A 121,896-nucleotide genomic window follows, 5' to 3' on the forward strand; every position below is an offset into this window, starting at 1 on the left:
TCGACCCAATTTCAACTGTTTTTGGAGAGGAGGCAGTAACGCTGCGTACACTATTCAAGTTTAGAGCTGGTAAGATATTTCAATGTTTTTGAAAGAAGTCTCCAAGAAGCTCACTAAGGCTGCATTTATTTGGCTGTATTAATCCAAAGTGACTAATAGTGGAACAAAAGCAATTTAATGCATTCTTGCTGAATAAAAGCATTCAAATCTTACTGACCCCAACATTTTGAATAGTAGTGTATATAAGGATGACTAGAGCACATTTGGACCTCCCTGATAGTTCACAATTCCTTTGATTAAGAGCCAAATGGTAAATATAGGAAGTTTCTCTTCAATACCAGCATTTCCTTTTTGCCCTAACTCAATACTTTCCATCAGTTCCTCTGTTAGCAGAACATTTGAGTATTTCAGTGAGCACAAGAAGCTTTTAATCAAGTGGAAATGAGGCAGACTGACAGCAAGCGCTTTGTCAAGATTGCTCCATCACCTGTGCTGGTCCCACAGGACCCACATGTCTGCACGAGACTACACCATGTAACCTTTATTTATCCTGAGCCTCACTTTGTTAAAACGTAACAGCTTGAAGTAAGGACATTATGTCTGTCTAACCTTTTATGTCAAGCCATTTCCTTTGTGTCACTCAACAAACCCTTGTTTGATAAGTCTAAATTTGGTTTTACAGCATCTTGTTTAACCTGACCTTGTCGTTTTGTGGTACATCTACCCTCATAATTTAGTCTCATTTAATGGCTTTGTTCAAACAAACAAAAAAAAAAAAGTCTTTTGTCTCCTTGATTTTGTTCCAACTTTAAAAGCCACAGGAAAGAAATAGTAAAATAAAAAACCCAGACCCATAAGCTTGGTCTTAAATCTTAAAGACAGGAAGAATTTTGTTTTATTTAACACCTGAGGAATTAAGGGAGCAGCTACTGATGTGTTAAGACATGACTTTACATAAGCTGACACCAGCAGAATTAAGTTAAATTTTGGCTCATCAGTTTCCCTTTGATTCATAAAAAACATTTCCATGTATTTTGCCAGATTAGTCTTTGTCTGAACAAAAAAAAAAAAAATGTTTATGCTAGAGCTGAAGGTGTTAATTGTTAAAAAAAATTGCAATCTTGATTCAAACACCCATAAAATGTTATTCAGCTATGCCTATTAAACCTTTGACAAGTACAATCACAGTGAACATTCAAATCTGCATTGGCTTTGCTGCTGACCCAGAGAGAGAAGTTATAATGTAAAAAGTATGAAACAGCTTCACAGTCTTTTCAACCAAACAGTATCATTATGTTTTACAATAATTCAAATTATTGCACAAGTTCTGGGATACAGGTTTATGGTTCAGATATAAACACTGATGTCTACGGTAGCAATCAAAATAGAGCATCACCTTTTGCAAGTAACTTGACACTTCAAATACAGATTGTATAACATAGTTACACCAGTAGGTGGCGACAAATAAAATGTGTTTGTCATTGAATCATGCATTCAAGAGATTCATTCAAAAATGCTGAGAGAAGTCTTCATGAAAGTCATTGGCTATATTTTCATCCATAGTTGCGAATTTAACTTGTGCGCAAATATAGAATATCGCTTATAACATTTGCGAATAAAGCAGCATTTCCATCCAGTGAGTCGAAGAGAACAAAATAATCACTTCCTGATAAACTTGCCCTAAATATCACTAAGAAAAATTTAAGTTGCTGCAGTAGAAGCCACTGTATATAATAATTTTCATATAATAAAGTATTTGCGCCTCAGAGCTCGCAGATGAAAAATAATAAACGCTGTCATGTTATCTTGCATTCAGATGCCTGGTGTTTATGAACGCAGTTGTTTGAGGCGCTGCTAAGTCAAATGTCTTTTTTTATGCGCATCCAGCTATTTATTCAGTAATAATGTTTCCATCGTAGTTTAAACACATAAAAAAATTTGATTTTATGCACATTTTTAGAATTTATGCGCATCTTGGCTTTTCCATCCAGCGTTTTTTTATGCGATATCCTAAAATGCGCATAAAAATAGGTGGATGGAAACATAGTTATTGAATCATTCATTCAATCCATTTTTTTTAAATAGTTCATTCAAATTAATTACATATTTTTAAATAGACTGTTTTGTTGTCTATTCAGGGGAGAATCATCAACAACAAAAAAAATTGTGATACTTAATTTATCCAGAATCGTGCAGCTCTAGTTTATGCCTAAAAATATAGATAGGAAGAGGTGGAAAACTACTGCTGAGGGGCAGCAGCAATAATAATAATTTTAGCATTGATAACACTGAAAAAGTGCAACTTCTGTAAAAGCCATCAACTCCTTTCTAAATTACAGAAGGAGGATATCATAACTCCCCAAAGCGCATGTTAGTAAGGTTAATGACATAGACACAAGTCAGTGACTCAGGACTCAAATAAATGAGTCACGGCATCATTTTTGTCTGATTATCCCTTTCACTCACTCATGGGAAACTCCTACTCCATCCTGTGTTTATACAACCATGACGAAGTCTCGAGTATTTTGCATTCAAAGCAATCATTCTTATGTTCTTGAGTACTGCTTTCTATGCAGCTTTTCATAGAAAAACTCTTCCAGTAGTCTACCACTTAGTTCTTATCTTCTTAACTAATTGTGTCAAAGAAAATGCTTGCACTTTTCACAACATTTTAAGTTCAGACAAGTATGATCTGCTTGAGTATGCGACTGCAAAGCTTCTACACCAGTGCTTGTGACCAGACTGAGCTTTTGTATCAAAAGCCCCCTGCTAGGGCAACATTCAAGCTTACTTTTCCACAGGTCTGTGTATGAAACAGAGCCCTTATTGCATTTCTTTAATTCAACACTTCCAAGGTAAAGGCCTATTCATTGAACTGACTCAAAAATGTGATAAAATAAACCTTGACAAATGTATTAAATAAATAGGCAGATAGCAAGGCTCAACAGACATTAGAAGAGAGTCAGTAAGTGCCACTGAACATTGTGACAATAGATACAGCTGTGCATATCTAAAAGAAAAACACAACTGACAGGATGTCCTAAATTGCAGAGTGTAAGTGGACGTTGCAGAAGGGATTAGCCAAACTCACTGCCCTGTCCTGTGGTCACATGACCCTGAACTTCAGCTGTCTATAAGCCCACAGGCTGACTCACATTCCCTGGGGAAACAACCCGAGTCAACCAACCTTCCCTCAGGGCATAAGAAATGCTTTCCCTCCTCCATCCTTCCCTGTATCCAACATGTGTTGGAAGCGTTCAAGAGCTTTTTCCCAGATCTGAGGGTTAATGTGCTTAATCATCAGAGCAAGAATGAAAGAGAAAAAAAAACACAGGAGAGATACAATGCTACAGTTTTGAAAAACACCCATTATTTTAACCATTAACACACAACATGAGCCTTGATGTGTCTAGAAGGGAAAGAGCTTATGAGAATAGAATTAATGAGCATGATCAGAGAGCCCCTTTGAAACACCGCTCTCCTGATGAGTCACAGTGCTGAGCAAACGGAGACAAAGGAGAAATCTGGAGGGTGCATGTACAGTCCGCTAACATGATGTGACAGGCAGACATCTCTAAAAGAGGCTAGACTCTAGGCTAGAGGCTAGACTAACTACTCTTAGAGAGAAAGAAATCAGTCTTGAACCAAATTCTGGAAAAGAAGATCTTCAAACATCCACTGCCTCTGCCCTTCCTACACTCTCTCCGCTTATCCAACCCCAAAGGCCCCCTGAAGAGAATACATTCCAACTTAATTATCCTGCTGGAACAAAAGAGCCATGCCAAACAAAAAGAGAGAGAAAGCGCGAGAAAACGAACAAGAGTTCAAATCATATTAAGGCTAGGCATTATTTACAGACCAAAAAGTCCAAAAAACACAGGACCAACATGAGAGCATATCAAAACTTCCTGTTTAGAAAAATTCCCAGATTCATAATTTATCTTGCACGGTAAACAAATTGTTTTTCTGTGTTTGGTAACGGACAGGAAGTGTAAAATTAACATTCAAAAAGTAAAATAAACTTTAGAAAAGACTGTTTTCCTTGAAAACCCCCTTGTAAGACTTCCTAGTTCCTTAGTTTTACTATGCCTCTAAAGTTAAAACAATACCATCTGGTAGATCAATACCCAGCAGATAGATAAAAAGAAAATATCATGCTCTTCCTGTTTGGAGGTTTAGAAAAACTGATTTCCCAGGCTGTTTCACTTGGCATTCGCCAGTAGGCCACTCCTACAGTGAAGCGTGACTATAAAAACTTTGTCTGTACAAATTCTTCAACATGTGGGCCTTAGGCTAAGCTGTTGAAAATTTTGTGGTGTTCTCTTAAGATGAAAAACACTACTTAAATTAAGTGCTTGAATATAATTACTCACAGTTTTCATTCATTAAAATCTTCAGCACAATTACTTTTTTTTTTCAATGACCTTAAAATAAACGTTCAAGGAGAGCACAATGTTCAGTAAAAAGGAAGGTTTTTCAAGATAAACTTTGACAAAGTGTTTCTGAAATTTTGAGGAGATAAAGTTTGAAAGTCATGTGGTTGTTAGTAGTTGCTAAGCAATGGCTGGGGGGGTTTCAAAGTGGTTCTTAGGAAGTTGCTAAAGTCCGGGACACACCAAGCCAACGGTCGGCCAGTGGACAATGTCAGGGCCTTTTTGAGCGTCAGTCAGCTATGCGTTCCACATAGTTAGCTCTAGTCGTACGCCGTCTGGGTTTGTTTGTTTTTTTGTCGGTACAGCATGTTGAATCGGCATTGGCGCCGGCGGTGAGAAAGAGAACTCTGGCTGTTCAGCTTTGTGAATGAGTCAGTGCACAAGAATAAAAAGTGATGAACGCGAGCAAAGATGTTCTAATTTTACGTCATCTCACCTGGGCATTTGAATGCACAAATATTTTTATTATAACATGAGCCATCTGGAATGAAAAAAGTGATCAGCATGACTGATATTCAAAATGGTAAGCAAGCACTGCTTTGTTTACGGATTGTATATCCGCAGTTCTATCATGACAACTCTTGGAAGATTTTAGCATGGTAATGGATATGACAATATTAATGTAATGGGTCTTGGCAGATTAGATCTGCTACGCCGCTGCTGAATTGCTGCTGCTGTTGATTATTGCTGCTACTGCTGCTGCAGAGCAAGTACAGGAACTTGCTACTGCCAATACATATGACAATACACTGCTGTGAGTGTGTAAGACATAATGCTGCTGCACAAATAGCATATATCAATTACCCATAGCAGATCTATACAGGTGGAGCTGGGGAAGGTGGAGGGTTTTAGACGAACTCTGAAAGTGCACTGCAACTGCTATAGTGAAATCATAACCAGCCATTTAAATGCAGTGAGCACAAAGCTCATTGGCTGCAGTCAGCTTATGCCAGTAGTTAACGCTGTAAGAATCATCAGCTTAAGTTAAGGACCCATCAGCCTGCGCCATCTAGAGGTTTATGACAGAACTAGGCAATTTCCTTTATTGAATGAGGAAAATAGACTATTGATGCTTGCTGAAATGGACAGATATTAACTTACACGCAGGCGCAGAATGCATGTGCTTCTTGACAGTCCTTTTGGTGTATTCAAGCACAGCTTTTTGGCTAAGACACACACAACGAGAGGCGACAACACAGTCGACAACTTTTGTCACCACTAGTTCTTTGACTTTGGTTTGGTGTGTCCTGGGCTTAAAAGGATAGTTCACCCAAAAATGAAAATTTGATGTTTATCTGCTTACCCCAGGGCATCCAAGATGTAGGTGACTTTGTTTCTTCAGTAGAACACAAATGATGATTTTTAATCGCTGTGGTCTGTCAGTCGTATAATGCGTGTCAGCAGGAACTTCATCAATAAGAGTCAAAAAATCATGCACAGACAAATCCAAATTACACCCTGCGGCTCGTGATGGCACATTGATGTCCTAAGACGCGAAACGGTCGGTTTGTGCGAGAAACTGAAATGAGAAACTACTGAAGAAACAAAGTCACATACATCTTGGATGCCCTGGGGGTAAGCAGATAAACATCAAATTTTCATTTTTGGGTGAACAATCCCTTTAAGGTGTTGCTTAGCAGTTTCAATGGTGTTTCAAGAAGTTGCTATGGAATTGTAAGGGTTTGAGAGAAAATTTGAAAGCCATGTGCTTGTTAGGGTATTGCTAGGTGTTCTGAGTGGTTGCTAATGTGTTGCTAGGTGTACTGAGTGGTTGCTAAGCAATCTCTAAGGTGTTTCAAGTTACTAGACGGTTGCTTTTCTGTTATGGGTGGTTGCTAGGGCATTGCTAAGCAGTTTCTAAAGTGTTTTCCAAGTCGTTGACAAGCAATGGCTGTGGACTTGATAGGGCATTGCTAAGGTTTTCAAAGTGGTTCTTAGGAAGTTGATAGGGTGGTTTCTAAGCTGTTATGAAATTGCAAGTGGTTGTGAGAAAGTTTGAAAGCTATGTGGTTGTTAGGGCATTTCTAGGTGTTCTAAGTTGTTGTTAGGGTGTTGCTAAGTGGCTTCTAAGGTGCTTCAAGAAGTTATGGAATTGCAAGTGGTTGAGATGGCAGACAGACAGACAGACAACAAACCACATTTTAATTTTAAAGCATCTTAATGGGATTCAACCTGATCTCTCATCCTGACTGTGAGCATGCTTTAGGGAGTCAGTCTGGTGCTGAGGTAAGAGAGGGTCTCATTGTCCACCGGCCACATTCCTGAAGTTGTCTGCGCTTTACTAAGGAAACCCTGTGGGGTGGGCAGTGGCCTCTCAGGCTGACCTTTGCTGGAACTTCAGCCACTATCCTCACCAGCATTGAAGAGCAGTGGTGGGGAGCAGAGATGAATCAGCAGGAAGATAAAAGGACTTGTTCAACATGAGAATGGACAGAAATCAGGCCCATGTATGACAGGCCCCCTACAGCAGAGAGGATTTATCAAAGGTAATGGGTAGCTGGCTTTCTCTCTCTCTCTCTCTCTCTCTTTCTCTCTGCCTCTTTATGTCCTTCTTTTCAAACAATGCATCATTCATAAAGGGATAAATAAAACAAAAGCACAACCAGAGGGTACACAAGAGACAATTTGTAACAAGGACTTTAGAAGCCATAATTTAATTAGGGCACAAAGCAACAGGAAAATGCTGAAACACTCTCACCACAGTTCAGACAGGCCAGACACTTAGCTGTTTCCAGTAACAAAACATTTATGAATAGTTTGTTTTGTACAGAAAATTACAGACAGACCGTGTATAAACATAGTGCAAACATAGGCTAATATGAAATGTGTGTAAGGGATTTGGGAATTTATTCTTATGTGTGTTTTAGCTTACAATTCTAACATTTTGTTGCATGCTCCTGTCATGGCTTTGTTCACCTTAACAAAAGCTGATTGATCCATATGACCATTTTAATCATTACTTCTATTCTGTTTAAACTAATTTATTTACTTTTTTGCAAAGAAAAAATACTTATCAAAAGTCTGAGGTCACAGAATGCAGGATCACTGAGATTTGTGTAATCTTGAAATATACAAAGCTTATTTCTTCCCAAGCATGTTTCCCACACAAAATGGCTTTACTTCAGCTTGTAAACAAATTACAGTTGAGGAACGGTTTCGATCAAGTGTGTTTCTGCCCTTTGGGGTGGAGGGGGTAGGGCTGTCAGGAATTTCCCTTGCGGTATTTTTGAGTGGCTCAATAGCGCGATATGCGGTATTACCGCCAAATTGTATATATATTATATACATATTATATATATAATCTGTGTAACGAGGTCATATTCAAAACAGGAAGTGAGGAAGAGAATGTCAAAATAAGGGTCTACATTACAGAACATAAACCTGACAATAAGATCGTAGGGCTATTGTTATATGTAAAATACTTACTTACGATCCTTGAATCTGACTAAACAAGAGACTTTCTGCTGATATTTCACGAGTATAAGCAGAACTACTCATCTCTGCACATTCTAGATGGGCTGTCAGTTAGTACAGTTACATTGTTGCGCCACAAGGTGGCGACAAAGGACTGTCTTTGCGTCTTTAAACCGTTCACTCAACTACACGCTCAAAAATGGCGATTCATTCGAAAAGATATGTAAAGAAACAAGCTGTTGAAATCATTTTAACTTTGAGCGCCACTTTATAAGGCTCAGCTGATTAGTGATCGATGCTAAGGCAGAGATTTCGCTATACTTAGACACAGCCTTTTTTCACACACACACACATATACACATACATATATATATATATATATATATATATAGTCTTGCCCGGACAGGTAATTGCACATGCTCAGTTGATCTCTCTCACATTCACTGTCTATTTAGGCTTCTTTAGTGCAAATCTACGGAGCCTCTGTACAAATCACCAAAGTACACATTATGCTATCATTTTTAACTTATTTAATATTTAGTACACATGCATGAAGTGTAAAACGAGAAGGACATAATCTTTCAAAAAATAACATGCAAATATCGCAGTTGCTGCATTTTTTGCAGTCCTCTGCGGTTGGCTCGCCAATAGCGCGGTATTACGATACTGCAGTTATCGCGACAGCCCTGGGGGGGGGGGGGGGGGGGGTAAATTATGATTATTCCTAAGAACTGTGGAAAGACCTAAACCCAAGAAAAAGTCTGAATAGCATCCCAAAACCCTACAAAGTCAAATCAGAGCATTGCTCACTTTCAAATGTTAGCCCGCAACAGAAACATGAAAAGCTGTCAGTTGCAAATCCCATAAGATTTATTTCCTTCACAAGATTTCGGTCTTGGTGATCCCTGAGGTATACAACACAAGCTAATGGAGCAAGTTGCCTCTAGGTAGTGAAACCATGACCATCAAGACATTTTGGCTGCTGTTGGCCTGTGGCTGAGTAGTCGGCTAAATAAGTTCCTCAGTAACTGTCCAAAGGTCTGTTTAGCAAAGATCAGGTGTATTGAATGACATTGTGTAACTGAATAGCGCTGTAAGAGCAGGCAGACTGGTGAACAGAATGCATGGCAGGAATGTGGGCAGATACCGCAGTTAGGCTGAGGGGAGCTACACCTGACAGGATCACAGTTTAAGAGTCTCTTGTTTCCCTTCACTGTCAGGTCAACACGTATCTCCCTCCGCCCTCCGGAGAAAGTCCCACCACAAATCTGCAAAACTACAAGACTCCTCTGACTTTATTGAGGAATAATTTGTTGCCGCTTTGCTTCTCAGTGTGAATAGTTCATCTGAACTCCTGGAAGATGGCCAGTGCCCACTAAAGCTCTCATCCATTGAAATCTTCCCACTGTGGCTCCTGGCAGCCCAGGCACATTTTACAGAGTTCTTGCTGGCAGAAGTGAAATCCATGTATTCTGAAGGAGTAATCCCTAACCTTTGCCATCAAGTAAAAGGCTGAATCTAATTAGATTAAACACATCCTGACCAGACTTTGGTAACAAAACAAATACACAAAACTATGTTTTACACCAAGTACAGTGCCCAAACTGAGACTTAAAATGTCTAGAGAAGCTTTCTTTGTTTGTTCAGATTATTTGCTTTTTCTTGACCAGAGGTTTCACATAATCATGAATTAATGTCAAACTTTATTCAGTCTGAGAGTCAGGACTTGCATTAATCCTTTACATAATGGCCTCACGCCATGGGTTTTCAGTGAGGTTACTGAGTTCACAACTATTCCACAATACTTAAAGGCCGGTTTCACAGACAAGGCTTAAGACAGGATTAAACCTTAGTTCAATTAGGGTATTTAAGTAGCTTTTATGAATGTACACCAGAAAAAACATACTGATGTGAATCTTGAGACAAAACAGTGGCACTGATTTATTTTAAGGTATGTCAGTTCGAGTTGTTTTCATTTAAAAAAGCTCAAACATGCATTTTAGTCTAGGACTAGCTTAAGCCTTGTCTGCGAAACCAGGGGAAAGTGTCTTAAGGGCTCCTAAGCTTATGCTTTCATAATGATGAAAAGTCATTAATGTCAACGCATAAGCAGCATCTCAAATACCCCTGAAGGTGTGCTGTGGTATCTGGCACCAACATGTTAGCAGCAGATCCTTAAAGTCCTGTAAGTTCCAAGGTGGGGCCTCCATGGATCGGACTTGTTTGTTCAGCACATCCCACAGATGGTCGATTGGATTGAGATCTGGGGAATTTTGAGGCCAAGTCAACACCTCAAACTCATTGTGGTGCTCCTCAAACCATTCCTGAACCATTTTTGCTTTGTAGCAAGGCGCATTATCCTGCTGAAAGGGAATACCGTTTCCATAAAAGGGTGTACATGGTCTGCAACAATGCTTAAGTAGTTGGTTTGTGTCACAGTAACATCCACATGGATGGCAGGACCCAAAGTTTCCCAGCAGAACATTGCCCAAAGCATCACACTGCCTCCGCCAGCCTGCCTCCTTCCCATAGTGCATCCTGGTGCCATGTGATCCCCAGGTAAGGATAACATGTTTTTTTTTTCCTCCTGCTCTATGAGTTGTTAATATGTAAAAATACTCTGTTTCAAATCCTAGTGAGCTGCTTTGCAACTTTCTGTCTACAAAAACGGCTTCCTATTCCAAATGGAATAAACAACTGAACTCATTGCAATGCTTTACGAGATTGCATTCTTCAGGAAGGTTACACTCAAAGCTGTATTAGATTTTGGCCATAAAATGGTATAGCAGCATAGTTATCTAGCAGTGCAACACCTATATAAAACAAAGACTATACACAAGAATGTATTACCTTTCATCGAGAAACTGCAAAAGGAAAAGCATATTTGTTACATGGGAATGAAAAGTATGTGTTTGGTGCACCAGGACAGATTATCTCAGAGGTTTTTAACTGAGTGGAGCTCAGCTGATCCTCTAAGGAGACGCAAACAAACCTGCTATTGTCACTTTAAGAGGGGTGCACTTAATACACCTAATCCCTGGCACCTGACAAGGTGAGGCCACACAGCAATGCTGCCACAAAAATCCAATGACAAGCAAAGGAAAGGGTTCAATGGTAAATGTCAATTGAACTGGGCTTAATAAGTCTTTAACAAGAACATACCTGAACACAAAACTTCTTTATAAGCATGTTAGTCTAAAAGCAAATGATCTGTGAGTCAAATTTATGACTCTTATGAACTGGTTCTTTCAACTGAATCTGTAAAAATGACTGTAAAAATAAGTTTATCAAGTCAGTTCACTTAAGGTCAATTCACACTGCGCCGACAGGCGACAATACACACTTTGTCAGGTTTTGTCAGATTAGTGTTACCTCTGTCGGCATCTGTTGGCATTGGTCTGCATTTTTGTTGAATCTGCGTTTGTCGGGTCATGGAATGTCTGAGAAGTGACGTACTGTAATCTGGTGATTGACTGTGTTGGTCGAGTCTGTCGGTGCAGTGTGAATTGGTTTTATTCACCAAACTGCAAATATCCAAAACTAAATGAACCAAGAACTTTTGCTGTTTATGCTTGTGAAACTAAAATGGATCAACTGTAAAATCTCAAACAAATAAAATGGTCTTCTAAACCCAGTGAACCTGTAAAACATGGAATCTGTTGCTGTTTTTTGGTATTGCTTCATTTTAAGATCTCTAGAGTCTGTCAGTGCCTGTTCACATTCCTGTAAGTAGTCATATCTAATGAAATAGGGGCCCACAGCTTCACTTTTCTGTGGGCATCCACTGACACACGAACCAGACATCCAGCATTCTTGGCATTCCCCTGTCAATGAGTGAGTAAAAGTGATTTGACTTTTATCACCACAACATTGTAATGATGGAACCAAAGATTAACAACCCCTGGGGCATTTCATAAAGCAATGAACGTTTTCCATATGGTGATATAGGATGAATAGTGAGTTTACAATAATAGAATCTCAACACTCCATTTACAAGTGATATAAATTATGTGGTCTGGCAAAGTTTGCAGCAAACATTTTTTACGTTTTTTTTTTTTAGATTTGCTACGGTTTAGTCAACAGCATTACCACATATTTGGGACACAGCCTAATAAAAATTGGCTTCTGCGCAACACATTTTCTTGCAATATAAACATGCTCTTATTTAGGGAGGTCCCCAGGTTGTGAAGCAAATGCTGGATCCGTAATCATGATTCTGAGTCGTTTAATCTTCACACCTTTGGTGCGAGCAAAACCTGACTCTCATCTTACTTACTTTAAGGGACCCAAAGCCACAGTGTGAGAACTCCCATGTAATGACAAGCTTTTGGTTAGAGGCACAGCATACAAATTATAAACCATAATTTGGAGAATGAAGAAGTTTAGAGTCTTTAAATGATCTTTTGAAAGGGATGTTAGTGAAGACACAGAAGGCACAGAACACAAGAAAAGGCTTTTAAGCCAACACTGTCTGTAATTTTTACTTCCAATAATCAGGCCAACATATTAGAGCCTTTTAACCTCATAAAGCAATGTCTATTTATTACCATTTCACAAAAGATCCCACACAAGCTGTGTAGTCTCAGCCTCAGACGTCACGCCCATGGACTGTTGGCTGAACGTCTGATGCATATATTTCACTTATCTGGAAACACTTAAGGATTTTCGAAGTCGTCATCTGGTTGGTTGAATTCTACAGGATGTCCAAGCAACGTGTGTGTCGCATTCTTTAATGGTCTGCCTGGAAACAAACGGCGTGACGCAAAACCCCCTTGTGGAAGAAGAACGCCGTTGTGTTTACAACTGTGACAATGAGTGCTTACCAGGATCAGCTACATGCCGGATTTTCAAAAGTATGTGAAGTTCGCGGCTCTATTGTTGCAGTAAACTTGCACAACATTCTTGAATGAATAATTTATTAGATGCAGGCCGGACTGTTATTGTAGGGACATTGACTTTACATTTTCACGCCCTTAAACATGACGCGGAACAAAACGAACTGTGATTGGTTGCGTTACATGTCAGTCAAACATCCTCTTGGGCGGACCTTGGCCAATGAAAGCTGCGATAGAGTCCATACCTTCTGCCATCAGTCTGAAGGTCTGGCTATGTGAGACTACAAGCTGTGTGACTACAATAATCAATTACTGTCACTTTATGTTGATGCGGTAACTTTATGTTTGAGGAGAAAACAGCTACAATAAACAAAATAATTAGCATTTATGCTGTCATTTTGCCGAAGCCAAAAGAAAATATTACCTAGAATTTTTTTGCACATTTAACTCATGCAAATTTTTTGTGTATATATATGCTACCGTTTAAAACATTGGAATCAGTAGGACAATAAACACTTTAATTCACCAAGCATGCATTAAATTAATCAAAAATGACAGTACATAGATTTACATTGACACAAAAAGAATTATACTTTAAATGGTAGCACTTTATTTTAGGGACTTTTAACTAGTTGCTTATTAGCATGCATATTACTAGAATATTGGCTGTTTATTAGTACTTATTAAACACATATTAATGCCTTATTCTGCATGACCATATTCTACAGTCTTAATCCTACACAATACCTAAACTTAACTACTAACTTACTAACTATTAATAAGCAGTAAATTAGGAGTTTATTGAGGGAAAAGTGATAGTTAATAGTGAATATGTGTTCCCTATACTAAAGTGTTACCTTTCAAATAAAGGCTGTTCTTTTGAACTTTCTATTCATTGAAAAATCCTGAAAAAATGTGTTTTGATTCAGCTTTTCCATTGGTGAGCATAAAATACTTCTTTCAGAACATTTAAACAGTGGTGTATAAGCTACATGTCCAAGCAGGTGTCCCTCTTAGTCTACTTATGATAGTATATCTTGCATGAATGATGGCACTCCAACATTCTGCTGTGGTCAAAGCATTGCATTCTCATTCTGCTGCTGTTCATTGCCAGGGCTCATGAATCACCAACAAAGATGCAGATAGTGTTTTCCAGAGTTGCTGGAACAGGGAATTGTTAAAACAAAACTGTCCAGGCCTGGTACATGCTTCATCCTTGAATGAAAATGACTAAACTAAACTCTGGTTATCATCTTAGGTTTAAAAAAGCTTCGCTCACTGATACTGTACAAAACAAGAGTAAACTAAAAGAGAAATGGTGCTTGGTTGGCACACAAAGCAACTCAAATGATCTAGAAATGCGAAAAACAGAATCCCTGCCATGTCAAACCACACATCATCATCATAATCCCACCCTGTGATATCTGGCAGAGTACTGCTTTATGCTGTCTTCATGGAAAAACCCAGATATTATGTGAATCGTACAACTTCAAAACATATTCTCTGAAAGCACCACTCAAAGCTAGCATGAAATTCCACAGCAAGGGGAATGAAACGGTCCCAACTTCAAACTTAATCCCTGTTGTTTGGTGACTGACTGTTAAAGAAAGCTAATACTTAAGGATTAGTGGACAGAATGTGACCTTTTTGCTTGTTTGTAAGAATGACTAAGGGAAGTCTAAGTCTTGCTGATAAAACAGAACTAAGAAGTAAACTTACCTCTACACATTCATATGTAACTATACCCTACCCTTCTTTAGTCGACATGGTAATCCTGTGTAATGAAGTAAGAAATTATCTAAAGGGTGACGTCTTGCCTCAAGCAACATCAGAAACTTTAGATTCAACTGGACCACTGAGCATGACAAAGGGGTCCTTCATCAATCGGGCCGTGCCTGTCCCGCAATTAGTGACAGGCAGGCTGAAAAGAGACCGGCGGTCGCATTGTTTTCCATGAGACGATTTCCAAAGAGGGTCTAAGATTGCCAGCCACTCGACTCGAGATAATAAAGGGCAAAGGAATGATAATCTGAGGAAAGAATCTCTCTGAGAACTGTGGTGACACTTGCCTCAGGAGAGCACTCATTAACTGAATGTGTTTTGTAAACATAGTAAATGTGCTCCAACAACAGGAGACATGAGACTCGTAGTCAAGGACTCTACATCTGACCGTTCTAAGCTAGATAAAATCATGACATCAATCAGCACCAGGTACCAACATGGACCTGACCCAACCAGTCTCTATTCTTATGGGACTAAACTCAGACTGACCTGGATTCCAGTGGAGATACACAAGATTTATTGTTCATTGTGTCTCAGGAATTGGTAAGACAGATCATTAGGTAGACCATGTGTACTGTAGCATTGTGCATTCTGGGAAACGTAAGGAATTTAATGATTCTAGTACCGATTCCATTTCCACTTGTTTTGATTAAGTACCAAATAATCTAAAATGATACAATAACTTACTAAATTTTTGCTTACAATTTTTTTTTACTTTTTTGAAAACTGTAATATTACTATTAGGGGTGTAACGGTACACGTATTCATACTGGACCGTTTCGGTACAGGGCTTTCGGTATGGTGCACGTGTGTACCGAATGCATTACATTGCAACATTAAGGTTTCCTGTTTGGGAACACGTTGGTTTCCCGGTGAATTATGACAACGGACAAAGACGAAAGCAGTACACGACGAATACAGCGTTGTAGCCTAACCACCATTAACCACTGATAAACGCAATGAGCTCTGCGTTTTGTTACTTTCGATAAGAAACAAAGTGTCATCCTTCAAATTCCACAAAATCCAAACAGGAAATGCTGTTTTGACACGCTTTGATGTAAGCGTGACAGATCACTGTATAGGCGCCTCAGTTCAACCGTCAACACGAGCACGAGTGAACGTGATCATCTCTTCTTCTTTAATACTAGTTACAGAATAAACATGAATGAACATCTGAAGGTATGTTGAAAGATACAGTACAACTTACTGAAACGGTCTTATCTCGTGTCATCGCTCAATCAGTGTTTCAACGGCGGAAAGACATCACAATAAAACTGCTAGCAATTTGTCACGTAGCATTTACCTCAGAAATGCCATTCAGTGTCCACAGCTTGTTAGTTTGCCAGAAAAACTCTTTCGCTTAATATATGCACTATATTAGCCTATATATTCATTATATTTTACTGAACCTGTTAGTGATGTCTTGATTATTTAATGTATGATTAAATAAATCTGTCCTGAAAATGACAGCCACTGTGAATAAATGAATATATTTCAACAACGAATTGAAGTAAAACATAATTTTATAATCAGATTTAGAAGTTAACGCAAAAACTGCCTTATGTGCAACGTTTGCATACAATTTGTTATTTGAATGTTGATTATTATATCTAAAAATAAATAGTGATTGAATTAAGGCTAATAGTTTGGGCTCAGTTGTTAACCTGTAATATTATAGTACCCTAATGATCAAATAAGGGCTCCCTACATAGTTTATAGCATTAGCAGAGATAATTTTTTTATCCTTAAGAAACTTTTAGTCATAATTTAATTTAATATATTAAAAGACAGGTCACAATTTGTTCAGTAAACCACTGTTTAATAAAAAAAAAGCAATTTTATCTTTAGTTTTCACCCCACCTGCTGTACCGAACCCATACTGAACTGTGACTTCAAAACTGAGGTACATACCGATCCGTGAGTTTTGTGTACTGTTACACCCCTAATTACTATAAATTAAAACTGTAAAGTTGTTTCTATTTTAAAATGTAATTTCTTTCTGTGATGGAAAGCTGAATTTTCAGCATCATTACTCAAATCAGTGTCACATGATCCTTCAGAAATCATTCTAATATGCTGATATGGTGCTCAAGAAACATTTCTTATTATCATAATTGTTGTGCTGCTATAATTGTTGGAGACTGATAACAGACCCTAAGAACTTTTAAATGATGTATAATTTATTATCATTCTCAATATTTTTAGACTGTATTCTACATAGTACCTGTAAATGTATACCATGGTAAACAAAGTGACGTCAAGCCCGAAGTCGGGACAGTGCGCCTCAAGAGTTTAATATTTTTGTGGAAAATTCTAGTTCACCACAGAGATCACAAACAGAAAAACAAGAACAAAACCGACTTCAGTGGCATAAAATTTCAGAACACAGAGAAAAGCATTGCCAAAGAATGTATAACATTGCAAGGGTGTGGACAAAATGAAAATCTATTGCTCCAACTTGGCTTTGGGGAAATGGAAAACGTCAATTGTCATGCAGCCTGATATCTTAAAAAAAAAAAAAAAAAAAAAAATTCAAGCATGCAGCTATGTAGCCAGGGTAATTGGTGCATAACGGTATTATAAACCTAGAGCACTTCAATGAACCATGTTCATTCTCTCCACCAAGTTACCGTAGAGCAAAGCAGCTTGGGAAATTTCAGCCAAAAAGCCTGTAACAAGAGAGTCAACTGTTGACTCTTCCAAAATGATGGCCCTCCCTCACTTGTTGTGTGGATAACTCTATAGCTTTGTAAAGGAATGGACTGGCAAATCTTTCACTGCTCTCTAAATGTTCTAAGTACCCCACAATTGGCTTAACTCCCTTCCCTTTTTGTGAATGTCTCAAAGAATGGCACCGTGCCATCTGGCCTACATTACAGAGAAGAATAGAGGACTTCCTTCACTGTTTCGGTTCCAGCTCAAAAACAGAACAGTTATGACCTCCATGCATGCTGAGCAATGTGATGCTTTGGCATTTGTGCTGATACAAGCCCATGCAATTAACAAAAAAAAAATGGTTAATAAAGTGAAAACTACTAAGAACCTCCAGCCCCTGCAGTCTGTTTTTATTTAGCAAATTAGATGCATCCTTAAGCATCTCAATAAACTGTTTCAGCACCCATGGAGACATTTGAAGGGATAAAATTGAAAATTCTGTCATTATTTACAAACCCATTTGAATTTTTTTCTTCTATAGAACACAAAACATGAAGATTGTTACATACTCTTTTGTTTGCATTTTCAAGGAATGGGAACGGAAGCTTTCAATCTTCAAAAAAAGAAAAGAAACAAAAGCACCACAAAAGAAGTCATCCATATGAGTCATACACTATATGTCAAGTATTGTGAGGTCATACAATAACTTTGCATGAGGATCAGACCACACAGATCCAAATAAATAAATAAATATTTGGGGTCAATAAGCGTTTGTGCATAATATTTAATTATAATATTAAATTTTTTATTCAACAAGGATACATTAAATTGGCCAAAAGTTACAGTAAAGATTTCCACATTGTTACAAATACATATATATTTCAAATAAATGACTTTCTATTTATTAAAGAACACTGAAAAATACCTGCTGACCTATACATACAGAGAGATTTATATTGATTCACATTTTTCAACGAATCATTGATCTGGTTCACTGGAGGTGAAAATTATCATGGAATAAAAACTTAACTTGTGATCCATTTCTCACACAAAACTACAACTTGGTATACAGCACACTAATTCTAAAAACCATTGTTAATGTACATTTCTGTTGCTTTTGTGTCCTTTTCTTAAGTTTGAAAACTTTAGTTCCCATTCGCCGTACTGCTTATACTGCTTGGAAAGGAAAAACGAGCACTATCTTCAGAATTTCTCCTGTTGTGTACCACAAAAGAAAAAAATCATAGTTTTGGAACGACATGAGTGTGAGTAAATGATTACAATGATCATTTTTGGGTGAAGAATCCATTTAATTCCCTCGAGCTTTCAAATAAAGACACTTGCTCCCAAACTAAACCTACATCCATGTTAAACCCACACACCCTGACTCACCACTCTTGAAATCAGAGAAGGCAAGAAAATGGTCACAGCACAATATTTGCTCTATCCCAGCATGCCTTAACATGCCTCTAGCTGTCAAAGCAAAGAAGAGAGCCGCACTAGCAGTGAGAACCGAGAGGATCCTTGAATGCCATTTAATGTGACCTCCTATAGAAAAAAGGTGTTGCTATAGAAAACAGGGTTTTTGCACCTGCCTCAAGAGGGTCTTTAGAGTGTTAAGTCTCATTGCATTCTTTCCCTGACAACTAAAGAGCATGAATGATACCGTCTCCCATATCTGACCTCAGCCCCCATTCCCAGAACTCTCAGGAGAGACAGAAATGGGTAAAGGACCTCTGCAAATCTGTGTTTTGTTCTCAAGCCCACTGCCCTTGATGGTAATCTCCCCTACCCAGGGGACAGACGTCTTTCACACCATTGGGGAGAAAGATTTATGTGGGGTGAAACAAGAGAACTGTCTGTGGACACTGCTGTTGGTGAATGAATGAATGAAGGGAATTTCAAACATCATCTTTTAAAAGCTACTTCAAGGAAGACAATCACAAAGTAGAGAGTTTTAAAAAACAGAATCTACAAAAAAGATAAGAAGAAACTCATATGATAACAAGAAACCATAAAATTCACAAGCACATACAGAGCAGAAATGGACGCTAAATTGCCTTGAGCAACTAAAGGTATCAGTTCACTGGTCTTTGCCCTAATAGTCTTGTGTGGTATACAGTGGTGGTCATTCAAATCCCACTTTCATTCATGAGAATAAAGGCGTTGGTATGGATTTCGTGGGACGTTGTATCTGGTTTCATCCAGCCCTGCGTTCAGCAGACTGTTACTTGGGACATGTAAACACTTCTTAAGCTGGTGGGAGGATAAAGTGCCAGGTAACGGGATCTTACTTCTCACACAGGGGCCAAACTACTCTTTGTGCCTGACAAATCTACACCTGGTTGGCATGGAAACCATTTTCCTATTGGCAGCCTCTCATTACTGACCAATTGTCAAGATCTAATGACGAGATGACTATCTGCACAAGCATAGTTTATATATCTCCCATTAGAAAACATGTCAGGGTAGGGCTGTGCGATATATTTTGATTATTTACTATTTATTCACTGTTATTTTGTTGGATATAATGAATATTTCAATATTTTTATTTATTTAGCCATTAAATTATGAGTGCATTAGCACAGAGAAATTTGATTGTAAATTCAATAAAATGGCTCAAGTTTTTCAATAATCATCATTTTTGAATAGTCCATTTCAAAGAATTAGTTGATTATTTTTAACTACATTTTACAGTAATTTCCCAGTCCTGCATTTAACATTTTGAATGCAACAATGGCTCTTTTATCAAGATATTAAATGTACTGAAAATTGTCAAAAGGCTGAAAAATATTGTGACTTTTTTTAAAGATTTACTTACATATGAAAATGCTCACATAATCACGTCTACATGCCATAAAATTCTCACTAAATCAAAACGATCACCTTGGAAGTTAAAATGATTTGCTTCCAGGCAAGATAAAACAAGTTCAGCTCTCATCTTTTGCAATTACACACAAAAATTGTTGTAGAGAATAATTATTCAAAAACAGTACTCGTGCCAAATGCCATTTAGATGACATAAAATGAAAAATGACTATAATTAAAGACATAAGATGATCATATAAATTATTTTCAGTCTGCTTTTTGTTTTTACCAATTTATTTATATTTATATATATTTATATTTTTTTTTCACCAAGGCTGCATTTGATAAAATACTGTACATATATATTATTTTTTATAACAAACATATTTTAATATTATGTTTCAATATATTTTAAAATGTAATTTATTCCTCATGGCAAAGCTGAATTTTCAGCAGCCATTATTCGAATCTTCAGTGTCACATGATCCTTCAGATGATAATCATTCCAACATGCTGATTTGACGGTCAAGAATCATTTCTTGAATGACAAGCAACACGCCAAAAATCCATTCTATCCTCAGATCCACTGAAGTGAAACTTTACACCGATGGCAACTGACAGTAATAAAGATAACGTGCAGTTGTCCCCAACCCCACCCGTCTGCCCCTCCTTATCAACACAATCTTCTTCCACAACAGCTGCAAAAGCAAGACACTATCTGTAAAACCCAAATAGGATGTCAATCCATCATCTGGTACACAATACACCTTACAATAAAAGTACACAGTGTCTATATCCACATAATGCTATTTCGGCAAAAGTCAACTTTTCCTATTTGCCTTTAACGCCTTTAAACCACAGGTGCATGTTCTGGGGAATTTGAGATGTGTACAAAACCCATTGGCCTGTCATTTGTCAAATAACGCTATAGAGCCACAATTACAGGTGAAGGGAGCGAAAAAAGTAAGGGTTTCAACTTGAGCAGGAAGGACTTCAGGAGCACTCAGTGCCGCTCAGTGGCCTATTAGCCATGATGATGGTAGGGTGCGGGCCATAAAGAGTATTACAAATCGTCCTTTCATGACCCAAGAGCTGTAATTATGGTTTTCCTATTGGTTTTTGGCACTAAATTGCTAAAGCTCAGTGTGAGACCAAGAGGCTCAGACACCAAGGACTGACGCTACATGAAAAAAAAAACAAAAAAAACAAACAACAGCTGTTAGCGCTTACAGCGTCAACCTGAAAAGGAAGAGGACATGCTACAGCAAATTCAGATCAAAGCTTTTGGAGAATAAATATCTAGTGGTATTAAATATCTAGTGGTCTAGAGGCGGTAGCATGTGTTTACAAATATTTTCTAGAATTAAATTGTGGTTTAAACCTTGGAAAGCTTTAAAGATCACTAAATCACTACTTAGAATAGGCCTAATTGTCTCAGGAAGATATCATTTAGACAAAGCTGCGTTTATGGCACTGGACCAAAATGAGAGACCTTTCAGCTTTGACCTTGTGAATAGCCACTGCGCACACCTGCTTTTATTGAGAGGACACAAATGCACTAGAAGAACAGCTGATTGCTCATTGTGCCAAGCAAACAAAGAGAAAATCTAACTTTGTGACCCAATAAAGTTAAAGCTTACAAAAACACGACCGGCAGGTCTTCAAACCCTACATACATCTGCCATTGCTTACAGCTGCAATCCAAAACTTTTTTTGGTTAAAAATTATCCAAAATCAATTATTGAGCAAGTACGTATCCAGCCAGTGTTCAAAGCTATTCTTACCTTAGCCCGATTCACAACAGTAAGTTTGTAATCATTTTTTTTTTAATACAAGGTTTCCGCAGAAAATACGAGTTTGCCATTGCGTCAATACGTCTGTATACATAAAGAACGCTGCAGGTGGCGGGTCATTTGAAAACTCTTTTACAGCAGCTGTAATAATTAAGCTTGTCATTTTGATGGCGGATTGTAATCAGAACAGAACAGTAAAGACGACCATCCTCATTGACAACTAGTGAATCACCTGTATTAAAAAAAGACTTCGGACTGTGGTGTGGCTACAGCAAAAAAGGGAATGTGTTCAGGCCCATGCGAAAACAAGAATAAAAATATCGGCAGGGCTTTTGAAAGGTGGCGTGAACTCTGTGTTTTGAACAGGATAAAAATGGACACAGAGATTCATTTTAATGTTCATTTTAACATTTTAATGGTTTATTGGGTAAATAAGGCTAATTATATAACGCTAATACACACTAAATACACGTAGTCACACAATGTTGATGTTGTTAACATTAACAATTTGTTTAATCACCATCAGATTTATTGTAGAACTTTTTTTCCAGTTGGTCAACAAAAGTGGCAGACATGTTACTTAGCCTACTTGATCAGATGACATTTTCAGGAGAAACGTAGTATCTGCAATTCCAAAGTATTCCGAAGTATCCACACCTGTGCAGTGACTGACAGTCTATTCCTCAAAACATTAGATTCATTCACGCTGAGGAAACATGCCGATGCACAACCCACGTAAAATGATAATTCCACTGGTTTCAAACAGAGATGGCGACAAAACTTATGGACTGCAGCTTTAAAGGTGATGTAGAACGTCTTTTCAAAAGACGTAATATAAGTCTAAGGTGTCCCCTGAATGTGTCTGTGAAGTTTCAGCTCAAAATACCTCATAGATTTTTTTTTATTAATTTTTTTAACTGCCTATTTTGGGGCATCATTAACTATGCACCGATTCAGGCTGCGGCCCCTTTAAATCTCTCGCTCCCTGCCCTCCCAAGCTCTCGACTACAATATAGTGCATAAACAAAGTTCACACAGCTAATATAACCCTCAAATGGATCTTTAGAAGATGTTTGTCATTCATGCTGCATGCATGCATCGGATCATGTGAGTATGTGTGAGTATCATGGATGTTTACATTTGATTCTGAATGAGTTTGAGGCTATATGCTCCGTGGCTAACGGCTAATGCTACACTGTTGGAGAGATTTATAAAGAATGAAGTTGTGTTTATGTATTATAAAGACTGCAAGTGTTTAAAAATGAAAATAGCGACGGCTCTTGTCTCCACGAATACAGTAATAAATGATGGTAACTTTAACTGCATTGAACAGTACATTAGCAACATGCTAACGAAACATTTAGAAAGACAATTTACAAATATCACAAAAAATATCGTGTTATCATGGATCATGTCAGTTATTATTGCTCCATCTGCCATTTTTCGCTATTGTCCTTGCTTGCTTACCTAGTCTGATGATTCAGCTGTGCACATCCAGACGTTAATACTGGCTGCCCTTGTCTAATGCCTCGATCATGGTATGGCATATGCAAATATTGGGGTCATACATATTAATGATCCCGACTGTTACGTAAGAGATTTATATAAGAAGGAGGAAGCAATAGGGTTTGAAACTCAACGTATGTCTTTTCCATGTACTGAACTCTTGTTATTCAACTATGCCGAGGTAAATTACATTTTTGATTCTAGGGCACCTTTAAAGGGTTAGTTCACCCAAAAATGAAAATTATGCCAATTACTACTCAACCTCATGTTGTTCTACACCTGCAAGATCTTCATTCATCTTAGGAACACAAATTCAGATATTTTTGATTAAAAAGCTTGAAGCTTTACAAAATTTCGAATCAGTGGTTCGGATCGTGTAAACGAAGCTTCGTTTACTGAAATAATGTGACTTTGGTGCTCCAAACCACTGATTCGAAACAAAAGATTCGAAAAGCTTTGAAGCTTCATGAAGCAGTGTTTTGAAATCGTCCATCACTAGAAATTGTTGAAAAGTCCTTATTTTCTTTTTTTGGCACACAAAAAGTATTCTCGTCCCTTTACAATATTAAGGTAAAACCACTGTAGTCACATGAACTGTTTTAAATAGCTTTAGTAGCTTTCTGGGTGTTTGAAAGTGTTAATTATCTTGCTGTCAATGCAGGCTTCACTGAGCCATCAGATTTTATCAAAAATATCTTAATTTGTGTTCCAAAGATGAACGAAGGTCTTACGGGTGTGGAACGACATGAGGGTGAGTAATTTATGACAGAATTTTCATTTTTGGGTGAACTAACCCTTTAAGTTTAAAGTGATTTCTAAGGATGGTTTGTATAATAAACCAATTGGGCTCTAAATTAAATGTACCAAACAAAACAGTAACCTACAGACTGAATGATTTACCTGCTGTAATCGTTCAGTCTGAAATACTATACTCCTGATCTCATCAACTCTAAATCTCGGACATTACGCATGCTATTTGAATGCACATCCTTTAAGCCCCCCAACTATTGTGTGGTAAAGTAAAAATGACAAGCATTAAGGAGAAACGTATGTTCTCATTCCTGTCACTGAATGTTAGTGGTACCCTCTGTTCCCGCAGGATTACTGTGAATAGATTACAACACTGTGCTGTAAAACACAGATGTGTCAAAATCAGTTCCCATTCATCAGTGTGGTCCCCACCCTTTTAGCTGGCATGTTGGAGTATCACATCTCCAAAGCATGCATATATTTAAAGCAAATCTGTAGTGATAAGCCATTATTTGGCCATTTTGGGTTCACTGGATAACTATACCCACTTGGCTGATTAACAGAAAAAAAAGAGTCCATTTTGACCCACACCGCCCGACATATATCCTAGACCCTACTTTACTATAAAATAAATTGCCTTTTATGTAACTTTGCCAGATTGTTCCAAACAATAAAATCTCAAGCTGTGTTGCATATGTAGCCTACATTGGTTTCAAATTTTGTGAGGCAAAAAGCCACAGGCAGCACAGCAGGCAAACCTACTGCATGAACTTTCGATCTTCGGTTTATATTTTTCATGTCAAGGTGTGAGATTTGCCTCATTGCATATACTGCAGGTCATTGCTGGGTCAAATTACTTATGACCTTACTTATGATTTTCCAAAAGCGGGGGTGCAGGTTAACAGGTTAAAAATGAAAATAGCGACGGCTCTTGTCTCTGCGAATACAGTAATAAACGATGGTAACTTTAACCGCATTTAACAGTACATTAGCAACATGCTAACGAAACATTTAGAAAGATAGTTTACAAATATCACTAAAAATATCATGGATCATGTCAGTTATTATCGCTCCATCTGCCATTTTTCGCTATTGTCCTTGCTTGCTTACCTAATCTGATGATTCAGCTGTGCACAGATCCAGATGTTCTGCCCTTGTCTAATGGTTGAACATGAGCTGGCATATGCAAATATTGGGGCGTACATATTAAAGATGCCGACTGTTACGTAACAGTAGGTGTTATGTTGAGATTCGCCTGTTTCCAGAAGTCTTTTAAACAAATGAGATTTATATATGAAGGAGGAAGCAATGGAGTTTGAAACTCAACGTATGTCTTTTCCACGTACTGAACTCTTGTTATTCAACAATGCTGAGGTAAATTCAATTTTTGAATTTTTGGTTTATATTTTTCATGTCAAGGTGTGAGATTTGCCTCATTGCATATACTGCAGGTCATTGCTGGGTCAAATTGACTAACTAAACACATTAACTGTAAAAAGGACAACATAATTGTGCATGATGAGGCAGAGCAAATACATTCTGTGTGCATTCCAAGAACGTGCACAGTTTTTGTTTTCTTTTGTGTTATAAACAGTTTGTTACTGTGGAGGGTCACCACTTCATGTCTTCAATAAAAAACATGGTTCCTGAAGCAAAACCACTGATCTAGAGAGATTTTCCTCTCTCAAAACAAATCTTAATTTTTATGAAAAGGAAGCTGAAATCTACCCATGAACTACTGATTTATAATGAATGTTATGAGAACATCACATGGAGTATGCTTTACAAATCTAAAACACAAGTGACGACTAAAGACAGAGAAGATTGGGATGCTTCAATTTAGTTGTTGATAGTTGAAAAGTGAAAAACGAGAGCTATTATTTTGCTTGACATCTTTGTAAATCCTTTGCATCACCAGTTGCCAGATCACAATACCTCTGAGTTTAATGATAAATCCAGACTCTTTGTACTGATGGGGTACATGAGAAGTGCACAAACACACATACTCTCTCACTCACTGTCCCACACACACACACACACACACTTTAGCCATCTCTTGATCCCAGGGGCTCCCATTCTCACAAAGTGGGTTAAATACAGCCCTTTTAGCTCACAGGATAATGCCTTCTCCACTGCTCCCCTTGAAAAGAAGAGGTGGGTTAAAGAAAAATTCAATTCACATCTCTGCATCAACACTTCTCAGATAGAGAAACGGGCCCCCCACTAGAGTCTGCAAGTGAAAAAGACTCTGCTATAAGTGAATCTGTTTATTGACTGGAAAATCTGTGGATTACTGAAACCACAGGAGTTGCTGAACCAGGACAGAGCTTGACAGAGCTTCTGTCCACACAAAAAATGTGGTTGGTGATTTTTACTGCCTACCTCAAAAAAGCACCATGCAAATCTGAAAATAATGACAAAATATTTAATCCCTGGCTGAACTATTCCTTCAAGAAAGCACTGCCATTCACCTACAAGAATGCTGGCGCTAACTAAAAAGTTACGCTTCGCTTGTGGATCACGCCCTTTCGTCAAACATATTGTCGATCATCTGTGTAAAGTGTAAATGAAAACTAAAGGACTTTCTTGTAATGATTGAAAATGAAGGCATTCTATTCATTTTAAAATATGATTAGCAAATATATGTTTGTGCCTGTGGGTGTTCAAAAGGACTCAGTAAAACATGTTTAGGCAGTTAACATAAATCTAGCATCAGAACTCGCATTTAAAGTCATCATGTCATATCATGTTTAATCCACACTTTTTAACCTCATCAACAAATTTCCAACAATAAATTATTTCATAATGGAAAAGCAACAAAGTTGATGCTATTTTCTGAGGCGAAGTGAAGGGGATATAAATGCTATGAGATCATCAATCCAATAAGAAACAGACGAGATTTATGTAATAAAGTAACAAGCATCAGCAATCAAAGAGGTGCCAGGGTTACCAAAGTCTTTAAGTAAATCCGCAAGTGTTAGGTCTTCGACTGCTCTACCCATAAATTAATTTTCATCTTTGAAAATATGTTTAAAAAGCGCTACAAACTAACCTTTTCTTTTTGCCAAAGTTACTTATATTAACTTTGTTTATAGAACTATTGTATAAAACCAATATCACATTTGCAATCGAGTTTGTAATGTAAAAAGCTGGTCTAACTAAAGCACTGCGCAGAGAACAGGTCATGGAGGTTATTTGGTCTCCAGGTATCCCTGAGCATGAAGAAAGCTTTGTTTTGGGTAAAAGCGTATTGTTACTTGCAACCACAGAGTTCTCAACAGGACATTCCTGCCTCCTATCGTTTAGGCATCCATATACAGCAGGTGGGAAGCCTTGTTTGCTGTGATTTTTAATGCAGAATTTAGCTCGGCGATTAAATATCCCGGTGGGGTGTCCTTTTACAGCTGTTCTCCTCCGGCCTGCTGTGCAGCCTCAGGCCACGATCAGTCAAAGAGTGACAAATTGATGGCATGACAAAAGAAAAGTCCACTATGAGGCAAGAAAGTAGTCTGCACTCTGACAGTCCCAGACACTTATACAAAGTGGATCTGATCAGTGATTATTTAAATTACTGTGCAGCTCTCTCTTTCTCTCTCTCTCTCTCTCTCTCTTTCAACAATACTACATCGCTATAAAACAATCAAACAGACATTCATATAGTCACACAGTGAACACTTGACCTCTCTGTAACCCATCAAGAATTTACTACCTCCCATAAATTTATAAACCCAACCAGGGAATCTTCATGGTATCTATTATTTGTGAAATTGAGACGCAACACTCATAGCCTAAGTATTGTGCCTCAATAAAAAAGGCAAATGGCACACCGTCAAACTTTAATGCAAGTTTGTCCATTATCTCTATATAATGTGATGACAGCAACAGTGATCTCTGTCAATCAAATATTTATAAAGAGGTTCTCAGTTTCTAAGATCTCTCAGTTTCATGCCTGCCTAACATGACAGCTGTATAGACCTTTTCTTAATTAAATGGTCTGCCACTGAAGTCATACATTGGAAGAGACTCAATCACATGCAAAACTACTGCATGGTAGGCAGATCCCACAAACAGCCACAGAAACTTTAAACAAGTCCAGGCTAACACTCACAAAATCACTGAAAAAAAACACCGGATGAAGGGAAAAAAAATGTAAGCAAATTTTGGCGCCTCTGTCTAATAACATAGCAATGGGGAAAATAAACAGACCCAACTTTAAAAAAAAATAAATAAATAAATGAAAAACTCCAAACCTGACAAAATATTTTGATAAGATGTACACCAGAAAAAAGACAGATAGTTATCTAAAAAAATAATAATATATATTTTAAAAATATAATTCTTTTGGATTGGGGACAGGAAAAATTGGCAAGTAAAAAATGCAACTGTTGGCCCGACTAGGGAAGCACAATAAAATCCTTATTGTTGAACTGATTAGATAGATAGATAGATAGATAGATAGATAGATAGATAGATAGATAGATAGATAGATAGATAGATAGATAGATAGATAGATAGATAGATAGATAGATAGATGATAGAGATTTTTTTCCACAAAATTTATTAGACAACATGATCTTTTACATTATGCAGTTAAACCAAAATTTATTCAGACATCTTGAACATTTAATTAATTAATTCAGTTTATTCACTATAGTTTAAAAAAAAAAGTTAAAAAAATAAATAAATAAATATATATATATATATATATATATATATATATATATATATATATATATATATATGACAAGATTTCAGAGTTAAAAAAAATATCTTACTTATGTCAAATAACACTTAAGCAAAACATGGTCAGGTCAAAGTGTCTGAATCATTTTTGGTTCCAATTTTGTATCAATTTTACTGGTAGTCCACTGTATGAAGAATTTCGGGGTATGATATGTCACAGTTTACTTCATTTTGCTATCCTCACTTACATAAATGAACTATAGTGTCCTGCACCCACTAGTACAAATGTATTTGTACTAATACTAATATTTGTACTAATATATTTAAAAATATATATAAAAAATGTCTGAATAATTTTTGGTTTGACTGCATGTTGATCATTCTGCTGTCTTCGATCAAATACTGCAGCACTACAGATAATGAAGTCTGTATCTCTCGACTTTTCAACAAGTGTAAGAACACACGTGCCAGTGGTCCAGCTCTCATCCCGTGCGGATCTGTACTCACCTCTTCTCTGCGATGCAGCCGGTGACAGAGCAATGAACACGCAGCAGATGAACCGCTCCAAAATAGCGAGACACCTGCAACGATGACCGACATTTGCTTAGTTTTTTTTTTCTTTTTCATCTTAATCATTTACACTCTGAAAGGCTTCTGAAGTGCATCTCACTTATACCTTGCCATTTCAGTTTTAAAACTGATCGGTTCCGATAGCTACATGGGATCCTGGTTGGAAGGTGGATGAAAGTTTCCCGCTTTAGAGTGAGAACAGCCCTCGCGCCGGTGCAACAGCTGATGAGAGTGATCCGAGAGCCGCACTGATGAACGAGACGGAGCGAGAGGACAGCGGCACACGAACAGTTCAAGACAAGTCCTCTGGGTCCTAAAGCCACCCGCGACAACCCACCCACCTACCTGCATTGTTGGCCCCCGTGACGCCACGCGCTCTCCATGTCAAGTCGCCTACGGAAGCCTTTGGAGACCATGCTTTTTTTTCTTGTTTTGTTTTTGCATTATTGTCTTGTTTTCGTGTTATAACTTTTTTTTCTTGTGACCTCAAAATAGCAAGTTTTTTTGTAATCTTGATATACCTAAAGCAGTTTTCTTGTGATCTCAAAGATGTTTTAAATTTTTCCTGGTCTAAAAAAATAAGAACAAAAAATAAAAGATAGGGTAGACCAGTTGGTACACTTTTTGCTTTCACCATTACCACACCAAAATTATGGGACTGAAAAGAAGTGAAACGAAGTGATTTTTCATATGACATTTCTTTTACTTGTCTACTAAAATATTATTAATAATTAACATCCATAAGTAGGTCATATTTTTCACAATTAGCTCATAAACACAAGAAGCTTCTTTGTTCCAACTGTACCCATGTCGAAAACAGTCAGAGACAGTTGAGACACCCATCCGGAATGCTGTAAAGCTGCCTAACCAATTCACTACAAATGTAAAATACCTTTAAAAATGAGAATTTAACAGTTTTTATTTCCATTTAGTATTTTATTTTATTATTTTGTTTAGTTAAACGTAGTCCATAAGAACAAAAAATAAAAGATACTTTTTTTTTACCATCAAAATAGGTGAGTAAATATACAAAACTCAAATTCTAATTTAAAGTTTCTTGAATGATATAAATTAACCCTCTACTGCATGTGTTGATGGCACATGAAAAAAAAAAAAAAAATATTCCACATAACTTTTTTGGCTCATTTGAGAAAATTTTATTGATTAAAAAAAAAATAAATAAATAATATTGCCCCCCACCCTCCCCCAACCCCAAAATATTTTTTCATTGCCTCAGGGCTGTGCGACAATGATATAGAATCCTAGAGAAAATTATCATCGAAATCAAATTTAAAAAAATTCAAGAAATCAAAGTAAAAAGGGAAAAACACTTGAAAGACATTGATATATTGAATTTGATACATGCATAGGTCTTTTGGTGTTTCTGCACACCCAGGAACCCTGCATCTTCCCTTCTTATAACACATTTTGGCCAATGTGAGGTATTGTCCTAAACATCCTAGAAAAGTAGGCTACCCCATATCGCACAACGTTGCCCTGAGGCAACGAAAAGAACAACTGAATTTCTGAACATGCAACATAAAAAAAAAAAACTTCATAAAACCTGACAAAAGGCTTCTCTACACCTTCACACACACATATTTTTTATGTACAGTTCATGTCATTTTAAATAAGATTACTAAAGCAAATAATCTTGCCTTCTCCTCACACCATGTGCTCCTGACCATGTGTCAGAACAGGACATCCCACCTTTAAATGGAGCAACGCTGTGCTGTAGAGGGTTAAGATTAACTCTGTTTAATTGTTTTTACTTAAAGGGATAGTTCACCCAAAGATGAAAATTCTGTAATCATTTATTCACCCACAAGTTGTCCCAAACCTGTATGAATTTCTCTCTTCTGCTGAACACAAAAGAAGATATTTTGAAGAATATGTGTAACCAAACAGTTTATGGGCCCCACTGACTTCCATAGTATTCCATAGCATTTTAGGATGGGTTAGGGTTTTTTTCATTTTGGGGTGAACTATCCCTTTAAGAAAAAAAAAAAAAAAAACTGAGAAAAAAAAAATGAAATTTGTGTTTCATATTTTGTGTAAACTGAGCAACCATGTAGTGAAGTAACCATTATTGTTAATCATATGGCTTAAAATTGCAATTCAGTGCAGCTTAAAAGCAGTGTTCATTTTGGCAGCCATTTTTGATTTAGTCTTCATCTTCAGATGAAAATGCTTTTTAGTTTTTAGTTTTCATATTTTAGTCTAGTTTTAGTCGACGAAAAGTCATGGTATTTTTGTCACGTTTTAGTCATTACTTTTAGTCAAACTACAGTTACCCACATTAATTTTGATAGCTAATTTTTCTCTTTAGACCAATTCATTTGAATCAAGGTAACAGGCTGTACTGACATTGCACTCTTTGCAGTAGCACTTGTGCAGTTCTACATATCCCTTTTCAAAATCATCCAACATCGTTTTACCTTTTTTTTGTAAAGGGCATTTGACTTAGTCTTTGCCGGTTCGCTTTGTAGACACTGGATCAGTACTTCCGCCTACCTTTCCAACATAACTATGTAATGCGTGAAGTCGTGGACGCACATTGCAGAGCTAGTGCAAGACGAGCATTTGTGGTTAAAAAGTATATCAATTATTATTTTTTTAGAAAATGACCACTCGTTTCCTAGATAAGACACTTATTCCTCATCTGAGATCATGTAGAGCCTTTTGAAGCTTCATTGAAACTGCCCATTATATGGAGAAAAATCCTGAAATGCTTTCCTCAAAAACCTTAAAGGTGCCCTAGAATTAAAATTTGAATTTACCTTGGCATAGTTGAATAACAAGTGTTCACATGGAAAAGACATACGTTGAGTTTCAAACTCCACTGTTTCCTCCTCCTTATATAAATCTAATTTGTTTAAAAGACCTCCGAAGAACAGGTGAATCTCAACATAACACCTACTGTTATGTAACAGTCGGGATCATTAATATGTACGCCCCCAATATTTGCATATGCCAGCTCATGTTCAAGGCATTAGACAAGGGCAGCCAGTATTAACGTCAGGATCTGTGCACAGCCGAATCATCAGACTAGGTAAGCAAGCAAGAACAGCGAAAAATGGCAGATGGAGCAATAATAACCGACATGATCCATGATAACATGATATTTTTAGTGATATTTGTAAATTGTCTTTCTAAATGTTTCGTTAACATGTTGCTGATGTACTGTTAAATGCGGTTAAAGTTACCATAGTTTCTTACTGTATTCACGGAGACGAGAGCCGTCGCTATTTTCATTTTTAAACACTTGCAGTCTGTATAATGCATAAACACAACTTCATTCTTTATAAATCTCTCCAACAGTGTAGCATTAGCCATTAGCCACGAAGCACAGCCTCAAACTCATTCAGAATCAAATGAAGAGTTTATTTGCAAAAACAGATAACTCCATTTTTATGAATTCTCACAAATCATGTTTTTTTTTTATTGTGCATTCCAAGTAATAACAATCAAACTGCAGTTGGGCTGTTTTGATTAAGTAATGATAACTCTAAAAAATACATGTAAATTAAAAAATTAAAATTCATTGAAAGTATGTTTTATATATATATTAAAAGTTTGTTTTTTAGCAAAAGCAGATAACTCCAACAGTCGTTTTTTGGCAAAAGCAGATAACTCCACATTTCATGTTTCATAGTTAAACAAAACCCAAGTAATTGCATTTAAAACACTCTCAAACACACATGTGCACACAAACGCACACACACACCCACCCACCCACGCGCACACACACACACACACACACACACACAAACAGATCGGCACACACACACACACACACACGCTCTCTCTCTCTCAAACACACACACACACACACACACACACGCTCTCTCTCTCTCAAACACACACACACACACACACACACACACAGATCGGCACACAAGTACACACACACGCACTCATCCACACACGCACGTGCGTGCGCGCGTACACACACACACAAGCAAAAGGACAACCAATTTTTCAGCATGTAAGTCGTGTATGGTGTACAAGGACTTACAGGAGTCGAAATCATAAATCCTCGATCACTTTTAGTGAGCTTTGATAAAACTGGCCTCAGCTAGCGCGTCTTTTTGAAGTGACTAGAAGCCTTGTCACCTGACCTGAATACTGCGCGCTGATTCGCTAAAACGGACTAATCGGTTTCTGTCTGTACACAAACAAGGGCGCTTGTTGGCTTCTGCTGTAAAACGTGAACTTGCGATGCCTGAAAGTGGGCAAAAACGGCTCTTCTGACAAAATGGATTTAGGGTACAGAACGTGCTATATATGGAGAATAATGCACAGCACTTAGTTCATTTTTTTTTAAATGGCGTTTATCGGTTTTTGCAAATGAACTCTTCAAATGTAAACATCCAAATAAATACTATACTCACATGATCCGATGCATGTATGCAGCATGAATGACGAACATCTTGTAAAGATCCATTTGAGGGTTATATTAGCTGTGTGAACTTTGATTATGCACTTATAGTCGAGAGCTTGGGAGGGCAGGGAGCGAGAGATTTAAAGGGGAGCTGCCTGAATCGGTGCATAGTTAATGATGCCCCAAAATGGACAGTTAAAAAAGTTAATTAAAAAAAATATATGGGGTATTTTGAGCTGAAACTTCACAGACACACTCAGGGGACACCTTAGACTTATATTACATCTTTTGAAAAGACATTCTACGGCACCTTTAATTTCTTTTTGCCTGAAGAAAGAAAAACATGAATCTTGGATGACATAGGGGTGAGTAAATTATCAAGAAATTTTAATTCTGAAGTGAACTAATCTTTTCATCTAAAAAAACTGCAGGAACCTGTTTGAGAAGAAGAAGAAAAAAAAAAAAAAAACGTTTGGATTTCTTTGATGAAGCTGAGTGTTGTTTCCACAGTCTTTATTTGATAGCACTGCCAGCATGTTGGCAGAAAGATCATAAACACTAAATCACTGGCATCACTGCTATTATTAAATGTTAAGTGTGTAATATCTGCGCCACTGTGGCACCAAACTAAAATGCAAAAACAGATTGCAAATTTTGTTTGACAACACAAATGGTGCAAAAATTAATAACTTCAGCATCACCAAACAGATTTACAAAAATAATAACAAAAATTTCAAACAGGTTTCCTGAACATTTCTCCATCCACCATTGGTCAACCAAGGGGATAGACCTACTGCAAACTCACACCATTGGTTAAGTCAGTGTAAATGGCTTATCTAGCTGTCTCTGCATGTTAAACTTGAATATGAGATAATATATTCACATGGGGAAAAAATGACATCACCTTTAAGCAACTTTGTTTGTACTGAGGAAAGTTTGAACTGCCATTAAGAAAAAGGGTCAACAAAAGATAAAAAAATCTGATCCTGTCTTTGACTGGGAACAATTTCGAATGTGTACAGAGTTCCTCCTATGCTTCCAGCCCTAATTTGTTCTTCCAGGTGAACTTGTCACCAGAGCTCTTGAGCGAAGCATGACCTGGAGTGCAGTTTTAACTTGGGGTTACGTGGTGTACTTGTGCAATGCAAAGGATAAGGTGAAGTCCATTGTGTGCAGAGTGCTTCTCACACATAAAAGTTAATCACTCCTCAAATATGTCTGTCACTGTCTGGTATGCTGTCAGTTGGAATGGACTCATAAAATCAGAATCCAGATAAGATGTATCCAATGAGCTCAAGACATGATAATTCTTCAGAGTCTTACCGATTGCAAATGACCACTTTGGGCAAATATGCTTCTAGATGTAGTATAAGATTAAACAAAGATCCTTTTAAGATTGATCACAAAATATTTCCATTTCTTTCAAGTTGAACCCAGAGCGCACATTCTTTACAAGTGTGAGGTAAAAGAACGTGTCACCCAATCAGATTTATGCACCAGTGTGAAGTGGGTCAATAAGAGTGCAGCTTTTGTTTTCCCAGTCAGGTCAGCTTTCTTGGGAACAGTGGGTCAACAAGAGAGGAAGGGGAACAGACACACACACACACACACACCTACGACTTCAGGAACACCCACTGGCACACACATGCATGCATACACCAGTAAGGCCACCTCATCAAAGCATCTCCAGCATGTTCTCATTATGAGCACTCTGCACCATGGGTAACCTCTCACTGCGGAGGAGAGGGAGGAGATGGGGAGGATCGCAGAGGAGTCTGATGCTAGGAGTTCAGTCACTGCCTTTGGAGCCAAAGCTGTGATCAGCAGCTTGTGGGATGCTGTTGAAACACGTTCACAGAACTGGTGAGCTTTACTAAAGCAAAGAATGCATTAAAGGTTTAGTTCACTCAAAAAGGAAAATTGTGTCATTAATTACTCACCCTGATGTCGTTCCAAACCGTAAGACCTTTGTTCATCTTCAAAACACAAATGAAGATATTTTTGATGAAATCTGTGAGCTATCTGGCCTCCGATAGACTTCAACATAATTACCACTTTCAAGGTCCAGAAAGTTAGTAAAGACTTTGTTAAAATAGTCTTTGTGACGACAGTAGTTCAATCTTAATGTTATGGAGCGACGATAATACTTTTGTGTGCAAAACCATGTCAGTCTTCCATGTCAGTCTCCTACGCAGTTGATGTAGCAAACACAGTGCAGCACTTCCTTTTACGTCAGAACGCCGGGTCAGTATTGGCTGACGTTGTTCACGTGAGCTGTGTGGTGTGGTGCTCACGCAGGAGCCGGCCAATAATGAGCCTGCATTCTGATGTAGAACCCGGAAGTGCTGCACTGTGTTTGCTACATCAACTGCGTAGGAGACTGACATGGAAGAGAAGAAACTGTTGAATAAAGTTGTTATCATCGTTTGCTTTTTGCACACAAATGTATTCTTGTTGCTTCATAACATTAAAGGTGCCGTAGAATGGAAAATTGAATTTACCTTGGCATAGTTGAATAACAAGAGTTCAGTACGTGGAAATGACATACAGTGAGTCTCAAACACCATTGTTTCCTCCTTCATTTGTAAATCTCATTTGTTTAAAAGACCTCCGAAGAACAGGCAAATCTCAACATAACACCGACTGTTACGTAACAGTTGGGATCATTAATATTTACGCCCCCAATATTTGCATATGCCAGCTCATGTTCAAGGTATTAGACAAGCCAGTATTAAAGTCAGGATCTGTGCACAGCTGAATCATCAGACTAGGTAAGCAAGCAAGGAAAACAGCGAAAAATGGCAGATGGAGCGATAATAATTGACATGATCCATGATAACATGATATTTTTAGTGATATTTGTAAATTGTCTTTCTACATGTTTTGTTAGCATGTTGCTAATGTACTGTTAAATGCGGTTAAAGTTACCATTGTTTATTACTGTATTCATGGAGACAAGAGAGCCGTCGATATTTTCATTTTTAAACACTTGCCGTCTGTATAATACATAAAAACTTCATTCTTTATAAATCTCTCCAACAGTGTAGCATTAGCCGTTAGCCACGGAGCACTATCAAACTCATTCAGAATCAAATGTAAACATCCAAATAAATACTATACTCACATGATCCGATGCATGTATGCAGTATGCATGACGAACACTCTGTAAAGCATTATACATAAAGCTGAAAACTAAAAATATAAAATTAAAAACTATTTTAAAATATGAATAATTGCTATAATAGTATATTAATAACACTTAAATGACACTTAAAGCAACTCTACGTAGTTTTTCGACCATCAAATAATGTCTCTAAAATTATTTCAGTGGTAGAACAACTCTTAACTGGAGAAATTATACTGCCGCTGCTACCTGAGCAGCCTCCTAGTGGCTACAACCACACTCTGCAAGTTTCGTGTTCAGGTCAGTACACACAGCCCTGCCCATCCCTTGCCTTGCAAGGCCAGACTGATATATCTTCTACAAGATATATCAGTCTGGTCGAGTCAACTAAAAACCGTACCATGCAATCAGATTCGTTTATTTCAGTGACGCAAACAGTGTCACTCTAGTGTGGCGAAAGTCCCTTCAATATCAACAAAGATTGCGCACGGGAGACCCAAGAATTTGTTCTACTCAGCTGTTTTAAATTACCAAAAACACATTAATTATTTACTTTTCGCTGTTGACTCTCTTGTCACTTTGCCAACGTCATATTTGCCCTTCTCTGATTGGTTTACTCTGCTTCCTGTTTGCTCGGATTTGCTCCGCCCTAGAAATCGAATTGATTCAATGGCCGACCCGACTCATCCGCTGGTACAGTGGTGAGGCTGAATTTTCCAGGCAAGCCCATCCCCTGCCGGACAACATTTTATTGTATTATACAAATTACACCCTTTGCAAACAATGCTACATACGAACTATGCAAGCAAAAAAAACTAGGCTAACATTCTACCGTTCTTTTTGTCATTGTACTTTTCAATTCTGGAGTAACAATAAATAAAACTATGTAATAATATTTGTAGAACATACTGTAACACGGGCTACTTTACCTGGTCGGTGGACATGGTTACCAAATGAGGTTTCTGCATTCGCCGGTTCTGTCAGCTTAGTCAACAAATTCATGTGTATTGAGATGCACACGGGGAAGCTTATACAGCGACAGTATTTATGACACTGGTAACAGATTATCAACCACATGGGGGAACCGTGAGCAAATGTTCCATGGTGTTGCTTTAAAGGAATAGTTAAATTTGCTATGAACTGCTTTTCTCTTTCATTTAACGGAATTGAATGGGGCAGTTGCTGTCAAGCTCCACAGTGATTATAAGAGAATTATAATAAAATTAGTACATATAGCTTGAGCAATATATATATATATATAAGTCTTTTTATAGATTTGCGTGACGAACAGGCCAAAATGTAAGTCATCGTTCACTGAAAATTATTTCCTCCACTGCAGCTCTCAAGCCATATATAATGGTGCTTTGAGATGCTGGAAAATATGGAATATGGAAAAGAGCAGCCAGGGCAGTCTACACATTTTCACATTTTGTGCTTCACAGAAGAAAGCTTTATTCTTTTAATAAAGGCAAGACCATCTGGATTACACAGTGTGTTTAATGTAAATTGAAAAAGATGCTTACTGCGTCAGGATGGTATTAGTAGACTCATTTTGATTTCAGGAAGGACTTTAAGTCTAGAAAAATATAAACACCAGATTTTTGGCAGCAAACATAAGGAAGTAGATTTACTTCACAGATGGAAGAATCAAGGTAAACAATATTCAAAGAATGAAGGCCTGTAAGTTTAGTCTATTTGAAAAAGGTTAGTAGTCTAATCAACAGAGCTAGTAACCGCAGAATTGCACAAATACACAACTAGATTAGCCTTTCACCAGACACAACACAAACTCTTGGCCAAGACAGCATTTTTTCACAATTATCAGTCATTTCGCAGTTCACTAGCGAAGAAGAAAAGCTGTTCTTTCCAAGCTTGGGCATTAGTGGCAAATTTCATGGGAAAATAGGGGACAAAAAACACTGCATTTTTCTTATACACCTGGAGTTAATAAGAGAAATGAGAAAATGAAGTTATGTTGTATAATCCCCTTACATAAGCATTCACCAAATTCAATTATAAGTGAACTATTTTTACCTTTTACCTTCATTTGACTTTTTTATTTTTGTATGTATGCTTGTAATTACTATAACTATAAACAACTTATGAGAAGAACTCAATAAAAAGCCAAACTCCAAACTACTTTTAGATGGTGTTTTCATTGTTAGTTCCACTTGCCAAATAGTTGTTGAGACCCAAGTGGCAGTTGGTTTCTGCCTGATGACTGAACATCTCTTGTCAATTTTTGCTCAAAAAAGTGCTTTATTGTGCTCATCCATGTCCTCCAGCTAAACTCCAATCACCTCACTCTTGATTTATAATGTGCTCCTGTTGTGCTGAAATAATCTGCAGTTCTGTTTCAAACATAGACCCTCTGAATTCATTCTATTTGTGGACATCACTCAAAGACTCTTCTGTTTGGAGATGAATGTGTCTGGTCTAGTTGTGGATTTTTTTCTGTCAAGAGTGGATTTCATATTTTAACTTTTAGAATAGTGATTCAAATTCCACTAATATGACATTCGAGCTGATGACTGATCTGTGTATGCTGCTTTATTCTCAAGGAATTTGAATTAGGACTTGATGCAGAACAATGGCCCAAATTGTTAGAAAGCTGCTTTTTTTGTCTGACATAACTTTTAGCAATATGTGTATTCATGTAGTATTTGCAGAAAATCCCCCAGGACTATGTCAACATCAACGTTCAAAATGTTCAAAAGTTTGGGGTCAGTAGGATTTTTTTTTTTTTTTTAAGAAAAGAGGAAAGATGCATTAAACTGATCAAAAGTGACAGAAAATACTTTTTTGTAACCATGTACATTTCAAATAAATGCTGTTCTATTGGAAGTTCTATTCATCAAAGAATCCTGAAAAAAAATGTAGTTTTCACAAAAATATTAAGCAGCACAACAGTTTTCAACATTGATAACAATAAGAGATGTTTCTTAAGCGTCAAAATCGGCAAATTAGAATGATTTCTGAAGGATCATGTGACTGAAGACTGGAGTAATGATGCTGAAAATTCAGCTTTGCATCACAGCAATAAATACAAAGTTCTGGCATGAAACTCTAGATGGCGCAGGCTAATAGGTCCTTTAACACACCTGCTAATTATCACATCAATATCTATAGGTCACAGATGATTGGTTCCTGCTGTTTTAGTAGCCAATGAGCTGCGTGCTTAATCTTTAAATACATGAGTTAGCATTGCTTAGTAGCGCAGCATGCTTCAGAAACCCTCCACCTTCCCCAGCTCCACCTGTATAGATCTGCTATGGTTATTCATGTACGCTATATTGTACAGCAGCAGCATGTTTTACTTGCTCACAGCAGCGGGTCGTGTATGTATTAGCAGTAGCAAGTCCCGTACTTGCTCTGCAGCAGCAATAATCAACAGCAGCAGCAGCAGTTAAGCAGCTGCAGCGTAGCAGATCTATTCCGCCAAGACCAACAATATCTACAGTGTCATATCCATTACCATACCAAACACTCTGAGAGTTGTCATGACAGAAATTACATTTTAAATTATATTCAAATAGAAAATTATTTTAAATTGTAATAATATTTCACAGTATTACAGTGTTTTTGATCAAGTAAATGCAGTCTTGCTAAGAATAAAAGACTTTCAAAAACATTTTTAAAAATCCTTTGAAAGGTGATCATTCATCCACATATTATAGCCTAAACCTGATGCGAAGCTAATAGTATGTTATTCCTTTGTGTTATACAAGTACTTTCCAAATAAATGAATAAATGGACATGAAATACTGATATGAGTTGAAATTATATAAAAAGAAAGAGAGAGCAGAGTAATATTACAGACTAGCACAGCTTCATACAATATCAGTTGGCTGGGATTATTGATCATTAAAGGTGCCCTAGAACTTTTTAAAAAAAGATGTAATATAAGTCTAAGGTGTCCCCTGAATGTGTCTGTGAAGTTTCAGCTCAAAATACCCCATAGATTTTTTTTAATTAATTTTTTTAACTGTCTATTTTGGGGCATAATTAGAAATGAGCCGATTCAGGGTGTGTGGCCCTTTAAATCTGGTGCTCCACGCCCACAGAGCTAGCGCTTGCCTAAAACAACATAAAAAAAAGTTCAAACAGCTAATATAACCCTCAAAATGGATCTTTACAAAGTGTTCATCATGCAGCATGCCTAATCGTGTAAGTACAGTGTTTATTTTGATGTTTACATTGATTCTGAATGAGTTGATGGTGCTCCGTGGCTAATGGCTAATGCTACACTGTTGGAGAGATTTATGAAGAATGAAGTTGTGTTTATGCATTATAAAGACTGCAAGTGTTTAAAAATGAAAATAGCGACGGCTCTTGTCTCCGTGAATACAGTAAGAAACGATGGTAACTTTAACCACATTTAACAGTACATTAGCAACATGCTAACGAAACATTTAGAAGACAAATATCACTAAAAATGTCATGTTATCATGTCAGTTATTATTGCTCCATCTGCCATTTTTTGCTATTGTCCTTGCTTGCTTACCTAATCTGTTGATTTGGCTGTGCACAGATCCAGACGTTCTGCCCTTGTCTAATGCCTTTCATAATGTTGGGTACATGGGCTGGCATATGCAAATATTGGGGCGTACACCCCGCCTGTTACGTAACAGTCTGTGTTATGTTGAGATTCGCCTGTTCTTCGGAGGTCTTTTAAACAAATGAGATTTATATAAGAAGGAGGAAACAATGGAGTTTGAGACTCACTGTATGTCATTTCCATGTACTGAACTCTTGTTATTTAACTATGCCGAGGTAAATTCAATTTTTGGAACTAGGGCACCTTTAAACTAATGGTCATTTCACTAAAATATTTGATCAATTAAAATAATGACCAATCAAAATTGAAAATTGTCTTCAAATATGTCTCTGGGCATTTTTAGTACATTTATATTTTATGCTTGCAATTCACAGTGTCTCAAACTATGGATCTAGGCCACACTTTGTTATTTGGGTGAGGCAATGGCTAACAATGTCATGCATGAAAGAATCCTGTTATCTGATTATGGAATCAGGACGAGGGGCCTCTTGCCCCAGGTTGGGTGAGGTGTATAAATCTAGTAGCTGCAAGAAGTTCAGGTGAGATAAGGACCAATGCAGCTTCCCGCTGTTTATTGTATGACAAAGGTCTCCAAAAACTTTCTTATTAACTTGACTCCTTTTGGGTATTAACATAATGCCAAACATTCTGAAACACTGTACCTCAAGAGCAAGAATGTGCAGGTGTTATTAAATTGTGTGCTATATAAATTCAGACATACTCTTTAGTTTGGCTTTCACAATCCCTCCTTCTGCAGGTCAGAGGATTGTCCTGGTTTCGTTCTTTTCTCTGGATGAACCAGCATTCAACAGAAAAAAATAAAGACCTATAGGCCATTTATCTATTTGGATATAACACCACCTGCTCTTCAGCTATTGCCACGGTGTTATAACCAGGAAAACCAGTATTTAGCAAGCACAATGTCACAAGACATTTACAGCCAAAAACAGCATAATTGATGATTAATATACAGTGCGATTTTGGGACAAAGTTAAATTTAACGTTGGTTAGGGCACAACGCCACTGTAATAGCAACCAAGCAATTGAATGTCATGACCTGAAATTACATGGGAGTGTTTATCAATTGTCACTTTAACATATCGTGCCAATTGGTAGCTGAAAAGAACCACAAACCATTTCTGATTAATTTTTTGAGTTAGCAACATCACTAAAATGGAAAATGCTTACGAATTATTGTGATTTCAACAAAACAGTCAACAGAAACCAGGACAAAAGGTCATGGAAACTCTCAATGGAAGCATCTGAGTGGAATCTGCATAATTTGGTTCCAGGTGCTCTTGCTGACTGCCTTGTTCACACATGTAGGCCAGCATACCTTCAGCTACCACCCTATACCTCAACTCTTGTGCCTGGAGGCAAGTAGTTAGTGCTGTCCAGGTCTCACAAGGCCATCAAAATTCCTGACACCTTCCATTCGGGTCATTTTCCATCTGTAAGGGTGGAAGCCATTGGCACCTATTGGAAACAAATAAACAACTTCTGCCACCTTTATTTATGTAATGCCTTATACAATACAGATTGTTTCAAAGCAGCTTTATAGTGATAAAAAGGAAAATAATGATCAACTACACACACAGAATTCAATTCTACTGCATTGTTTAGTTGATTCAGTTCCTTTCAATAACTGTGAAGATCATCAATTTTGAAATGAGTTCAATTCAGCTATAAAGCAGCTCTGGAGAGAGAGAGAGACAAACAGACAACAAAAAATCTTCCTATTATTAACTTAGTTATATATACAGCATGTTACAATTAGTTAATATACAGTAATAGGTTTAATTAACTAACAATGAACAGTACTTTTACATCATTTATCAGGGTTAAAGGGATAGTTCAGAGTTCAGATTTACTCACCCTCAAACCATCCTAGGTCTATATGACTATATTCTTTCAGAGACAAACACAATCGGAGATAGATTTAAAAATATCCTGGCTCTTCCATGCTTTATAATGGTAGTGAACAGGGAGCATGTTTTGAAGCCCCCCAAAAATCCATCCATCAATCATTAATAAAATCCATACAACTCCATGGGGTTAATAAAGGCCTTCTGAAGCTAAGCGATACATTTTTGTAAGAAAAATATACATGATGAAAAAAAGCCATGATATTTTTAAAAATATCTCCAATTGTGTTCATCTGAAAGTAGATAGTCATATACACCTAGGATGGCTTGAGGGTGAGTAAATTATGGGAACATTTTCATTTCTGAGTGAACTATCCCTTTAACATTTATGGTTCATGTTCATTTCTACATATAATGCATAACATTTTAGGTTGCATACATTAACAATGGTTAATGAATTATAATCTTAAAACATGAATTACCAATGGAAATATTAACTGACTAATCAAGATAGATCTAGATTAATGCCGTTAAAAATTAAGTGTACAATGTACAAATTAAGTTAATGGACCATGTAAAGAGTTAAACAAGGTTTTTAGCAAGGTTAAAGAATCATTTGAAGAATTTTTTTTTCTTTTTCTTTTTGAAATTAGAATAAAATGAAAGAATCAAAATCAATGCAAGTTTGGACTTCAAGTCTGACAACTAATGCATGAATTCTCTGATTCTTTATCACCACACAGTGGTTGCCAAAAGAACTGCAGAAGTTTCAATTCTTCATTTGTGAACAAACTGGCCTACTTTATCCACAGTGCATTAAAACATTAGTCTTTGTTCAGATTAAACAGACTGTGCTTTAATTGTGAACATGTTTAAACAAATGAGTACTCAGGCAGACGGTTCGTAATGACTCGGCTCAGACAGACAACCTTCCAGCTGAAATGTTTCCTGGCAAAAACACACACACACACACACACACACACACACACACACACACACACAAATAAGCAAGTAGAGACAGGGTACTACAGACCTTTAGTATCCAGCATCCAGCATTCTAAACCTTGTGTGAATTCATTCATAGCCATTGCCAGGACCATGCAATTGTCTGATATTTATGCATCACCTGCCTGTTCTCTTTCAACACAGCAGAAGAGCAGGATTAATTTTAGGATTTACAGAGGTAGTAATATTAAATGATAGCTTGGCTCTGTTGTATATCAGCGAGGTTGTATAAGAATAGACTTGCCAAGCTCAATTTTAAATCATGAGGAAAAAGTGAGGTTGATGTAGGAAAAACAAATAGCTTTGCCCCTATGGAAACTGAGAGGTCATGCCAGGTTTATGTCACTCTGATTTAGTAAAACAGAGGTAAACACTGTCATGTCAAGAAACCAGCCGTTTGATTAGTTATCTCTCCACTGACTGAAATGGACCAACTAAAGTGACAGCAAAAGAAATAACCGCTTTAATAGACCTTTTTTTCAGTTACCTAAAGAGATCTTCATTTCAACACATCACCTCCTAGAACATTCTTTCAGACAGCACTCTGAACAAATGTCAAATACAAACCTGTTCACCTGCAATAGAGAAGTGCAATGAATGGAAGAGACATGCATAGTTTCACAAATAATCCAACATTTTCTTGGTATTCTTACATCCCTTGAGAATTCTCTACTTAAGATGTGCTGCAGTACACATTCATCATTCATGTCCATTCATGTTTCAGGAGGCAATCTGAGAAAGTATTTGGAGCCTGGGGAAACTGTGTTTTAGGTTTAGTAGTTTATCAGCTTATTGCAGCCCATGAAACTTCAAAAGAGTTTTTAATAAGATAATTTACACCCATGAAAACCAGCCCACTGCATATTATATTGTGTTATTACATACCTGGGCAAAGAGTAGGTTGTTTCTAGCGGATTTTTAGAAAAGAAACACTTCACATATTCATTATTTTCATTTCTGTACAACAAATTCTGTGATTATTTAAGCCAATAACATTTACACCACATCAAAATTGATTTTTCAATATTTTTCTGCAATAAAATAACTGACTACATTCATTACTATTTTATGTACCCTAACAATTTTTGCATAATCACAAAAAATACCTGAAATGCCAAGCAATATATTTTCTTCATAAGTAATATTTACCTTGATTTTTATTAGCTTTTTTCTTGTTCCTCAGTAACACTTTGGTTTCCTAAGTAAACTAACTTTTGGGGGAAAATGTAATTAAAATAATAATGTTAGGGACAAAACAACACACATGTGCTTTTATTAATTTATGTGAATTTTTATTTTATTATATATATATATATATATATATATAATAAAATAAACTAATAAAATAAACTAATAAAATAATAAAATATGATCACCAGTTGGAGTGCCCTAGTTAGCCACTAGAGGGCACTCCAACACGGACTATTGTCTCACCTCTCTTGGACTTCAATTCCCATAACCCCATAACCCCCGGACTCATTATCCCATCATTGCACTCAGCTGTTTTGTGTTTGATCATTAGTGTCTGTCTATTTATACCCTGTTTGTTTCTGTTTTTGTGATAAATTGTATTTACTGCACTTTTTTTCACCTGGGTAGACACTCCAACACTTTCCGTTTGCATTAAGATTATTTTTATTACCACACTGGCAGATATTGATCATTTTACTTAAGTAAAATGCACTTAATTTAGATCCCCCCAGGAAACAAGACTAAATATCATATATAATTTTCTCATATAGAAAATCCATCTTGATTTAAGATTTTTTTTTTTTTTTTAAATTTACTTGAAATAGGATAAAAAAATACTTAGTATGAAAAGCATTTTTGCAGTGTGAATGAGTGAGTTAACTTTTTAAACATCACTTGCACTCCCTCATTTCAGGGTTAACATACTCAGAGTTTTCACTTAACCTCCTTTCTGAAACCGGCCCATGGTCAATCAAGTTCTCTGCTTTTAGCAGCCCTCCCTCCCCCACACATACAAACAAGCCACCAGCAACCATTCACACACACACCCCCAACCCCCAGATTGCTCAGGTAATGACCATATTTACACATGAATTGATGCTAATGATAGCCAAAAGACTAGCCAGTTAGCATCCACTTGGCTAAAGGAGGGTTACAAATCTCTGGGACTTCTAGTGTTAATTTATGGTCACTAGCTTCTGTTTTGTTTTTCCTTGTTTTGTATGGACTGTTCTGTGGATTTTGACCCTTGCCTGTCTGGATTACGACTTTGGATTGCCCTATTAAAGCTGCATTTGGACAAGTAAGGAAAATCCCACATTCAGTATCTCATAAAAATTAGAATATTAAGACCAATACAAAGAAAGGACCTCAACTGAAAAGTATGAACATGAAAAGTATGAGCATGTACAGCACTCAATACTTACTGTTTACTGCAGCAATGCGGCGTGGCATGGAGTCGATCAGTCTGTGGCACTGCTCAGGTGTTATGAGAGCCCAGGTTGCTCTGATAGTGGCCTTCTGCTCTTCTGCATTGTTGGGTCTGACATATCGCATCTTCCTCTTCACAATACCCCATAGATTTTCAAATTTTTCTTTGTTAATGTCAGGCGAGTTTGCTGGCCAATTAAGAACAGGGATACAGGGATACTCAGACCAGGTACTGGTAGCTTTGGCACTGCGTGCAGGTGCCAAGTCCTGTTGGAAAATGAAATCTGCATCTCCATAAAGTTGGTCAGCAGCAGGAAGCATGAAGGCCTCTAAAACTTCCTGGTATACGGCTGCGTTGACCTTGAACCTCAGAAAACACAGTGGATCAACACCAGCAGATGACATGGCACCCCAAACCATCACTGACTGTGGAAACTTTACACTGGACCTCAAGCAATGTGGATTGTGTGCCTCTCCTCTCTTCCTCCAGACTCTGGGACTCTGATTTCCAAAGAAAATGCAAAATTTACTTTCATCAGAGAACATAACTTTGGACCATTCAGCAGCAGTCCGGTCCTTTTTGTCTTTAGCCCAGGCGAGACGCTTCTGACGCTGTCTGTTGTTCAAGAGTGGCTTGACACAAGGAATGCGACAGCTGAAACCCATGTCTTGCATACGTCTGTGCGTAGTGGTTCTTGAAGCACTGACTCCAGCTGCAGTCCACTCTTTGTAAATCTCCCCCACATTTTTGAATGGGTTTTGTTTCATAATCCTCTCCAGGGTGCGGTTATCCCTATTGCTTTTACACTTTTTTCTACTACATCTTTTCCTTCCCTTTGCCTCTCTATTAATGTGCTTGGACACAGAGCTTGGAGCCAGCCTCTTTTGCAATGACCTTTTGTGTCTTGCCCTCCTTGTGCAAGGTGTCAATGGTCGTCTTTTGGACAACTGTCAAGTCAGCAGTCTTCCCCATGATTGTGTAGCCTACAGAACTAGACTGAGAGACCATTTAAAGGCCTTTGCAGGTGTTTTGAATTAGCTGATTAGAGTGTGTCATGATCATTACTGGGAGTGCTCTTGTCTGCCACTAGAGGGCACTCCTACCGGGACTGTGTCTCACCCCACCTGTGAACTACATTACCCATAACGCACTTCCCGGACTCATTATCCCATGTCATTGCACCCAGCTGTTTTGTGTTTCCTCATCAGTGTCTGTCTATTTATACCCTGTTTGTTTCTGCTTTAGTCATGGAGTTTTCAGTTTAGGTCACCAGTTTCTTTGTTTGTTTTCTTGTTTCTTGTTTCCTGTTTGACTGCTTTGTGGATGTTGACCCCTGCCTGTTTTTGGATATACGACTTTGGATTACCCATTAAACACCCTGCGCTTGGATCTGTCTGTTCGTCTCTGTGATTTACTGTGACAGAAAACTCCATCATTAAGAGATCCAGCAGGATGGGAATTCATAGCACTCCCTCGGCTACTATGAAGGACTCAAAAATTTGATGACCCTGAAACAACAGGGGGTGGAGGTAGGAGGTTTTGCCCAATTGTTTTGGACCCTGGCGGTGGGGCTGGGATATAATAATGATGCTGCTTTAATGGACCTTTTGAATGTTTGCCTGGATAACTTGTTATCTCTGTGGGAGATGGATGGACTGGGAGACCTGGACTTTTGGGGGTTTGTCCACTATCTCGAACTTCAGAGTAAGTGGGCCACACCGGGTCAGTCAGACCCCGCTCCAACCAATGAGTTCGCTCCAGTCAGTGTGCACGCTCCAGTCCATGAATCCGTTCCAGAAGCCACAGAGGAGGTGGGCACTGAGCCTCTGCTTCACCCAGGTAAGAGGAGGAGGAGGAGGAAGAAGGCTTCCTTCTTCCTTCAAGGCCCGGAGGCCTTTCCAGAGTCCGCTCCAGCCAGTAAGTCCACTTCAGTCAGTGAACCCACTCCAGCCAATGAGTCCACTCCAGAGCCCGCTCCAGTCAGTGAGTCCACTCCAACCAGTGAGTCCACTCCAACCAGTGAGTCCACTCCTGCCAGTGAGTCCACTCCAGCCAGTGAGTCCACTCCAGAGCCCGCTCCAGTCAGTGAGTCCGCTCCAGCTAGTGAGTCCACTCCAGAGCCCGCTCCAGCCAGGGAGTCCTCTCCAGCCAGGGAGTTCGCTTCAGAGTCTGTTCCAGCCTGTGGGTCCACTTCGGTGCCTATAGATGAGGTAGGCACAGAGCCACTGCCTCACCCTCATAAGAGGAGGAAAGGGAGGAGAAGGGCTGCCTCCATCTTTCAAGGCCTGGAGACCACTCTAGAGGTGGTTCTTTGTTTTCCCAAGCACCTTGCCCTGCTGGCGCCCACTAAGCACCTTGCCCTGCCGGCGCCAACTAAGCGCCTTGCCCTGACGGCACCGCCAGAGCAGCCCGAGCCCGCTGCCGTCCCAGAGCAACCTGAGCCCGCTGCCATCCCAGAGCAGCTTGAGCCCGCTGCCGTCCCAGAGTAGCCCGCTCTCCTTGATACGGCCACGGAGGCCGTCACTGAGCTGCCCGCTCTCCCTGATATGGCCACGGAGGCTGTCACCGAGCTGCCCGCTCTCCCTGATACGGCCACGGAGGCCAGCACCGAGCTGCCCGTTCTCCCTGATAGGGCCACGGAGGCCACCACCGAGCTTCCCGCTCTCCCTGTCCTTCCTGCCGCCGCCCAGGCCACCAGACCTGCTGGCACCCGCCTGGTCAGTTCCTCCAGCACCGCCCTGGCAATCAGCCAGGACTCCAGACCTGCTGGAACCCGCCTGGTCTGTTCATCCAGCACCGCCCTGGCAGTCAGCCAGGACTCCAGACCTGCTGGCACCTGCCTGGTCAGTTCCTCCAGCGCCGCCCTGGCAGTCAGCCAGGACCCCAGGCCTGTTGGCACCCGCTTGGTCAGTTCCTCCAGCACCGCCTTGGCAACTAGCCAGAACCCCGACCCCACTAGAGTCTCCATGGTCTGTTCCCCCGGCTCCCCCCTGGCCTTCAGCTGGAGACTCTGGACCTGGCCCACCATCCCTCCCCCTGGTCCTCCTCCTTTCCACCTCCCTCCTGAGTTTTTGTGTTTGTTTTTTTTGTGTGTCTGGTGGAGCGTCTGGTAACCGCTCCTTTGAGGGGAGGTAATGTCATGATCATTACTGGGAGTGCCCTTGTCTGCTTTACCGTGACAGAGTGTGGCACCAGGTGTCTTCAATATTGAACCTTTTCACAATATTCTAATTTTCTGAGATACTGAATTTGGGATTTTCCTTAGTTGTCAGTTATAATCATCAAAATTAAAAGAAATAAACATTTGAAATATATCAGTCTGTGTGTAATGAATGAATATAATATACAAGTTTCACTTTTTGAATGGAATTAGTGAAATAAATCAACTTTTTGATGATATTCTAATTACATGACCAGCATGTGTGTGTGTGTGTGTGTGTGTGTGTGTGTGTGTATATCACACACACAAGCGTTGTTAAAATAAAAATTCACATAAAAAAAAAAAATGCAATGTGCCCAATAATGTTGATAAATGTGCAGCAGAATAACGGCAATAGTGCAGTACTGAATAATGAAAATTAAATATTAAATAGTTTTTTTTCTATCTACATGACATTCAGTTCTTCACTCTGGTGAAATTAGATTAGATTGCCCAGTATTCCAGAGTCATTGTTTATTGCAATTCACTCTTTGGGGGAGCTCAGAACTTAAACTTTTAAAACATTGTGAGTAGATATGTTTTACACTTTTTGACATATCTTCATCTCTGTGCCTCTATCTATCATATGCTTGCTTACCACTGATAAACCAATGTTTTCTAAGAGGAGATATCACTTGTCGGTCCAATGGCCACCTTTGTAAACAAAGGGCTAGAAATACTTTTGGATAGTTCTGGCAGGCGTGCAGCCAAGATCTTACAACATGTCTGAGCCAGTCAGAAGAAAGACGCTTATACAGCAATGACGACGCTTTCCTAAATTAGAGTACCTCTACTCAGATACAAAAGAACTTTGTGACAATTTGATAACCAGCATACAGATTACTGATTATTAAGGGGAAGAAACATCATAGACATATTTATATTTTATTATTTTGGTGATGGAATCATGAGGTAAAATGAAAAATTTTCAGACAAAATTGATAGATGGATAATGACAGCTGTAATCCCGCCAGCAGAGGGAAGGAGCGAGCCATTTAGAGCTCTCCAGAGATGCACTTGCCATCAAAAAACTATAACAAATCATTTATTGTTATTATATTGTGACTCTAAACAAAGTTTAAACACTATTTAAAAAAAAAAATAAAATTCTAATACCTATTTCATACATAAGCTACAGAAAAACATTGATGGCAACTTATTTTACATGAAAATCTGTGGTGATATAAATTAAAGAAAGAGAAAGAAAAATGTTTCTACAAGTTCCAGGTTTTATCATATATAGGCCACATTCTTTCACATATTTGAGTCCTTAAATACAGTAAAATTCACACACAATTCAATTATTTACAGGAGTGACAACCACATTCAATAACCAAACTCACACCTGTACATTTTCAGGATTCACAACTGCATTCTTAGAAAACCCACGCTTTGTGAATGGAACCAGACTGGACAACTCATGTCATGAGGCGCTGCACAAATACATTTCTACCATGTGTTGAGGGTTTTCAAGTGTGGTTTTCCTTTCGGTAATTTACAGAGATGGAGATATGAGCTGTGTGTCATCTGAAGGTTTTAGATAACAGTCACTGTTCTCCATCGGAACTGCTCCCGTCAGTTTTGTATTCTACTCGTGACTGAAATGCTCCACTTTCCATATAGATATAAAAGCTGCTGTCGGTTAGTGAAGATTTGACGGATAAACTTGATTGGACTCTTGTCATATCAAAATTGATAAGACTTTTCAGTTTTATGGACATCACCATCTTTGAAATTATTTTGGTCACTGGTAAGAGAATATGGGCTTGGCTTGTTGTATGAACAGGACATTTCGAGACTCACACCTGTAAATGTGGTTGTCGATCCCAAAAACTGACAGTGTGAACGTAGCCTCTTTTTCTTCCAAGAAAACAGAACATACATGACTCAAGAATGAGAATATCTTACTCTTTCCCCCTCATACTCCTACATCTTGCAGCAAATCATATTACTAACAAAACTAAAAGCTTTTACCCAAACTTCCTGTTTTGACAGAAACTGTCAACACGGAAGACAACTGTGTTCGTCTTGCAATTTCACTGGGTCTTTATCAGCAAAGCATAGCTATTAACAGACTCTCAGTGTTGTTTTTACAATTATTCCTTTTGCCGAGTCCTCATTGCAACAGGTTGCAACACAAAGAAACGACACACTTGCTAATATCTTCTTTAGCAGCTTGGGGAATTTAGAAGTTTCAAAAAGAGGACCGCTAATCCCTGCAGGTTTTCACAAAGTGGCTTGTACAAACCGTTTCATTGCCAGGATGCTGGTTTCAGGGTTCAGGCTAAGATCAGATTACTTCCAATGGCTGAAATCAGAGGAGGCAGCGTTGAGCCTGTGAGACGTGAGCCTCTAAACAGCTGAGGGGTCACTGCTCTCTGTGTTCACCCTCACACATTCATAAGCCTTATCACACGTGCATGCAGCACCCCTCTGGATCTTTTCTTTGAACGCTTCGTTTTTAGATATTTTCCGCAGAGCCATTTCACAGTTGCTGAGCTTATTTAAGGACACTTTGCTGTACCTTCTCTGACAATGAAATACATAATGCATTTCAAAATAACACCATCGGCTACGTCGGTTGTGTCAGATCCCTCCAGTTGACACATAATGCTATTTACACCAAATGTTGTTGTCGTTGTTTATACACAAAGTACATGTGATCAGCATACTTGTCTAAATCATTTGTAGGGCTACACATCTACTAAGGCTGATGACAGATCCCATAAAATTATGACCATTACCAGGAATCCTCTGCGGTGTCTGAATGCCTTCAAATGACTATGCTGGCACTGCTGACATAAACAAAAGTTTCTGAACATTCATCTAAATGCTGAAAGTTTTCAGGAGGCCAGAGGGCTGCTCCCCTTCTCCTTAGATTTTATTGCAAGGTCTCAAGTAAGTCAAGCAATCTGCCCAGGACGAGCAATCCAACCTATCTTTAGCCACTGCGAGCAAGTGAATGGAGAGCCTGACTTATCTTCACTGCTGTCATCGAGGCTGCCAGTATTTTTAGGGGACAGGAGCAGCTGCAAAAGCATTTAACAGTCTTCTATGAACAATAACACTAGGGGTGTCTCAGGACTAAACGCCATAGAGATCGTGAGACTGCTGGAGCGTTCAAAGGAAAGCTGTCTGATTAGACTAAAACCATCTTAAAAGGGGCACTTTAAAAGCCTTGGCAAAATGGGCAGGTGACACTGACTAGATGTTAATGAGGAGAACATACCGCAAAAAACTTACCGAAGTGGAAAAGGATTATTCTGTAAAAAAGAAAAAAAAATACTACAGCTGGAAGTGAGGGCCAGTGAAGCAGGAGAACCTGGTTGCCGTGGAATGTATATTGACAGTTGTCTCTGAGGACCGAAGAGAGGTAGGATATGTTAATGTTACAAAGTGCAGTTTCCCTGAGGTCAAAGGTCAGTCTAATGAAATTAGGAGCACAAACAGGAGGTTAATCTCCTTTAAAAAGTCCTAAGGGAAATTCCTGCTCTAGATTGTTGATGTTATACATTTAAACCTGTAAAATTAATACCACTTGGAGATATAATAGTAGTATCTGCTTTTCCTTTCTTTTTGATGTGTGTTCTTCAATGCTGACTACATTGTGGAACATCTGAACACTTGTTTTCTTAAGACAATATACAGTATGCAGTCGATATATAGAGTATAAAGTGATATAATTAGTGTTTAAAAGCTTTTCATTTTTAGGGAGATTCTTATAAGGCGATTTATGTTTTACATATCATGTTTTGTTTTCTTGTTTGTAGCGTAGAAAATGCGTAGCATGATGAATAACTAGCAGACGTTTAAGGTTCTGAAGAGGATACTTATACCCGGATCGTTTTCCTGAAGTTAGCTGTGCGTCATAGATTCCCAAGACTAGTAATTCATGTGTTGTGCCATCCTTAAACAGATAAATCAGCCATGGCGAATAAACATCGCCCTGTACACCCCAGAAGCCAAACTTGCAGCGTGATTGAAATTGAGAAGCCACACATTAAAAAAAAAAAATCATTAAGCCATCATGATCTGGATTACTTCATATGCAACAGTGGATATTTTCAGAGGAAGATATCACTTAATAGTACAGAGAAAATGTTTCTTTTTTCTGAAACGAATGACAAACAAACTAATTTTGACAATGACATTTAACAGCTAAATTCGTCGCTGCATTTGCTAAAGGGGGTGTGAGAAGCATAGCATATTTTGACTGAGAGGTCCCCATAGGGTGTGTCCATGCGTGAGTGTGCAAGACCTGTGTTGTATGTGCACGCGTGTTCTGTGGTGTGCTTTGTGATACCTGACACATGCCCTCCTACAGGTCTTTATTTAGGGCAGACTATATAAAGCACTTTCCCATTGAAATACAGCACCAGCTGTGTTAGTTATGTGTTGTGGTCGCTGTTGCAATAGGGCTAAAACACGGTTCACCTCTAGAGCTCTTCTCACACAAGGTATAATATCTAAGAAAGTTCTGGGCATTAAGTAATCTGGTGTAATAGAATCCTTTCTCTCTGGGGAGAGCCCACGCTATCAAATCCCACTAGTGCACATACATACCAACACCCTCACGCAACAACTAGTTTTTAATCTAGTCTGTATACTTTAGCAGATTGCTGAAGATTTGAGAAATACACTCTCAGAAAACCTTTAGAGGTACAACAACTTGTCACTGGGGCAGAACCCTTAAAAGGACATCTTTGTACCTTTTGTACCTACCTCAGGGTAGCAACATATACCTGAAGGTACTACTTTGAACCTTTCAGGGGTAAATAAGGTACAAAGATGCCCTTTGAAGAGTACTGCCCCAGTGACAAGCTGTATGCACATTTTTTCTGAAGCGGTTTTCTTTGGGACATGAAACATGAAAAGTTTGGTTAATAATTTTTGATAGATATGAGAAAACTTAAAAAGTTGAACCAATACTGAACTATATTACTTTTTTAAATGATGGCAAAAAGTCAAATGTCAGATCCAGTGGCAATTGTAATTCTGCTTTAAAAATATAATAATTATGTTTTACATGTAAGATGAATTCAGTTGATTGGGACACTGTTTGCCATTGAGATGACTGGGAAAATGTCTCCCATTCAACCTGAATTCACCCCTACACAAATGACCAAGCAAACAAGTCATATTTAAAATTATCAAGTTGTGATGTTGGAAGAGGTGTCTCTACAATGGTTTGCAGTAAAACAGAGTAACACGGTTTGATTTAGACAAAGTAGATTGTTAGTTGTAAGATACAAAGCTTTCCAGGTGCAGTTGAAGGCAGCATTATGCAATAAACAAACAAACATGCAGTTCTGCACATTTACTAAATGAATTACATTAAATGATTTCCTGTTTGACTGACTACTGTGGCATCTAGACTGTTGTTATTCGATAAGACTATATTAACCACGGTTTAGTGAAATTCAGAAGTGACTAAGACTTATAAACTTTAATTGAAAGCTTTTTTTCAAAACTATCAAACAAGTTACAAATTCATTATAATTGCTCTTCTTTATATTCAAATTCAATATTGTTTGCTACCACAATTCAAGAGAAAATTCCTCTGGAATTTAAAAGGCATTCTATTGAATTTTGAATGGTGCCAAACCCTTGTATTTACAAGCAGTATTATATAAATAATGTATGAAACTGCTGTTTATCAAAGCCTTTTAAATGTATTTTTCTCTGTCGTGATTTAGAGCCTTACTTGATAAACAGCTGGACAACAAAATTATTTCAAAGTAATAAAGAGACTGAATGCCTGTAGCCTGTCAATCTGAGTGGAGGTTGGCAAGTGAGCAGGGATGGATGTGTTTGGTGGAGCGCCACGGTTCCTGGCCTACCCTCGTCCTGTGGTTGTGCAGAGTGGCACAGATGCAGTTCTGAAATGCCAGATCAGTGGGGATCCCAGACCAGCAGTTATATGGGAGAGAAACAATGAGAAGATTCATCCAGAGGGTAGATATCGGGTGTTTGAGGATGGCAATGTCTACAACCTTATCATAACTTCTGTGACAATGGAGGACAGTGGACAATACATCTGTAAGGCCAAGAACTGCATTGGAGAGACTTACGCAGCAGCCACTTTGAAAGTAGAAGGCGAAGCACAGGAGATGGAATTTCGGGAGGAAAACAAGCCACGCTTCCTCATCAAGCCCCTGTCGACTAGAGTCGGACGAGGAGAGGATGCAATGTTCTCCTGTAAGTTGTGGGGAAATCCTAGACCAGAAGTGATGTGGGAGAAGGATGGCAAGAAGTTGAATGAGATCTTTGAGAGCACACATTTCACCATCAGCTATCAGGACGGAGGATGGTTCCAGCTAAAGATTTTCAAGACAAGAGCACCAGATGGAGGGGTGTACACATGTAAGGCCAGGAATGAATTTGGAGAGAGTCTGGCTGGGGCTGTGCTGTTGGTGGATGCTGGACCAGGACACGAGGATGAAGGGAACCGTAATGGATACACAAATGGCCATTGGAAAGCACATCAGGGAAAACAGAGAAGTGGTAGGCAAGTTGCAACAAGACTGAAAGATGACCCGCTACCAAACTCAGCCAAAGTGAAAATGTTTGCAGTGACAGAGGGGAAACATGCAAAGTTTCGTTGCTATGTAACCGGGAAACCAAAACCAGAAATATTATGGAGGAAAGATGGGAGACTTATCTTGTCTGGGAGACGGTATCTCTTGTATGAAGACAGAGAGGGTTACTTCACACTTAAAGTTCTCTACTGCAAACAGCAGGACAATGGAGTTTATGTCTGTTCTGCTTCAAACACTGCAGGACAAACCCTGAGTGCTGTACACCTTATCGTCAAAGGTAAGAGTCCTTTCATTTGGAATATGATAAATCCAGAACAATACAAATTCAATACAATTTTATGGATTTACCACCTGATCTATAACATTATACAGTATATATTAGTTGGGAATACACTTTAGTTGGTGTTTAGTTTCCAGTTGCCGGCTGTTGTGTCAAGCATTTGGTTCCTTAATCAATAGTAACTTTTATGATGATTCACTTGTAGGAAATGCATCAAGGGAGTTTTAAAATTACCTGACCAGGCCAAACTCATTAACATGAAATAGATTCCATCCAGTCCTATATCTGCAAAGTCACTTAAGCTTTGAAAGACCTGAGGCCCACACATGTGATAGAAATCTCTGGAGGCAAGCTCACATTTCTCACATGGACCATCAAACAGTCAAAACTGATTGCTTTGCATGACTATATTGTATCAGAGCCAGGCAACTACATAAAGCTCAAAAGTGTTTCAAGTCACCAAGGCTAAACCGAAGGTATGACTACTAAAGCAAGCACGAGCAAGACAGAAAAAAATAATAATAATAATAATAATGTCAGGTGTGTGGTTTAAAAGCTATAATTCATAAGAGTGGCAAAAAATAACAACTCAATACTCCTAAAATCTTTATAAATCACAAGTTTTCATAAATGTTATCTTGAATGTAAGCCTTACTGCACTGGTAGATTTTTCTACTTTTTAACTTGTTTATACTTAAAATCATTGAATTACACAAAATACCCTCATATTAAAGATACATTCTCTGAAAACTTGTCTAAATATCTTAAGCAGGGTTGCTTCTCAAACAAATTTGTTTCAAGAGCCATATTTTAAACTGAAAAATTAGACAAAAATACTAATTTACAAATGCAGTACAGTACAAACAGCACTTTCCAAAATGTAGTACAGACTGCCTCAAAGGCACTATTGGACAAAGAAAAGCAACTAGACTACTTTGATTTTCCACGCATGAATATCCATGCTGATTGAGGTTACTGTATGCTAGTGTATGGTAGTGTTGCTCTAAAAGGTAAACAAGCATAGTCATGCAGTTCAGCAGGAAAAAGTGTGCTTTTCGACCATCATGGTTTGTCTGGTGAAGCTGTTTTATCAAGGAAGTCTTGCTGACTAAGCTTGTTAAAAAACATGGTGGGGACACCAGCACATCAGTATCCAAAACACAACATGTGCTGGTCTGATATTTTGCAAATGCATCTCTGCAATGTATCTAGGAGATAATGCAGAACTATCCATTACTGACATAAAGAAAAGTTTTAAAAGTCTCCTTTTTGGGTCCTTTCCCTCATGTAACAGAGCCACCTGTTCGATTTAAGCAACCGCTGAATGACTTGCAAGTATGGGAGAGAGACTTGGCTGTTCTTGAGTGTGAAGTTCCTGAGGACTCTGTTCCAATCACATGGTACTTAGAAGACAGACGACTACAGCCTGGAGCCAAATATGGGATGGAAGAGTGGGGGACAAAGCGCCGACTCACAATTCGTGATATTGGAGTTGATGACGATGGGATTTATCTATGCGAGATGGCTGATGGAGGTAGAAGCATTGCAGAGGTAGCAGTCAAAGGTAAAACAAAAGTTATATTTATTTGCCATCATCTGTCTGGGAAAAAAAAAATCTGATTAGCATTTGCAATTGTATAACTTCAATCAAGTATAAACTTGCTCTATTGAAGGCACTATAGTAAGAAAGCTGCCACGAAAAGTTGATGTCCTGGAGGGGGAAAATGCAGCCTTCTGTGTGGAGGTGGAGGAGGAGGAAATGGACATTCATTGGTACAAAGATGGAACCGAGCTAAGGGAGACCCATCAGACCATTCTCAAATCTTTTGGAAGGACACACATTTTGGTTTTTGTAAACACCACACCACAAGACTCTGGTTTGGTCATGTTCTACGTGGGTAGATCAAAAACTTCATCTCAGCTACGGGTGAAATGTATGAAAACATTGGAATTATTAATATGTAAACACATCTTTTCCATAATGTCCAAATGTATTCATTTTTAACTAACCTCTTCTTCTCTTGTGCTAATTTCAGCGGCACGGCACTGTCCACCAAGCTGTCCTATCGGGGTACAGATAAACACAGAACGAGCGAATGCAGCTCTTCTTTCCTGGTTTCCAGCACAAGACTCTCGAAAGAATCCACCTTCAGGGTATATAATTGAGAGACAAGAGGTTGGCTCACAAGAGTGGCTGCAATGTTTGACCACAGACTCTGCAACCTCAGTGGAGATTCTTGGCGACAGTGTTCCATGCGAGGCAGACTACAGATTTCGGATATGCAGCGTCAATAAATATGGAAGGAGTGGAAATGTAGAGTTCCCTCGAGCAGTTCACCTTGGTAAGCTCCTTTATAAGGCTGTCCATTGCATACGTATAAAGAAAGCACTAACAAATCTCATTCCCAATTTTTCTAGTTCCAGTTGCCAGAATCCAAGCACCTCTACAAGATGCTTTGGTGCCAGAGGGCCAGGATGCCTGCTTTACCATTGAGCTCTCTGCCTCAGTTATAGGCACTTGGTTTCTAAATGGAAATCAGCTTCAAGACGATGAACGTTTCTCCATAAGGCGTTCACGTACACACCAGTCCCTACGTATTCGTGGGGTACGAGACACGGACAATGGAGCAGAGATCACCTTCATTGCCTACGGAATTCGAGATTCTGCTGCTTTGTATATACAAGGTGAACACTAAACTTTGATTTTCTTTACATTGAGATATATTTATGAGGATATTAAAAATTTTTGTGTTGTGCTGGCTTGTATATTCTTCTTAAACAGCTCCACTGGTAAAATTCACTCCACTTTCTGAAATGGATCGAAACAAATTTGTAGAGGTTGGCAACCCTATAGTACTCTACTGTGAGCTGTCAGACCCTGAGGCTCCAGTTCGCTGGTATAAGAATGGTGTTGAACTTCAATCAATGGAAGGTCTGCATATCCAATCAGAAGGAACAATGAGGAGGATCGTCATCCAATCAGCAGATTTCTCCCACTCAGGAGTGTACAGCTGTGACGCTATTGATGACGTCATAAGATTTAATGTGGAGGTTGAGGGTGAGTCATTTTTGTTCTTATTTCTCCTTTCTTCAAAGATGTTAATCAGCTTCATAAAGTTGACATGTATGAAATTTAAGAATGAAGGCATAAAAGAATCTTGCACTTGCAAGCCTCTAAAGTTTACCAAATAATGCTGAATGAAAACGCATATAGCTCCACCAGTGAGGTTCTCAGTTCTTCCGGAGGGTGAGAGGAACAAATCCATTGAAGTAGGCTCAACGCTAGCACTGCAATGTGAGGTCTCAGATCCACTTGCCTACGTCTCCTGGTACAAAGATGGTGCAAAACTTCTGCCACAAAGTGGACTAGACTTCAAATCTGAAGGCACAAAGAGGGAACTGTTTGTCCAGTCAGCTGAATTTTACCACTCAGGGGTGTATAGCTGCAAGACAAGGGGTGATGCTGTCCACTTCAATGTGGATGTTAAAGGTGATTTTGTATTTTTACTAGTGAATTAAATTGCATTTTCATTTTGCCAGACAACTAACAAATGGCTAGACAATGGCAATGTTGATTAAAACTATACAGATGTTAAAATGTATTTCAAATTAAATGTAACAAATAACAATTAAAATCATAAAGTGAGACTTAAATCACTCTAAAATATCCATAGCCCCACCTGTGAGGTTCTCAGCTGTCCCAGAGGTTAAGCGGAGAAAGTGCATTGAAGCAGGCTGCCCAATTATTCTGCAGTGCGAGATTTCAGACTCTACTGCACAGGTCCAGTGGTACAAAGATGGGGATCAGCTCCTTGTAGAATCTGGAGTAGACATCAAATCAGATGACTGCATGAGAACACTCAGTATTCAGTCAGCACACCCGTCTCATGCCGGTGTGTACAGCTGCACAACAAAGGATGATGTCATCAAGTTTCATGTGGAGATAAGAGGTGATTTGCCATCTTTATTCCTGACTTAAAAAATTAACTGTATGTCTTCTTGCAATTACGCCACTAACAATCACTGCTTTCTGTGTTGCGCTTTTGTCACAATCTTTAGTAACGTTTCAAAGATTTTTTGTTGTAAAATACCTGTCTCCATTTTTTTTCTCGTTTAGTTTTACAATTTTGGATGATCTTTTCAGCCATTATGTTCTTGTAGTTGCAGTTGTTACAGTACTTGTTATCTTAAAGCAATAGGTACTTTAATTTCTTGTAATTCTTGATGATTCTGATACAAACCGTAATCTGTAGCTACACCGGTGAGGTTCTCAGCTGTTCCGGAAGCTGAGAAGAATATATGCACTGAAGCTGGTGGCCACTTTGAACTCCACTGTAAAGTTTCAGATCCCACAGTCCATGTCTGCTGGTTCCACAACAATACACAGCTTCAGCCAGAGACTGGTTTGGATATTCAGTCAGAGGGAGATTCAAGGAAACTAGTAGTCAATCCAGCTGAGCCTAGTCATTCAGGATTGTACCGCTGTGAAACATCTGACGACTCTGTCCAGTTCACTGTGGATATCAAAGGTGATTTGTGACTTTTTGAGAAATTTGTTCATCCAGTAACACATTTGCAAAACTAGATGCAAACTAACAATAAAGCTTTTTTGTTGTCTGCGTCTCTTAGCATTGCTGTTATGGACTTGCCTCTCACCATGCATCCAACTTATGGGCAGTGATTTGATACAGATGTTACATGTTTTGCATTACTTTATTTAACTTGCTTCTTGGCAGATGGTCTGAGAAATCACAGATTAGGCAGCCTAGATAACTTTTTAATAAAGGATATTAATTCTGTATATTCTTTAATAATGCAATGGATCACCTTTAGACCCACCGGTGATGTTCTCAACATTACCAGACACTGTGAAGAACCAGCTGGTTGAAGCAGACTACGCCACTGATATGCACGGTGAGATCTCAGATCCAAATGCCAAGGTGTGTTGTTACAAGGATGGTGTAGAGCTCGTCTCAAAAAGTCAGCCTCATATCAAATTGGAGTGTACCAGGAGGACGTTAGCTGTCAAGACAGCACAGCCCTCTAACTCTGGATGGTACGACTGTGTGAAAACGGGTGATGTCATCCAGTTTAATGTACAAGACCAAGGTGATTTTCAAATATTTGCTTCTAACCTTCTTAAAGTTTTTGTGTGACAACTAACAATTGTGTGCTTTACGTAGCTTTTTTATTCCCTTTAAATGTATTCTGACTATGTTACTTGTACATGCCCTTGGCTTCATTGGCCATAATTGGTTCTGTCTTTCTGCGTTTTGAAAAATAGTCACATTGAATAAAGCATTCCTCTGTCAATGGTCATCTGTAGTGCCACCACCAACATGTTTGGCTGATCCTGACGTTGAGATGACCAAATGCACTGAAGAAATGGAGCCTGCTGCACTGCATTATGAGATCTCAGATCCCACTCCATATGTCAGGCAGACAAAAGATGAAGAGGTCATGCTTCCTCAATCTGAACCTGCAGCTGAATTTGAACCTGAATTGGAACTTGAATCTAAATCTGAATTTGAACCTGAATCTGAGCCTGAAGTTCACTCAGATGTATCCAGAGGAACTTTAATCATCCATTCACCTGAGACATCTCTTTTTGAAGTAAACAGCCCAAAGACACCAGATGATCCCATCCAGTTTGAAATGGACCAAGGTGGTTTGCCACTTATTTGTACGCCATTCTGAATTAGGAACATTGACATGGCTGAAGCAAGTCAGTTATTGTTTTCTTTGTGGCTTTTCTAACAGCAGAACTGTCTCACTATGAGGTGTTCAGTGGTGAGACCTATGATGACTCTGTCCAGTGCACGGTGGATATAAAAGGTGATATAATGCTACCTCAACCCAAGCATTTAACCTAGCACTTCTGTGCCACTAACAAGGATGGTTTTAACTATCCAATAGCTCTTCCTGGAGATGCTGGTCCCCTGCATCTTGGTTACCTACCCAAAATAGCTCCCAAAACTAATCCATGCTATCTTTATCCAACATCCAGTTGGTCTGCAAACCCTTCTTCCAAACTAACACTCATTCTATAGACTTACATATCTTCATTCTTCATTGAAGCACATTTCATTTAAACTTATATTGTACACCGTCTTCATTCGCTTGAGTCATCTTGTTCATGTGCCATTCAGAATCATCATCAGTGTTGTGCTGACTGAACTATAGAGAACTGTAATACAGAATGAATGGTTGAGTGAATGAAAGTTGGTGATCTGAGTTCTTGCGAAATCATGTTTTGTTTTTAATGTGTTTTAACCAATGTTTAACTTGTTTTTAGACCACTATGTGATATGGTCATCTCTCTTACATTTTTACAATCTTGAAATAATCTTAAAAATTAACCAATAAATAAAACGTCTTTAAAAGCTTTTCTGATTACGACGACAGAAAAGTACTTCATCTTTTCTTTGTGTAAACCACTCAATCATAGAAGAGTTCCTGAGAAGATCAGGAACCGAGGCTGAGATCAGATCTGAAAAAGAGAACAACAAACTCACAGTGGAAAGATCTGGAGAAGGGACCCCAGTGTCCATTCCAACAACCTTCAGACTGACTAAAGAGGAACCACAGCTACAACCAATACTACAACCACAGTTAAAAGGAATGCCAGAGCTACGACCACATTTAGAACCAATGCTACAACCACAGTTACAAGGAATGCCAGAGCTACAACCACATTTAGAACCAATGTTACAACCACAGTTACAAGGAATGCCAGAGCTACAACCACAGTTAGAACCAATGCTACAACCACAGATACAAGGAATGCCAGAGCTACAACCACAGCTACAAGGAATGCCAGAGCTACAACCACAGATACAAGGAATGCCAGAGCTACAACCACAGTTAGAACCAATGCTACAACCAATTCTACAACCACAGTTACAAGGAATGCCAGAGCTACAACCACAGTTAGAACCAATGCTACAACCAATGCTACAACCACAGATACAAGGAATTCCAGAGCTACAACCACAGTTAGAACCAATGCTACAACCAATTCTACAACCACAGTTACAAGGAATGCCAGAGCTACAACCACAGTTAGAACCAATGCTACAACCAGTGCTACAACCACAACTGCAACCTCAGCTACAACCACAGCTGCAACCAATGAATCAAACAAGAACTTCAATTTCCGAAGATGAAGGCTCAAATCACATCACAATACAAGAGTGTGACACGGATCAAGATGTCTTAGCTTTTAAGGTGGATGTTGAAGGTGATTTAAATAGTTAGCTCCATCATTCTGCAAATAATGATGAGAGCAAAATATATGCCATTGACATTTACCACCTAACAACCATTTCATGTCATCTATTTGGATCCATTTTCTGAATTTAGAAACAAAAACAGCCCTGTTCTGCAATGTAGCTGAATTTCATAATTATTCACCAGTAAAATTCTATCACCAAATATTTATCTAACAAAGACCATCTCACTAAAACATATTGTATCATCTTGAATCTAACTTCTAGCAGAAAGAGTGAAATTTTGATATAGATAATAAAAAAACACTAAGATTCAAACCTTTTTCGATTGTAAGGCCATAAATACAGTGCAGTTCATTTAGCTTAGTTAACTTTAAATATGCAATGTAATATGTCATAATTGTAATACATGTCTCTTTTTATATAACTTGAAATATCCCTAGCTTCGAGGACAAATTCCACATCACTTTGTGGAATGGATGAGAGCTTGCCCATTGATGCAGACTGTTCCAGTGCACTACTAATTGAGAGCTCTGACCACACAACTCAAGAAAAACCTATATCCTGCCAACAAGATGAAGCAACCATGATATTCAATAAACCTACAATAGAGAAAGAGCTCATCCAGTCATCAAATATGTGTCTGCAAGAAGCATATGAGACTGTTACCAAGGAAGAATTTGTTTATCAAGAGGAACTGAAAGGTGATTTAAAACTGTTTAACACAGTATTCATAAACAAAAGCAACTAACTTCGTCTGGCTTTTTGCTTAAATGTTGTGTACCCAAATCAGTCCAAATTGATTTATACTTATACTCTTGATAGATAACTCACTATAAACATTGCTTTGTCCCCTCAAAACTGAAGAACCTGTTCATAATGAAGAATTATTTACACAACCACTTGAAACTGAAGTTTCCAGACGCATTGAAGGTGATTCTCCAGTTCACTGGTACGAGGACGGAATGCAATTTTACTCTGAAAATGGACATGTTCTTGAAATGGAAGAAGGCGTAAGAAGACTGAATGCTCCAGCCACTGACTCTGGTCAATCAAAGGATGATGACATAATATTTAAGGTGGATGTCAAAGGTGATTTTAAACTAGTTTAAATCCACACTGCTATATAATCAGTTCCAGTCATTCAAGTATTATTTAAAAAAATAATAATTAAAATCTAACAACAACAACAAAAATCATACATGAAATGATTTTTATATCTAAAACAAAAAATTAACCATTAAAAAACATATTAAAGTAGCAATTGATACTCATAACAACTTTAATGCAGTATAGCCTCTCATTTTTCTCATGGCTATGAAGCAAAAAAACAAATGCTTCCCTTTCATGCATGTCACATGTTAATTATAAAACATTTATTTTAAATACTACCTGTTTAGATCAAATTATCTGCTTACATTAAAACATATTAAATTAAACTCCTTAGCTACATCTTTGCAAACTTCAACTATCCATGAGACTGAAGGGAGCGAGTCAAATGATGAAACAGGCATTGCTAATTTTCCACAACCTGAGGTATCAAGCACAATGGCAGAGGTGTGCCGGTACATGGAAGGCGAGGACCTCCAACAATGTGATGTTATCACTCAATCTGAAGAGACTTTCAGAGCTCTTGTTGCCAAAACAGCTGAGCCGTCTCACTCTGGGGAACATGCTTGTGAGACAGATGATGTCACCATCCAGTTTGCAGTGGACCTACCAGGTGATTCATCAGTCATCTACGCCAACTCAATCCATCCGATTACCAAACTAACCCCTTCAATCATGCAACTGTCACTAACTTTGTAGCATCTATTATTCAAATAAATGCCAGACTAATAGGTTGTTGTAAGATATTGCACCATTGATGAACACTTCAGGAAAGAATTTACCTTTTAGCCAAAATTATGCTTTTTTACCATTGACCATTCCCTTTCATAAAGTTAAAATAAACACAAAGTAAAATAATTTCCAAAACTAGAAAATTGGCAATACCAATGTCTAAAGTATGCTTAAAGACATTTTACAGTAATTATCTCCTTTATAGCTCCTGTTGATATATTACTACTACTATTAATACAAATAATATATAACAATCATAATATATATACTGGGTGTATATATATATAGTATGCTGAGGGAATTACACAAAGTCCCATCAAATGTGCAAAGGCCTGATACATAAAAAGGTAACAAAACTAAATTTGTTTTCATGAATGTTTGTCTTTTATGTTTGTTTCCAATGTTTTGTCTTTGTTGTTAAATATCTGTGACTTTCCATTCTGTCCTTTACTCTTGCGCAACTAATCTTTCATCTTATATTCTGATGTTTGAGTATGTCTGTTTTCAGTTTTGTATTTTCATTTTATTGATCATTACAGTTAATCGTCAGCATATTCTTAAAGTCATGTTCATGCCAAACAGACTTTCATAAAACACTGAATGATTGTCAATATTTTGGCTCATTCTTGAGAATCAAGTTGAGAAAAACTATAAATATAAAATGTATGTTTTATAAACAATATAAAAGTAAATGTGTCTGTACAAAATTGTCTGTAGCTCCTCCAGTGACGTTTTCCAGTGTCCCTGAGGCTCAACGGACCAAATGCATTGAGTCAGGAAGACCCTTTAAACTGCAATGCGAAGTCTCAGACCCTGATGCACAAGTCTGCTGGTACAAAGATGGGAATGAGGTGCTTCCTCAAGATGGTATTGTCACTGTGAATGAGGAAGTAATGAGAACACTCTCTGTGCAAACTGCTGAATTACGTCACAGTGGAACATACAGCTGCCAGACAAACAATGACACCATCACATTCCATGTGGAAATCAAAGGTGATTTGATACTTTGTATCATGAAGACACCACATGAGATGTGTGTAAATCAGGTCAAGCAATCTCCTTCATATAACCATATATTGTGGTTATTCAGAAACAGAGGCAAATATTTTGGCCTTTATCTATCAAAAGCAGCTTGACATGTTAAGTCATTGTCACTCAAGCACATGCATTTATAAATAGCAGAACAACAACACAATAGCCAGTAACTTTCCATTAAATCATGCAGTTCTTTCTCTATGCCATTCACAACTTTGTAGCTCCGTCACTGAAGTTCATTCCAATTTCAGAAGTGGAGAAGAACAAGTCCACCGAAGTAGACTCTCCGATTGTTCTGAAATGTGAGCTATCAGAGGCTTCCGCTCAGGTGCTCTGGTGTAAAGATGGTAGAGAGCTGGCCCCAAACCCTGGGCTCAATTTCCAATCAGACGGAAATATGAGGAAACTAACTGTTCAGTCAGCAAAACTGTCTGATACTGGAAACTATACCTGCCATGTTCCAGGTGATACCGTATCATTCAATGTGGACGTTCAAGGTGATTTTCTCAACACTACCACACAAATTAACTATTAAAAAGATAATTTGCTGTGTATTGTTTCATTGCCCTATATATATTCCTTTCATTTCTAATCACTCCCTGAGTCCCTATGGAAAAAAGGTATCTCCTGTAACACCTTTTACCATCCATTTAAACCCTGCTTCTCTCACTTCTTGATAACTCTGCAAATCCTGAGACTAACACATCTGTAGGTTAAGACTGCTTAAATGTCTTTCAACAGATTTGTACTTTTTTGCTAAAATTACTTTGTTGATAATCTACTTTTTTTATTTACATTTTCCAAATTTCCATAGCTCACCCTGTTAGGTTCTCAGCACTCCCAGAAATTGCAAGGAACAAGTTTATTGAAGCAGGCTGTCCTATTATACTTCAGTGTGAAATCTCAGACCCCACTGCACGAGTTTCCTGGCTCAAAGATGGAGTCGAACTCCAACAAGACAGTGGACTTGACATCCAATCAGAGGGCACTATGAAGACAATGATCATCCATTCCGCTGAGCTCAAACACTCAGGCGTGTACAGCTGTGAGGCTGTGGATGATCGCATAGCATTCAAGGTGGATGTTGCAGGTGATTTTGAGTCTACATACTTTTTCTCAAAACCACTAACAATGTGTCAAATAACGCTTCATCCACTAAATGCTGTTTGCCCTCATCAGATTTTAACAAAGAAAACAATCATAACCAAATAATCAAAGTCCCATTTTGTTAAACAATTCAATAATCTCCTCACCCATTCTGCTGACACAAACAATGACTACTGTATAAAAAGGATTGCATAGGTTTTTGAACATCTTTCGAATCGCTTATTGCTATACAATATCACTATATTGTATAGATCATGTCACCTAATTTAGACCTGCTCATTAAGTTATATGTTCAGAAGAATATGCTTCAGAACTACAGTAGCAAATAACACAAGAGATCAACTCGTAATATACACATGGACTCAGCAAAGTGTCTAATTAATTAGCCGTACCTAAGTTTTAATCTTTTTCATTATTTCATTTCATTATTTCTCATCGATTATCTGGATATATAACTTAGAAAGGCTCTCTCTTTTTTTTTTTTTGGTAATTCTATGAATTTTGACTGAACAAAAATCCTCTTAGCTCCACCAGTGACGTTCTCAGCTGTTCCTGAGATTGAGAAGAACAAGTCAGTTGAAGCAGGCTGGCCAATCATTCTCCAATGTGAGATATCTGATCCTACAGTCCCGGTCCAATGGTACAAGGATGGATTACAGCTCCTACCTCAGTCTGGGGTTTACATCAAATCACAGCACACCATGAGGACATTGGTTATCCAATCGGCAAATGTATCCCACTCTGGGTTTTACAGTTGTAATACTGCTGATGATATCAGCGAATTTTTTGTGGATGTTAAAGGTGACATACAAACCTTATCCAAAGTTTTCTGTTATATAACTAACAAATACATCAACTTTGTAGAATTCAGTTTCCATTGGGTGAAAGCATTCTTCTCTACCTTTCAACAGATCCATTCTGCTGCTTTTATGGGCTCCTTAACCATTTCCCTAATGCAGGAATATTTTTGAAGCTTCACAAGTTTGTTTGCAAGTTTTCCACCAACTACTGCCATCCTTAGATGCTATTTAACCACCATCTTTGTTCTCTTTACTTTAAAAAAAATTACGCTGGGCAAGCATGCCTTGTAACCATTACTATCTGTGCTTAACAGCACTTCATTCTCACAAAGCTTTCCTTAACTGTATTCTCTTTTTCTTTGTATTTGATTTGGCTTTTAGAGTGGAGAAAGAGTTCTACAGGGCTGGCCAAGCAATCATCATCAGTGCTTGAATCGCATGCTTAACATGCCATACGTGTGTGACTAAGTAAAAGCAGCATAACAAAAAAACTAATGTCCACTTCCTTCTCATTGCAGCACCTCCTGTGACATTTGCCTACATACCAGAAGACGATCTGCACAGAAATATAGTGGAACAAGACAATCTGCTCCTTTGCTGTCAAGTGTCAAGGTCAGATGCTACCGCACAATGGTACAAGGATGGAGTAGAGTTAAAGTCTAGTGACAATGTCCTCATAGAGGCAGAAAACACTTTACGAAGGCTGATCATCCTGTCAGCTCAGCTGTCAGATTCTGGAACATATACCTGTCGAGCTGGAGATAATGCCTTAATATTTAAAGTTAACGTAAGAGGTGAGTAAAGGCATCTATATTCCTACCACTCAAAATCTGATAAAATTACAATTACAAGGCTATTTTCTTTGTTTTGCTTTACAGAACCTCCAGTGATGATTGTATATCCCAAAGAAGACGTTCACCTTGATCGCTATGTTCCTGAAGAAATTGTCCTTAGCTGTGAACTTTCACGACCAAATGGAAAGGTGACATGGTTCAAGGATGGACAGAAACTACAAGAGAGTGAAAACATAAAGCTAAAGACAGAGGGCCCATATAGACGGCTAAAAATTTTGCGCAGTGGTGTTGAGGACTCTGGAGAATATGTCTGTGACACAGCTGATGATTCAATATTCTTCAATCTAAACATAAAAGGTATCAAATTCAGCTTTAAATATAGGGATTTGTGATGTCTGATGGAAGGAAAATAATCAGAACAAGTTATTCAATTGGATAAGATTACAAAGACTTTTTATCTTTGAATAACATTCAGAGATGAATTGCATGAATTCTGTGCAATAAGATCAGGAACGTGCATTAAGAAGAACATACATAAGGTCAAGTTTGATGTCATGTTAACTTTTGTGGCATGTTTCTCTAAAGAACCACCGGTACGCATAGTTTCTCCAAGCCAGTCCCAAATGGAACTTTGCCAACAGACTTCAGAGAGGATGGTCCTGAGCTGTGAAATCTCTAGACCCAATGCCACAGTACGTTGGTATCGAGATGGTCTTGAAGTGGAGGAGAGTGACAGCCTAATTCTGGAGGTTGATGGTGTCTATAGGAGGCTTATTATCCCAAAACCTACCGTTAAAGACTCTGCAGAATATGTCTGTGACACCGCTGATGACTCAGTAACTTTCTTTGTAAATATTGCAGGTATGTCAAAGACCCTACATTTAATAATTCATAATTTAAAACAACTTTCAGTTCTCAGTATCATTAATGACTTAATTTCTTTGTGCAGAGCCACCAGTTAGATTTATTCGGCCAAGGAAAACAACCTATGCAGTAGAGAAACTTGTTGGAGAAATTGTGGTCCTTGAGTGTGAAGTGTCTCGACCAAATGCTGAAGTTAGCTGGAAGAAGGATGGAGAAGAGATTGAGGAGAACATCAACATTACTATCACAGAGGATGGCACAAGTCGACAGTTAACGATTCACTCTGCAGCTTTGGATGATGGAGGGCAATATGTCTGTGATGCCAGAGATGATGTAATGGACTTCCTAGTGAAAATCAAAGGTACATTTCAGTGATAAAGAGATTTTTCTTTTACAAAAACTGTTGAGTCCATCACTGCAACCAACTAAAATTCTACCCTCGTCCTTCCAGATCCTCCACTAAAAATTCTGCAGAAAGCTGACATAGAAACGAAACGCCAGTTTTTAGTATCTGATGCGATTGTCTTAAAATGTGAGATCTCAAGAGCAAATGGGGTGGTCAGTTGGCTTAAAGACAATGAGAAGATTGAGGGAAAGGACCATTTCATTTGTGAAGAGGAAGGGACATTCAGATCTCTGATTGTTCTGAGTGCTGAGTTGATGGACTCAGGAGAATACATTTGTGATGCACAAGATGATAAAGTTGTCTTCACTGTTACTGTAGAAGGTACAACTTGTTTACAACAATGAAAACCTTGCATGTACATGGTCAGAGAAGATGTATAAAACTTGTACCTTTAGCTTGTCAATGGGGCAGAACCCTTAAAAGTTCTCTTTTGTACATTATCTACCCGTCTTTATGTTACCTTTGAGGGTACTGCCCCAGTGACAAACTGTTGTGCTTTTTGTTTTCCTAAAAAAAAAAATGCATTTTATTTCTGACAGTGTACAAAAAATTACTTTTTCTTTTTGCACAGAGGCTCCAGTGTCCATTGTTGGAAATTCAGAGAAGCCAGAACACCACATTTTAATGAAAGGAGATGAGCTTATCCTGGAATGTGAGGTATCACGAGTAAATGCTATAGTCCAGTGGTACTGCAATGGAAGTTTACTACAAGAGGATTCACGCACACACATTGAAAGCAGAGACACAGTGAGGAAGCTTGTGATATCAGGACTTCAGACATCTGACTCTGGAGAGTATCTCTGTGATGCCATTGATGACAAAATGATAACTAGGCTAACAGTTCAAGGTAAATTTACCAGTAGCATAGCCAAGAAAATGCAATTTCATATGTATCAACTGAAACATTGTGTGTAAAACACTAAATAATAACACAATTCCTTTTCATAGAACCACCATTCAAATTCATCAAAAAAGAAGAAAGAACAAATATTTCAGCCTATGAAGAAGACAGTGTGACACTACAAGCCACTGTTAACAGGGTCAATGCCCCAGTGAAATGGCAGAGAGATCATGATCCAATCAGAGGGGATCGTTTCCACACAACAAGTGATGGTATCACCCACTACCTTACTATTAACCCACTTAAGAGATGTGATACTGGAGAGTACACATGTCATGTGGGATCAGACGAGATGCACTTCAGTGTCCATGTCAAAGGTAAGACCATACATTTCTACAAAATTGTTACTAATAATTCATTGCTTGTAAAGGTCTGCAGTAAAATGTTTTCTTTACTGTTTTGTAATCAGCAATGAAAGTGAAATTCTCCAAACCACTGGAAAACATAGTGGGACTCAAAGGTAGTGATGTGGTTTTAAAATGTGAACTGTACAAGTCAAAAGGAGATGTTCAGTGGCTTAAGGACAGCCAAGAGATTGTGCCAAACAGACATTTTACAATCAGAGCTGATGGTCGAGTGAGAAGCCTGACAATACATAATGTCACAGAAGATGATGCAGGAGAATATGCTTGTGAATCCAAAGATGAAAGGACGTCAGCTGCTGTAGTGGTCAATAGTAAGTAAAATTCTACGAAAGGATTTACCTAAAGTTTAACCTGAAATCAGGAACAAATCACATATTACTTTAGTGCCAACTTCCTTCTCTTCTTTTCCCAAGTTCCTCGCATTGTGGAGTTTATTGCAGAGCTACACACCATAACTGTCATGGAAGGAGAAGACGCAACATTTAAGTGTGTGGTGTCTCCAGAGGATGCAAAGTTGGCCTGGTTTAGAAATGGCCAGCTAATTTCATCAAATGATAAGTTCAACATCTCAAGTAATGGATTATGCCACATGTTGCATATCAACAACTGCCAAGTCTCAGATAGCTGCAAGTTGACAGCTGAGGCTGAAGGTGTGATTTCCAGAGCTATCCTTCAGGTCCAAGGTAGAACATCATCCATCATTATTTCATTGCTTTGCTTGATTAAAACAGATAAATACACAAGTCAATATTGGAGGGTAGGGGGAGTAATTTGAACAGAATACTTAACTATAAAACATTTATTTTTAGTATAAACAAATTAAAAAGGGTTAGTTCACCCAAAAATGAAATTTCTGTCATTAATTACTCACCCTCATGACTTTCCAAACCCGCAAGACCTTCGTTCAACTTCAGAACGCAAATTAAGATATTTTTTGAAGAAATCCGAGAGGTTTTTTTGCATAGAAGGCAACGAAATTACCACATTCAGTGTCCAGAGAAGTAGTACAGACTTTGTTAAAATGGTCAGCGTGACTACAGTGGTTCAACCTTAATGTTATGAAACGAGAACACTTTTTGTGCACAAAAACAAAAACAAAAAAAACACTTTATTCAACATTTTTTCCTTTTCCCTGTCGGTCTTCTATGCAGTTGACGCAGATAACGAAGTGCAGAGTTTCGGTTTTTTTGTCCGAAGCTGGCTCAGTATTGGCCACAGGAGCAGGCCAATACTAAGCCGGCGTTCTGATGTAGAACCGTTAAGCCTGCACCGTCTACACAACATAAAGAGTGTAGAAGAATGACGGGGAGAGAAGAAAATGTTAAATAAAGATGTTATTTTTGTTTTTGCACACAAAACGTATTCTCTACACTTTATAACATTAAGGTTGAACCACTGTAGTCACATGGACTATTTTAACAATGTCTTTACTACTTGAATGTGGTAATTTCATTGCTTTCTATGGAAGATAAAAAACCTCTCGGATTTTATAAAAAAAAATCTTAATTTGTGTTCTGCAGGTGTGGAACTGCATGAGGGTGAGTACTTAATAACAGAAGTTTCATTTTTGGGTGAACTAACCCTTTAAGTGAGAAATTAATCAATAGGTCATTTTCTACAAAACGGTATTTGGAGTGTAGAGAGGGGTATTTTCTTTAAGAGCCTGCACAGATCTTTAATGTCATGTCAACATGTTTGAGTTTAATAATGACCCTTTCAGGCATGCCTAAATTGTTGAAAAGGTGCTTATGATGGCTTGTGCTTAACAGCTTCTCCAGTTAGAATTCCACTCTTAACTGACAGAGACAAGTGTTACTACAGCACATTAGCAATGTAGAACGCGGAGCTGTACTCCAAGCACATGAAATAATGTTGTTCTTATTGGCTTCGATCACTGGTTTAGAGCTTCATAAAGTGTTAAAAACTGCTACGGGAAAGATTGCATGAATTACCCTGATCTGTATTCAGAGGCGCAGGTGCTTTTCACAAAGAGCATGGACCCGGTGGTTGCAGAGGAGTTTGGTGAGGCAACACTTGAGGTGGAGGTCAGCCTTGAGACTGCAGAAGTGCAGTGGATGAGACAAGGAGTGGTTATACATCCAGGGTCCAAATTCACCCTGAAGCAGAGTGGCAAAAAACGTTCTCTCACAATCCACAAACTCACCCTTTCAGACCGAGGCACCTACAGCTGTGAAACGCTCCATGACCGCACACAAGCCAAGCTCAGTGTGGAACGTGAGTCCGCAAATGCTGATCTCTTTCTCACTATGTGCTGTTGTTAGCATTTCTCTACGGTGACGGTACCTCATTATTGCCCGTTGCGATGTTGTTGTCTTAAACAAACTGAATCAAGTAACCAAGAGTAATGTGAGCAAGAGGCAGCTACTTTAGTGACACTTGTTCCATGGTTTGACAGCAGCAAACAGGTGATTGGCAGACCACTTATTGCAGCAGCTTTCTGTATTGACATTAGATCAGAAGAGCTATGATAATTCAATTAAGCATGTCAAATGAGAACTAGATCAAGAGCTGGTAGAAGGTCCTGGCTGAGTAACCTTTTAATTCCTCTTAGTTGCCTGTGAAACACAGATATTATGAGAGGAGAATAAAAGTTACATGTGTCTACTCACAATTACTTTCAATTGCCTTTGATTATTAACTGCCTACATCAAACTTACCAAACAAGCTGTTCATTATCTCTTAACACAACTTCTCACGATAAAATTTATTTGTTCTTTAGCAGACAAGCAATTAATTACCACTGATAAACATTCCTTTCAGGATAGCTAAAGAAGATAAAGCTGTGTTGTACAAATGAGCAAGTGATGAGAGAAAGTCTGTGCTTTGGCTGTTCCTGGCACCAACTATGAATCTGGATCTGTTTTCATTGCAGCTAAATTTATGCACTGGCCTTCAAAATCTAGGGTGGTGTCACCAACTCTCTAAAATAAACCACCCTTTTCCACGGGGAATGCCTGTCTGCTTGTCTGTTTTGGAATACTTTAAAAAAATGTTGGCATAGCCCTGATCGAAGGCAGGATTTAGTGTATTGCTAACACCAAGCGGACAAAACCGAGCCAACTAATTCAGCAACTGTTGTTCTATTTTTTTCTCTTTATAATCTTTACCTTTCATCTTAATCTCTTTCTCTTTCTTTTCCAAACTCTTAACTGATTTCTAACTGAACCACTGAACTATACTTTTTTTGTTTGTCACACAGCACGAAAAATCAAGATTCGGAAAGGTCTAACTGAGATCCAGACTTATGAACGAGAAACAGCTTCTTTTGAAGTGGAGCTGTCACATAGCAATGTGGAGGGTGTATGGCAGAAGGATGGGCACGCTCTCAAAAACAACAACCGTTTGCGTATGACTGCAAAAGGACGGGTACACAGCCTTACAATCTCCAGCCTGACCTTGGATGACACTGGCACCTACATATTCTCTGTTGAGAATGTCAGATCATTAGCAAGATTGGACGTTAAAGGTACTGTGCAAATTAAACTATTTTTAGAGTGGAAACTTTAATGAGGGTCTTTCATTTTGTGTAAACTTGTTTAAAAAACATCCAAAAGTCTTTAAGAGAAACTCAATTGAGAAGCAACACAGCATAAGATATTAAGGCTTGTTTTCATAAATTGTATCTTATCTTACTATACTGTATATGTAGTTTGTATTTTTCACGTTTTTAAAACAAATGTAAAAATCTGTCAGTACAGTAAGACAAAATAAACTTGTGTTAAAGACACATTCTCATGAAACAAGTCTTAATATCAAATATTTTATCTCAAGTATATTTATCTTCAAGTATTTAAGACTATTTTAACTGGAAAATTAGACTGAAAATACTTCAAAGGATTCAAAGTTAAAACATAACATTTAATCCATATTCAATTGAAAAGACAACTAAAAGCAAGTCATTTGTTGGCTGACTTCTTTAAGAGTATAAACACTGTGGCTGTATAGGCACTTTAAAACATTACTTTGTTCATTTGTGCCTGACACGTCAACTACTGGCTCAACCAATGACATAAGTTTGGGGCACGACAAGCCTTGGGGACAGTTTTCAACTAAAAACTTTTCAAGGATTTTGGCCATTCATGAAACACACACTTTTGGAAACGTTGAACTAGTGGTGCAGGAATTACACAGATCACCTTTAAAGATGCTGTAATTCAGCCATTACATTCCGATTTAAGACCCATTCACACCAAGAACAATAAGTATAAAGATAACTATAATGATAACTATATCTGTGTCCACACCAACAAACTATGTTTTGAGTGAATAGCTAGTGTAATCGATCTAATCCTAACAGTGAATTTAGCTGGCAAAGTCACTATAGTGGAATAAACACAACTCCTTAGTCTTTTTCACTGCAACTTCAAAGGAAGCAAGACATTGTTGTTGAAACTAGCGCTGTATACCTGAGGTAATTTTATGTAACACTGTTTTGCTAGCCTGGCATGATCTCATTAATACTTCTCACCATTTATTCCGAGGGTATGACAGATTGTTTTCCATACATCCATTTTCTTTAAAGTATCCTTGAAAAGGGGGTTGCACAGTGGTGGCTTTTTCTGGACCTAACCGATTAACTCCACAATGTCGTCTGCCATTTCAACATGATCAACAGCCAGAAAAAAATCGTTCTGAAAGTGATCCCAGCGATTATAGTTTCTCTATATTTTTATTGTTTCAGCTATGTTGTAAACAGTGCTATTCTTTTATCTTTAGAACAATTTTTATATTTACCATTATCTTTATAGTTATCATTCATGGTGTAAATGGCCCTTTAGCCACTAAAAAAACACCTTTATCCCTTCAACACCACACCTTCTCACCAACACACTACCACCCAAAAACATCTCAGCTAACTTGAACACATCTAAGACAGTGTTTTCCAGCTGACTAAAAGGAACAGACTACTACCTCAACATAACAGACATCCAAAATGACCTAAAAGGAAATCAATCATCCCTAACATATCCCTAAATAGACCATAAAGGTCATACAAATACTCATATTTACTTATTATAATATTATTACTCATATTTACTTATTTAAGGTATACAGGCTTGCAATCATCTGTCTTATGTTTCTTAATTGCCTTGGCAACAATTATTTTATAAGGGGTGGAATCTGGCCATGATTAACTTAGTTGTGAGAGGTAAGAGCGTCCAGGGCAATGATGTAAGTCCTCAAACTGGTTAAATTTCTGATGCTGATGACATTACAATGGCATGGACAGACAGTTTTGCTACTGCTCTTACCATGTGTCAGGTTACACATATAAAAAGATATGGATCACATGATCGGACTCCAGCTACCGAAACATTTCAAACATTCACAAGCATAAGGTGCTGGTGTAAGGTAATCTCTTCTATGCCAAGTCACTCAATAGGGCTTATCCTTTGGAGTCACAGAGCTGTCATTGAGAATGACAATAACATGTAAATGCCACTACAACAAAGGACTCTTCTCAAAGTCCTCTAAGCACAAAGAGGTATGGTTAAATGATAAGCTCCTGTTGTACTAGACAGATTGACTATGTGATCTCAAAAGTCAAACAAGGGCAACCAGAGGTAAATAATAATTAATAAATGACTTGCTTTTAAGATCACAGCCTTTTCAAATGTGATCGAAATGGTTTTCTGTCAATAAGCTGATCAATGTCAAATGAAGTCTAATGACGGATGTCCACTTCAGCGGCAAAACTCCACCCATTGCTGCTGATAATGCTAAAATACCTCCACTTAGGGGTGTGTCTGTAGCAAGTGTGTTTAATCGATGTTTCCGAATTAAGTAAAGATATGCTGCCAATTTTATAAACTTTTGTAAACCCAGCCAGTATAATAACAATGAAAGCATGCAAACTGCAATATTTGAGCTCTAAATCCAGCATTAACTCCAGCACAATCTGTTTATTTTTAATACTCAAGACAAAGGTCACTACCTGAACTTGACAGTGATTGGCTGCCACCCACTTTTTTCGCTTGATATTTGCATAAAGTCAAGAACTGCCCAAACTTTTTGATGCTCTCGGCTGCTCTCAACACTTTCTCCGGTCCGCTGTCAATCTCACAATTCACCACGTAAATGTGAAGTACCGAAACAATAGCATTTCTCTTTTATCTAAATAAATGTGTATATCTAACATATGCAAAGTTCTGTCATGAAACTCTAGATGCGCAGGCTAAAAGGTCCTTAACTCGTAATAACATCTTCAATAGGACACAGATGATTGGTTCCTGCTGTATTAGTAGCCAATGTGCTCAATCTTCAAATACATGAGTAGCATATGCCTTAGCAGTGTAGCATGCTTTCAGAAACCCTCCACCTTCCCCAGCTCCACCTGTATAGATCTGCTATGGGTAATTCATGTATGCTATATTGTACAGCAGCAACATGTCTTACTTGCTCACAGCAGAAAACACTCCGAAAGTTGTCATAGGCCTGGGCAATAAAACAGTATTGATATTTTTCTTAATCTTAATCGATAATGATAGAAAAAATATTAGACTCTAACTATAACTCTCGATATAGTTTCACTTAAATGCGTTAGAATGTAAACAGACATGAAGTTCGGTTGCATGAACAACTCTCAAGCTTGTGGTCACAAACAGATGCGCTATGAGTGACATGCAAATAAGCTGCTGTGGAGTTCAGTTGCGCAATCACCACGTGAGATCAGAACACACAAACACATGAAAATGAGTGCTGTACCTGCCGGTGACGAGGAGATTGTGAATAAAACAGGACATGTCAGCTCGTCATTGTGGCATTTTCATTGTTTCCTTATGTCTTACAGTTGATCTACTTCAATTTTTTCAATCACAAATATATGTTTCAAATATTCAAATAATCACGGAAATACTATAGTTTAGAAATAAACACTAATATCTATGTTATCAATCAAAATTGAGCAAATCAGCTTCTGAAAGAAACTTGGCGCTGAAAACGACACATTTATCGATTACATTGTTTCACCACCAGGTGGCGACAAGTGAGTGTTAAAAAAATGAATCTGACATTGAATCTTCATTCAACAGATTCTTTCAAATACACTGATTCATCCAGCAATGAAACAAGAGTATTTATGAGTGAGTCATTGAATCATACATCCAAACAGATTTTTTTAAAAATAAATTAACTCAAATAAATTTAAAATTTTAAAATTGACTGCAGCAATTAATATTTTGTCAGAACCTCTAGTAAATTACATGTTATTTCATTTAGTTGCCATTCAGAATAGTGACCTTAGTTTGACAAATCTAAAAAGTTTCTCAATTTATCCAGAATTGTGCAGCTCTAAGTTTCTTTAATGCTTTACATTTTATTTTTTATTTAAAATTATTTGTTGTTTGCCTCAATTAAAAATGCGTTGGTTAAATTCAAACTTTTTTTCTACTGTTCTTTTATTGAAAAAAGTTTATGAAATATTTTTCAAAAATTATCGATAGCGAACAATATGAAACTTTATATAGTGATACATTTTTTAGCTGTATCGCCCAGCCCTAAGTTGTCATGACATGAATGTTTTTAAGTCAAAAGTAGTGTTTTCACATAAGCTGACAAGACTTCTTTGCTTCCTCAGAAATCCCAGTAACAATCTTGAAAAAGCTTGAGGATATCAGACAACCAGAGGGATCTGGTATAACCCTTGAATGTGAGCTGTCACGCCACAACGTAGACATAAAGTGGACAAAGGTAAAATTACATGACAATCCCACACCCTCTTGCTGCAGTAATTAAAAATCACTAATATTTTAATGTTTATTATTTGAAGTGGCAATTTGTTTCTACAAAATAAAGCGTGTGTCTTTCACTTTCAGAATGAAGTTCAGCTTAAACCAGGAAAAAATCATCGCATTTACTCTATGGGAAGAAAGTGCTTTCTACATATACTTAAGTGTGAGCTGGGAGACTCTGGTTTATATGCGTGTGACGCTGGGGAAGCTGAAACATCCTGTTCAGTGGAAATCTATGGTAATAACAGAGAGTCTGTTAAATTATCATCACATTTATCTGTAGATTGTATACTTTCCTGGTGATAGTACTCTAAATATTAATCCTCCTGCTGAAATAATGCATTCTATGTACAACACTACCATCTACTGGTACAGCTACAAATTTGACAAAATGGAAAGCATGTTTGAATTAGTAATATATTTTGGAATTACGCAACGCTTTTTTATGTTCATTAACATTTTAACAGAGAGGGAACTTGAGATACTACAAAGCTTAGAGGATCTGGATATTCAAGAAGATCAAAATGCAGTGTTCATGTGTGAAGTGTCACTGGATGATGTGCCCGGAGAATGGTTTAAGAATGGAGAGAAGATAAAACCAACCAGCACCATTAAGATCCGCCAGGAAGGTTATTCTAGCACCAGTTGCTAAACTTTGCCCTTTTCCAAACATTGACTACTCAAACTCAGTGAATATTTATATCAATATCTGATTATGACTTTTCGGTACAATGTTTTTCTTAGGGACTAAACACTTCCTCCTCATATGCAACGTTAAAGGAGATGACTCTGGAGAGATCAAGTTTGTATCCAAGAATGTTGAGTCTACAGCTTACCTTGAGGTGGAAGGTCTGTATGTTTAAGTCAAGCACACACTACAAAACCAAAGCTTGTCACCCTCTTTGATGAGTAGTCACAGATGCTATGACATTTCAAACAATTTTGAAATGTGGCCAACCAGACATCAGGTATTTACACTGTCCCGACAAGTAAGAGAGCAGCAATGATGACCAACAGCTAAACACAAAAACTGAAACCTGTTTTCCAAGCACTCTTTCATCTATATTTTTGGTTCTTTTTCTCATTCTGTGCAAATTATTAACTTTCACGTTACTACATGCATATGTTTTTGAAAGTTCAAGATCATACCTATACTTAGGGCAATTAATCACTGACACACAAAGTCAGTGATTAATTGTATAAAATGCACACTAACACAACATAAAGCAAGAAATGGGTCTTTAAATGCGTGCAGAAGCTTCAGTCTTGCACATAGCATTGCACTACTGTTAAATGTTAATGTCTTGAAAATGTGTATTCTTTGTATCATAAAATATTTAATTATGGCTCACTAATTTTGATTGGAAATTAGAGGTCGACCAATATTGGATTTTACCGATACGGATAACCAGTGGCGTGCACTGGAGATAACCAGTTGGGTTGCACCTTTGATCGCGAAAGTGAAAGTGCCCTTTGCGGTCGCATAGTGGTGCCCCCGCGTTCCCATTTCTCCCCTCCGGAACGCGATTTCTACTGCAGGAAAACGATCGAAATTCCCCCCAACCCCCCAATTTTTGCCAATAACGATTGTTCCACCAATCAACTATCGGTGCTGATTAATCGGCAAATTAGTAGACCTCTATTGGACATTCCAATAGTCCAAGCACACTATTGGTGTATCTAATGGAGTATCCAACTCTATTGGTGCATTCCAAAAGTGAATGATGACTAGTACAAAAACAGTGGGTTACTTCACTGTTTTTACCACACTGATTGTCCATGTTCACTATACACAATTCCAAGTCTATGGTTCTAAAACTGTAGCCAAATGTTTAATACAATTGTTGGCAGAGCTGCAAAAATAAAATAACTGGACATATTGCATCACAAACGTTATTTGTTATAACAGCAATATCACACTCAAAATGCTTAAAACTACGTCTTTATCTCCACAGCACTGCCAGCAAACATTGCGAAACCACTTCAGGATAAAACAGCTCTAGAAAAAACCCGTGTCATACTGGACTGCACTGTGACCAATCCTCGTTGCAGCATTCGCTGGTATAAGGGACCTAATGTCATCCTGCCCTCAGAGCGCTTTGAGATCTGCAGTGAAGGGTGTTATCGAAAACTTGTGATTCAGCAGGTGTTGCTAGAGGATGAGGGCACCTATAGTGTTCAAGTTGGAAACTACACATCTTCAGCAAAACTAACTGTTGAAGGTGAGACAAATTCAGTCCTTTCAAACCAATTAAGAGAAGCATGACAACAGTTGAATGTGAACTGGAATGATTGACAGCACTGATTTTCAAACAATCCAATACTTCTTTAAGCCGTCAATCATACAGTTGTTCATTTTGATTTAAAGGGATAGTTCACCCAAAAATGAAAATTTGATGTTTATCTGCATACCCCCAGCGCATCCAAGATGTAGGTGTCTTTGTTACTTCAGTAGAACACAAATTATGATTTTTAACTCTAACCGCTGCCGTCTGTCAGTGGTATAATGCAATGCAGCGGGAACTTGGACTATAATAGTAAATAAAACACGACAGACAAATCCAAATTAAACCTTGCGACTCGTGACGACACATTGATGTCCTAAGACACGAAACGATCGGTTTGTGCGAGAAACCGAACAATATTTATATCATTTTTTACCTCTAATACACCACTATTTCTAACTGTGTTCAGCACTCGTTTAGTGAGGTCTGATCGCGCAGTGACGTCTCGCGCATATACTTCAATGAGTGCTAGATATCACTGCCGTTGTCAGAGCGCGATCAGACCTCACGAATCACACTATCACTAATATCATGCATTACAGTTGTGTGGGGTAGGAGTAAATTAAGCGTGATCTGCTGTGACATCACAATCATGTTGCATTGTGGTCTATGGATCCACCTGAAGTGTACATATTCAGTAGACTCGCTCTCTCAGTCAAAATTGAGAGGTCAAGAGTCTGTCACTTGATAAGTTGAACGCACTTCAAAATGGTGGCGGGAATTCAGTGAGTGAGTGGGTGCTTCTCAATACTCAAACTGATGCTTCCTCATTTCCTCAGTGCTCCGTCCTCCAGCCCATGGCCCAGAAACCGATCGAATTCAGCCATCTTGAAAGACATCTAAATTCTCTAATTGCACCGCGAGGATACACAGGTGTATCCTTCCCTCGCATCCTAAGTGGGTGGAGTTGGGACATGAGGAATTGAAACTAGGATGCACAAATAAGAAATGAGAAGCACCCTATGTCTAAAAGAGGTGTTAAATGCAACCATGTTGTACTTGGTGAAATCACGTTCACCTCCAGACTCGGTCCTGGAGGGCCACTGTCCTGCAGAGTTTAGCACCAACTTGCCTCAACACACCTGCCTGGAAGTTTCTAGTATGCTTAGTAAGACCTTGATTACCTGGCTCAGGTGTGTTTAATTGGCCTTGCCGTTCACTACAGTTGACATTGGCCCTCCAGTAGAAGGACTGGACACCCCTGACTTATAGCATATAAACTATTTTTGCAATTTAAGTTTATTTTTTCTTAAACATATCAGCCGCATCGGTTATTGGCCAAAATAGCTATCATCTTATCATATTTGTCTTATTATTTGACCATTTTAAATTCTGTGCATCCCTACTTAGCCCTATATCAACAATACTTTGATATTCTGCTTGCTAATATCTAATATTTAGAAGAAAAATCAGGAAAATGTGTTTACTAACGTTGTGACAACTTCAGTCAGTCAGTCACTTACCTGTTAGGTGGGATGTTCTCAATGAAGGTCAAATTAGTTTCTTGGCAACTAAGATGAATCAGTCAAGAAATTGTCTCATACAACGCCTATTCTCGTAGGAAATTACCTCACAATTGTCTTAATATTCGGTATTATTCGACGCTAAATACATGACAAAGGCTTCCAAACATGTTTGTAGCAAAATTATTAAGCAATTTGCCTTTCGAACTACCTTTGACGAACAAATCTCTGGACCGCTCTGAGTGTCAAAACTTACCGTCCGTCAGCCACTTGTACTCACAGCGCCAAATTTCCACTGCTGTCCCTACGATAACCAGCAGATGGCGATGTCTCCTTTCTACACTTAGAGTACCGCTTACACGCATAACCTGATTTTGCTGAGTTCAGCATGTTCCTGGAACAACATTCAAATCAACTAATCAGATTTGAGGGACAAGTTTACAGATTATGTCAAGTTTAGGCTTAAAATCATGAATTAGTGCTTCTACATCAGCGTTAATCATCTATCATTTCCCTCTGATTTTTGGGATAACCTATGGGTAGGGTTAGGTTTAGGGATAGGAATAGGGTTAAGACTATTTTCAGACTAGAATGTTGTTCCAGGATCAACAAAATATGTTGACCCAGGAACGCATCTAACTCTGCAATATCAGGACGTGCCCAATACACTGGCTGTTTTCATTTTGAAATAGACAACTTAAATAAAACTAAATCAAATATAGTCCAATGATAGATGTCCAAGAAGGCAAAAGCCAAAGTCTTTTTTAAAATCTAGTTCAAAATGCATTATACATGTCATTCATATTTACGTTGTTTTTTTAAACCTGATTTAATAAAAATGTCAAATAAAAGCAATATACGTTCCTTTTATCTTGAAGTGCATATACTATGTGCTTTTCATAAAATGGCCAAAATAAAATGATCGACAGCCATAAAGGGTTTTTGGTGTTTTAAAGTTTTCTTGTGTCACGACAATAAAATAATTAGCTATATCATACTGACTTTCATTTTGCAGATTAAAGCTTTTCAGATATTAATATTACCCTATAAAGAAAACTGCTTCATTGATTGTTTGTTTAAAGAAATAGGCTAATACACGATTACGGCAATTTCAGAAATTAAAAACATGTTTATCGTAGTGGAGCTTTTGTTTATATTATTATAATGAGAAAAGAACTTTGTGGTCTACATTGTACTGCAGGAAATAATGGGATAATGTAACACGTGCTTATGTGGATTGGCATTTCCTCTCTGTTTAAACAGCTCAGTCAATCCTGATGGTGCGAGAGCTGCAAGATGTGGATGTAACTGCTCCTGCAGATGCATGCTTTGAATGTGAAGTCTCTCTGCCTGTGGTCAAGGCACCTACCTGGACCCTGAAAGGGGAGACACTGCATCCTGGTCCTAAAGTTGTGGTGGAGAAAATGGGAACTGTTCATAGGCTCACTCTTAAACAAACATCTGCAGACATGAGCGGCATTGTGTGCTTTATCACAGGAAGAGTTAAAAGCACTGCACATCTGCGTGTCATAAGTAAGTCATACATTTTGTTATTGACAATATGCATGTTTAGATATTGCAGAGTCGAAGTTTATATGTATATTTGTTTATATACTGTATATCATTACCTTTACTCTGAACAGGAGACGTTTCTGATGCCTATTCATAGACATGGAGTCTGGGCTTGTTTTAATAAGAACTTGATACTCAGCATGGGCCATGTGATTTGTAGTGGTATCCAGCTGAGGGTATATGGTTTATCAACTGACTGCTGACTTGTTGATTTCTTTTTCCTTTTTTGCAGGTAACCACTGAGAATCAACACATATGCACTTACAGTGCATAATACTCAACTATGCCACTATTTAAATACCAAATGAAATGATGAAAACATTAAATCTATTTCTTTCAATGTGTTTGAAAGTGAGAGGCTTATAATTCATTTATTTTAAATCTTTAGTGTCATTTTTGCACATTAAATCCCATTCTACATGGTTAACCATCCATTAGGCTACATAATAATTTCTTAAATTCTTGACAATTCTTGTCTAAATTTATGATCAAACACATTGTGCTTTATTAAAATAAAATGAACAGCACCAGGCCAGACACCCATGTAATTCACCCACGTTGTTATGACTTAAGTTTCTTGCACAGTAATTTGGTATTGAATTTTGAAAATTGTGTACTACTGTATATCCTTGTATAGATATCCTTTGTTGTTTTGTTTTTTATTATTCTTGTTTTGTGGGATGAAGATTAAAGTGAGGTTAAGGTGTGTAATTACAATGTGCAGGGCCAAAGATGATCAAAAGAGGGTTTGGGACGGAAAGTAACTTTAGAATATGTAACATATACTCTGAGTTCATGAATACAGCCATTTTACAAATTAGGGAAACATTTACAAATAAATGGAAATGCTTTTGAGAGTTTTAGTTTTTTGCTTCTGTTGTATTAAAAAGGTAGCCTATAACAGTTCTTGCCTTTTGCTGAAGTATCCAAATAAGTGCAAAAGTGCTGCAGTTTTCCCTGGTTTAGCTATCAATATCTTTCAATAAAATTTGAAAACAAATTTTCTTGAGGAGTGTTCAATCACTGTATTTTTGTGAACAGTCAATACAATCCTGAAAATATTTATCTCTTTCTTTCTGTGGAAAACAAAGCTTATAATAAAAGGCAGGCTATAAAATTAAACATTTCTTCCACCAGTGCATTCCATAGTGTTTTAGAGAAAGAAAGAAAGAAAGAAAGAAAGAAAGAAAGAAAGAAAGATAGATAGATAGATAGATAGATAGATAGATAGATAGATAGATAGATAGATAGATAGATAGATAGATAGATAGATAGAAAAGTGATAAAATTATAAAAAGCGAGGTGATTAAATAAAGTAAATAGGTTTGTAATGGCATGAGATAAAGAAAAGGTTGATTTTCCAACGCACCATGACGCTTTGCGCAAATTATGGGAGTATCTTCCGTTCAACTGTAAACAATCAATCTATGAACACATTAAAAGTAAATTTTAAAAAGTGTATAAGCAGTAACATTGATACAACAGGCCATGAATAACTTGCCTTTACTGGATGAGTCTGATCACCATTAAATCAATTCGATTTCTAGGGCGGAGCAAATCTGAGCAAACAGGAAGCGGAGTAAACCAATCAGAGAAGGGCGAATATGACGTTAGCAAAGCGATAAGAGAGTCAACAGCGAAAAGTAAATAATTAATGTGTTTTTGGTCATTTAAAACTGAATTCACGGCTGAGTAGAACAAACTCTCGGGTCTCACGTGCGCAATCTTTGTTGATATCGAAGGGACTTTCGCTGCACTAGAGTGACGCTGTTTGTGTCACTGAAATAAACGAATCTGATTGCACGGTAGCCTACGGTTTGAAGTTGACTCAAGGCGCTACGGAGGGCAGACTGACCAGACTAATATATCTTGTAGAAGATATATCATTCTGGACCGACTTGCCAGGCAAATGAATAACCCCAAAAGCTCGATTATTTACGCTGCAATCAAAAATGTTCATTATCTGACACATTTTTGAGTGATAATATTTCAAAGTGATTTCCATCATTTCGACAGACAATAGTGGGTAGGAGACGTAATTGAGAATAAAAACGAGATTCTCAAATTCTTCGTGCATTCCAGTAAATTATTCATGGGATAGATAGGCTATAGCCTATCGTAAATTAAATCGGGAGAGCAGAAAACAAAAAGAAAATAATCAGGAGGTAAACAATGCAGCGACTGAAAGATCTTGCCATATTCTTGTTATGTCACATTAAAATACTAAGCTTTAGCCTTTAATCTCCTGACGTCTGAAAATAGAACATGAAAGTTTTTTTTGTTTTTTTTTTTCAGCTCTTTCAGTCAAACTGATGGATATTAGTTATTTGAAGGGCAACGTTATGATTTGAAATTATTTGTTTCTGTCGTTTTAGTGGAATTTCCACAAACCGGAAGTGCCTCCCATAATCTAATGCTGCCTTCACGTGCTCGGTTACTTCCTGGTTGTCGTTAAACCAGCTTGGACATTTCTGGTGAACTGTTAGCTATTCATTCTGTAGTCGCTGTACATCGACACAAAACCAACCATTTTAATGTTGTATTCAGCACTTCAAATGTTATTTGTTCATCCTTCTGAGATTGTCCCCATTGTAAAACCGAACGTTTAAAAATGTAGGAAATTCAACATTTGACAGAAAACACTTATTTAAAAATAAAAAAAGACATTAATTACCACTTTAACAACCAGTGGCGGCAAAGTAGCATTTATTTAAGCATATAGGCCTATCTGCTATTTCCTCTAATCGTTTTCCACTTTGATTTGACTAAATATTAAGCATTATAAAATAACTAGGTTTAAAAATACATTTTGTCAAGGTGAAGTATGAAGTACTCACAGAATCTCATGAAAAACAATAACTTTTCTTGTGAATGAATGACAGAAGCGAGCACCGCGCTTTCCCTGTATAATCACAGCAGCTGTCAGTCATCATTGCGGCGCAAGATCAATGATTTCAGCACACTTGTAAAAACACACATTTTATTCAATTAATCGAACTAAAGTGCACAATAAATATTTAATTTTTGAAGGTTTTTTTTCACATGAAAGTGTAAAAACTGATGGGCGAACTGAATTTAGCCAAGGAGGAACACTGAGGTATGTCTTTATTTATTTATTTTTTATACTGTCTTACATTTGAATAACTAAATTAATGCTATGCCTGACTATTTAAGTGACTGACTATATTCTGATTATAAACTAAGTATTACACTACTGATGCTCAACACACCAGCAAATGATAATCTCTCCGGAAGTTTTCGAGCTGGCTTATATTAATGCAGAAGTTCTATAACGCTCTGTGCCCATTATCGTAAATACTAGTTTCCTAGGTAAAAAACTGCACATGAACGCCCTACCATTTCAAAACTTGAATGCTATGAACTCGACGACTTCAGAAGTGGGAATTATCACATTTCCGATAGCACGTGAAGGCAGCATAAAAGGTAGGCTAGGCTTGTTTTTGGGTAGCTAGTCAGTGCCTGACTATCACTTTTGATGTATATTACATAACTTTATGCAGTTTTAGAAAAAGGCTAACAAGAAAAGTCATTTGCTACTGCAATAACATACAAAGTCCCTTTTAGAAACACATTAAACATCTTTGCACCAATGCACCTACCTAATAAAACGAGAATAGGCATTGGCTTGGCTTTTCGGAGATGGCAGAACTGAGGGATTTCAAATGTTTTAAAAGTGACGCAGAGTTGGCGTTTTTATTACTCAACAGGTGAGTAAGGTATTTTATTGAACTGATAAATCGTATCGCTAACATAATTCATTGTAATGCATAATATTGTGAAGGATCACATTCATCCACAGATCGAGCCGAAGCACAACCAAAACAATGTCCTTCCGCAAAATGCATGAAGTTTTGTTTATTAACCAGTTACTGTAGTAGAGGGCAAAGTACTAGTGAAGCGCTGTTTTATTTTTCCCAAAAAAATATTCACTTAGATTTGATGCCTCTTAGTCATTTTTAATGATATATCCCACCTTCACACTGACTTACAATTACTTTTGATTGTGTTGTATTAATATTTATATTTTTTGCATAGGGCATTTCATCATGTGCTGTTTCTCAAACGGAAGGCTGCATCCTGAAATGTTAGACAAAAAAAAAAATGTTTTTGGACATGAATTATAGATGTTATGTTCTGCTGTAAATTAATAATTTAACACTAAACTGACAATAATGTAAGCCACTGAGCCAACCTCAGATGGCTGTCATTCACTATATAAAGATTAATAATATAAATAATTTTTCCAAAAATTAAGTTTAAATCGTATTTTCATGAAGTTTATGACGTAGCCATACACACTTGGTAGACTGTCTCGTAGTATAGAAGCCTCTGAAAGTCTTGTCTAAGAAGGACGCAGCCTTCGGTTTGAAAAGCACCCATGGTATTGATGTAAAAAATTATTTCTATATGTAACGCTAGGTGGAGCCATTAACCTTCAAATAAATGTAAGAACAGATCTGAGCAACCTAGTTTTTTTCTGGCAATATGTTTTAAATTTTAGTCTTAATTTATCTTAACACTCAGAGTACCTATAAAAAGATAGGCTATGAGAAAACTGACTGCTAACTCATGGAAGATAATTAAAGTGAAACAATTTATAAAGCCAGGCCTACATTAAGCCTTTAAGTCCAACCATCATCAAATTTTTGTTCAGACCAAAACTAGCATTACATGTTTCTGATTCAACAATTACACATGAGGAGAAGTGCATTTGTGGCCTCTCTCATACATCTGTGAGAATATTAAAAAGAAGGCGTATCATTCAAAACAAGCACTACCAAGACTGTTATGTAACCTCTGAAAAACATGGGCCAGGGTTGGTCCGGTTGCATAATCAGACAAGTGTGAGAAGTCCAACTGAGACTGATGAATTGTCAGACTTCGGAGAATGTAATAAGTCAGACATGCGATTCAGTATCATGTCTTATACTACATCATCAGTTTTGAATGTTGAAAGACACCATGTACCCAGTTAATATAGAATGATCTTCATTGAAGTTTCTTGTTTTTTTGTTTTCATGAATTTTGAAACAGAAAAGTGAATCTCAAGGAAAACTAGTAACACTTTACAATAAGGTGTAAGTAAATGAACAATGTTTACTCTTTCTCCATGTTACCTGGACAGAGAAATTCACATTTATTTGTCAGCAAAAGTACATTGATTTTAATAAAATATTACTAAATGTTGAAATTAAACCACAATTAATAAATGCGTCTTTTTCAGAGCTAGTTCATGTTAACAAGTGGAACCTTATTGTAAAGTGTTACTGGAAAATGTTGAAATACTGACATTTGATATTTTGTTCTTTTCATGTCAATTTGTTTAAAAAGGTAAAAATACCTTATTCTTCTATTACATAATGATTTATGTTCACTTGTTTAACTCATCTGTAGAAGACAACCCAAATATCTTAATACACAAACCACATTACTGTACATCAAATACTATTGGAAACAATACCGGAATAAAATAAGGGTGAGATTCAAGTAAAAGGGAGGGGGAAATAAATTGTACTTTTTAAGAGTCAAATATTCAACACTCAAGCTGCTCTTTAAACTTTTATGAATAACAAAATCTTTTTTTTTTCTCCATGGCACAGCACTATTTTCATTAATATCACAAATATAGAAAGATGGCAAGTGTTTCGCCATTCCCGAAACTATTTAAAAAGTCAAACACTGAAAAATGGACAAAACACCAGTATTAAAAACCAGAACATCATCTTTCCACTCTCTCTCTTACACATGAACATCAACATTGGCACTTGCAGAACAATCAACTCAAATAGTGCTGAGCAAGTATACGATTCCCATGAGGAAAACCATCCATATTAAATGGCACAACTAACAAGGCGGCACGTCAACTGCACGTTAACAGGGGCTCTCCAGTCCACGTTACAGCATGCTTACGCCAATGCCCACATCACTTTCTCAATAAACCACCTAACAGCTTTAGTGATCTAATGGAGCGTTAAGGCATTACAGTTCAAACATCTGTTGCCACTGACAAATCAAGGTTTGATTCCAGTATTCTTTACTTGTTTTGATTAATATAAAACACACAAATGGCATACTGTTATGAATTTAAAACTATACAGTCTCAGACAAACTGATTTTTGTAAATAAGACCATTTTGATATTGTCTGACAAAAATTTGCTACAGTAATTTTAAGGCCACACTGAAGGACCTCGCATTAGACACAATAAAGCATACTTTATACGATTCAAAAGGTGCATTAGCTTAACCTTCAGAGTGAAACGGACCGTGTGACACAGTAGGTGCTGGGCCGATTTCCCTTTCTTACATCTGTTGCTTTGTGAAACTTGAATTTCAAGTGCTGCTGATTGCATCATGACTCTTTCATTTCTGATTTAGAAATTAAAATGGAGAAGAAAACAACATAATTTTTTGAAAAATAAAGGGATAATGAATGCTTGTTTCAGAGTCTAATAAACTTGTCTAGATAAAAAAAAGACAGCATATTATTCACGTGATTGCCATTTATGGTTTTGTCCTCACTTGAGATCTTGAGGTAAACTCATTTAACAAAGGGAATGAGGGAAGCTTAACTCAAGATATAAACTCAAGAAGAGGAAGTCATTTTCTTAAAACACAAATCTTCTCAAATCACCCACCGAAGAGGACAATCAACTTGTTTCATTTTAACAGGGCTTCCCTCAGGCATGAAAATGAAAGAGTTGCAAAGAAGGAAAGACACGTCTTTTTGTGAATCTCATTGAAAACAAGCCTAGGCCACATTTACCCCTGAATTCAAATGAAAAATAAATACAAAATAATATTTGCATTAAGAAAATAGCATATTTTATGACAATTCAGATTTTATTTTGCATTGTGAAATTATGTTCATGACAATTAAAAAGTTTTTCCCTCATTATAACCATAATGCATCTGGACGTTTTTTTCTTTCTTTTTTGTGATTTCCTTTATTATTCACACTAGTGATTTTCATTAGATTTTCATAACTGTAATACAGTACTTTTTAGCAATAAGCATTAAAGGCAGTACAACAAATATAACCATAACGTATAAATACAATATAATTTAAATATATTATCATATTTGTTTACACATTACAGTAAATATAAGTTTGCATTTATTTGCATCATGGCGGAAATTGGGGGGAATGTGCTTAGTTGTCAAAATATTCTCACAAATGCAAAATCGTTTTTCTTAAGCAAAATATAATTTCTTATTTCTATTATTATTTGACTTCAGGGTTAAATATGATCTTGTCAGCTTTCCTGAGATTCACCCATTCGAGTGTTAAAACAATCAGCTTGTTATTTTATGCTTGTAATGGAGAAAGCAGTCCGTCACAGTTCTGTCATTCGCCTTCTTTTCTCTATCAAACATCATGTGAATGGAATTCTGGGTAGGTGATGAGGACTGAGCTAGTGGCTGGTCCTGTTAGGGGGAAGCAGTGTGGTGCTCCGAGCCCAGCAGCCTCCCTGGCCCCATAGTGACAGCTGCCCTTAGTGTCTCGCTAGCTTGTAGTCCTCTGCTGCTTGAGCACAGTGTAGACATTATCCACTTTACTCAGTCTTTCGAAGAAAGGGATGAGATCCAGCAGCTCTGTGTCAGACATGTCATCAAACCAGGAGGCTACAGGTACCTAAACATGACAGAGAAGAGTTTGTTCAAATAATATGAAAGCTGGGACAAAGCGACAAAGCAGGCTAAGCACTGCGCAGACTCTATCGTCAGACCCAAAGCAGTTATATATGTGCAAAAAAACAAAGAAAGGCAGTAACGTACAGCATTGTCTGGGTGGAAGATGTAGGAGGCTGGCGAGTTGTCCACAATGATGACTTTGTTGAGATCCCTGCCTAGACGGCTTAGGTCCTTGACATAATTTCCACGGTGAAACACACAAGATTCCCGGAAAAGACGGCTTCGGAAAGCTCCCCACTTGTCCAGCAGATCCGAGACGGGATCGGCATACTAGAAAAACAGAATCGCATTAATGTGATGGACACGGTTAGACAGAGGAGACAAAAAAGTGCCAAGTATCAACAAAAAACTCCTTTGTAAAATGCAAGACTCACACCAATGACTACTGAAATTCTATGTCAAATCCATGTGAGTACTGGACAAAGAAATCATTAATATAAACAATCCTCTTTAATTATATTTGGTTATTATATCTAGGTAGTAACTGATTATATGTAATCTGGGCTACATATCAGATTCCAAAATTTATATTACATTTTAAAATACTCAGTCAGACTACATTACATTTTTATTAATTACATGATATACATAATATTCAAAAAATGGAAGTAAATTATTCATAATTTTTATTGATTCTTACTAATTCTGTCCTTTCTAAAACAGCCAGTTGCTTATGTATGTTCTGAAAGTCTTCCAGTTTTGTGGAACTGCACAGAATAAATAAAATATTTCATCTTTTTTGTGTTTTACTTTGATTATTTTAAAATTCTACATTTTTATGGGTTGATTATTACCTTTTCATAAATTTACTCCCTGCAGTTCCTTCACAAACCCTAGTTTGGGAACCCCTCACATAATGTAATGTTTAATGTGCTTCATTTTGTTGATGACATTTTCAGCCATTTATTTTTCTTTTTATTTGTATTTTTATAAATCACTATAGTACAAGATAATCCTATTCAAATCTATGTGATAAACAATTTCTAAAAGTAAGGTCATAAGTAATCATATTATAATACCTAAAATGCGTAATGTAACAGATTACATTATTAACAAAAAAAATGTCTCATGCAATTTTTTTCTGTAATGGATTACAATTTGCATGTAATCTGCCCAGCACTGTGTGTGTGTGATGTGTATGTTGTATCTACTGTATGCATGTGTGTTTGTGATTTATTTATATATTATATTATATTTCATATTATATTTCATAATATATATATATAGGCATGGACTCTACAGGACCCCTGAAGGTATCCTGTGATATCTTGCATCAAGACGTTAGCAGCAGATCCTTCAAGTCCTGTAGGTTGCGAGGTGGAACCGCCATGGATCAAATCTGTTGGTCCAGCACATCCCACAGATGCTCAATTGGACTGAGGGCAACACCCTGAACTCTTCATCATGTTCCTCAAACCATTTCTGGCACAAGTCAAATTTGCATCCACATGAATGGCCGGATCCAGTGTTTCCCAGCAGAACATTGCCCAGAGCATTAAACTCCCTCCACCGACTTTTCATCGCCCCACAGTACATCCTGGTGCAATCACTTCTCCAGGTAAGTGGCGCACACGTACATGGCCATCCACGTGATGTAAAAGAAAACAGGACTCAAACCACTTCCACTGCTCCAAGGTCCAGTTCCCAACGCTTGCGTGCCCATTGTAGGCACTTTCAAAAATGGAGAGGGATCATTAAAGGCACTCTAATTGGTCTGCAGCTACGCAGCACCATACACAGCAGAGTGCGATGCACTGTGAACTGTGACACATTCCTCCCATAACTTCATTAAAAATTTGCATGACTTGTGCTACAGTAGACCTTCTTTTGTCTTAGACCAGATGGGATAGCCTTCGTTGTCCTTGTGCATCAATGAGCCTCGGGTGCCCAACAACCTGTTGCCAGTTTGTGGTTGGTCACTCCTCAGACCACTGTTGGTAAATTCTCACCACTGCTTACCGGGAGCATCCCACAAGCCTTGCCGTTTCAGAGATACCCTGACCAAGTCGCCTTGCCATAACAGTTTGGGCATTCAAGTCATTCAGATCTTTATTCTACTACTGATTGATTGTTTGCTTACCACCTAATCTACCCAGACCTTAATATGTGGCCTTGAATCAAAAATATTTACTTCACCTGTGACTGATATATCCTACACATCGTAAAAAAAACCATTTTAAGCTCACCTAGAAACAGCACAGATATATTTGCTTTTTTACAGGTTTGAAAGTCCATTTTAAAATAACTGGATGTTATTCATAACCATGGGAACCCTGTAACCGTCTATAAAACTGATAGATACAGTAAGTGATGTTAAATCATATTTCTTAATAAACTGAATTCTGAATGCCTTGCATAGTGCAAAAATCATTTTGCATTTCTTACCTTGGCTAAGCTTGCAGTGAATAACACGCACTCAAACAGTTCCCCCATCCGTTTGAGGAACTCGTCAACATGAGGTCTCTTCAACACATACACCTACATTCAGAAGGCAGACACAGGAAAAAAACGGTTAAAATGTGTCATTACTTCAAAGTATTAAATTCACAGCTTGGAAAAAAACAGCATATGAGAAAAACTGGCACTAAACCAGATCACATTCATAAAGTGCTTACAAAGTGCACTGTTACAGCTAAGATATATTGCTAAATAAATAAGATTTATATTAGCCTGCATCTTGATATGATGCTTCATGTAACGATGAACTTTATGTGACAGTAGAACGATAAACCCTGTTTTAAGAGAAGCAATCAAACGGGTTGTTTTACTCTAACCACTAGGTCAGCCAAGCTCGTTTGTGAAGCTGGTGGTCTCATTCCTGAACCAAGTCATCCCGAATAGGCTTTCCGGACATCACAAGCCTATCCTGGATTACTTGAAACAGGCCAAAGCCTTGTCTGTCAGTCGTCTTCAGTCTCCTGTTGTAACTGGGGCCGTTGGCCTTTAAAGGGCCAAGGCATCGTACTGTCAAAGCTCAAGAGAGCAGGAGTTTCGCTCTGAGGATAGATTGATGGCCAATCACTTCTCAGAAGCCGGCCAGGGTTTCTCCATTTCGTCAGGACACAGAAATAGCCACCTGCTGCTCTGACCCATCAGCCGAGATGGCAACGATACTGTCAGGTTGCACACCCGTGTTAAGTGGTAATAGGTAAACAGAGGAGAAAATGTTTGCGTTGACAGACAAATAATAGCGGTCACAGGCATGATTTTTACAAAAGCATAACTGATGCTTATTTTTCTAGATATTGTAAATTGCAATTGTTCATTTTAATGAATAGAAATTACAATAAAACAAATACTTATTCTGCGTTTGAAAACATGGTATTCTTTATGCATGTACGCAGGAAACAAACGACAAAAACATGACAATGCTCACATTATAATCAACAAAGATGTCATTGCAAATTTGAACAGAAGTGAAACATTAGGACTTAGTTTACACCTATTTATAAGGCTCTGCATTCATGTGTATAATGGACTATGACTGACTACAATTCTCATCCAGAGAAAAATCATGTAAATAAAACAATTTGATCAAACACTGTAATCTATGGAACATCGGGGGCAGCAAAACGGTCCATGGAAAATTTGAAGAACAAAAAAAAAAGATTTTAGGATTGGAAAGATAAATATAAAAGCTGCTTTCGACCTCTAACAATGTTTATCTTGAAAAGCACTGTACAAATAAATCCGATGTGGAGTTTCTTTCAGGTTTATATATCTAACATTAACAGTGGTTAAGAAAAAAAAAAAGATACACTTAATATAAAACTCAATATTTTCCAGATAATTTTTACTAATTTAAATTGTCTTCAGTGCAGTAATAATATAAATTATTTAATTTTACACATTTTTTCCTCACTCAGTATAAATTATCTTAATAATGGGGAATCTTGGCATTGTGGTAATGAACACTTTTCATGATTGAAAAAGCAGCAATCATATTTTTATTTCCCCAACTGATTGATGGCTGCCCTACAGCTAATGACATAACTGATGATTGGAAGATTAAGTTATCCATGAACAACCTTGCATAAGAACAGGTTATGCTCACCTGATGTACTGTCCCATCAATTTCCACTGGAATGATGAAGTCAGCATTGTTTACCGGCTGGGAAATAAAAACACAATAAAATTGATTTAATTGTTGTAGGCAGGTAAGATTCATTTATATTGCAGGCGACTGACTCAATGACTGACAGGATGTGTAAACAATATCCATCAGGCTCCAGTCACTTTCAGAATATTGCCACAGACTCAGAGAGTGGTCTTTAGATAGGTCTAGAAACTCAATCTCAAATGTTGAGATAATCACGTTTGTGTTATAGAGATGTCAGGACAGTGTGACCTACATTCACAGATGTGGCATGAAGTAACGTTATGCTGTCTTATGCTGTAGGATCACACTTGTTTTACTTCTGACTGACTTTAAAGGATTAGTTTACTTTCAAATAAATATTTCCTGATAATTTACTCACCCCCATGTCATTCAAGATGTTCATTTCTTTCTTTCGTCAGTCGAAAAGAAATTAAGGTTTTTGATGAAAACATTATTCTCTTTATAGTGGACTTCAATGGAGCCCAAATGGTTAAAGGTCAAAATTACAGTTTCAGTGCAGCTTCAAAGGGCTTACTGAAAAAACTGAACTGGTGCTGCGTAAAAAAACTGTAATTTTGACCTTCAACTGTTTGGAGGCCACTGAAGTCCACTATAAAGGAGAATAATCCTGGAATGTTTTCATCAAAAACCTTCATTTCTTTTCGACTGAAGGAAGGAAGGACACGGACATCTTGGATGACATGGGGGTGAGTAAATTATCAGGAAATTTTTATTTGAAAGTGGACTAATCCTTTAAAGGAATAGTTCACACCACACATGAAAATCATCATTATATATTTAGTCATTCCAAAATGGTATTCTATTAATTTTCAGTGAGACACAACCTTTTTCAGTAAAAAAAAAACTATTTTTTCTCCTTTTGTGTTCCACAGAAATAAAAAAATATATATAAGCATGCAGATTTGGAGCAACATGGGGGTAAATAAATTATTTTTCAGATCTTTCGATCTAATGGACAAAATAAGCTCACGCAATTTACATATGAATGCGACCAAAGAAAAAAGAAAATGGGTTAGAAATCATGAATGGTGAGAGAACATTGTGCTTAGTATGTTTTCCGTCTTCAAATAAAATCTGGGTCTTCAGCCAAGAAAGTTTAAATCCTGTATGGTTAGCTCACTTCCCATAATGTTTATGCATTAAGTCAGTCTTCTGTGGCTGTTCGAACACATTTTACCACATGAGGGTCTACACTAAGAAAAGCAATGCGGTCAAATGCATTTTCGAATACCTCTGGAAGTGGTCAAAAGTCGACAAGCTCAAAACGTTTTAAGGTTTTAAGGTTTTAACGTCTTTATTCAACAATATCTAGTGATGGGCGATTTCAAAAACACTGCTTCATGAAGCTTTGAAGCTTTACGAATCTTTTGTCTTTAGTAGCTTTCTGGTCATTGAAAGTGTTAATTATCTTAGAACAGTGTCACAGCTGGTACTTCTGTGAGGAAAACATTCAAATTCTTTCTGGCTTCCCCAAATTGTGCACATAGCATCTTTATATCATGTAGACAGAGAAGAAAAAAAAAACTTCCATAAAGAGTCAAATCAGGGGCTGCCACATTTCTCCATTAAGTGCATGTATGCGTGTAAAAACAAACACTAAATGCCGCAGAATCATTTAACCAAATGTAGCAAAACAGCACTTTCTTTAGACAATTCAGTGCTTTCCATCGGCTCAGTATTTACACCGGTACACTCCCTGCCAATTCGGAAGACTGGAAAATAACTATCCGTTATCTTGCATTTTGCAAAAGATGACTTTTGTGCATACATTTACTGTTGTGTTCTTTTGTCAAGCACATTGTAATGGGCACTGCATGTGTTCTGTTACAATGCAAAAATTATTTATATTATTACACTGTAAAAGAACATTACATTGGTTGCATGCATTGCATTAGGCCTGCAAAAACTTGTCTACATTAACATGCAAGAACATACTGAACTAATACTGGAGGTTTTTTCCTCTATGCTTCCATATGAGGCAACAATCAGTTTACAGTAGAGTCAGAAATTGTTCACTTAAAAATAGGAATGTAAAACCGCAAAAAAAAAAAAAAAAAAAAAAAAAAGTGCATTAATGCATTCTGAAACATACCACCAAATGGTATTTCAAAAGTAATAATGTACTATATAGACTACAAACAGGTTTCATAAAACCCTCCCATTATCTGAAATTGTTTGGACAAACAGAAGTCCATTTTGGAATGACATGAGGGTGAGTAAAGTATTTTCCTTTTTGGGTGACTATGTCTTTATGCTCAGACAGGAGAAAACATTTTACCACACCAACTTTAAGGTCTGTGATTATGTGAATGCATGCAATGGTGTTAAATGTCTATCTATAACATTTGAGTCAAGTGTATCTCATTGCCATGATATGATTAGCTGAGCTTCCAACAGCACATGTGACATATAGTTTCTTCACACCCGCTGCCAGCTATAAACTGATGGAAAAAGAGGGCTCAACACATTGGCTTACCTTGAATGAACTGTGGACTAGTGTTTCATCCAGATCAATGACTACACAGATCTTCCCTACATCTTTAGACTTTATCTGTGGAAGAAGTGGCTTGGCTGGGACCTGTAATTAACATTTCAAGGGCATTGGTAAATAAGTAGCTAAGTTGGCGTTTACAACAAGGAGCTTTTATACAGTAAAAATACAGTATAGGTCAGTGTTTCTCATCCGGTGGTTCACAACTCAATAGTGGTTCGCGGATTGTGTAAATAAAAAGCCTCTCACATAAGAAAAATAAATTGATGTTATTAAGATGTTATATTAAGCTCACATTATTTTGGGCTGTGGCGTAATGATCATAGGAAAACGTGGGTCCCATCGCCAAACCAGTTGAGAGCCACTAGTATAGGTTTTTAAATGTCACAGACATTTTTAAACAAATAAAGATTAAAATTTCATAGCAGCTATACAAAATACTTTATTATAAACATTATGACTCATTATTAGTCATCTCTAATCTGTTAGTAAAGAATCAAGTTTTATGAGTAACATGTAGGATTGTCTGCTTGGATGGAATGTACTGTATGTGATGGACAGTAAAGTTTGTCAACTGGTAAAGATTTTATTTGATATTCTATAGGTAGAATTTAAACAGAATTTAAAGACAGAATATTACACTAGTTTAACTATTTGAATCTTTTGTTTTAACCTAGATATTAGACAAATGTCAAACTTATCTTTCACAAAAAATACTAATAATTTGTAAAATATTTAATTCACTGGAATGTTAAAAAATTGTTTACTGAATAATTTTTTTTTTTTTCCCAATTGAATTTCCTGGGGAAATATATATAACTGCTATTCTAAAGTTTGGGGTTGGTTAGATTTTTTTTTTTTTTTTTAAGAAGTCTCTTATGCTCATCAATGCTGCATTTATTTGATCAAAAAGACAGTAATATTGTGAAATATTATTACAATATAAAATAATTGTTTTCTATTTTAATATAATGTAATTTATTCCTATGTTAGCAAAGCTGAATTTTTAGCAGCCATTACTCCAGTCTGCATTGTCACATGATACTTCAGAAATGATTCTAATGTTTATTTATTTTGAGCGTAAGAAACATTTATTAATATCATTATGTTGAAAACAGTTGTGCTGCTTAATATTTGTGTGGAAACGCTGAATCTTTTATGAACAGAAAGTTCAAAATAACAACATTTATTTATTGATTTATTTTACAGACATATTTTTCATATTTGATCGATTTAATGTGCCCTTGGAGAAATCAATTTTTTACTGATCAGAATGGTAGTGTACAGTTAACAAAATGCAAAAACACCATGATAGGATTTTGGTCATACAGACCATCCCAAACTGGGTGTATTAGTTCTAGAGATGAGTATCCATAAGGGGGCACAAGGTAGCTCGTTTAGCACTAGCATTCCATAAGCAGAGCAAGATCAAGTGACTGACTGCAGCTGGGGTGGAATTGCAAAGCTGCTGGCCAACCAATTCTTCAGCAGAAAGTACATAGTGCACACAGAGTCTGAAACCGTCTGTCCTACGCTTACAGAATGAGTATTTCAAGACCTACGTGGCCTTCCGGATTCATTACAAGTTGAAGAGTGTGCAGATGACTCTGATTTAATTCACATAACATATGCCATGGAATAAGAACCCAGCATGAAGTCTTATTTTAGTTCTGTTGCTAATGACTTCATACTAATTAAAATTCAAATACATTCCTTTACAAGCGAAATCTTTTGAGATTGTACTATCAAATTCATGCATACAAGATGCTTTTCAAAACATGCTTTAAACTCATAAAATCAATCAACAAGTACCTTCCGTAAAATGAAAGTACCTGATCTATGGGCGGAACACATATTTCACAATCGCAGTCCTCTGAGTATTCTTCATCTTCAGATACATCTCCATCCTCATAATAATCACTCTGTTCACTTGTCTTGCTTTGGTCAGACTTAAAAAATGTGTCCTGTTCAGATGCCTCACTTCTAGCAACTTGATGTATAAGTTCCTCTAATTTTTCATTTTGCTTGTTCTCCTCAGGCTTACCATCTGTTTCAGGAGGATGAAGGAGCCCAGAGGTGTCTTTTGACTCGGTATGGGTTTCTTGCTGACCATCTGATACACAAAGAGAGCCAATCTCTGTGTTTGACTGTTCCTCAAATGCACAAGAGAGCAGTTGAGCAGCAGTTGGTGTCTCTTTACCTTTATCGCTTTCCTCAGAACATCTCACAAGATCTTCAAAATCAAAAAGTGTTGTTTCTTCATCTTCAGTAGTTTCAATCTCTCCACAACACGGTCCATGAGCCCCTTCATTTTCAAAGTTAGGGTGCGTCTCCTCATTTCCATCAATTTCAACCACAGAACTGAGATCTTGTATGATTTCCTTGTTCTCAGATCTGTAAAATTCAGGTAAATTCTGACAGACCTCATTTTCCAACAATTCTTCTTCGGGTGATTCTGAAGTATCAGCTTCTTGAAATGTGTTCTTTACAACACAGAACCCTGTGGAATCTCCAGATATATTACTGAAAGCATTTTCAACCACTTCTTCCAGTCCACTGCCTTCAACGGCTCCAACACAGGAAAACTGTACATGCGTATCAACATGGGGTTTAATGACCTCTCTATTTTTGATGCAAAGATCATTGCCCTTGCCCTCAGAATACAATGTGAGACTCTCCTCAATAAAATCAGGCCCGTGAGCTTCAGTTTCACACACCTCATCTAGTATGGCGCATTCATGGATTTGAACTGGTTCAACAGGGAGTCCAACAGCTACAACTTCAGCATATGTTTTACTGCTTTCCTTTCCTGTCACTTGTCGCTCAGAATCGATCTCACATGCTTCTTCACAAGCATCTAAATTCTGCGTATACATGTCAAAGTTCTGATTACCTTCTTCATGGTACTCATCTGGCTGTAGTATTTGAATCGAGGACTCATTCTCTGCAAAAAGTTTTTCCTTTTCACATGGTTGGTCTGAGAATATTTCAAACGATTCAGACTCATCAACAAAACTTTTGAATGATTCATCACAGCTACTTTGACTTTTAGCATCCATGCAGTCACCGTACTCCTCCTCGCTTGATTCATCTGAAGAACCTGCTCCCATGGTCACTACATCCAGGGATATGTCCACATTTGAGTGGAGTTCAAAAGTTGCCTCCTCCTCCTCCTCATCATCAACTTGAAAAGGTTGACGAGTTTCATCATTACAACATTTCCCTTTCTCCAGCTCTTCACACTTTCTACAGAGCTTCCTAGAGATATCCAAAGCTTGAACTTCAGGATTAGAATCTACAACTTCAGGGATTTCTACCTCTCCATTTGACTCACTAATTTCAGCAGCAAGACTTGAAGTCTCCTTATTATGTCTCAAAAGATCAGTAAGAAATTGAGAAAGCCAGCGAGCCTCAAAATTTTCCATTGATCCAGAAAACATGGCTTCGCACTCAGATGGTTTCCTACCCTCAACTCTGTTGCTATGATTAGGCAAATTCTCTTTGTTTTTTACTTCAGGGTTGTGAAAGACAGAGTCATGTGTTCCTGACAACTTTGGGGAATTTTCTGCAAGTCCGCTTTGATGTGGGCCCTCAGAATGGTCAGTAGGCACAGAGGGAGTGCATTGTTTAAGGACGTCAGATTTTTTGAAGTACATTCCACAGCTTGTGCATTGTTCTAAAGCCTTAAAAGATACAGAGGATTCGCTGTGCTCAGAGAGTTGGTTACAGTCTTGATATCCTTCAGTCGAGGAGTCAAAGGTTCGGCTACAATCAAAGGTCTCCAACAAACAAGTGCAATCATCTAGACTGTTTAGCAGAACTCTGTCATCAGAGGTGTCCATTTGCCCAGTAAGCTGTGTTTGCTCAAGGGACACACAGTGGTCAGATGGCTTACTTTCTTTAGAGTCCTGACACAGTTCAGGGGATTCAAAATGTGTGGCATGGTATTCATAAAGCTTGTTTTGATTGTTAGGCTGGGACTGTTTAGATGTCTCACAATCTTCAGAATCTAGTTCAACTACATCGTTTTGTAGTTCTTCAGAACTGATGTTTTCACACTTGCTGTACTGTTCTGGATATTCTGCGCCACACTCAGAAAGCATTTCATAATCTAAGAGATACAATTGTGAGGACTCAACACCAACTTGATGAAAAGAATCACAAAGATCTTCCTCGGTTAACTGTTCTGCATCATCTTGCGGAAAAGACTCACAATCAACTATACTCGTCTCGGGTGAAGTGATTTCTTCTGCATCATCTTGTTGAAAAGACTCACAAAGATCTTGGCTCATCTCAGATGAGTTTAACTGTTCTGCATCATCTTGTTCAAAAGAGTCACAATCATCTAATCTCATCTCAGTCAAAATGATCTGTCCTTCATCTTGTTGAAAAGATTCACAATCTTCTAGGCTCATCTCAGATAAAGTTAACTGTTCTGCATCGTGTTCAGAAATCTCACTTTGATCACTTGGCACAAATGCAATACAAAGTTCATCATTTTGGCATATTTCAACCAAGTCAACTGAAGAACTGCTTGTTTCAAAACACTCACTGTGCTCAGAGCAGCTGTCCAACAAAGAGCTGTATCCAGATGAACCAGACTGATCTGAAAATTCACCATTGATTTGACCATTTTCAATGCAAAGTCCATCAGCTTCATTCAATTCGATGGCGTTTTGGCCAATAGATGTTTCTTGTTCTGTGCACAATTCTCCAGCGCATTCCAAAGACTGGTTTTCCTTTTTAGGATCTCCTTGTCCAGAGACCTCCGAATGGCCAAAGCACAGTTCAGCGGGCATGTTTACTTCGGTGTGCTCGCTTTTAAAAAAGGAAGAGGATTCCAAGTATTTAGTAATGTTGCTTTCGACAAAAGACATCCGTTCTCCAAAACACTGGCAAAGGTCAGAAGAAGGGAAACACTCCAGACATTCTCCCATAGGTTTGCTTTCTCTAGAGAGCCTGCAAGAACAGTCAGAGATCTGCGTTTGCAGAGGGGGCTCACAAAACTGAAGGGATTCGTTGAGCCCACAGCCTGCCTGAGACACCAGCAGCAATGTGCACGTTGACATGACAGAGGGGTTGAGACTCCACTGAACCCTGCACTCAGCCCGCCTTCAGGACACCTACCGATTTATTTTGGTGCTTCAGAGACGTGACAAATAACCCTGGTGTATCAAATCACTATAAAAAGCTGAAGTAAGGCATAAATCTGAACCCGACACCAACAGCGTCTCGACACCCGATCTGCTAGTAGTTGTTCACAGCCATGTTTTTTTTCCTGAATAATTAGTTTAATGGAATCATGGGTGGAAAAATGTTTGACATATCTTCATATCAGCTTTCAATTAGTTGGGAATTTTGAGAAAAGATAGCTTTTTTTTTGCTGAATAAATTACCAGCATTCATTTTGAGTAACTTGGGGTCTCTGCATGAATGCAAATTTGATTAATTCTTATTATGGTACATTCAACTGTGAGAGCTCGTAAACAGGAAAAGAATTGCGCAAAAGCTAACATGAGGTTTTGGTTTCCTCACTATCACAGCTGATCATGTGGCTCTCGCCTGTGTTAACCACGAGCTGGCCAGTATTCAGAAAGAGCAAGAGAGTACACGGTGGGGAGGCAGTGGGATGTCAAAATAAGAAGTTACCAAAACCAAAATAAACTCTTACTTTTGAGATGGTTCCATTCTCTTCCACCAGCAGCGGGGCATTGTTATTGACAGGCACGTGATCCGTTTCGTCATGACAAAGGCAGCAGAAGAGACTGTGGAAAATGCCACGACTACGGGGTTTCTTCGTTGAGGATGCAGCATGTGGAGGGGTACCTGGGAAACGAGAAGCATATCATATCATACCAACAGCTACCCTGCTGTTCACCGTCATATAACTTTGCATACATAATACACTCAGCTAGTTCCGACAGCTTATGCTCGTTATAAGATGAGTGTACTCCGATGTGCATATAAATGACTGGTCTTAAATTACATATTATCTAAACAGCTTCAGAGTGCCAGCATCAGAATTAAAAAACTAAATGGAGAACTTGACACAAAAACTATAGGGGACACTGAAACAGCGAGTAAAATAGAGTGTACCATAAATTAAGGCCAAATCCAAAGCATATGTCCAAGTCACATGTTGAAATATTGATTAAGACAAGCAAGATATTTAACATTGTAGTAAAATCTTTCACTGAAAGCCTTAGCATATTTGGTGTTTTAACTGTATAGAAGGAAATGGCGTCTATGAATTTCTAAAAGGGTGGAGTGAAGGTTTTATTAATAGGAAACACATGTATGTCACACCCATGAGTTCCCCAAGACTTACTCCATACTCTGAGCTTCAACAACGTACTTAACCATACTTCTGACATACAACAACAATGATTTTTAGTCTGGGATGGTTTGAGGAAAAACTGTGAGGGAAAAAGGATGTCAAACTGCTTTTTGCACACTTGTTCTGCACCAACTAGTCATCCACTAAAAAAAAAGCACAAATTGATTTTCCTTTGCATCTTTGAATCAGAATTACTCAAGTAATCTCACATTTTACCTGATTTAAATTTTTAATAGCCCACTTTTTTCCCACAGAGAGATTCAATAGGGTCTCTAAGTGGTCAGAGGAAATATTTTTAGAATTGTAAAGTTTTTACTAAAAAAAAAAAAAAAGTACTATTAAAAAGAATTATTAACTCTAAAGTTAATTGTAAAACTGCTCTGGCACAAAAAAGTTGTGTAAAAAGTGATGTACAAATAAATGTTTAGAATAGAAAAGAAAAAAAAAAAGACATTTCAAAAAGTAAATCCTTTGCAAAGGGGATCATCATAATCAAGGATCCCTGGACTCCCTGGCATCAAATAGTTTGAAATTTGGTGTTAAGAGTAATCAAACACTAAATTATTCTAAATACCCATGTCTACCGTTTGCTAATAAGCAAGATATTTGTCACCAAATACAGCAGACGGAGACATAGTATCCATGAATAGTGACACATTACAGGGAATCCACGTGATTATGGATCTATGTTGGGCTCGGGGCAACAGCACTGCCCTAAGCAACTTACAAGAGCGAACAACAGCGACGAAAGCTGGACTTTGCGAGACAAAATCTTTGACAAATTAGGCTGCGCGGCCAAGACAGCCGAGGCAGCTGTCAACAGGGAGGATAATCATACCGTTCAAAATTCAAACTTAAAGCTCATGTATCAAACAAAGCCGTTATAAACAAGTTTTTAGAACATATTGTACTTTCATTCAGTTACTCTGAGAGCCTTATTGTAATGGTAAGAGAAGATAATCAGAAAGTTTTATTTTAAATTTGGCCTGTTAGATTTATCTCCATTCTGACGTGTCCTTCAACATAAAAGTTGCCCTTAAAACCAAACTTAACCTAAAGAGTATATATGCCATGAGCTGCCAACCCATCATCAGGATATAAAACACATCTCTTGACCTTCAAACATAAAATGTACATTGACTTGTCAATGGTGGCACACACGCTATCCGTGCATATGACCCTCTGGAAATATCCAGAGAATCTGACAGGCCGTAATAGTGAAACATCGCTAAGTGAGCACACCTGCATCCCGGCACAGGTCACGATGGTGGCGGGTCTACGAATGTGATGAAAAGGGCAGGTGAAGAGGACTGAAGAAACTGCATCCATCTCTCCGCTCTGATATCACACATCAGAAGGCTTTAAATAGCACCCCCGGGCAGCTGTTGACAGTGGTTAGTGATGGCATTCTACATAAATATAGACCACGCCATAAACGGAATCGCAAAACAAAACTTTGTTGTGTTCCCAGCGCAGGGACAGGAGGGAATGGCTCAACCATATGTTTATCTCATGCCGTACATATGATACCTTGATGGACACCATGATGAAAGGCTGAAAAGCTGTAAGCTATTAGCCTGGAGCAACAAACTTGAACTTGTAAACAGAAAAAGATCAAACAGAGACTAGCTAGCAGAGACAACTCTAAGGAAAACTTGACTCCTTCGTATTCTGTAATGAGCCAGAGGGCTGAATGCACTTCACTTCTCAAGAGCTGATAATAAGACTACAGCTTTTTCACTTTACCCAGGTCAGTTTCTAGTCACATACTTAAGGGTAGCTTATCTAAGTCTCTTTTAAAGAGGGTCATCATGCTATTCCAATCCTGACAGACAGAGGCCACACAGCGACTGACTTTACGACCGTGACATGTGATCCCAAGTTACAATCTCACAACTTGTTTCACGCCACCCCTCGGAGGAGGACAGCTGATTTGGTTGACATTGCACATACTTTACACAAGTATAATGAAAGGCTCTAGACTAACTTAAGAAAGTATGACACTGATGCCACCAAATTCATATTCTAATCGTGATCATTTCTGCTTCTCTCAATTAAATAAAAGTTAATCGTCGTGATATTTGCCCAAAAGATTATTTGTCCTGAAAATGCGTTTAACATTTTTTTCAGACATTACTGTTATCTTGCATTGGTAACAAGCCTCCACTATCTTTCCTGCTTGGGGTTGCCAGATGTCAAGAGAATAAATCCCCCAAATGGGGATTGTCTCTTAAAAGCATACATTTTCTGGCCAGTATTTTACTTAAAGGGTTAGCTCACCCAAAAATTAAAATTCTGTCATTAATTATTCACCCTCATGTCGTTCCACACCCATAAGACCTTCGTTCATCTTCGAAACACAAATTAAGATATTTTTCATAAAATCCGATGGCTCAGTGAGGCCTCCATTAACAGCAAGATAATTAACACTTTCAATGCCCAGAAATCTACTAAAGACATATTTAAAACAGTTCATGTGACTACAGTGGTTCAACCTTAATGTTATGAAGCGACGAGAATACTTTTTGTGCACCAAAAAAACTAAATAATGACTTTATTCAACAATATTTAGTGATGGCCGATTTCAAAACACTGCTTCATGATGCTTTTGTTTCGAATCAGTGGTTAGGAGCGTGTATCATACTGCCAAAGTCACGTGATTTCAGTAAACAAAGCTTCGTTACATCTTAAGTGTTTCGAAATTTCAATGGTTCACTACCCCAGTGACTTTGGCATTTGATACACACTTACTTCCGACAAACATGTATATTGGAGTTTAGCGATGCTCATTGTGAAATTCAGCTCAAATTAATGTGTCATAGAGCCAGTCTGTGTTTCTTTACAAGGCCGTGTGTGCGATTTGCTGAAACTAAATCTGCGAGCGAACCTTCTCTGTGATGCACTGTAATAAATCCAAACATGATTCTTGATCATATTGTTTGCAATAGAGGGTGACCGATAGTGGATTTTTACTCCATAAAAGTATTTATTAAAGGTATATATTCATGAATACTGAATATATATCATAATATAGATAACATGCATTCATAAATCCATCTGTTGCAATCACAAAAAATATACAAATTATATATACACTACTCAAATCTCAGTTTCAACAAATGCAAAAGCTGCTAAAAGCAGTCAAACCCACCCACTGCATAATGACACAAAGCGGCCAGTACCAGAAAAAGACAAACAGAGCAGATCGTAAAATGACAGTCTTGCTGCATGGATTAAACTCAGAGAGCATGAGAATCCCTCTGGGGGCCCCAATGAACTCGTTCTCCCTCCCTATCTTTCTCCCTCTCGCACAACCTTCCTGGAATCCAGCCATGCGTCTGGCCCATAACTCTGCTGCACTGTGCCCGGCCAAGCCAAAATAGGAACAGGAAGTGTGAGGAAGTGAAGTAAGAGCCGCCACAAGGCAATGGAAGGCCCACACTGAGCCTTCATTGTGTCCCGCCTCAGCCAGATCATGTTTCACGTGCAAACAAAACAGGTACAGAATGGCAAAGGCCTGGGAACACCACGCTGAGATAATCCACAATGCTGTGCAGACAGGGAGGGATTCCGATTACTGACCACATCCACTGACCCACTTCTCTGAGGCTGTAACACCTTCCTAGACAGGAAATAACAAAAAGGGATACTTTTGAAATATTAGGAATATTTGACAAATGCATGCAGACTTGCCAATGCAGCCTTGGCTGCTGTCAATCCCAAACATGGAGAAATGGCTAGGGCACAGCTTTGAAGCTCTGCCTTTCTAAAAATACAGTACTATAGCAAAGTAGAGAACAGGTGTTCCATCTCCATGCTGAAAATGTATCCGATAGTCCTGGACAATGTCTTGGCACACTTTCACAGGGTCACACTAAAAGCTAAGCCTCAGTAAACAACATTATCCAGTAACATATCTTCTATGTCGCCGCATTAATAAGCGCACCCAAATTAATCCAGGTACTAAAATGTTCCTTAGCTCAGAGACCAAGCCATTAAGAAGACGATTACTGAATTATGCAAGTCCGGGTGCTTGTGGGGCCAGACACAACACGTCAAGAGTTTAGTCTAACTCCGGTATCCAGGAAAAGAAGTCAGTCACACGCTGATTTAAAGGGTTAGTTCACCCAAAAATGAAATTTCTGTCAATTACTCACCCTCACATCGTTCCAAACCTGTATGATCTTCTTTCATCTTTGGAACACAAATTGAGATACTTTTAAAGAAATCCAAGAGGGTTTTTTTTTATCCCCCACAGAAAGCAATGTAAATACCATCATTCAGGGTCTAGAGAGGTATTGAAGACATTGTAAAAATAGTCAACGTGACTACAGTGGTTCAACCTTAATGTTATGAAGAATTCTTATAAAAAAAAAAAAAAAAATTATTTAGGGCTGGATGATTATGGTCTAAAATCAAAACCTCGATTAATTGAACATTTTACCTCGATTACGATTAATGAACGATTTTTGTTTCTGTTTTTTTTTTTTTTTTTTTGCCCTCATAGTTCAAGGTTTGTACTGTAAATATGACTATTAAAGGTGGGATATTTTTTCCTATTGAAAGAGTGATCTGACACAGCTCACTTTCAGCAGTTATTTTATCTATGGTTTGTAACATTTCTTACAGATTTCTGCTCGTTGTAAATCAGATAAAGATAAATTAGTACAGTAGGCTACCAGTATGAGTGATTGCGTGTATGAATTAATCATACGTCTCTCTTTTAATTGTGAAGCTGTGGGTTGTAAATAGTTCCTTCAAAAGTAGAAAAACATATGCTATAATAACTTTTGAGTTTCTAAGCTACTTTTGTCATAAATCACTGGACAGCGCTGACAACTAGTTTCTGTGTTCCTCTCAGTGCGCGCAATCTTCATGCATTGCGCAGCTACTGTTTGTATGAGTGTTCATGTCACAAAGCAGCTGTGCGAGCGCGTTAGCTCGATATAATAATACACATCCGATCGTCTAATCGCTTGAATGTCCAAAGCATAAAACATACAACTGACAAAGTTTAGTGAATACGCAAGTCTCACTGCTCGCTCGCCATCACTATGTGTTGAACCGGCCCGTTGAACCTCCTTGTTTTGCTTTTTTGCCACTGACTGGACGGACGGAGTCATGTGGCTACATACGCTGTACTATGTTTTTAAGTCGGAAGTATTAACTGTATTAAAAAAACGAAATAACCGACATGGGAAAATTACGTCGGTTAGAGGTTCTGAATTTCGGTTTCGATTACTTTTCGATTAATCGTCCAGCCCTAATTTTAGTCAACAATCTCTTCTCTTGCCTGTCAGTCTCCTATGCAGATGGGACTGAATTTATCTGACCATACAATATCTCAAAAGAAAGAATAGAGCCTCAGCTTTTAAATGACAAAAATATATACATGCATTCTTCTTTTTACCATCATAAAAAAATGTGGAATGAGAATGTGGGTGAATTTCATAAAAAAGTTTGAACAAAAAGCTGAGAAAATCACATTTTTGTCAAAGACTTCACCTAGATTAGAGGTCGATGGTTTTTTTTATGGGTTTTTCTACATGGTCAATGCCAATATCTAGAAATCAGGGCAGCCGATGGCCGATATATGATGCCATGTTTTTTGGCCGATATGTTTGGTCAATTTTCTTTTTTTTCATCTCATAAAATCTAGGTGATAAAAAAAGAAGTGATACAAAAAATTGCTCAAAATAAACATTTATTGAACAACACAAGCCTCTCCAAACAGTCCACTTGTATAATTTAAAGGTGCCATCGAACTTTTTTTTTTTTTTTTTTTTTTTTTTTTTTTTACAAGATGTAATATAAGTCTAAGGTGTACCCTGAATGTGTCTGTGAAGTTTCAGCTCAAAATACCCCATAGATATTTTTTTTAATTAATTTTGTTTATTGCCTATTTTGGGGCATAATTAGAAATGCGCCGATTCATGTTGCAGCCCCTTTAAATGCTCATGCTCCCCGCCCACGGAGCTCGCGCTTGCCTTAAACAGTGCATAAACAAAGTTTACACAGCTAATATAACCCTCAAAATGGATCTTTACAAAGTGTTCGTCATGCATGCTGCAGGTATGCGTCGGATTATGCGAGTATAGTATTTATTTGGATGTTTACATTTGATTCTGAATGAGTTTGAGGCTGTGATCCGTGGCTAACAGCTAATGCTACACTGTAGGAGAGATTTATAAAGAATGAAGTTGTGTTTATGCATTATACAGACTGCAAGTGTTTAAAAATGCAAACAGCGACGGCTCTTGTCTCCATGAATACAGTAAGAAACGATGGTAACTTTAACCACATTTAACAGTACATTAGCAACATGCTACTGAAACATTTAGAAAGACAGTTTACAAATATCACTAAAAATATCATGTTATCATGGATCATGTCAGTTATTATCGCTCCATCTGCCATTCCGCTATTGTTCTTGCTTGCTTACCTAGTCTGATGATTCAGCTGTGCACAGATCCAGACGTTAATACTGGCTGCCCTTGTCTAATGCTTTGAACATGGGCTGGCATATGCAAATATTGGGGGTGTACATATTAATGATCCTGACTGTTACGTAACAGTCAGTGTTATGTTGAGATTCGCCTGTTCGTCGGAGGTCTTTTAAACAAATGAGATTTACAAAAGAAGGAGGAAACAATGGAGTTTGAGACTCACTGTATGTCATTTCCATGTACTGAACTCTTGTTATTCAACTATGCCAATATAAATTTAATTCTAGGGCACCTTTAAACAAAAAAATAATTTATATGTTAAATATTAAATACACAAAACATATAATCAAAAATTTAGACTTTGGATGAAAAAAATAAAGTTTTAGTGCACAAAATTGGCCATCGGTCCTCTTATCTCTTAATTACATCATGTCCATGCTTTGTTTGTTAATGAGAGGTTTAGCGAGCTTGCATAACTAAGCAGCACTGAATAAAAACTTTTGCATTTTGAGCGGTGAGACTCTCGCTAACTTAAACACCTCTGATTGGCCACTGCCCTAGAAATCAACAACTACAGCAGGATCATGTGTTCCACAACAATGCTTAGCTGCTCATAGATGTGCCTGACTATTAATCAATCTAATTTGCAGCACAATTAACCTCTAATCTGGATTGGATTCAGAACGCTGATCAAAATATACACTCTAAAAAAATGCTGGGTTAAAAACAACCCAAGTTGGGTTGAAAATGGACAAACCCAGCGATTGGGTTGTTTTAACCCAGCAGTTGGGTTAAATGTTTGCCCAACCTGCTGGGTAGTTTTATTTAAACCAACTATTGTTTAAAAATTGCTATATGGCTATCTTAAAATTAACCCCAAATAGTTGGGAAATTAAAAACCAGATGCAATTAGAGGCAACAATAATAGACAAAAGGTGAATGTTTATTAATAAGCTTTAATATTTTATTAATATAAATTTAATAGTTTAATAGTTTATTAATATAAATGTATTAATAAGCAATTTAATAAATGTTTATTGTTTAATAAATATTCATTGAACATTAATAAATGTTCATTTCCAACATACTTTGGGTTAATTTTAATTAAGCAATACAGTAATTTTTAAACAATAGTTGAGTTAAATAAAACTACCCAGCAGGTTGGGCAAACATTTAACCCAACCGCTGGGTTAAAACAACCCAATCGCTGGGTTTGTCCATTTTCAACCCAACTTGGGTTGTTTTTAACCCAGCATTTTTCAGAGTGTAGTTCAAGTGAATCGAGTACATCAACACCCCCAAAGCTTCACAGTCCTATAGCTCATCCTGGATTGATATTTCATTCGGTAACGTTAGGCAGTATTGATTTACATGCTGTTGAATGTTTGATGACCGCATTATTTTACATCTCCATAAGCAATGCTTCTACCGCTTGTTTATGCTGCTGCTTCACGTTTTTGGATCCGGAGATTCTGTACTCTTTCAGAAGATGCATAATAGCACCTCCTAATGTATAACAGCGAAAACATGGATTGCCGGAAAAACTCATCAATGGCAAGGAAACATTGTGTCATAAATGATGGAATATTTCGTCAATAGCGGGAAAAGAGTGAAAGCACTAGTAAGAACAGGCTTGTAAACCGATCAGTAATGTTTTGCACTATGCCATTATTTTGGAAAAAGCAAAAACAAAAAAGTATTAATTGAATGAAAATATTGGCATGGGAAAGTAAAAATCTGCACCAGTGGTAAAAACATTTTCCTTACTAATGAACTTTACAAACTAAACCGCACTGTCAACATTCTGCATTAGAACTTATTATGAATAACACCAATTTCCGCCATGATCCTTCAACACCGGCACACCCCAAACTCAGAGGTTAAAGAAAATCCAGAGTTTCCTACTGGTTATTATGACTTTGTAGTAGCGTTCATGAGCGCTTAACATGTAAACAGAACACAACCATTATAACACAACCTGACAGCAGTAATAGTACCTGCTAAATTGAGAGTACAAATACTTAAGACAAGAAAATCCATGGATTCCTCTGAAGCATCGGGGCATGTAGAAACAGGCCACACATGAAAAACTGAAGCATTCTGCTGGACTCACACACATGATGCGATGACTACCATGTTTACAGTACGTGAGAGCATTAACTGAGTTACTCTGATGTGGTTCAACTTTAAGAACAAACACATAATTCAAAATAAGTTTAGAAATGAATGTATAAAAAGATCTCACAGATAGTCTTCTCATCGAAGACCACAAGAGCGCCAGCATATAAACCTCAAGCTACAGCACTTTTGATAGACAGGCCAAGAAAGGGACCCAATGCATGATGCAAGCACACCCAAACGTTTAATCTATGAAAAAATCCACACATCAACAAATCTGACCACAGATTAGAAGCACTGCTGGTAAAAAAAATGTCGTTCTATTTTGAGAAGGAATCAGTCATTTTAAAATGTAAAAATATTTTTAAATGTACTATGCAGGGGAAGGTTTTGTATAGGAATTGCAGTAGTTCAGCATTAAAAAAAAGAATGATTGTCAATAAACAAATCAACCTTAGTGAATCAGCATGCAGACGATGTCTGGCTTTTTTATGCAACATTATTTTTTCATTTTCTTCCATGTGCATGTACTCAGTCAACACATCTTCAACTATATTATCTCATAAGAGACAGACCAGTAGACATGTTTCCACCCAACTATTTTTATGCACATTTTGGGATATCGAATTAAAAAAAAATTCTTGATGGAAACACCAAGATGTGCATGGATTGCAAAAATGCACAAAAAAAAAAAAAGAAAAGAAAACGTATGCACTCAATTGACTCGGATACATTTTTATCTGAAAAGAAGACATGCACATAAACTATGGTGTTTTCATCATAGTTTATGCATAACAACAACAACAACAAAAAACTCACATGACTTTGCCTCGAAAGTGATAACTGGACTAACCAGTGGAGCAGTTTCATTGCACAGCATCTCAAATATTGTTTTAGTTATTCTGAAATGCCTGAGCCAATGTTGGTCATCAGAATGATTTGGTATAATGACCTCCCAAAACCGTCTCACACGACTGCGTTCCCAAACACCAGGCATTCACCTTCGAACGCAAGATAACATGACATGCTTTTCATCTACGCGCGCTGAGATGGATTCAGTCATTTATGATGTAGGAAAAAAGAGCCACAGTGGCTTCCCCGATTGCTGCAACTTCCATTTTTATTAGATATTTTGCGCCAATTTCCCAGGAAGTGGCGATTTTGTTCTCTTGAAGAAAACACATGGGATGGAAACTGCTTTATTCGCAAATGTTTTCACCAATAATGTGTGTTTAAGACAATTAAAAGCTTAGTGAATTTAACAAACACAACCGTGTTTTCTGAATGATGCCGACCACACTAAGAGCCTGGGGAGGATCAACTTTTCACACTCATTGAGAATCTTCACACATTAATTATTTGCATAAAGTAATTTTTCTTGACATTTTTTAAGCTCCTCCTTATGTTGCTCGCAATTGCCAATTCTTATTAAAAACGTCTGGGCAGTTTATTGACGCAAGTCATTTTTAGTCCAATACCGCTAAAAAACTCTGATCGGAAAAGTAAATGGCTTTGTGAGGGATGTTCAGAGCATAGAGTCAATCTGAAACTTAATATCACACATGACTGTACAGTCAGTAAATGCTCCTGATTCCTTTTCAACCACGTCATACTTTGCCTTACAAAACAATCTGTTTCTTTTTACATTCATAGGGGCAACCGGATATGTAACTACCCAGTTCAGCAACATTCTCTAGGCATATCGCAAAGGCTTGTTGCACTTTTTTTAACCATAATAGACCCTCCTATATGTTATAGTGCACCACTTTCCTCTACATGTTATAATTTGGATTTGAGCACAAATAATATATTACAATTAAGTTGCATTTCTAGGTAAACGATCAGTGCTCTGGGTCTGTCCGCTGTACTGAACCTGCTACAGGGAGTGGTTTTCTTCAAATCTTTAACAACAACACAGGCCTGTAAACCATCTCCATCTCTGTGTGCGCAAGAGGGGAAAAAGGAGTGCTGGTGAAAAACACAGCGGTTGGAAAAACAAGCAGTGAAGCTGACTGCTATGGCTTTACCCATAGCAGATCCTCCCCAGGCTCTTAGTGTAGTCGGCATCATTCAGAAAACACGGTTGTGTTCGTTAAGTTCACTAAGCTTTTAATTGTCTTAACCACAAATTATTGGTGAGGAAATTAGCAAAATTTAAGCAAACGCACTACTTAAAAAGCCACTGCGTTCTTGGGAAAACAAGTTTTTGGCAGAATATGGGAAGTTTTGTGTGGAGTGATGAATCATAATGAAACACGAGTTGCATGGTGATGCTCCAGAGCGAGGTCTTCGAAAATCTGCTGAGAAATATAATAATAAGTGCATCTCTACCACAGTGAAGCCTGGAGGAAGAGTGTCATTGTTTGGGAGCCTTTTAGCTGCTGGTATTGATGAACTACTTCACTGTGAAAAGTCATTAGGGCTTTTCACACTTGAAATGGTTAACCCTGGGTCATTCTAAACCCTGGGTAAACGGAATCCTGGGTTATCTTGCTTCACATTTAACACTGCTCAAAATGTAAGAATTAACAATTAATCCTGGGTACTCGTAAGCTGACGTTTCACATTGTACATTCCTAAATCCTGGGTTAACGTTCTCATTTGCATATTTGCGGTGTCAATATCATTGGATAAACGCAGCATGCTTATATTTACATAAGCTCTAGCATTGCGCATCCTCGTATTGCCGACTGTACTATCGAGTTTATACTGAATGGACATTTCGGTCTATAAAAAGGTAAGAAACAGCTTCTTCTTCTCTCACATTGTCACGTTTTCTGTCAGCATTCAACATTTTTCCTCTCAAATGCTGAATTTATTTACAATGTGCAGTGTTTCCATGACTGTCCAAAGCAGGCAAATATTAGTATGTGATTGCTAAGCCTCAAACTGTAACATTCTGACACTGCATCGTTTCACAATGTACAAGTTTGACACTGCAATGCAGAGTTAACACTGCAAAAGCAGGGTTTTATAACCCTGGGTAAAAAGTGGTGCTAACCCCGCTTCTAAATTACAAGTGTGAAACGTTCCTTTACCCAGGGTTAAAAGAGGCGTTTAGAATGACGATAACCCAGGGTTAAGCGCAGTGTGAAAAGCCCTATTTAATGTTTCAGAGTACAGGAGAGTATTGCAGAATGTCTTGCTTCCCACAATTGAAAAGTTGTTATTAGGGATGCACGATATCGGTATCGGCCGATATATGTTAATTTTTAATGTTATCGTTATCAGCCTAATAAGAAAATTTGATTGGAGTCACTTCAAAAGGGAACAGTTAAAGGATTAGTCCACTTTCAAATATTGATAATTTACTCACCCCCATGTCATTCAAGATGTTCATGTCTTTCTTTCATCAGTCGAAATTAAGGTTTTTGATGAAAACATTCCAGGATTATTCTCCTTATAGTGGACTTCAATGGCCTCCAGAGGGTTGAAGGTCAAAATTACAGTTTCAGTGCAGCTTCAAAGGGCTTTAAACGATACCAGATGAGGAATAACGGTCTTATCTAGCGAAACGATCGGTCATTTTCGAAAAAAATACAACTGTATGTAATGTAAAGTAATGTTCATTTAACAAGGAAGATGAAGATGTTAAGAGTAATGCACATGAATTTACATCGATTCATATATAAATAAAAAATGTGCCTCATTTCAGAACACCACTGCACGCCACTGATATATAAGATTTTTTAATAAAGACACGGAACTTTCATTTCACGGCAAGACGCTATGAACGTGTGTCACTCTTTTACTTTCGTTTTCAACAGTATTTCTCTTTAGAGAAAACCAATCAAGAAAAGCATGTGCCTAGAGCACCTCCTAGTGGTCATTATAAAAAACACAAAGGAAAACCCTACATGAGATATTGCTTTATAACTTAACAGCTTTAACTAAAAATATACACAAGCTTAACTAACAGAAATGATATAATTATATATTATGTAGAATTATATATCCAACAATGATGCAAGGAAACAGTGGCAAAATATAAGTCTGAAGAGAGTAAAGCCTGTTTAAAGGTTGTTAAGGAAATGTAATTTAGCCAAATAAGAACTTTCATTTTAAGTAAATATTTTATATTCCTTTGTGCAGTGGTTCAGGAGTACGGAAGAGGATTAGGGCCAAGCAATAATAAAAAAATAAAACCATCTCGAGATTAAAGTTGTTCAATTACGAGAAAAAACTCGTTAAATTTCAAGAAAAAAGTCGAGATAAAATGTTGAGAATAAACTAGTTAAATTACGAGAAAAAAAGTTGAGATAAAATGTTGAGAATAAACTCGTTAAATTACGAGAAAAAAGTTGTTAGATTATGAGAAAAAAGTCATTAAATTATGAGAACAAATTCGTAATTTAATGAATTTGTTCTCATAATTGAATGACTTTTTTCTCATAATTTAATGAGTTTATTCTCATTTTATCTAGACTTTTTTCTCAAAATTTAATGACATTTTTCCTCATAATTTAACAAATTTGTTCTCGTAATTTAACAACTTTTTCTCGTAATTTAATGACTTTATTCTCAACATTTCATCTCGACCTTTTTCTCGAAATTTAACGCGTTTATTCTCAACATTTTATTTCAACTTTTTTCTTGAAATTTAACGAGTTTTTTATCGAAAAAAATCTTTAATTTAATTTCATTTTTATTTTTTTATTATTGCTTGGCCCTAATCCTCTTCCATACAGGAGAGTCTTTTGAGTCTGTAAAAAAAGTCAAACTTAAAACCAAAGATTTTTTTTAATGGTATTGTAATCTTGTTAAAACAGATTTTATAAAATTGGTTTCAGAAAAAGTATCATTAGGAATCAGTATTGAAGTCAAGGTATCAGTATTGGTATCGATATCTAAAATTTTTGAACGATACCCAGCCCTACGTGGCTTTTAATGGTGAAACTTTTGTTATTGTATGATCAGGCTCTCAAAAATTATATAAAAATTTGGATTTAGATTTAATCAGCCAATAAAGCGGTTATTGGCTTTCAAATATAAAGAATTATCAGTACCGGCCAAAATTTTCATATCGATGCATCCCTAGTTGTTATCTAAAGAGGAATGATCAGATGTTATTTTTCAACTAAGCAATGCTCCTGGCCAAACTGCAAAGACAACCAAGAAGTGACTTAAGAACAAGTTCATCAGGCTCATGTTTTGGCCAGGTCAGAGTCCAGATTTGAACCATATAATGAATATTTTGTCTCACAGTAAACTCCAACTAGACATTTTTCAACTACTCATGAACTGTTTGAAGCCATTAACATTGAGTTGAACAACATTGACTTCCTGTAAAAAGCTGTCTGCAAGGCTTAAACATTTAAAGAAAACAAAGGGAAAGTCTATTGCGTGCTAAGCTTCTTTATCTACAGTATTTGTGCAATCCTTGCTGACCAGTTATTTGTGAATAAAATGGTTAAGACCATTAAAAGACCACTAAATATTTAGCCATTTTTTGGCTTGGCCAATTTTTTTTTGCCCAAGAGTGTATATCATTATTCATCACTGAGCAAACAAAAGAGAGAGATGGCTAGATACACACTGTTTACATCACAGAAAGAGTCAAAATATTTTCTCTGAAATTCTATCTGAAATATGATTTTTTTCAATCTGAAAAGAGAAGCAAAAGACTGTTGTTTCCCTATAAAGTTGTTGTAGCCATAATGTTTTCCTGAGAAGTCAAATAATTGATTACAGGGTCTCTTTTCATCTAACCTTTGACCTGCAAATAGTGGCCAATCTGTGACATATTATGACTTATGACCTTTCAATAATTCTACCAGTCAAACTACTGATTGATTGATTGATTGCATGAAATCTTTTCATATAAAGTCTTAAATACTTGAACCATTAAATACCACCACTTCCAGTTTTGTTATTTCATAATTTTGATGAGTTTATGATCATTCTAAAATGTAAAAAAGCCTCAATTAAGATTTCACAGATGTGTCCAAGCGTGTAAAATGAAACTGAATACTACTAACACGTCCTCTAAACGTTTAATGCATCTTTTGCGCATACTACAATACACATACAACAATTCTTGTACATTTATTCTTTCATTGGCACCACAGCAAATAGACAATCTAAGCATCAGAGATGAGATAAGGGAGTCTGGAGTCAACAAACAATGACTACTACGCATTAGTATGCAATCATGATAACCTGTGTAGAAACTCTGGGTCATTCATTATGGGATAAGAGCATACATAAACATAATTTAACTGGTTAGCTGGTGTATAATATGTCAGGTTAGCTGATGTACTACAACACACTACAAAGTAAACAACGTTCCCTCAGACGTCAGTGAACGCTGTCATCGTGGACACGCCCCCTCCACTTCAAAGCCTTCGCTTATATTTATACATGTATATAAAATATACAAGTTGTTTTGCAATAAAACTCAAGTTTATAGCACACACGTGATATGTGCTGGGTCCTCAATGCATTATTATAATAAATGGACGTATCTATCCAAGTCATGAACTTTCGAAAGGGGATATCACATGTTTTTGTAGGGTTTTGAGGTGCGGAAATGAGTATTTTAACACAGTTTTCAATAAAGTCCAGTTAATGCGACACTGATGCACATTTGTATCAAGCAGCCGTCGCGCGCCAAACATTCATCAAAGGAGTTTGACATGTGCCGACTCAAAACTTTCTCTCGACTCACCTCTGTCCCGCAAAGGAGCACTCGTTTCTTCATCTCTGCTCACTTGCGTGATGATCGAGGCGGACGGGTGGTCCATGAGATCCGTAAAGCACGTAAAATCGCAACTTAAAAAGGTTTTCCGTATTAAAATCTTTACGCTGGCTACGATTGAATTGAGAAAAAAAAAAAGGAAAAAAACTCCTTGCAGATGCCCCCTAAACTCTTTTACCACTTAAGAACATTCATAATGCGAAACCATATGAGGCTGAATGTGATGTCTATGTTTTCATAAGTTATACGACAAAAAGAAAATTAAATAAAAATAATAATAAAAAGTTAAGTTCCTGGATGATAACTTTTCACAACATGGAGTTCGGCTCTGCTCTCAATTTCAACATACAAACATGGAACTCGGCGGTTTCAAGGCACCCTTCGTCTTAAAGGGGCAACGACACTCAGGGAAGACTGAACTATGCAAAGCCACTTTGAGTTTATGAAAGTGAAATATGTTAAGAATCAGTGCAGCACAAATTATGTGCAGCTAATTTTTTATTTCCCACTCACAGTAATATTATTATGTGAAACGTAATATAAAAAAGTAAATGATGCTGTTATAATTATTATTTTAATGACTTTATAGTATTATACAGTATACAAATACATACTACACACACTAGTATAGGCCAGGTTTAAGTTTTTTAAGTTAAAAAAAATTACATTTCACATTTGAAAGATTCTCTAAGATTTAATTGTATAGTTTTGGTGGGGTCCACTTAATTTACAGCATATTTTTATTAAACAGTTTCGTTCAAATCATTAAATATTTTCTACGCTTTAATTATTCTTTGTCTTTCACTTGAACTGGATTATAAACCCGATTTTCTGTTTGGAACAAAGTGTCCTAATCGCTTGGACTCGGACTTGATTAATATGCGTTGCCCCTTTAAAATCTACAAAATCCAACACGCAAACAAAGTTTAAAAGATCTCTTGGCCTCGGCGTAACAGAATGCTCAGTTCTGAGTTA

General features: G+C 37.6%; 3 protein-coding genes across 18 annotated transcripts in view; 1 reads left to right on the forward strand and 2 right to left on the reverse strand.

Annotated features, from left to right (window-relative positions):
* The window catches only part of col18a1a (collagen type XVIII alpha 1 chain a), a 92,432-nt gene extending 62,945 nt beyond the window's left edge, over nucleotides 1–29,487 (reverse strand). The window contains exons 1-2 of the mRNA XM_067409331.1: nucleotides 29,336–29,487; nucleotides 29,167–29,240 (exon numbers count right to left, since the gene is read on the reverse strand). Coding sequence (XP_067265432.1) covers nucleotides 29,167–29,240; nucleotides 29,336–29,343 — 82 coding nt within the window. The 5' untranslated portion in view covers nucleotides 29,344–29,487. The remainder of the gene's footprint in view (nucleotides 1–29,166; nucleotides 29,241–29,335) is intronic.
* A 23,311-nt stretch (nucleotides 29,488–52,798) lies between these two features.
* On the forward strand, nucleotides 52,799–85,978 carry obsl1b (obscurin like cytoskeletal adaptor 1b). Of its 15 annotated transcripts, none has more exons than XM_067409308.1 (39): nucleotides 52,799–53,138; nucleotides 55,462–56,581; nucleotides 57,879–58,148; nucleotides 58,258–58,518; nucleotides 58,621–58,926; nucleotides 59,003–59,269; nucleotides 59,367–59,642; nucleotides 59,799–60,074; nucleotides 60,259–60,534; nucleotides 60,838–61,113; nucleotides 61,418–61,693; nucleotides 61,869–62,249; nucleotides 62,345–62,419; nucleotides 63,033–63,824; nucleotides 64,257–64,517; nucleotides 64,681–64,905; nucleotides 65,261–65,536; nucleotides 66,373–66,648; nucleotides 66,912–67,187; nucleotides 67,505–67,780; nucleotides 68,323–68,598; nucleotides 69,116–69,391; nucleotides 69,476–69,748; nucleotides 69,977–70,252; nucleotides 70,341–70,616; nucleotides 70,707–70,982; nucleotides 71,233–71,508; nucleotides 71,610–71,879; nucleotides 71,972–72,238; nucleotides 72,341–72,610; nucleotides 73,896–74,162; nucleotides 75,148–75,414; nucleotides 79,525–79,637; nucleotides 79,763–79,916; nucleotides 80,146–80,307; nucleotides 80,423–80,527; nucleotides 81,634–81,900; nucleotides 84,690–84,959; nucleotides 85,231–85,978. In XM_067409308.1, the coding sequence occupies exons 2-39, from the start codon at nucleotides 55,567–55,569 to the stop codon at nucleotides 85,239–85,241; spliced, it is 10,689 nt and encodes a 3,562-aa protein (XP_067265409.1). In that variant the 5' UTR covers nucleotides 52,799–53,138; nucleotides 55,462–55,566; the 3' UTR covers nucleotides 85,242–85,978. The 15 variants fall into 15 exon arrangements, with proteins under 15 accessions (XP_067265409.1, XP_067265412.1, XP_067265411.1 ...); XM_067409311.1 differs by having other exon boundaries at nucleotides 66,942–67,187; XM_067409310.1 differs by having other exon boundaries at nucleotides 62,348–62,419.
* Nucleotides 85,979–89,406: 3,428 nt separating this feature from the next.
* Nucleotides 89,407–121,285, reverse strand: ctdsp1 (CTD (carboxy-terminal domain, RNA polymerase II, polypeptide A) small phosphatase 1). 2 transcript variants are annotated; one of them, XM_067409183.1, is made up of 7 exons: nucleotides 120,892–121,285; nucleotides 104,995–105,149; nucleotides 99,309–99,410; nucleotides 96,767–96,823; nucleotides 95,098–95,190; nucleotides 92,797–92,982; nucleotides 89,411–92,653 (listed from the first exon to the last, which is right to left on the reverse strand). In XM_067409183.1, exons 1-7 carry the CDS (start codon nucleotides 120,965–120,967, stop codon nucleotides 92,525–92,527), a joined length of 798 nt encoding a protein of 265 aa, XP_067265284.1. In that variant the 5' UTR covers nucleotides 120,968–121,285; the 3' UTR covers nucleotides 89,411–92,524. The 2 variants fall into 2 exon arrangements, with proteins under 2 accessions (XP_067265285.1, XP_067265284.1); XM_067409184.1 differs by lacking the exon at nucleotides 99,309–99,410 and having other exon boundaries at nucleotides 89,407–92,653.
* Between the last annotated feature and the right edge of the window lie 611 nt (nucleotides 121,286–121,896).

This window comes from Chanodichthys erythropterus, chromosome 14, assembly GCF_024489055.1.
Source record: "Chanodichthys erythropterus isolate Z2021 chromosome 14, ASM2448905v1, whole genome shotgun sequence".
NCBI lineage: Eukaryota > Metazoa > Chordata > Actinopteri > Cypriniformes > Xenocyprididae > Chanodichthys > Chanodichthys erythropterus.

Coding starts and splice junctions, on each gene's coding strand:
- ctdsp1 (XM_067409183.1), bottom strand. CDS start 120,967: ATGGACCACCCGTCCGCCTCGATCATCACGCAAGTGAGCAGAGATGAA. Junction 99,411..104,994: donor AGAATGGAACCATCTCAAAA/GTAAGAGTTTAT, acceptor TGTTAATTACAG/GTCCCAGCCAAGCCACTTCT. Junction 95,191..96,766: donor TTGATGGGACAGTACATCAG/GTGAGCATAACC, acceptor TTCTGAATGTAG/GTGTATGTGTTGAAGAGACC.
- obsl1b (XM_067409308.1), top strand. CDS start 55,567: ATGGATGTGTTTGGTGGAGCGCCACGGTTCCTGGCCTACCCTCGTCCT. Junction 63,825..64,256: donor TTTTAAGGTGGATGTTGAAG/GTGATTTAAATA, acceptor AAATATCCCTAG/CTTCGAGGACAAATTCCACA. Junction 75,415..79,524: donor AGCAAGATTGGACGTTAAAG/GTACTGTGCAAA, acceptor TTGCTTCCTCAG/AAATCCCAGTAACAATCTTG.